This window comes from Calonectris borealis, chromosome 24 (genome assembly GCF_964195595.1).
Source record: "Calonectris borealis chromosome 24, bCalBor7.hap1.2, whole genome shotgun sequence".
In the NCBI taxonomy this organism is placed as follows: Eukaryota; Metazoa; Chordata; class Aves; order Procellariiformes; family Procellariidae; genus Calonectris; species Calonectris borealis.
This window is the reverse complement of record NC_134335.1, coordinates 1,271,775-1,390,332: the sequence shown is the minus strand read 5'-3', so window position 1 is coordinate 1,390,332 and position 118,558 is coordinate 1,271,775. Positions and strand designations below refer to the sequence as shown.

At 59.8% G+C, this 118,558-nt stretch overlaps 1 protein-coding gene across 1 annotated transcript; it reads left to right on the top strand.

Moving 5' to 3' along the window:
- Positions 1-532: 532 nt before the first annotated feature.
- Positions 533-114,976, top strand: DSCAML1 (DS cell adhesion molecule like 1). Its single transcript, XM_075172852.1, has 33 exons — positions 533-688; positions 9,479-9,796; positions 13,675-13,821; positions 82,517-82,663; positions 84,042-84,320; positions 85,221-85,496; positions 86,051-86,347; positions 88,317-88,589; positions 91,878-92,156; positions 92,449-92,568; positions 92,709-92,885; positions 97,774-97,973; positions 98,661-98,757; positions 98,871-98,999; positions 99,430-99,597; positions 99,776-99,846; positions 100,809-101,049; positions 102,058-102,204; positions 102,286-102,441; positions 103,527-103,666; positions 105,263-105,416; positions 105,643-105,760; positions 105,872-106,035; positions 106,322-106,420; positions 108,398-108,586; positions 108,675-108,962; positions 109,048-109,203; positions 109,326-109,356; positions 109,717-109,835; positions 110,236-110,388; positions 110,719-110,913; positions 111,475-111,786; positions 113,691-114,976. Exons 1-33 carry the CDS (start codon positions 646-648, stop codon positions 114,140-114,142), a joined length of 6,135 nt encoding a protein of 2,044 aa, XP_075028953.1. The 5' UTR covers positions 533-645; the 3' UTR covers positions 114,143-114,976.
- The last annotated feature ends 3,582 nt before the right edge of the window (positions 114,977-118,558 follow it).

Here is a 118,558-nt window from a genome sequence, read left to right as displayed (position 1 = left end):
GGGTGGCCCCGCCGTGCTACTGCATCCCCAGCCCTGCGGGGCAGCTCTGCGGCCGGGACGCAGCTCAGCCCAGGGAAAAGCCGCCTTTATGCAGGCGAGGGGCAGGTTTGCAGGGGACGGAGCGAGCGTTAGCTGTGCTCCAGCCTCCCAGGGCTGCAGCGGGGAGCTCCGCTGCATGGAGTGTGACCGGCACAAGCCCCCTCTGCCGTCATTAACCCCCGCGGGCGCACCTGCGGCCGCGGGGCTTTGCCCAGGTGCGAGCCCACCGGCCTGGGGGAGAGGGTGCTCGCGAGCACCCCCCGCTCGCAGCGGGGCTGGCTGCCGCCCTCCGCCCCCCGAGGCGGAGGGGGGGGCGGACGCTCCCCCTCGCAGCGGAGACTCGCTCGGCGGGGGCTGCCGCCCTCCCACCCCTCCGCGGCCGCGGCGGGCCCGGCGGGGAGCGGGGCGCGGGGGCGGGGAGTGCGCGGGAGCCCGGCCCACCCTCCCGACGCCACTCGCCGGGAGAGGGGAGGAGGAGCGGCTGCGAGCTCGGCTCTGGGCACCTCACCCGGGCTGGCAGCGCGGCGGCAGGGAGCGCGGCACGCCGGGGGCACCGCACCGCCCGCAATTGCGCCGCAGCCCGGGGCCATAGCTGCTCTTTATGGCATGTGGCTGGTAACTTTTTTCCTGCTGTACTCTTTGCGGAAAGGTACGTCGCCCCTGGGGCGGGCGCGGGGGCGGCGGGCTCTCCGCGGGAGCGGGGTCCCGGGCCGGCTGGGGCCGGGGCTGAGCCGGCCCCGGGGCTCCCGGTGCGCCCCCCCGGGGGAGCCGGCCCCGGGGCCGTCGGTGCGCCTCCCCCGGCGGGCCCGCAGCTCGCCGGGGCTCTCGGAGCGCTCGGCGCGGCGGGGCTCGGGGAGCGCGGAGCGGGGCCGGCCGGTGGCAGCGCGGCCCGGAGCGGTCCCGGGGCCGCTCCTCGGCGGAGCCCGCGGGGGCGCGGGGATCGCGTGGAGGTGAAACGCCGCACCGACGTACGCTGCATCGCCTCGGCGGGGCCGGCGGTTGGGACCAAGGCTCGCAGCGGCGCTCCCGAGAGCTGTGCTCCGTGTCCCCGCTTGCCGGGACCGCTTGGAGCAATACTCCGATCCCGTAAGACAGGCTGAATCCAGCGATGCCTTAACAATCGCATCCTTCCCCCTGGGAATGCTGTGTTAAGTGTATCCCAGCGGCTTGATATGAATCAGATCGGGTGGGGGGCAAAATCATGAAACAAACGTGTCGGGAAGATGCACGCTTAAAGATTAGAGATTAATTTAAAGTTGGAGATGAAGTGAATGCTGGCCACATCTGTAGAGGTAACACTCTAAACCGAGTCTCTGCTATAGATGCAATTAAAAAGGAAAGCCAAGGAGCCGCACGCAACGTGGGTAGCGAAATCACAGTGTGTTTGTTACAACAATCAATTGACGTTACATAAAGGAATTGCCTGTTTCCGATTCTGCGGGAATTTTTAATTGTGTTTCTGTAATAAATTACCTCTTTGCACATGACCCGATCTGCAGATGTGGTGATGGAAGCGCCCACCTTTTGGAAAATTGTCTGCTTGGAGGATGTAAAATGACATTTGCCCTAATTCTCTATTTGTGACATTTGAGAACAGCAAGGGGGAAATTTTAGGAAATGAGGAAAGCGAATGAAAGGGGATGGAGCTGCCTCCTTACATGAGACGTCTCTTGCTGCCGATTGCATTACCCATTTATCTGAATGTTAATCCAATGAAAAATATTTACGAAGGTTTAATAGGGCAGGCATCCTGTCCGGTTGTGTGGTGATGATCAATTGTTCCATCAATTATTAATTATGGAATAGCTGCTTTAGTCAAGCTGGAATAAAACTGCATTTGGGAGCTTTACCCAAAATCGCTATTGTGTTTAGGATCTGCTGAGCTGAACGTGCCAGCGTCTGCTTTGCTTACATTTGCATTTTCTACTGTGCTAAAAGGAAAAAAAAACCCACCAAAAACAAATAACTTGAGGATGCTACAATTTCTTCCCCCCAATAGGCAAAATAATAAAGAGCTGCACTGGGTTTATCGCTTTGCATGTTTTCAGCCCCAGCTTCTTGGAAAAGGGATCTCTTCCCACAGAGCTATCTCTTCTGAGAAGAGCAAATTAAAAGCCTCCATTAGCACAAGTCCTCGTGGCCTCATTTTCTCTTTTTTTAAGAAATAAAATGTATCTTCAGTGTTGAACAGTCTCAGTGACGGAAAGTGTTAAAGTGAAACGGTTCCAAAGAGAGGACAAAAATACAGTGGAAGTTTCATTACAATAATAGGATAAAAAAAAATGAATTGCTTAACGCGTGATAAACCTTTCAGAGACTTAATATTTCTGGGCATCGAAGCACATCCTTGTAACGTGTTCCTGCTGTAGAACAAGAGCTCAAGTAGAAACTGAAAGGAAATAACCGTTTGATCCAGGGGACCACTGAAGTTTAGAAATCCCTCCATGGGCTGTGGCTGCTTATTTCTCCCCCGCTCATAAAATAAACCAAAATAGGTGGTTGGCAAGCAAACAAACAGGGACTTGAGCAAAAAGACAGTCTGGCAGTGTGAGTGAGAGCCGCCGGGCAGAGGAGGAGGGGAGGTGAGCGGCGAGTGGTGTGATGAAGAGCATACTGGTCAAAATTGAGAGGCTTGGAGCCGGGAAAGCAGCTCCCTGCGTGTTCTTGCTGGATCTCTCCGCCGCCTGATTTATATTGGCATTATATTTACATTATGTTCCTGTATTGGGTGCAGTGAACTATGCAGCTTGCCTTTTTTAATCTCTCCCCATCTCGGCCCCCCAGTGTGGCACAGCGCTCGTTTGTCTCTGAAATGAAACATGGAAACCTCATTAAATGCACGGAGGAGAAGCCTGCAGTGCTGAACTCCTCGCCGTGCCCGGTGTTTGTTTATCCTGCGGACAGCCAAAATTTCCCAGCACAAGGAGCCACAATGGCGACTTGCCCAGAGCCCTCACCTGCACCTGGCGTGGGCTTAGGGCTGCTCCTGCCTTCGGAGGAGAAAATCGACCCAGGCAACCCTAATATTTCCTGGTGCGTTTGTTCTCTGGAGGAATAGGCTGTGCCTCGCGCGGGCGGCGAGTGCCAGGGACGTGCTATTGAGCAGCCCTTCCCGGAGACGGGGGCTGCTTGGGAGCTGCAGGCTTAGCTTTGGGCAGCCGTGGCACGGGGCGCCTTTCTGCTGCGGAGCTCCGGTCTCTGCCCGGATGGTCCTGAAGTGGAGGGATGGGGCGCGCTCTGTCCTCCTTTGAAGCAGCTGACGAGCCGGGTGCAAGAATAAAACTGGAAGCGTCTCTTTGTGGCAGGAATTCTTCTGACATGGCAGCACGCGAGCTCTGGGCTGTGCCTTGGATAACATGAAGTCATCTCACTCCCAAATAAGCAGACTGTTAATAAGTGCGACTTCCGAGGAGGGCATGAAGGAGGAAGGTGTTCCTTGTTGCGATGCGTGCTTTACTGGGAGGCTTATGCAGTGGCAGGTTTGGGTGCAGAGTGTTTCTTGTCTTTGAAATCTAGATTATAGCCAGCTACATATTTTTACGTAATCATGATTTTGTGAGTTACCCTTTCCCTGCTTGTCGATCCTTAAGAAATAAACCCCACCACGTACAATCTGCATGTTGCCGCCATCATCTGCCAGCAGAGCTGTACCAAATATTTAGGAAATCCATTTCCCGACTCTTGCTAACGCTTGCTGCCTGCCCCAGCTGCTGCCTCTTGGAAAGGGCTCTGTCGGCTCCTCGCCGCGAGAGAAGGGAGCAGGCACAACTCCGAGGGGAAAAGGAGACGGTGAGCGAGGTTTCAGAGCTCGCTCCGTTGATCCGTGCCCCTCACTTCTCATACCTGTCGGCCGCGTGGTGGAAATCCTCGTCTCCGCCTTGTAAAGCCAGCCTGCGGGCTGCGGCGTGCCGGACGGCACGGACTGGCGGCTCCGGAGAAAGCCTGGCAGCAGGCGTGTGCGGCCTCTGGTGCATCCCTTCTCCCGCCCCTCGAACCGGCTTGGCTCGGCCCCGGCCTCCCCGGGGGGGACCTTGCTGTCGCCCTGGCTCAGTAATGTCACCAGATGTCCCCTTGGGACACGGCTGCAGCTCCTCAGACTTCGTGTTCAGCATGGCTGTGGAAGGGGAGGGAGAGGCTGCTGCCTGTGGCCCCTGGGCTCGTTCCTCACCCCCCGGAGCAGAGGGCCCCTGGGGGGAGCTCGGGCAGGTTGGGGGGCTCGGGAGGTGGTGCAGAGCTGCAGGATGTCCAGCTCTGGTCAGCCCCTTGCGTGGTCGAGGTGGTGAGACGGGTACCTCCAGCAGGCTGATGTGGGAGGTTCAGGGGCCAGGCAAATCAGCGGGGAGTGCTTTTTTTTTCCAGGCAAGGGTTACAGCCTCAGCCTGGGTGCTGTCGTAATAGCTGGAGGTGGTTCAAGCCTTAATTTCCGTGCAGATGCACTAAGGAGCAGGTGGCTTGCGCTCCAAGCATGTTTGAGCGGTGCCCTTACCCGCAGAGGACCAGAGGCAGCGTCCTCCTTTGCTCCCGCTTCGGTTCGCGGTGACGGCGGCTGCGTGTCGGGAACGACCGCGGTGCTCGGGCCAGAAGGACGGTGCCGCATGGGTGGGACTCCGGCGGCGGCCGAAACGCAGCGCCGGGGTAGGGAAGGTGCTGTGGCAGGTACTTGCCCTCCCTGCGGCTGTGCTGGGCGCCAGCTGAACGCCCCAGGCCGTGCTCGGCATTTTGTGGCACTGTTTCCCCCCGCCCCGAGGCTGGTCCCTGAGGGGCATGGCGTGGGGGAGCCTGGAGTCACGGCTTGAACCCTTTGGGCTGGAAAGCCTCGGCAGTGGGTGGCATCCCGTGTGGCTGCCCTGCGCTCCTGGCAGGGTATGTGCACCTCTTGTACTCCGCTTGAAAGGGTCCCAGCCTCCTGTTTCCCACCTCCTCTCAGCCGCTCCTCTTGCCGTCCCTTCGGATGCCCGGAGATGTCACTTCTCTCTCTGTCAGCTCCAAGGTCGCTCCCTTCGTTAGGAGAAAGGCTATTAAAAGTGTCCTGAAGATGAGGGCTTGAAGGAAGCTCGTTCCAGGGAGGGCCAAAGACTGCTCCAGCATTACAAATGTGCAGGCAGTACGTGATGGAATTACTGTCGTATCTTAAGGCAGTAGAGAGGAAAGATTAGGACTTGCCACCTACCTGTAATTCCCGCCCCGCAATGTGGCAATGTGTGCCAAGCTTCGGTTCACTTTCTCCTTGAACAGGGCAGGTGTCAAACACCCTTAATGAGGATAATAAATGAGCGGCGAGGTGGTGATTAGCCTGCTGTTCCTCACAGCATCCCTGCAGCCCGTTGCAGCTGGTGGCTGGAGAAGCCCCGGTGGCTCCTACGGTCCCTTTGCTGGCCTGCGGGTGGGCTTTCTGCTGCGGCGGTGCCTTGGCAGCATCTCGCCTGGCCTTGGAGGAAGGCTGGGGAGGGCACCCGGGCGGTCAGAGGGAGACCAGGCCCAAGAGGGAGGTCTTGGGAAAGGTGCTGCCACTGGGGTAACGTGAACTCGAGGCTAGCGCCCGCTCTTTCCGAGGTGCTGCAAAACCTCCTTTTGAATGCCAGCAACGCACTTAATCGTGGCAAATAGTCAAGCCTCCAGTGGCCGCTCTTTTGTGAAGAAGTACTCGGGCAGTCACGGACCTCTGCCACCCCTTGAGGAACGGTACCAGCCCAGGCTGGATTGCCCATGCCCGGAGGATTGCACGTACACCCTCAAAACGCGCCTTGTTTAGCCTTTTCCCATCTCGGTCGGGTTGCCACCCAGTTACCGATGTGCAAAAGACCTTGCTCAGCCTTGAGAAACTGGCTGGGTTTGGGTGGGCGTGGGGCGGGCTGCGGGGGCCTGAGCCAGTAGCTTGCTAACGCAGATGATGGGCGCGCGTCGAGGGCAGAAGAAGCTTCTTAGCTCAGGAGAATCGGCTCTCTAATTGCGCTGGCACGCAGCTGGTCGTTGTCCGAGACCAGTCCTAAATCCACTTCGTGGAAGAGGACGGGTTCTTCCCTGTGAGGTTTGGAGGAGAGGCAGGGTTGCGTTGCTGGGCGCTCGCCTGGGCGGTGGTGGCACTTGTGTGCTTACGCGGGCTGAGGTTTCAGCCTGTGCCGCCCCTCGTGCAGGACTCGCACCTACATCTCAGCTGCCTCTTCCAGCAATACGAGGCTTGGTGACAGACCCTGGGGTCAGTTTACGGCCGCTCTGCCTTGGCCACTCGTTAGAGCAAGTGAGTGCTTGCTGTCCAGCACAGCGCTTCGCAGTGCTGAGGTTGGCGTGCCGCTGAAGGTATTGGAGTTTGGAAAGTCCAGCGATCAAGGCTGGTAAATATTCCTAAGGAATGATAGTAAAATGAGTTGCTTCTCCCAGCGCAGATAGAGATATTAACATTTCAGTACCTCTAGGTTGTAATTTACTACAATTTAAGAAGATTGCGCTCTGGTAACTTGAAATACGTGCCTTTCAGAGTAAGCCAGCCGGTGTCCGGCTATGCGCTGGGCTTTGCGTGGCTTCCAGCTACCGGCGGGCTGGTCTCCGGGGTTGTGCTGTGCGCCTGCGTCGCAGCATTTTCCCCAGCAGAAACTGTTCCATTGTGGCTCCTCTGGCCTCCTCTTTTCAGTTTTATGTGAATTAATGCCCTCGATATTTAGGTTAGGGTCAGCACATCTGACCAGATGTGAGCAGTGATTTCTGGTTTAAAAATATTGCAGTGCTATTTCTAAATTTTTAATCTCTCTCGGTGATTTGGAGACAGTTTTATGAAACATGGAATTAGGATGGTGCTCAATGCTAAATGGTAAAGGAGATTATATGGATTTAACTCTATGCGTCTGTCACATAACTATTGCCAATCCCATAACTTCCATTTTCTATTAAAAATCCGTTTCCCCCTTTGACCTGAAAAAGCTTTATGGGTAATCGGAATTTCTCTGTTTATGAGGTATTTTTCCACTCTTCACCCCAGCCCCTCACCCGTCCATCTCTAAACCATTCTGGGTGCTGCCTGGGAGGAAGATATTTCCCTGCCAGGCTGTGGCTGCTCTCCGATCTTGATTACGGCAGGAGCCTTCTCAAGCCGTGGTCTGGGATCTGGGGCGGAGATGTTGGACAGAGCCTGGGGTGGAGCCGGGTGGATGACGGGGTGCTGAGCACAGCGGGATATTTCTGGTCCAAAGCCGACGGATGGGCGAAGAGTGGCTTTTGCTGTACGCCTTCCACGCCGCGTGCCCTGGCTCCAGCCATCTTCTGCTTTGCTCGGGCGACAGGCATTGCCACAAATAGCACGCTGCTGCTCGCACGTGCTTTGTTTTCCTTCCTCTGCCTGCAAATGTGCATTTTTCTCTTTCTTGGTGTACTTGGGAGAAGCACCGCGCTGTTCTGATGAAGGGAAATGCTGATTCATGACGACAAACCAGCCTGGAGATGTCACAAAATGACATCTGCAGGGCCGTGCGGTGGCCCCGTAGCTCTGCAAAGCCTGGCGCTGCTGTGCGGGAGGCTCGGCTGGAGCGCTTTGCTCCTCTGGTCCGTCGTTCTTCTGGCGCTTGTCAGTGAGGGAGGAAAAAATAAATGGCTTTGTCTGCTTCTACCTGTGCGTGGACACAGGGAACTGAAGGCACTGGTGTGTGGGGAGATACGGGGATGCTTTCTTGGCCTAGAAATCTGTTGTCTCGTGTGTGGTGGCAGCTCTGGACCTTGCTAGTCAGCTAATCCGTTACATGGATGGGTTTGCTGGGCAGCTCTGGCCGAGCAGTGCCCCTGACCTGGGATGGGAGGGCTCTGAGTAGGCAAAGGAGGGAACTTGTCATTTTAGATGGTGATTCAGTGCAGGTACACAGAGAGCAAGAGCCAGCTGCTCTCGCCTCTGATTTCATGGGTGCTGAAAGAGGCAGGAGGTTTCCGTCCAGCTGGGAGAAGGACGGAGGGGACTCTGCTCTGGGAAGGGGTGAGCTGTTTTGGGATTTCCCCTCCTGACCTGGTTGAGGACAGGGTGGAGCGTGCTGGTGGCAAAGCACCGGGCCAGGAGAGATGTGCTCACCGCCGCCGGGCGCTGGAGGAGCCTTCGCGGGGAGGCGCAAGTGGCCGTGGCCAGTGACACTGAGCCAGCCTCTCCTCAGGTGAGCGGCCGCGGTGCGCTCGCCCTCAGAGCTGAGGCAAGGCTATCCGTACGGATGAGGCTTTCCTTCTCCCCCCTGCTCCTGTCCCCTCCTCCCCAAGTTAAGAAATCGAGGTCACGGAAGGTCCCCCGTGACTCGTTTTGAACCGGCGGCGCGGTAGTGATCTGCTTATTGGCTCTGCGGCACCACGAGCCGTGTTCTCAGCCAGAGCTATTAATACACCCGCCGAGGGCCGCTTTCTATATCCCTGTCCTTCCGCCCACTTGGAAAGAGTGCGACTAAAAAAAGAAAACGGATCTAAGTGGCTGGGGGCCTCCTCATCCTTATTTATAGGCAATCTCCTTGCTTTGGTTGAGAAGGGGGAACTCATGGTCCTGGAGAGTGGGAAGGAGAGACCGGAGGAGTTGGGTGAAGAGGTCCCTTCCCTCGTTTTGAAGAAGGGAAGCGCTTTTCTCCAGCGCTCGCGGTGCCCTGGAAAGCTGCTCCCGGGCGTCCGGGCGGCTGCAGGCTCTGCCCCGGACTGTGCCCTTGAAGGCTGCGTGTCTCAGTCTTCGGGTGGCGCAGGGATGCCTGGCGCCAGGCTGCAGCTCGGGCTTCGGGCAGGGTGGGACTGGGCTTCCCCTCCCTCTGGCTCTGGGAGCGGGAGCAGCACTGAACCCAGATTTCCTGCCCCTCTCCTAGGGGCTGCTGCAGCTTTCGGAGGCAGTGGTAGAGTAGCCTGAAAGATCTCTGCCCTGCTTGGAGGAGGCTTGCACTGGATGTGTCGGCATTGCCGATGGGCAGCTGCGGCTGCAGGCTGGCCGGGGCTGGGCTGGGGAGCCGATGAGGCACGGGGCAGCTGGCTGTCTGCGGCTCCGGGCTGGGGGACACTGGGGTTTGCAGGAGAAATGGTGTTGGTTTGTCGTGCTTGGTTTGTTGTTGTTGTTGCACATGGGTGTCCTCAGGCCCGTGGGTGCTGAGGCACGGTCGGACCGTGCGCTCAGAGACACCTGTGGGCGTATGGCCGCCTGGGGAAGCCTTGGCAGGGGGAAACCCTGGGGACCCTTCCTTGCTTGCACAGCCCCTAGTTGTCCTGGTTCGGTGTCTGTGATCCCTGATCCATGCTGCCAGCAAGAGCGCTGGCCTGTGAAGGTGGCCTTTATGCTTCCAGCCCGTGCACTGATGCTCCTCCGCTCCCCTGCTCTGCTCTGCTGTGCGTGGGGGCCAGGGACTGGGCTCGGGGGCAGCTGTGCGGGGGGGTGCTCGCTGTGCCGGTGGGGATCGGCGATTTCTGCAGTAACCCCCCGCCGTTGTGGCCTCTGCTTTCTCTGCAGCACATGCTGAAGATGTTGGAACCAGCCTCTACTTTGTGAACGACTCTATCCAGCAGGTCACCTTCTCCAGCACAGTGGGGGTGGTGATCCCCTGCCCGGCAGCAGGGTCACCCAGCGCCGTCCTTCGGTGGTACCTGGCCACAGGCGACGACATCTACGATGTGCCCCACATCCGGCATGTCCATGCCAATGGGACTTTGCAGCTCTACCCCTTCTCGCCATCAGCCTTCAATAGCTTTATCCACGACAACGACTACTTCTGCACCGCGGAGAACTCGGCTGGCAAAATCAGGAGCCCAAACATCCGTGTTAAAGCAGGTAGGAGCTCTCCGTGAGCACTGGGCTTTGGATGAGGTGCTGGCTTTTCTCCGGTCTTCTCCATGGCCTGCCGGTTGGCCCGTCGAGCGCGCCCCGCTGGCCTCTGTCTCCCTGGCACGGGCCAGTAACACTGCTGACCGGCAGCGTGCCGGGTCGGGATGGCAGCGCTGCCGCCCCACCATGGAGCCGGGGTGTTTTGAACAGGGATGGGAGCAGGCAGTCCTGCTGCCAGCTGTGTGCCATCGCTGTTCCGCGCAGAGCAGCGGGACCGAGCGCCTGCTGCCTCACCAGGGCTGCCGTGCCGTGCCGCTCTGCCTGCACCTCGGGGTGCTCTGGCAGCCCTGCCGCAAGGCGCTGTTGGGTGAGCGCTGCTGCTGCCTGCCCGGGGAGCGGAGCACGGAACCAGGGCTGCTGCATTGGCCTGTTGCGAGGGATCGATCGATGCTGCACGGACGGAGGGCGGCGAGAAGGGCAGGGTGCTGGGTAAGCAGGCCTGCCAATACGTGTTTGCGAAACGGCATCCTGCCCTAGCTAAGAGCCAGCTCTAACTCAGGCTGGTTACGGGCTGGGAGAGGGCTGGAGTGACCGGCAGGGAAGGGACACGCAGCTTGGGTGTCTCCAGCCAGTGCCTGGAGGTCGTGGTGCGGCTGCAGCCTCGTGGCAGGAGATGTCCTCTCCCTTTGAACCGGTATTGTCACACCCAGCCATGCGTGGGGGCTTTTCACGGCTGCAGGAGGAGCCGGCCCTCATCTGTCCGTGGTGGGGAGACCCCCACTGTGTCCCACAGCCCTCCTCAAGCCTGTCTGTTCTCACTATAGCATCCAGCCCCAGCATGCCAAGGCTTATTAAGCAAAAAAAAAAAGGAGGAATATGGAAAAGAGCCGATTCCAAAAGCCATTATAGTAAATTATTGACCAGGCTGAGGAGGGCTAATAGCCCAGGAATGGCTTCATTATGTAACCTATTAAAAGTGGGGCTAGCAGAGGGAACATGACAGAAGTGACTACAGGGTTTTTTATTTTAATACCTTGTACTGCAGAGTAAATTGGTATTAACCCCCTTCCGCAGAGTGAATTATTTACCAACACTCTCAGGTTACCTATAAACCACAGCTCGGTGGAGGAGGGAGGGCAACAGATGGGGTGTAGTAAACGCGCTGTGCAGCGTGGAGCTGCTGCCCTCCTCGTGCCGGGCACCGCAGGCTGAGCTTCCCGTGGGGCAGCCAGGCAGCGACGCGGGCTGTGGCACCCAGCAGCCCAGGGTGCAGCAGGGCGAGTGGCCCCTTGGCGCGGGGTGACGTGGCCGTGTCCCGTGTGGCCGTGAGGGCTGTGGCACCCGGGCTGGCCCCGTGCTGTGCAGCAGGCGATGGCCTGCGCGGGGCTGGCTTGTGCTTCTGGGTGGAGAATCACGGCCCTGCTGGTGCTGGTGACCCTGGGCTCGACGTGGCTTGAAACTGGAGTTCTGCAGACTTCCCTGGCAGGGGCTGCAAAGGTGACAGCGCCGGGGGCTGCGGGTGCCCAGGGCTCGTGCAGCAAGGGTGGCTGCTCTGGCTCTCCGGAGAGTTGGTGCTCTGGATGTGCTGCAGGGGAGAAAGCTTGTCTTGGTCCTTGCCTTCCTGCCGGGCGGGCAGCCTTTGCTTAGCTCTTCTCCCACGTTCTGAGGACTTCCTTGGGATCGTAGCAAGGCAGCAGCAGAGCCGAGTCCTGGCTTTCATCCCACTCTCTCAATGCACCCCTCCTGTCGGGGGGGATCTCGGCTGGGAGCCCAGCCTCCCCTGTCCCCTCAGCAGGTGCAGTCAGGAGGAGCGCGAGTACGTAGCGGGGGCCCACACGCAGGGCTCCGAGGGCCACCGGGATGGCTCCAGCTGTGGCAGTGTGAAGTGCTTCGGCTTTATGGCATTTGGAAATGGTTGTGAAACATCCCCCGCTTCTGCTTCCACCCGGTCATCTCGCATCCCAGTCGCTCTCCAGTGCTTTGTAATGGCAATGCACCAAGTAGAGCCAATTAAAGCTGTATAAAGAAAGCAAATAAATAAAATGCAATTGAAAATATAAGGAATTGGAAAAATCTCTGGAAGCTTTGGAAAAGCTGTTGGTGAGCACATGGAGCAAATCTCTCTAGCCAGGGGAAAGTTTTAAGCGTGCTAGTTGTGGCCGTACGTTACCCTTAGAATTATTCCCAGTGGCAGGGAAAGGCCAGAAGCCCCGGCTGCGGCGGCTGGCGTGGTTCAGAGCCGGGGCAGTGCCCGGCGCGGGGCCGGCTGCTGGGGCAGCCGCAGGGGCGAGCGCGGGTGCCCGTGCCTGAGGTCCGCTCCGGGCTGGGGCAGTCGTGGCAGCGGTGAGCATGCAGGAGACCGGGCTGGATGCTTCTCATGGTCCCCGCTGGCCTTTAAAGCCCGTGAATAAACCTCCTGCTGCATGTGATTAAGGAGGCTTTTGCTAGCTAATCTGCTTTGGCTCTGGAGTCCCCTTCCATGGTAGGCTTCTCCCCGTGTCCTCATGGCACCAGCCCTCGTCCTCCCTGCCAGGACACCGGGTGAATAACGGGAGCGAGCTGGAACCACTCCGAACCCTCCTCCCTGCTTCCCGCTGGGGCAGGGGGCTCTGCCTGCCGGGAGGGCGGCTGAGCTGCAGGCGGAGGCAGGCGCAGGAGAGGCGGAGGTGGGCAGCCCTCTGCAGCTTGGAACTTGCTGTTCTATTCTGCCAGGCAGCCGGGGTGCGAAGCCTGCCGGGACGTGTTGCCGAGCACCCCGGGGTGGAGCCTGTGTTTTGCCCCTGGTTGTGTCCCGATGTCTTGCAGCAGAGCGGGGTGCCCCGAAAGCCTGGGAAATCAAGGTGGAAACACTGCCACCCTCTCGCTGCTTGCTTGTTTGTGCAACGTACACGATGCATTGCCAGCGGGTGCTTTCCACTCAGGGAAAACACCTTCCTTTTGGGGCTGCTACGGAGTTCTGTCTTAGGAGATTTGTTGAGCTGCTTTTCTTCTGGCCAAGGGGTGTCGTTAAATGATGAAGCCAATGCACGTCTGTCTTGCGTTAGCGATGCCCAGGTGCCCGCATCCTACAGGGCACAATGACTGTCATAGTAAGGAGGCACCTGCACTCACTGCGTTTCATACTTAAACTTTAGGAGTTTATGGTGTCTGCATGTGTTACTGGGCACGGTGACATCTTTTTGTCTTTCTGAAGAGGCTGGGGTGGATCCAGCTTACCTCGCGAGTGCTGCTGGAGGGTTGTGGCACGGGGGAGTTCCTTGTCACTGGTCCAGGGAGCAGCGTGGAGCTGTCAAAGGGATGTGCGTCTCCCTGAGGAATGGCGCACGTGGTGGGGACAGCTCATGGCTCCCGCTGTGGCATGGCTTGGAAAATTGTCATCTGCTTCCCTAAATATTCCTCTGGTGGGTTTAGGAGGGTGCCAGGCTCTGTCAGAGGCTGTGTCTCCCGGGTGCCTCACCGCTGCGTTTTCAGCATGCATGCAGCAGTGAAAGGATCACCTTCAAGGTGGGAGGTTGAACGGTACAGCTACGAAATGCCCTTGGGCCCTGTACTGAAATCTGGGTGCTGCAAACCTCTGCCTTAGCAGCTTTGGTGACTGCAAAGCCAGCAGCTCGCCTTGGTGGCAAGCTGGGGTGACGCTGGGGACCGCTGCAGGGTCCCAGCAGCAGGAGCTGGGCCAGGCATCCCCTCTGCACGCCAAGCACAGGGCTGTGGTCCGCAAAGGAGAACCGCTTCCTTCCCCAGGAGGGTGGGCCAAGCGTTTTGGATGGAAGCAGTCTGTTGCTGGGTGGGTTGGTTTGTTTGGGAAACGTGGGATTAAAGCAAAAGGAAGTGTGCTTTCTTCCAGCACTGTCATGCTACCAACCATCTGCTTTTCTCTACAGTTTTCAGGGAACCGTACACCGTTCGGGTGGAGGACCAAAGGTCAATGCGTGGAAACGTGGCTGTTTTCAAGTGCCTCATCCCCTCTTCAGTGCAGGAATACGTTAGTGTTGTGTCCTGGGAGAAAGACACCGTTTCTATCATCCCAGGTAAGAGAGGAGCCACCGTTCTCTTGGAAAATGTGACCTGCTTTGCCATGTGTGAAACTCACTCTCGTGGAGGGTCTTTTTTTGGCTTATCGCCCCTGCCTGTGTTGCCCAAGCAGAGGCTTTTATTGATGACCATCTTGCGGCTTCATGCTGGAGAACGCTGGTGGTGTGTTCAGGGTCTCCTTGGCGCTGTGGTTGGTACTTTGTGCATTTCTGGGCTCACGGATGTTTGGTGTAAGCGTGACAGCGTGCGTGCCCCGTCCTGGCTTCTCCCGCGTGCTGCGAGCCAGCTCGCTTTGGGTACCTGGGGCAGCTGGGGCTTGGACAACAGGAGAGGAGACTGCCCGTGCTGTCCGTGCCCCGAGTCTTGCAGTCCGAGCTGGTTTTCACGTTGTCAGGATGATGTGCAAGTAAATATTCCAGCTTCTCTTGCAAGTTTTCACAACCGTTTCAGCCATGGGGAAAGGAACTCGCGAAAAGTGGCATCGTGTGCCTCTTCCCCGTGCTGGCACCTGGAAGCTGCTTGGCCTCCCTGTCCCATGTGCCTGCCCCGAGGCCCGGGACGTGTCCCGCTCAGCGCCGACTTTGATCTGTGGGGAAGGAGCCTGTGGGAGGGACAGCAGCGCCTGTCTCTCTGCAGGGACTTTGCAGCTCTGGGTGTTTTGCCCCTGAGTAGTTCCCCATGACTTTCTGGTGGGTGCGGAGCACCCTGGGTTCCCGTGGGAGCAGAGAGCCTCTGAAACCAGGGTCTTTCCCCAGCCGGTCCCTTGGGGAGCAGGAAGGAGTGGTGGCCCGAGCACCGGTGGGACACGACCTGCCAGGCACCTCTGCGGCTCGGTGGAAGGGGAGAGGAACCGGGCAAACTGCACGCTGTGAGCCATGCCGGTGCTGCGGGCTCTGGCTCCTGTGCTCCTGCCTGGCTTGTCGCAGGCTTTGAAGCAGCGCGGGGCTGCGGGCAGGTGCTGGGCGCAGCGTGGGGCCAGCCCTGTGTACCGGGGTGACCTTTTGGCTCCCTCCTCAGAGCCGGTATTGATGGCAGCGCTGGCTGCCCTGCACAGCATGTGTAAGCTAGTAGTAAAGCAATCAATACTGCTTTCCCCAGGGGGATCCAGAGAGAATTAAAGGATTTTGCCCAAACTGAATTCTCTGTGCTTGACGTTTGCTCACAGGTCAGCAAGTCCCGATGCTCCTCCAGGGCTCAGTGTTGCTACGCTGGCAGTGCCGTGGGGAGCAGGTGCAGGAGGACAGATGCCACCGGGAGCGGGGCGCGGGCCTGGTGCCTGCTGGGGCAGCTGCTGACCAAGCATGAGAGGCGATTTGCTCTAATCCCTCTTGCAGGGATGCTTCTTGCTTAAGGAGCTTAAGGAGCAAAGTGCTTCACCTGGAGGGGGGTGACCGGTTCCCCTGAGGGCTGCGGTGGCTCTTGCTGGTGGCCCATGCCTCCTGAGTGCAGCTGATCTGCTGACTCGGCGCAGCCCGTGCACTCGGAGGCGGGCAAAGGGAAGCAGCGCTCCGGGCCTCGGTGCTCCAGGGCTCGTGCTGGTGAGCGATGGCCCCCGGGGCTGCGATGCATCGGCAGGGCCTGCGTGCGGCCCCCTGCGGGCAGGGGAGCCGGGCTGAACGATTGACCGGGGAGCACGGCACCCCTCCCGACAGGGGCTGCGCCCTTGCTGGCGCAGAGCCCGTCACGGTTTGCAGCGCCGGGGCCGGGAGCCAGCTGCCTTCCCGCGGTCAGGACCGAGTCTGCAGAGCCTCTCCTCCCCAGCACTGACCCCTTTCTGACAGTCTCGGGATGAAATACGAGGTGAAACTCTTTGCCTCAGGAGCGCGGTCTTCCCCGGCCGGGTGTTCAGAGCGAGGAGCTTGCGTTGATCGGCAGCCAGCCCGCGTCTGCCGCAGCCTGTTGCCCGGAAAGGGAGATTCTTGCGTAGCAAATGGCCTCCTTGAGTACGAGCCTGCGTAAGGAGCTTCTGGCGCTTCGGGGTGTTTTGGAGTACCGTGGAAACGTCCGTTTCATTTCAGTAGGCGAGAAACCTCCGGGTGGTCCGAGAGGCCTCTTTAAAAGCCCGTTTGGGGGGGCTTACCTGGGGGCCAGCTGGTGTTTGGAAAAGGCACGGCACCTTTGGTAGGGTGCAGACTGGCACCACGGCCTTGCTGGCCCTCCTCGGCTCAGCTCCGGGAAACAGCTGGGTCTGCGTGAGCGAGCAAACGCAGGCTGGGTTTCTGTGCTGCGGGCGGGACCGAGGAGTTCGTGGCACCGTCTCCTGGGGTAGCGAGGGGTGGTGATGCTCTGCCCTACCGCAGGCTTGTGCTGTCGGATGAGCGGGGCACGGCGAGCTCCCTCAGCACGGGAACCTGCGGTGTTCGTTCCCCGGGGGCTGGCCGTGCCGTGCCGGCTCTGGCAGCGCTTTCTGGAAAGGTGGCGGTTGCTCACGCCGCTCGGGATTCTGCAGGACGGAGCGGAGCGGTGCCCGTGCTCCTTGTTTGCCGAGCGTGGCTGGTTTGCTCGGCAGCAAGTTTGTCAACCGAGCATCCGTGCACTTGCGTGATCTTAACCAGAGTTGTTCTCAAGTTTGCTGTGGCAGTGGATTTTTTAATATGATGATTTAATTAGAGTGGAACGATTTTAACATTCTAAAGCAATAATTACCCTAAAGACAGAACATATAAATTGTGTTACAGTGCAGAGTCAACACAAGCAAACATGTTTTGCCGTTGGATTACGAATATAGTATCTGCCTGAAGCTTGTTTTTTTTATTGCTCTTGTGTTGGAGCTAAAACTGGCTTTGCTGTTACCAAAACCGTGGTCTTTTCTTGACCTCTGGTGAACCTCTGCTTCCGTCCGAATTCTGAGCAAGGAAGACGAGGAGAGGAGGGAGGGGGTCCCTGCTCTTCAGAGTGAACAGTGTGAAGGCTGAGAAAAGCCGAAATGTGGTGCTGAGGCCCCACGGCTCCCTTCAGTCGCAGATGTGCTTTCTGAATTGCAAGATTGTGCAGACGCAGCACTGCGCAGCTCTCCTCCAGTCAGCCCCCACACAGAAAAGGTGTGTGGAAGTACCGCCGCTCGTTCAGAAGGACATCCGAGCCGCATTCGCAGCAGCTGTATAACGCGGCGTTCTCTCCTAACAACTGTAGTGTGCCAAAGTTCTCTCCTGACTGTAGTGTGCCAAAGGCGCTGCTTTTCCTGACCCTTTCCTCTAGTGCTTCCCGTGGAAGGCTGCGCATCTCCCAGCAAGTCTTGGTGCAGCAGGCGACCGACAGTCCTGATGCGCAGGAGCAGGAGGAGTCTCCATCCAGACCTCTCTGGGGCAGAAAACTCCTTTTAAGTGACTATTTTCACAGTAAATGTCCGCTTGCCTTAGCGTCCCTGGTTTCCCCCCACCAACCCAAAATATTTTGCAGCTCCGAAAGAGGGGGAGCGAGCGTTTCCCCTGGGGCCGCTGTTCCCGCGAGCGCAGGCCTCCGGCTCCTGCGTGGGCTGGGTGGCCCTTTTGTGAGCTTGCTCGGGTTCCTTTCATGCTTAATTGGGATTACAGGGCTCCCAACCTCTGCTGCTGGGCCTTTGAGCCGCGTCTTTTCAGACGAGCCTCGCTGCTCTTTTGACGGCGGTTTGCCGGCGGGTGAAGGACCTCTGCGGGGCCGGGCTGGCCTTGGCAGCGCTCGCCGGAGGCGCCTTGCCGCGGAAGGCCCCTGGAGAGCCGTCTGCTGGACCGAGGAGGTGCCTGGGTGAAGCCCTCCGTCCCCGTGGGGGTCCCGGGTGCCCCGCTGCGGGCTGGCGTGGGGGGGCGCAGGGCGCAGCACCTTTTTTCCGTGGAGTTCCTGGCAAGTGTGTCTTCTCAGGAGCACCTTCTGGGCCTGCGGTGGAGGAGATCCCGCGGCAGCCGCAGGGAAGCGCTCCGTGTCCGCCCTGCCCTGCGGCGGCGGGGGGTTTCGGTGGCGAGCCGCGTTATTTGGTTAACTTGGCAACGCTGTAACATACCCTGAAATCAAAGATAAATTCTTTATGGGAGGTTATCCCGCACATAAATCACCATTAGTGCAGCTCGTTTTTGTTTAATGCCTACTGAACTGTGCTGTAGTCTAAAAATGTGTGTTTAGTGAAGTCAAGGGTTGCAGAGAAATTATAGGGTTTTCAAAAACCCATTTGCTTTGCTGGTGCTCACATCAAAGTCAATCTTGCCCTTCGTTCTCAGCCTCGTCGCAAACATGCAGCACCACTTGCAGGACTGGCCTTTAACGTAGGCTGGTGCTTACTCGAGTAAAGCAGCAGTGCTCACAGAATCGGGGACTGTGTATAAGATCGCACTTCACACCCAGGCTGTGATTTCAAACTCTGCTGCTATTGATGAATCTTGATGTATATTGGGGGGGAGAAGGAGGATGGGAGGACTGCAGCTGAGCAGAATGTTTTGCAGGCCTCTCTCCCTTTTCCATAGGGAAAGAGAGAGAGGTTCCTGCTACAAACCGGTTTGAGAACTCGACGTGGTAAACAGCCTTTTTTTGCTATTTTTAAAGCACTATCACCAGGCTGGGTAATGTAAAGAGCCTCGCAGGCACACGCACGGTTTGGATTTGTCTTGGCGGAGCTACGTTGCCTATGCGACTGAAGCTGCTTTAGTCACCGTGCTGTGGTGGTTGTGGCACAGAAGCGGAAACTCGTGGCACTGACTTGTCTCTCTTCAGGCCTTGCACGGCTGTAACTTGATGTCGGCAGCCACGGGCCCCGCAGAACGGGCACGTGGCACTCGGGCCAGTGTGGATCCGACGTATGTGGGCACTCTTGGAGTGCGTGTCCAGCTGCAGTTTACAAAAGCAAGCGGTGATGGGGGGAGCTATCGAGACCCCAGAAAAGGTGGATTTTTCAGCAGTTGTCAGCCCCCCCCGTTGTTGAAATGCACCCATTTGAGCATTACTTGGCTTCTGTGAGCCTGTACGCTTACACCCAAGGCGTTCCTCAGCTGGCTCGGTGATGTAAAAGTATCCAGGCTCGCCTGCCTCGGCACAAACACGTCGCCTGCCCAGGCCGTGCCCGTTGTGCTACCAGGAGCGCTGCGCTGGCTGGGAAGGACGGCCCCGGGGCTGGCTGCATGGCGTCGCTGGGCTCCGGTCCTTTTGGCCGCCAGTGCACATCTGCACTGGCGCATCCTGAGAGCACGCCGGGATTTGCCTCGGCAGGTTGCGTGCTCGGCTGGGACACGGGTGTCGTCGGGTGCGCAGGCATAACGTTGTCAGGGGTGGCTCTCCGTGGTGTCCCTGGAGAACAAAAGCGGTGTCTTCTCGGTTATAATGGCATCGCACCAGCTGCAAGGGAAAGCTGGTGGCGTTTGCCGTCCTATCTTGCCTAGCCTGTCGGTAGCCTGTGACTTGCGAGGGCAGTGCAGAAGAGCAACGATTTGGAGGCAGTAAGCGTTACTGGACTGGCAAGCCTGGAGCTGAGCTGCTATTTGATGCTTCAGTGTCGTGTGCTTGATAGATTGTGTTGGAAAAAATCTAAATACGGCATTTCTCAAGGTACAGACCTTTCTAAGGGTGTTGCTTTTCTCAGCAACCCTAATACGTATCCTTTGAGAGCTGCAGATACTTGGATGTACTTAGTCATTGGATATCCACAAAGTCCTTTCTCTGGAAACCAAAACATAAAGCTTGCCAGAAGGATGGAACTGAAAAAAAATTGAGTTCTGTGAAGTTTTAGATATGTTTTTGTGTATGTTCTTGATTGAACAGTAGCCTCTTAGGAGTTTCGAAAATATCTAAGCTAATCTGTTTGTGGTGGTTCAGATATGAGCTTAATTTGACCTGAGTGGCCCTTTCTGTCCCATCCTCTGCAGTGCCCAAGGCTGTTTAGGGGATTCTTAAACTCATCTCAGCAACTGTTTAGTGATGTGGGAAATAAAACTGCAGCAGCTTTCTCGTGGTTAAATGTGGCCGTTCACCCCGAAGACGTATGTTCTCCTCTGCTCTACCTTGCAACATCTGCCAACCGTTACGTTTTTTTTCTAAAATATTAGAAGTGTAACCCTACACAAATTCCACTGCAATCCATCTCAAGACGTGGTGAGCCTAGGGACGCAGCATGAGGCTACTGGCAATTAAACACCCGGCGAGGATTTATGGGTGCAGTATTCCCTCCCCGCCGGGCTGCGGGAGCGCGGCCAGGGTGCTGTGTGCCGCAGAGGGACGATCCAAGGGGCAGAAGAGCCAGGACCTGGATAATTCAGCATTGTCCTCGTATCAATAGGCTTGTTCTGGGGGACATCAATCTCCTGTTACTGAAGAAAAGCTGGAAGCTGGGACAGAATAAACACGGCGAGGCGAAAGGCAGTCCTCGTTCATGTGTTTGTCTTCATTGAGATGGTTTGGGGACAGGAGATAAGTTACTGAGGATCGTTACCGGCTGTTAGCGTTTCTCTTTGGTTTTGCCTGAATGTGGAATAACCCCGGCTGGTTTAGAGCGAGGTGCCTGGGAGCAAGCAGGCTGCGGGTCTGAGCGTGTCGGGCACGAGGGAACCCTGCTGCCCCGTCCTGGGTGTCACCTCGGCGGAGCACGGGGCTGGTGGCTGTGACCCCCCGCTTCCCCCGTGAGAGCAGGGAGCCCGGGCTGCTGCCGTCTCCTGCCCCGCTCCCTCCTGGCGCGTGCACGGAGCAATCTGCGTGGACAGCTCCGAGATGAAAGCTGTGACCGTTGGGCAAACGGCTGGAGAAGAGTTGGCCTTTTCAATTAAATTTTGTAGCTTCTGCCTGGGACGGGTTGACTCGCAGCGTGGAGCAGCCTGATGTGATTTAAACGAGCGTTGTCCTGCGCTACCCTATCTAGGGGTGCTGCAAAACCTTTTCCCCTGTCGATCCCGAGATCTCCAAAGGTGTCCTGGCTTCTCCCCCAGCCCTTGCCACCCTCTCTGGCTGCGACATGTGCCCAGACCTGTTACAGAGGGAAGTAGCTCCAGGCGTTATTCTCACCAAGTGGGGTGAGATTCTGTCTGAAATCATTTCATCCTTCCCCAGAGACTTGGCGTGAATTTTATCTAATCGCCATGGCAACAGATAAAAAAAGGTGTGAGCACATCTCCTTTTGCTGTGATAATTCAGATTTATATATTCAGATCAGATTGGAGTTAGAGATTTTAAAAGGAGCAGATGCAGCAGAAGGTGTGACTGCAAATAATGTGGCGAGAACGTTTGATGATCCTGCCCTTTAAGAGGGGAGAGAGCTTTCCTGCGGGTTTTTTTGGAATATAATTATTCCATCAAATCCACTTTAACAAGGACTCATTATAGCCCTGATAATGCAGAGTCACGTTGGAGACAATCTCGCACACGCACCAGAAGAAGGGACTACAACAAGTAAACAAAATGCCTGCGAACAGCGGGGCGCGAGCGCCCTGTCGCTGCAGGTGCCCCCGCGGAGCCGCGCCCGGGAAGCGCGGGGGTCAACCGAGGTCTGGCTGCCCTGGTCCGCGCGCCGCCGCAGCGCAGCGCTGGCGCGTGCTCCCGGTGCCCGGCCACGCTGCGGTGGCCCTTGCGCGGTCTGTGTGCGGGAGGCAGCTGGGGAGATGCTGGCAGGCAGCCCTGCGGCTGGATCAGCCCCTCGCAGCCTGGCAGTCCTGTGCAACCGAGCGCTTGCGACGGAAGGTCGGGGAGCCGTGGGTTTCCGGAGGCCCCCTTCCTGGCTGCAGCCCGGGCTGCTTTCCCCCGGCGCGAGAGGCCCGATTTTGCAGAGCAGGCTTGGCTCCCCACGTTGTCGCCCATGCAGCAGACCTCAAATGAAGAATTCCCTGAGGCTGCCTGAGCTTGGGCCGTCCCGAACTGAAGCTGTTTGCCGCTTTTGCGGTGCTGTTGCAGCTTCTGCAGGAGAGGAATGCTTCGTCTGAGATGAGAGCGCGGAAGTCTTGGACTGCTTTCTCTGCCGGGTAGAGAAGAAAGGATGCGGAGGGCTTTGGGGAAGGGAAGGTGCTGTTGATCTAGCACTTGGCGTCCCAGTCCCACGCGATGCCTTTGCCCCAGCTCCAGGCCCTGCGGGATGATACAGCACGAGCCAATACGGCATGACAAGCTCCAAGGCATGAAATACTGAGGAGCTGCCATCTCTTTGTGTGCCTGTAAGCGTAAATCTATGGCCACCCCGAGGAGCAGTTGTGCCATAGGGAAGGGAGAAACGGCGCGCCGAGGGTGGGATGGATGGCTGAGGGTTTGGAGCAGAGGCAGGTGGGCTGTAAGTCTCTGCCTGACGCCTAACCCGGCCCCAGCGAGAGATTCGTTTCCTGCATGGTGCCGCTGGCCCCGTATCTGCCTGAGCTGCCGAGGGCTGAGGATCCACGTCGAGCTCCCCGGTGGTGGTGGCGAGGGGGGAGGCCTTGCTCCATCCCTGCGGTAAATCGGTGCTGCCTGAGCTCAGCGCGGAGACCATCCCAGCCGAGGCGGGGAACGCGCACAGGCCCCCGGGAAGCACGAGAGCGAAGGGAGCGTCCGCTGCGTGCTCCGCTTGCTCCTTTGCAGGGGAGCTACCGAGGAGGAGGGTGCCTTTTTGGAGACAACAGCCATGATACCCGCTGAGCACAAACCTTCAGCCACGACTCTGGCATGAGGATTGAGATGACTTAGGTGAAAGAAGTTACGGGAGTGCAGAGAGCAGGAGGAGGAAGAGATCAGCAGGAGGGGATGCACGGAGGAACGGTCTGCTAGCGGCAGCCAGCAGGACGCGTTGCGTGGACTCTCCCGAGTCCCAGGGTGACCGCGCCGGGGTAGATTGGGCCAGTTACCCTCTGAATTGCAAATAGCGATTTTGCAGGAAATTGCAAAGAAGTCGGGAGCAAGAGGAAGGGTCCTCTGGAGCACCCCTCCGGTGGCGTGCAGGGAAGGGGGGCGACCTGGGCAGGAGGGTTTCGGAGGTGCAGCCGGGGGCTGATTAACCTCCCGTGGTGACACGTGTTCTCCACCTTACGAGTTGGCTGGGCTTGCCTGGAGGAGCTCGGAGACCCTTGGACCCTGCGCTGCGCAGCCTTGCGAGAGGCTTCTCTGCTGAGAACCAGCCCTCAGAAAAGGTTACGGGGCCCAGCTCGCAGCGGAGCTGAGCTGTATAATGAAATCTGGTGCTACGCATGCCTTCGGCACCTCGCTGAACCTGCTGCCGCTCCTTACTGCCTGCGTAACTGAGCTTCGAGGATAGAGGTCCTTGCTGAATTACAAGGGCTATGGTCTTGTCTCCCTGTTCAGAAGGCATTTGCTAAATTGTGATGCTTTCGTGCATTTTAAAGACTTTCCTGCTGAAGGAGAGCTGAAATCCTCTGGGCTTTGAGGTTCTGTAAGGCACTGGAGCAGTTCAGGCTAACGCGGTGATCACCGCTCCGTGTGCCAGGCAGGACGGCGTGCATGCCGGGCACGGGGGCTGCAGCCCCCCGGGGCTCAGGGGTGCTGCGGTGGGGGGGCTCCGTACGGGGGCTGCAGCCCGTGCTCAGCCACGGGCCACCTCGCCTAAGGGATCCTTGCGAGCCACCCCTCTGCCTGGAGCGCTCTGCAGGGCTGCTACCAGCTTGAGGGACTTGGAAGGCACCAAAATCCCTTTGAAAATGCCCAAGCCAGTTCTGAGAAACGGGTTTGGAGGGAGGGGGTTCGCTTCACCAGCTGTTTGCTGGTGTGTTCAGGTTCTCCGCCCTGCCCGCATCTTTTCCCTTTTATACCTCCTTTTTAACTGGCATCTAACGGAGTGAAGGCGGTGCTGGCTCCGGTCCTGCTCCTCCAAGGTCTCCCCAGGGAGCTGTGCCTACCAGGGCGGCATGGCAGCGATTGCTACAGCAAAGCCAAGTGATGTGAAAACTGTACAGGTCAAAACTTCTTTTCAAAGCACACGTTTTTCTGAGCTTGAGCCACCTGCCCCTGGGGCCTTGTGCTGGGCTGTGGAGGGAGAGGAACCAGCGCAGCGCGTAGCAGAGCTGAAGTCATCGCCGCTTCGTGCCATCACCGCCGATGTGCCACCGGGGAGGCTCGCACGCGCGTGGCCAGCTCCCCCTGCGCGGGCGGGAGCGGGCTCCGGGCGCTTGCCCGCGGGGAGGGCGGCCGTGGTGCTGGTGCGGGTGTGCGTCCTCCTCCCCCCTCCTCCCCGTGCACCCGCGCACACACACAGATGCGGAAACAATCACGGTCATTATTCCTACCATGGTGACAGTGACAGTGGCAGAGATGCCAGCTTCCTAACACAGACGGCTTTATTTCATCTCCTCTGTTTTTCAAAGCCTCTTTCATTTTGTATGAGGAGACAGATGTGAAGGGCTGCAGGCTGATAAATTCTGCTGTCTTATGAAAAGAGAGGGTGGGTTTTTGTTGTGGTTGCTTCTCTTCCTCCCTCCCCAGCCCCCTCCCGGCAGCGCAGCGGCAGCCTTTTTCTGTAGAGGACGCTCCCTGCTCCCGGCGTGGGACGCTGTCTGACGGTCACCTCGCTGGGGCAGGGAGGGCCGAGTTCCCTGGGTGAACTCGGGGGGCCAGCAGGGCTGGGGTTTGGGTGGAGGCCCTGGGCTTGGGGCGGCAGGCACCCGGCTAGAAGAAGGTGAGCGCAGTGGTGCAGATGCCTCCCTGAAACGCATCCGCAGTGCCTGGCCCCGGCGCGCTCTGAGAGGCGACGGAGGCTGCACGTTTGCTGGGGAGGAGCGGATCTCAGCTGGCGGAGCAAGGGCTAAGCCTTTGGACGGGCTTACGACCACAATCCTCTTCCTTCCTGTAACTGTGCCGAGGTGCTGGGGTCGCCGGGTCAGGGCGAGTGCCCGTCAGAGGGCTCTGGGGCTGCTGCAGCGGCCGTCTGTGCCAGCGAGGAGCAGCTGCCAGGGGCGGGCATGGAGAGCAATGCAGGCTGCGCCCCTTTGGGGGGGCTCGTGGAAGCATGCGCTCTGCACCCGCTGGGTGCAGTGCTGCTGCTGAAGAGCCTGCCTTCGTGGAGTACCTGGCCGCCTGGCTCCCGCGGACGGTGGCACCCTCTCTGCGTGGCGCGGGGTGCCGTCCCCTTCCTCCTCGCCTGCTCTGCTGACGATAGTTCTAGTTTAAAAATAAAGTGCTCCATCTTTAATTGCGGTTTAAATAACTGCTTCATTTTTATTTAAATGTGGCTCTGTAAGGCTTGGAGAACAATTAGGAGAAAATACAGGGCATTGCTCTGGTGCATGTGTTCAAGCATGTAATTAATTTTTTTTTATTATACTGATGTTTGCCGAATCTGGAAAAAGATCTTATTGTTCCTCTTGATTTAGTCACGCGCAAGATCTACAAATACACCAGCCATTTCAGGACTCCATTTCATAAGCCGTGAAGCCCTGGCGCTAACATGCTGAAGGAGGGCTCCTCGGATCGCTAGCCTTTGCCGTTTCTGCTGTGACGCAGACGCACGTTAAACCGTGGGCTGTGCGCCCAGCAGTTCGCAGCCCTGAAGCGTGGTAGCTGCTTTCTCCCGCCCCAGGACTGTCTGCCGGGGCTCTGCACCTCGCGCGTACCGGGCTGGGAGGCCCAGCCCGGGCTGGGGCTGTTGGACGTGTCCTCAGCGCCTTCTGAAGGCTTTTGGTAGCCCCTGGTGCCGGGGGCCGCTACTGCAGACCTGAGAGCCTGCGCTAGGCTGGGGGCTTGCTGGGGCGAGAGTTGGGGCTTGCTGTTGGTGAACGGTCTTAAAAGGCTAACAAATGACTCGGGGACGTTGGGTGAAACCTCTGAAAGGCTCCAAATGACCCAGGGAGCTCTTTCACAAGGGAGCTAGCCATTCAGGAATATAAATCTCATTCAGAGTCGACAGGGATTAGGTTCCTAAGTGCCCGACACAGCTAAAGTGCTTCTGAAAACGTTGCTTGTTAGAGGGTTGCGGAGGAAGCCGCATGTGGTCTGGCGGGCTATAAGCTTATCAGTCAAAGGTGCTTTACTTGGTGACAGAAGCCACTTGTGGTAAAGAAGCTGCTGGCCCTTTGGACTCCCGACAATCTTTTAACCATTTATTAAAGCAGCCGTGAACTCTTCTTGGAAATGAAATCTTAATAGCAAGCGTGGCAGAGATTTTTCACAGATGGCAGCACTGCCAAAAGCAGGCATTCAAGAAAACATTCATCAAAAACATTCATTTCTTTCAAAAAGAAATTGACGTTTATAGCGTCGACAAATTTGGGCCCCATTTGCTTTGCCTTTCAGCTTCTGAATTTTTAGAGGTCACATTTTTCTGCACCTTTGAGGGCTAGAAACTGGTGTTATTTTTAGCTGGAAACTGAGATTCCCGAATAACTGCGTGGTACCCAGAAATGGGACGTGTGAAAAGGCTGGGTAGGGCAGGACCCCGGGCACAACAGGGGGAGAGGCGGGGGGGCCCTCCGGCTCGCTGCGCTCCCGGGGGCTCCAGCCTCTGCCCAGACTCCTGCCCTCCTGCTTTGCGCCCTTCTGCCCTCCTGCTTTGCGCCCTTCTGCCCCGCTCGGGCTCCCTGCCCTGCCGTCCTCCCTGCCAGCCTGGCGCCCTCGGCACCGAGCCTGGGCTGCCCCCGGGGCTTGCCTCCGCCGAAACCCGCTTCTGTGGCGGGGCTGTGGGGGACCGCAGTTGCGCGTGGGGACTGTCCCCAGCGTGGCGATGGGTATCGAGCTGGGCTCTCCTGGCGGGGCGCAGGGCGTTGCGGGTCGGCATGGCTCTCCCGGTGATGGCGGTGATGGCAGGGTCCGTGCAGGCACTATAGTCGGCGGCGCGATTAGACAGAGGGCTCCCGCATGCTGCCGCTCTGGTGCTGGAGAGCGGCCCTGGACCGTGTCCCACCCTGCCCGGATGCCCACCGGGTGAGTTCGGTGAGGCCGGGAAGGACCGGTGTGCCCTCCCTCCTTAAAAAGCCAGAAATTCCCTTAAGAGGGAGCAATTCATTCGCAGCTCATCTCCATTTCATCTGAAGGCTGCACCATGCTGGGTTTCAGCCTTGTTATGTTTTCTCCTGAGCAATACCTTTTATTTCTGCAGTGTTTAATATTCCTTTCCAGAGCCTCCGTTGCCTGTTCTGGGTCTTTCCACCAAAAGCAGCTTTGAAACTATAAATCGTCGTGCCCAAGCTGTACCTGTTGTTGCACGTCACAAGCAGCTGGTTCCCTGCCTGCTCGGGTGCTGCCACCATTCCCCAGCCTCTCCCTGCGCCCGCTTTCCCCTCCCTGCCTGACATCCCCGGCACAGGGTACCCGTTACAGGCAGCGCCCAGCTCGGCGTGCAGCCTGGCCTCGCAGAGGAGATGTTTCCCTCGCCCAAGCCAGCCTGGTGCTTGGCGTTGGGCACCGAGCGTGCAGGGCTGTAAATGCCGTCTCAGGTTGGGGCAAGCAAATACCCGTGCAGGGAGCGCCTGTGCAGCTGCCGCTGGGCGCTCCCTTCCCCCAGATGGCCCTGGGATCCCCAGGCACGCCGGCATGGTTGAACAGGCTCGTGGCTGCCTGGAAGAACGGTCAAATCCTCTCCTGCTGCTTGAAGTCAGGGTCTGGCATCAGCCCTTCGCGCAGCAGTCAAGCTGTTGGGTCCTGGGGAAGCCGGCAAATTGAACTGGCCCGACCTGGGCTGGCAGCACCGAGACCTTGCGTGTGTTGGTCGAGGGGAAGCACGTGTCTTTGTTTCCCCATTGCTGGGGAATGTTGTTCGCCGCCGAAATGGGAAGCTTCATGCTAGTTATCGCTCTGCCTTCGCCAGAGCCTGCTTCAGACCCTGCCTGATTGCGTGTAGCTGCTTCTCGCTGCAAGCCAGATCTCATTTGCATCTTGGAGGAACAGTGAGCTGCAGGCAACGGAAGCTGGTGACACCACTGGAGATTGCTTGTTGTGTGTCATTTAATGTCCATTTGGCTTGCATCTCTCGTGTTTTGTTTGCAGCGTTATACTATGAACTTAATGGTGTCATATGCTCAATGGGTGCCTGTAATTGTAGCGCGTTGTTTAATGCTGTGGTTTCATACATGCTTCCTGAGCATATAGAAGCGTTAACGTTTCTACATCTTGTTTTCCGCGCTTGTACGTATGCTAGTACAAAAGCTGCGCAAAGATACGAGTGTTCACAAGAAGCTGGACATACGGCTGGGGGAGTGGGAAGGGGGCAGAGCCCGGCTGCCGTTCACGCCAGCGGCGCCGGCCCGGGGCAGCCTGAGCAATGGCTGCCAGGCCCGGGACCCACACGGGGGCTGCGGGCCGGCCCCGCGCCGGCCTGGCCCTCGCTCCCTGGCAGGTGCAATTCGCAGCTCCCTCGCGGCGCCCCAGGAGCTCCCGTCACCCCCGAGGCAGGTGGGCATGGTCCTGCCGCAACGCGCTCGCCGTCCCCGGGCCCCTGGGCGAGGGCCGGTGATAGCCTTGATAGCCTGGGTGGCGGGTGCCCAGCCTGGCGCTCCCTCCGCCGCCGCCGGTCGGGGTGCAAGACGCGCGGCTCCTGCCAGGGAGATTATTGCTGGCTCCTCCAGGTGAAGTCGCTCTGCCTCTTGGCCTGCTTCCACGTACTTAGTGCTGCTCCCGAGCGCAGCTATTGTATAATCGATCAGACATCCTGGCACGTCCCATTGTTTAAACAAGAGATATGGCTATTGCATACAATATATGTACAACATGTGCGTGATGGTGTCAAGAATTAACTTCATAATCATCTCCGTGATCTTTCTTGGCAGAGCTCTGGCATAACCTGTCGTGTCTTATCTAGCGATTGCATGTGAGTTATGGTTACCTCCGTCCTGGCTCTCCGGATAAGATCGATGGCGGGCGAGGTTTTATAACGCCTGTGTGAGGATTCCTCCCTGCCATCCGGCAAAGCCTGGAGCAGCCGCGTGGCTCCTCTGGTGCTCTGGATGCCGAGGGCACCGGCTCCAGTTTGCAGCTGCATAACATCTGCTTGAAACTTGGTGGGGCACCTCCTGCCTGAAGGCTGGGGAAGGGAAGGAGCAAAGCGCGCGGCCCAGAGATGGCTTTGCCTCTTCGTGTCGGCTCTGCAGCCACCCAAGGGCAGGGTGAAATCGGATCTTCACGCGCAAAGGGAGCCGCTTCAACAGCGCAGGCATGGGAGCCTTCAGCAGCTCCTCCGAGCGTCGTTCCCGTGCACGTGGCGGGAGAAGCAAGAGGGGAGTTTAGGAGGAGCCGTTCACGCTTGCTTGCCTTGGCACCCGCCTTGCTGGGTAACGGCGCTTTTTCAAATTGCCAGGAAGGCTCCCGGCGAGAGCGGGTCCCGCAGGGCTCCCTGCAGCGCCAGGCTGAAGCCCCCCTGCCTGGCTGGCAGCCCTGCACCGTGCGCGCACTCAGTGTTGTGTTGGTGTTTGAGCCTGTGACTCCCCTGGTGATTTTTTTGGTTTTGTCGTGTTTTTTTTTGTTTCTGGGGTTTTTTTGTTTCCTGGACAGAGTGAGTGTATTAAAGAGAGCGGCTGCGGGAAGGGCGTGCAGGTAAGGCGCTCGTGGGAAAGGCCTGAACGCTGTAATCTGCAGCTCTGGTGCTGACGTGGAGCCTTCCCTCCCTTTGCTGGCCGGTGCGGTGCCCCAGCAGCTCTGCTGCGGGGACTGCAGCCCGCCGATAGCACGATGTTGGTCCCGGTGCCCGGGCAGGCGCCGGAGCGCGGCGCTGCTGCCCGGCTCCTCCTCGCCTGTGCAGGAGCAGGGGGTGTGGGGTGCCAGGGGCTCAGCTCCCTCCGGGCTGGCTTCTCCACCCTGCTTTAGGTGTGCTTCAGCGTGAGCTTGGGGCAGCCCTTCCCACATCCACGTGCTCTTCCGTTGCGCATCATGGCTGTACCTCACGCGCTGCAGACCCGAGTGTCTCATTTCCAGAAGCTGTTAAAAACGCACATGCCTTTCTCTTTCCTGCAGGGAAGACTTCCTTGGAGATTATATTTTTGTTCTAGTCGAGACCAGATTTAACCAAATGCCCATCTCTACTGTGTTGGCAAGAGCATCTTGCGATGCCCGTGTCCTAAGAAATGTGAATGGCTGAATTTCTTCTTTATTTATATGTATATACACAATGTATGAAACAAAGAAGCTAAAAATGATGAATTGCAGCTAATGCTGCTGTGTGATGGAGATAAGACAGTAATTATTTGTTTGGGCAGCTTAAATCAACACCAAAAGCCTGATGGAAAACAAAGCGATAATTTAAATCTCTTTGTGTGGGTCTCGTGGGCTGTGTGACCAAGCGTGAACTTATATCATAGGCTTGTATGATTTTTGCCTTCGTGTATGGTTAAAGCAGGTCATTTTGGTGTCACACTTCACGTGCCGCCCTTCGAGCGTGCCTGGGCCCGTGTTGGGGGAGAGCCGCACTTCTAACTTCTTTCTGGCAGGGTTTAGCACCTCTCTGCTGCCTCAGTCTTGACGATTCGCTATTACTGTTATTATTTTTTGTGCTGCAGATAGTACTGCAGCCCCTGCGTGTCCTGCCCGCTCCAGAGGGGGGGCTGGGTCTGCTGCCCTAGCCCAGCCCGCCCTGGCTTGTTAGGAGGGAAGACGAGTAGGTTGAGCTGGAGCTGTCTCCGCTCCTGATGCACCTGAACCCGTGGCAGAGGTTGTAAATTTTTACGTTCATTACGTTTGTTTTGCTTCAGTTTAATTAACTGATCGATGAAAGCCTATCGAGCTCTGACCTCTCTTGCAGCTGTAAATCAGCTCCCGCCGCTGGTGGAGCAGGGCTTGGGCACGGTCCTGGCTGCCGAGCTGCGCGACTGCACCTCTCGGGGCTGCAAAGGCCCGGGGCGAGTGGCAGAGCCCCCGCGAGCGGCAGCACGGTCCTGGCCCTGCCTTTTATTTTCCTCTGTCTCTTGTACTTGGTCTCTGCATCGCTGCCTGTGCCTGCTTAGGCAGGTGTTTAAAGCCTCTTTGCTTGCGCTGTGGTGCATGAGCAGCTTCCACGTTTGCAGGGAATCCTTCCCTCCCACCTTCTCGCTATTCCCCCTCCACCTCTCCCTGTTCTTCGCCTCTGCCCTGTGGGTCCCTGCCCCTTCTGCTCCTGAGCACTTGCGTCTGGAAGCCTTTGTTTTCACGGCCACCCTGGAGAGACATCATTTCCCTGGAAGGGAGATTTGGAAGCCCCCACCCCACTTCCCTTTTGCCCTGCCAATTCTTGCGTCTCCGGCTTCCCCAGGCTTGTATCGAGCTCGCTCTCTTCTTCTTTAAAACATGCCTCCAGATACCATCTCGCTCAGCGAGGCTCAGCTATCAGCCCTCTGAAGGTTATCTGTGTTGGTTTCCAGTCGAAAGCGAGAGGCACTGGGACCAGCAGACGTGTCCTCTGTAATTAGACCTGCTGAACTGTTAGCGGGGAGGAGAGATGCACCCGCACAGGTAGCGGAGTTCTCCCGGCCCGCTAGGAGCCGTCAGCAGAGCCGGTGGTGCTGGGTACTGGGGCGGCAGAGGCAGTGGTGCTGGGTACTGGGACGCAACGCTGTCTCTTCCTGGAGACCTGCCGCACCTTCAGCAAGGTCTTGTCTCCTCCCTTCGTGCTGGGAGCGCTCCGCCAGGCTGTGGGACCTGCCGATTCAGCTGCTGTACCTGCACGTTAAGAGACGCCCCAAGAGATGCTGAACTAGCCCCGGGTGGAGCAGCAGGGAGGGGGCTCGTGCCCTGCCACCCACGCCGGGGGGGTGACTGTGCCCTCTGGCCCCAGGTGCCGTGCAGGGGCGATGAGGGTGGATGCAGCCAGGACGGGCACGTGCCTTGCGATGTGTGTGTGCTGCGTTGGGGCTCGCTGGGGGAACAGACTTTTGCTGTCTGATTTCTCTGGCTTTAAACAGGGCCCACAGAAACCCACCATTTCACATTTGGAGAGCTGGATGCGTCCCCGAGGTTGTAGCTGGAGCTCTGAGTTACAGGGTTTTGCATTTAATTATAATGAAATTTCAATTCTGTAATCTGTGTTTAAAATCAGGCAAAACCTCTCTTGTTCCAGCGCTGATCCCTCCTGTCTAAAGACTACTGACACATAAAGCACGTTCCCTCGCAGAGCACCTGGGGGATCCTGGGCTGCTCCAACACCCTCCGTTGCAGCAGCAGTGCCGCGCGGCTTCTGGAGCCGGGAGCTGAGCCCCTTTTCACCACCCTCCCTCTGCTAGAGCCATTTCAGACCGCGCTGTTCCCTGGGCACCTCTGTCCCTCGGTGCTTTTCTTCCCCCCTAAAGATGGGGATGCAGCAGCCACGGCTTGAGCCGTTAGCCGTCTCTCTCCTTCTGCAGACGAAATCTGTTTTGCTGAAATCTGCTGTATTTGGAAGGTGTTCCTTTTAATCCCAGCTTTTATTGCAAGACTTCTTCCTGAAGAAAAGTGTTTTAGGGAAGGGAGGAGCTGCCGAGGAGAGAGATGGGTGAATCGAAGGGTCAAATCGGAGGATCCGTGGTGGATCGCCGAGTGGAGGAAAAGCTTTTGCGTCCTGCATTCCCCCCATGTATTTATATTTCAGCGTAAAGGGGAAAAACGCACATATTATCAAATGATGCGCTTTTTTATCTTCTTTATGGCTTCTAATGCTATAGTTGTTTTTTTAAAACCACTAAAAGCATAAGCATTAAAGCAATTTTCCAGAGTAATATAGCAAGAGGTCTACCAAAGCTCTGCAACATTTGATAATAGTTGCCATCTTCAGCTGAAGATAATGATGTTAACAAATGTAATGGGAGTAATGAGCGGAGATTCAAAAAGCAGCTTTTGTTTAATTTTTTTGTAATGCAAATGAGTTTGGGAATAAAGAAGGAGAGCAGGAAATAATGAAAACTTCCTTTGAAATGAGTCTTAATCCTTGCAGCCAGCCGCTGGGGGGTGGGAGGGGAGGAGAGGGGATGGGGAGGCTGGGCTGCGGGTCTGAGCGGAGCAAGGTAGCGCGCCGAAATTCAGCAGTCCCGGCGCAGGCGGGCAGGAGGAGAGTCCGTCGCGCGGGAGGCAGTGCTCCGTTCTCGCCGCTGGCCTGCGGTGGGCTGGAAGAGGCTGGCCCCCGTAGGCAGCGGTGCCAGGCTGTAGTCACCGGTGGCCCTCGGCGCTGGAGGAGGAACTCTGTTCGTGCAGGGTTGCTGGGCTCTCTCCCGTCCCCGAAGAGGAGGGGATGGGGGAGCAGGGTCGGCAGCCCAGCTCCTCGCAGGCGTGGGTCTGGGGCTGGCTGCTGTCTCCTAGCACAGCGGCTTTGGAGCAAAGCGAGACGCCCTTCCTCTTGCTCCTGGCAGGCTGGAAATACTGTGCTTCGTGTTTCTGCAGCACCTTCCACTGCAGAACGATGCCAGCTGAGTTCAACCTGATGACAGCCCAGCGACTCCCTCTCCCCATCAGAACAAGTGAATTTGCTTTATTTAGATTGACTCCCAGCCAAAGTGATAGGTACGAGGCTGGCAAATAAGCATCCTTGTGATGAGGACTGGCACTTATGCATGTGCAGAAGATTCAGGTCTGTCAGCTCGTGTCAGCTCGCCTTCTATGGAGTGTTTAATCTCCTAACCCTTGGCCGAGAAATGCATTAAGAGATCTGCGGCAAGTAGGAGCTCAAGAGCCGAGGGATGCTGCTGCCTGCCCCTCTTCTGTAGTCTGCTCCTCCGTGATGGGAAGAGGGCAACGGGAGGCAGCACGAGTCAAACCGGGTGTTGCGCCTGGAGGGGGGTCGTGGGCAGTGGAGCTGGAAACTGGGAGGAATCGGAGGAACCGAATAACACCTCTTCTTCCCAAACAGCGTCGTCTTAAGGGGTGTAAGTGGAGGGCCAGGCAGATCCCGTTTGGAGCGGGAGTGTGGAAGTGCAGGGAGCGGTGGGTGACCCTCGTGCCTGCGTTAACTCAAGGCGGTGCAGTTGCACTGGAGCCCGAGCTGGCTTGCGCTCTGTCAGCGAGCAGACGGTGGTCACGGCTGCGTGAACGTCCTTGGGCACAAAAAGCAGCGTCCCCGGCCCTGGGGGGGATCGTGTCTGTCCCCTTTCAGCACGGGCGGCAGGGTGGGATCCGCTCCCGCCGGCGTTGCTCCGGCTCTCGGAGAAAGCAGAGCTCGGTCAGACGGATTTGAGCGGCTGCGAGGCTCCTCTCCTCCCCAGGGACGGGGCCACCTCCGGCAGGGTGCCCTCCACAGCACCGTCTCTCCCTGCGTGTTGGGCGCGGAGCTGGAGCGCGCGCGGGTGAGCAGGCAGGCGCGCTCCGAGCAGCAGCGTCGTCACTGGCCTCGCCGGGGTAGCAAGTCACCGTTACTGGGAAAGCAGAGTAGTGCTTCTGGTTTTTTGAGCGTAACTCCCTGGCACGTGCCAGCTGTCTCTCGGGGCTCTCGAGGGCAGCGATGCTCAGCTCGTGAGCGCTGGCTGGGTCGCAGCGAGGCTGGAGCAACGTGGCTCCAGGCCGAATGCGACATCTTGAGGGAACAGGCCATGCTATAAAACGAGAGGCCCTCGTGTTCTCCTCGTCTTCCTTATTTTTTTGGAAGGGCGAAGATGCGAGTTATTGCATCTGGCTTTGCAATTTACAGCTTTTAATTAATCTGAAATTTCAACATAGATTTTTATGATAAGCAGAGGCATCTCTGCAAGCTGGGGAGGAACCTTAACGATGATCCAAGATGAATCTGCAGGATGAAATATCAGTGCAATAAACAAGGCTATATAAAACAGAAATGCAAAATAAAAAAATGCCCGAGATATCAAAGCAACGATCTATAAATGAGATTTCTTTTTGAAGCCCTTCCCTGTCGTAACAAGAGCCATCCCTACTTGTGGGCATTTGTCAGCTGCCCATCAGTGTGATATCTAGGCTAATGCAGTGTCCGTCTTTTTAACGATCTGGTGGGTTTGCAGCGGTCACAGCAACACCGTTCTTTGTTCCAGCGTCTAGCGATGATGAAAAGTGAACGAAACCTTAGCTGTCCCCGTGTGACGGATACTCAATCCGTCACCAGAGGACCGTTAGGCCAAGGGAAGGAGAAGTCTGTTGAGTGAGGACGGCTGGTCTGGGACCTGGGTTTGGACGCGCAGCTCCTTCCCCCCTGCCTCCGTTGCTGCCTGCAGGCAGGGGCGAGCAAGGTTGGGGGGTTGCAAGATGTGCCGCAGCCCGGTGATGCAGAGCGGGCACAGGAGGATCCCTTGCGTTTTGGGCCAGTCGTCCTCTCTCTGTCGAGGTGCCCGTGGCTACGGTACTTTGCTGTTCTTTCTTGGTGCGTGGGGTCAGACTTGTGCTCTTTCTCTGAATCCCAACATGATAGTTTCTTTGCTGTATAACAGGGCTGGTTTAGTCCCTCCAGAGGGTTGTTTGTGGTTGCTAAATAAACCGGCACCACCAAACTCCTCATTATCTACTTCACCCTTCCTTGCTGACCTCTGTCTCTGTGCTCCGCAGAGTAAACGAGGGCCTTCTGACCTGGCTGCAGGTGCCGTGCTGGGGCTGCCTGCCCCGAGCAGCTGCGCCGGTGGACGCGGGGGCAAGCGGGCCACTCGCATCCAGCGCCGCCTCCTGATGGGAGCTGCGGTGCTGGTGCGGATGCGCTCGGGGGAGCGCAGAGGTGGGTGCCGGCTCGTGGGGCACGCGCCGCTCTGCCTGCTGCTGCGCACTCGCACGGGGGTGCAGGGGGTTCGCCCGAGCCCCAGCTCGCAGGGATTTCCGGCTCTGCTTTATGGGGCTGTGCCGCTGAGAAGGTTGACCGAGCTGGAAATGGCTTAATTTGCCCAGTGGCGGTCGCGAGCGCATTAGAAATGTGCTGACATCTACCTTGTTTGCTTATGAGTGCAGACGCTAATTACCGTGCGGATGCCGTGCTGGAGCTGCGCAGCCAGCGCCCGCCACGTGCCCGCTGTGCGCCCGGTGTCACCGGCGCGGGTCGGGGTGGGCAGCACCGCTCGGGCTTGGTGGCTCCGGCACCGCGCAGCTCTCGTGCTGGTGGGCTTGTCCTGCTAGTGGGACCTGGGTGTCCCCGGGGATGCTGCCTGCGGCTGGGGAGCGTGCCTCTGCCCTCCCTCCAGCTCTCCCGCCGTAACGCGGCTCTTGGTGTGTACCGAAGCCGGGCTCGGTGCTCGCAGGTGAGCGCTGTCGAGGGCTGGTGCAAAAGCCGGCTGGTTGCAGGCAGCATGAAGAGCCATCGCACTGCTGGTGCCCTTCGGTGTGCGTCCAGCAAGCCGTGGGCGCCTGCCGGGGTGCTGAGAGGTGGAAATCAGATGTTGAGGTTATTGAAACGCTAAGGCCAGAAGGCTGGAAGTTTCTTTCTGCAGCGTTCGGAGTGGTGCATTATCCTCTGTTTTCCTTCTCCAGCCACCCAAACTCTGGAAAATTGCAATAATGAAGGGTAATGATACAGTGTGGGGAGCAGGCTTCCATTTCAAGTCTTCTAAAGTTGTATAAACAGAAGCAGGAAACGTTTATTTACCGATATTTTCTCGTAAAAAAGATGGGGGAGGGCAAGCTCCTTTTGTCTCCGATAGACACGTCCTTTCATTCCGTGAGCCTTCCTCCCTGCTAGCACCCCGCCGGTGGGCCGAGCGGTGCGTGCCGGGCTGAATCCCTCGGGAGCGGGAAGGCGGCGGGGTGCGCAGGATGGGAGGGGCTGCCCCCAGCCCCGGCTGCCCGAGGCGCCTGGGTGGCTTCTCCTGCTGGCCCTGAACGGCTCGTCCCGGGCCGGGTGGCAGCGGAGGTCCCTCCTTCCCCCGACGTCCCGACGGCAGCGCCTGATGGCTCCGCGGGAGCTTGAGTCCTTGTGGCCTGGAAATCTCATTTGAAATGCAGGCGAGGGGCAAGCCGGGAATTTGCTTTTAACATCAATATTCAGAAATCGTGCGTGTGAATAATTGATGGTCCTGTGAGCTGGGGCTTGGCTGTCTGTCACAGCAAAGCAGGGGTGACGGAGTGACAGGCTGGGGTGGGGGGAGACTCCTGTCCCCCCCGGGGCACTGCCAGAGAGTGGCATGCCCAGGGTGGGCTCTTGCCTGCATCGCGGCAAAAGCTGCTGGGCTGCCTGTGGCTGCTGCCGGCGTGCCGGGGAGCCCGGCGCCGGGCAGGGCTTCTGCCCTCGTCCTGGTCTGGGGCAGGGTTGCCCCATTCTCCAGCGTGGGCTGTGGGGCTGCCAGCAGCTCCTCCAGCTGCTTTCTGGGTCCTGCCGCGCTGCGGTGGCCGAGCCACTGATCTGGACGTTTGAGGCGAAAAATAATCTGTCAGCAGGATTTGCCTGACCTTAAATTAGCTCTCACAAGAGGAGCTTAACCCTCGGTGCTCCCTTCCTGGGTCAGCGTCTCCTCCCTCCCCAAGTCAGCCCGGCTGCGCGCTTATGTTCCCCTCTCTTTTTTAACATCTATTTTTATTCCTTCTTTCGGGCATCCTTTGTCTTTACGGTGATTACACAGGGTCAGTTCTGTTCCGAGCAGGCAGAGGCTGCCATGTTTTCCGTGAAACACTGGCAATTAGACCAGAATAGCTGTCTCCCTAATGGTAACGTGCTGTGCAATAGCGCTGCAGTGCTTACCGCAGCAAGTTGGGGTGCTGCAGGGCTTGGGCTGGGGAGGGCTGGACTTCTGCGGGAGTTTTAATCCGCCTGTCCCCCGAGGGCCCCAGGGCAGGCGGTGCGGCGCGGGACAGCCCGGCTCTGCCTCCCCCTTTGCAGAGGCTTTGGGGCTGCTGCGTGGCCGTAGGGGATCGGTTCTGGCTTGCGCCGGTGGGTTGGATTTGGAGCTCGGTTTGGTTCGAGTCCTGTCTCTGGCTTAAGGTGCTCAGCGGCGCCCGCAGCCGCTCCGCTGCCCCTCGCAGGAGCCGGCGGGGTCTCTGCCGCTTGCAAAGCGCGAGCAGTCACGCTGGGACGCGCGGTGGCACCGTCCGTGGAGATGGTGGCAGCTGGGACGGACCGGGTCTCCTGCAGCTGGCTTCGCTGGAGCCGATCCAGCCCGTGCGAGGGCTGTGCCGCTGGCGCGGGTGGCTTACCCGCTCCTCCCAGCCAGGCTGCTGTCGCCCCGGTAGGACAGGCAGGTCACTCGGTGGGGCTCAGCCTCCTGCCAGCCTTGGGATGCAGCAAAGGCTCGCAGTTACCCCTTCAAAGCCTCTGGCACTTACTGCACGAAGCCGGGGGAGAAAAAAAGACCTCCCCCGGCAAAAACTGCAAAGGAGAAGCGAGAGCCGGAGCCTTTATTGCAGGAGCCCTGAACGGGAGGGAGGAGCAGGGTTTGAGCTCCCTGCCGGTCCCTCTGAGCTGCTCTACAAAGCAGCCTCCCAGCTTGGCGAGCGAGATACAGCGAGAGGTTTTAAAGTTGTGACCTTAGCAAATGTATTAGACGGGAGAAAAGAGCTTTTCTTCCTTTCCCCCGTTACAGTGTCAGCGTAGCCGTGGCTTTTAAACCGCGTTACACAGGCTTGTCATCCAAGATAAAATGTTATTAAGATAAAATGCTGCACAGGGAACAGTAGGGGACTTCCCGCCGCTGTATTTCAGCGCGGCCGCAGGATTGCGAGGCCGTGCTCTGCCGCTGAAGCCGGGGCGGCCGGGGCCGGAGCCCGTGCTGCCGGGGGCCCCTGCGCGCTGCCCTGCCGTGGGGCAGGAGCGGGGTGCCACGTCCTGCTGCGCGCTTGCAGGGCGATGGGCGTGGGTAGGCGCTCTCCCACGCGTGCCAGCATGGCCAAGCGTCGCCTTCCCCTTCCCGGCTGCGGCGCGGGGCCGGGCTGTCGCCCGTGGGCAGGCTGGCGAAGCGCAGGGGGAGGCGAAGGCATCAGGGCGCCGGCCTGCGTGGAGCTGACAGCGAGCATGTGGGCGGCCGAGGGGCCTTCCTGGGGCCCTCCTTCACGGGTCAGGGGACTCGCCGGCTGCCTCCCTCTCCTCCGGCCTTTGTCTGCCTCGCAGCCCCAGCTCCCGAGGCTGCCGTCTCCGTGTGCTGCCAGCAGCCACGGCCGGTGCAGCCGGTGTCTTGCATCTCTGTCGCGTATGCACTGTGCGTGCGTGGCACAGCTCCTGCTGCGGCTCAGGGTGCCGGCCACCGCTGCAAAGGGTGACTGAAGATGGGCACAGTGCGCGCACTGTGCCGAGCCAGCCCAGCATCGCGCTGCGTGGCTTTAACCGCCTGGATCCCCCGCTTAGGGATGGTGGAGCTCTTTAGCTTCACTGACAGCCTGTCGATAATATTAATGTACTCCAGCCTCTCTTAATGTCCGCGCTAAGTCTCCTCCTGCCCTTTGCCATCGCTTCTCCGACACTGGACATTTGTGCGGTGCGACTGTGACATTAATCTGCTGAGCTGTGCTCGCAGCGGTCGGTGCGAGAGGTCCCGGGAGCGCAGACGCAGGCAGGTCGCGTTTGAATTTCGGAGAGCTTTGCAGACCCGTCTGCCAGTGACAAAGACTTTTAGGTGAATCCTGTAAAATGACTTGAAAAAAGTAGCGCCGCAGTGCCCCGCTCCTGCACTTCCTCAGCAGCTGCAAAGGGAGAGGGCAGGAGGCATCTCGCCTCCGCTCCAGCGAGTCTGGAGCGAAGGAGGAACCCCGAGGTACGCGTGTGATCTGCAAGCAAAGCACAAAACAAAACATGGAGAGGGAAGAGCTGCTTTGACCTGACACCAAGGAAGAACAGAAAAAGGGAAGAAAGGGGAAAGAGGCGAGCTGTAGTTACAAGGCTGGGTAATCCCTCAGTTGAGCCCGGCGAGTGCTGTAGCCGAACATTAACTCGTCCTGGGCATGTTCAGCCTGTAACAGGGATGAATGTAAAAGCAATGCTGTTAGCTGCCTTATTAAAGGCTTGGGTCTAAGTCAATATGCACATGTCCCAAGTGGCTCCGTGCTGTAATTCCTAAAGCTTCGCAGTTCTTTGCCAGCACTTTTTGCTTGGGGTTCCTCCATGTCATTTAAACCCTCCCACCCCTTCGCTCTCCTGGGTTTTCGTCTCACAGGTGCCCAGAGGACCGACCCGGGGCTGGGCAGAGGCTGAGGAGCCCATCTGGGCGCTGCCGGCACGTCCGGCCCTTGCTGTGGGTCTCACCCCAGCCCCAAGCGCTGCTGGCCCCGGTCGCCGGGTCTTGGACAGCGCTGGAGGTGGCAGTGCCAGGGCTGCCCCGTGGTGTCACGGCTGGTGAAACGTCCCTACGGCCTGCCCTGCCCCGGGGAGCCCCCACGGCGCCAGCGTCCTTTCCAGCCGTGTGTGTAAAATGGGGCTCGGACGCGTGGTCCCAACCCTGGCGCCCGTTTGATTGCAGAGCCCAGGTGATTAAGCCATAAACAGATCCTACAACCTTTGGTCACTGCACGATTTATGAAGCCGGCAGAGCGCGTGTGATTGCATGTGTAAGGCTGAATGTCTGACTCGCATCTGCTGTATCTGCTCTGGTGAGCAAATATTTGCAGGCAGAAGGAGATAATCCCTGCTCATGCAGGTATTTACCCACCGCGTTCAGCTTCTTTCTGCGTCCCTGCCTGCCCGGCTGCGCGAGGGCCCGCACGTTATCTGTCCTCCCTGCCCGCCGGGAGGTCCCCTCCGCGGGGAGAGCAGGCTCAGCCCCAACCGGGAATCTCGGGGGAGCCTCACTCGGGGTTTCACAGTCTGGGTGTTTGCCGCCCTTTTCTTCCACTCTCCTGTCCTCTTCCATCCCCAGGCCTCCGCGCGCTGCCGCCTGCTGCTGCAGACTGCCCTGTCCCCTGGCAGGAGCCGTGCTTCAGTGCTGCGGCCGGCGGGCTCCTCCCGGGAGGGCTGCGGAGTTCCCGTCGCCCTCGGAGGGCAAGCCTGCCGAGGTGGTCCCGGCCTCTCCCGGGGCTGGGTGCCGGGGCAGCGCGAGCACCCACGGGAGGCTCCGGGGCGTTTTGTGGGGAGTGGGAGAAGCAACGCTGTGTTTGTTTTAGCCAGAGCAAAGGGGGTTGTGGGGATTAGGAGAAGGAAGAGCCCGCCGCCCGTATCGCAGAGCTGTGGAGCTTTCCCTGGGCTGTGGCTTTGCGGGGCGGTGTCAGGCTGCCCGGAGCCGGCGCGCCCGGGGTGTGCTCCGCCATCCCTCCCAGCCCGGGGACAACCGCTGGGCTCTGAAGGGGACAAATGACTATTGTCAGGGGAAAAGCTGCCCTGTTAATACCGATGGGCCTTAACGATGCAGACAGTCAGCGCTGGGCATGCCCTTCTCCTAAGTAATGGGCCTTGGTTTTAACCCGGAGACATCCCTTAAAGCTAATGAAAATGCGCTTCCTTATTTGCGTGCTCTTCCCGTTTGCCCTTGAGTCTGATTTACGCCCGCGTAAAGGCCCACAGGCGGCGGAGCCCCGCGCCCCAGACGGCCGGGCGGTGGAAGGGCTTTGCAAAGGCAGGGCTGCTGGCTGGGCAGCTGGGGCGGATGCAGCCGAATGGCTATTAGGGGCTGATTGCACATACGCACAGCTGGTGCCAGGGAGCTGAACAATAAAGTAGCCACTCTGGACTGATTGGGCTAATCCGTGCTGCAGACCAGGGCCTGTTTTCATTAGTTTTCCCCGATCAAATTAGATTGCCAGACGACAGATCCTATTAAAGGAGGGGAGACCTCCAGCATGGCGTGTGTCCTGCTGGTCCTGGGATGCTGGCCATCACCGGCTCCCGGAAGGGAGGAGGGTGCTGGTGGTGCGGCTCACGGGTGCGGGCACGCCTTTGCCCTGGTCCCGGGAGCGGAGCGGGGACTCTCCCTCGAGGGCCCGCGGCTCTGACCCTGCCTGGCGCCGTGGCAGAGCCCTGTGTCCTTCGGGGAGAGAGCTGCCGGCTCTCGCAGGTGCATCATTCCACACGTCCCTTGCATAAAGCATCCTCCCCGAGCCCGCACCGAGCTGGCTCCTGGCCTGTATTAATTTAATTTCATTTTTAACTCTCTCTCCTCACAGGCTGGGCGGCCCCAGCTGCGAGCTTTGGCACGAGGCTTGTGTGTTGTGTGCCCCGAATAGCAGATTACGCTGTCCTTAATCCGGCTGCGCGTTCGGGGACCCAGCGCTGGGTTTAGACTAAAGATGGGCGTAATGGGATTTGGGCCTCCTTGAAATATATTTACTAGCAGAGGTGATTGATCGGTCTATTGATGAACTGCTATTGATTAACCTTATGTGGCTTTGAGACGGTCGGGCTACAGCCTGCCCGTAATCCATCAGTAATTACTTCGTCCTGCTGCCAGATCGGTTGCCGTGAAGAGATGTTTGTGGGGCTGGGGGTGCAACCAGCTGTTTCCATTGACAGTCCGTGGCAGTGCCACTGGACTTTGCCGAGGAGGCAACGGCTGCTCTTTCGCGTCGCTCAGAAGTTGTTGATACACCCGTCAAAGCTGGGGTGAGGGGCTGGGGAAGAGTGGTGCCCCTTTGGCTGCAGCCCTTGGTTTGAGGCTTTCGGGGCAGAGCTGTGCCTGCGGTGCGGGTCCGGGCGTAGCACGGGGTTTGTGTCTGTCGGAGCAGAGCCGGGGATCGCTCTGCGGTGGGGTCGGGCTGCACCAGCTTGCTTGTGGTCTTTGGGAAGGGTTGAGCTGTCAAGGAGGAAAGGTCTTGGGTGTGAGGGACCTCCTGTCCCTGTGAACCAGCTCCAAGTCGTGGCCGTGCAAGTGGGGAGGGTCTGGGATCGGCTGGTTTCGGACACGAACTTCTGGAACCTGATCCCTTCTGCTGTGAAACTGTAATTTCATCCCAGCGCCAGGGATGAGAGTTGTTTTATTCAGCTGACGTTTCGTCTCCTTGAAGAAAGGGGCAGTGTTGGGGCGGGAGAGAGTTCCCAGCAAGCATCATTAGTAGCAATTTCTCTGCCCTGCTTATTGACTCATCGTGGAGTTCTCTCTTCCAGGAGGATTCCCACTGTTACATTCGTGGTGTTCCTTTGTCATCTCTGTGCTCCAAAGCCTGGTCCGGTTTGGCTACGGGAATATTCCCATCAGAGCCTCCTGTGGGTCTGAGCTGATGCCCCCGGGCACAGGGATGTGCGGTGGTCCAGGCTCGCCCTGGCTCGGCGGCACCCGGAGCTGGCCTTTGCCTGCGGGCTGGCTCGGTCCCACCTCGGGGCCGCCCACGGGGACCCACGTCCACGCCGGCGCGCGGGGCCGAGTGGCCAGGCACAGGCTGCTGCTGGGGATTCGCGGCAGCGCTTGCTCCCGCTCACCGAAACACCGGTGCTCTGGGTAGTTCCGTGTAGGAATAAATGTTTCAGTTGCGCTATAAATAATGGAGCGAGTAAAGATGTTGTGTAAGTGGTGCTCTGGGTTTTGCCAGAAGGTATGTAGTTTGTTGTGGGGGTTTTTTGTTTTGTTTTGTTGTTGTTGTGTTTTACCTTTTCCCCCCCTTTTTTTTGTCTTGAGTCCAACACGGAAAGCTTCACACGGGGGACTTGAGGGAAGGCAGCCCTGCTGCAAGGGAAGGAGAAGATTAAACTGTTGAAACTAAGTAAATCAATTCTTGTCAGCGTACTTTGCAGTGCTGTGAAACCAGCAGCGATGCTTCCCCGTGGGCAGGGGCGGCCTTCCGGAGGCACGGGGGCCGTTCTGGTTTGGCTTTTAGCAAGTGGTTTTTTGCATCAGAGGGAGAAAAAGCCCCGTTAGGCCCCGGCTGCTGGAGCCGGGCGGGAGCCCAGGTGCAGAGGGCAGCGGTCGCCTGCGCTCGGCTGGGGCCTGTCTCCTCCTGAGGGGATGCAGCTGGGGGAAGGAGGGGCTGTGGGGGCCAAAAGCCGGGCTGCTGCCCCAGAGCCTGCCCTGCTCTCCTGCCCGGCGCAGTCAGCACCCCGGGGCGGTGAGTCCTGCGCTTGTGTCCGCGTGCGTGCGTGCACCAGGGGCTGGCAGAGGTGGTCCGAGGTGCTCTGCCCATGTCCCGTGGCAGCACCCCCAACTGCTGCGCCGTGCCCCTTTGCAGGGAGAGCAGTGTTTGAGCCATGAGGGCTGTTGCGTTTTAGCTGATACCACGTGTCCTGGGGTTCGCGTGCTCCCCCTCGATGCTGCTGCATCCTCCTTTCTGCCGGCCGTCGGGCCAAGGTCAGCCTTTACCATAAATACTGCCAAACCCTGAAGGCCTGTAGGCAGTCTGTCTCTGTGCTCCGTCAGAAATGAGAGCTTTGCGGAGCTCCCCAGGCGGTGCCATCCAGCCTGTTTCGCCTGCGCCCCGGGGAGCGTGCGGGTGCCCTGAGCCCCTTTCTCGCGGGAGTCCCCTCCTGCTCTGCAGCGCTTCCCGGTGCCTGTTGCGTCGGTGGTCGTGGAGTGGCTTGGAGGGCTGGAGAGGCTGCCGGGCCGGCGCGGGGGAGCACCCCGGGAGGGCTGGAGCGCCTGGGCTCCCTGGGGAGATGTGCCTGGGCACAGGGAATGGCCACGGACTGCAGGGGGTATCGGCTTTACTCTCTGGAAGCGTTAAAACCATAAAGCTGTTTTTTAGTCGTGGGGTTGAAGGAAGGAGGCAGTTTGCGAGCCCGTGGTTTGCATTGAAGTCGAGGCTTCGAGGCTGCCTCCACGAGCTGGCACGTGCGAGCCCCTGGCTATCGCAGTGCCCGCGCGCAGAGCCGGCTGTGGGCAGCAGGCTGCTTCATTCTGGGGCTTTCTGGTCTGCTTTGACGCAACCCAGAAACATTAATGAGGGAGGGTATGGGAGAAGCTGGCCCGCAGGAATGAGATGTGTGCCCTGTTTTGGATGCGAAAGCAAAAGGTGTCCCAGTGCCGTGAGCGCGATGCTCTTCCACGGCAGTGCTGGTGTGGAAGGCGGCTGGCAGAGCTGGCGCTTGCACGCCTGAATTTCCAGCTCCCAAACCCCACCGAAAGGCCTGTATACACGAAGTGTTTGTTGTGCCCACGCGGGTGCGGGTCTGCCAACCGGTAGCTCCAGGTCCCGGCCTCTGCCTGGGGCAGGAGGAACTCGGGCAGGCTGCAGCTCTGCGCGGCGTTTCCATCGTGCCCGGCGTGGTTGGCTCCCGGTCCCGCGTAGGGCCTCTGAGTGTGACTGGAGTATACGCACTTAGAAGTAATTACCCCCAGGAAAAAGCTGTTGGGTAATTGTGGCTGGTAATATTCTGTTGCTGGAGCCAGAAACCCCAGCTGTGGGTGAGCGTGGGCTCACGTGCGCTGGGAAAGCAGGTGACTGGGAGCGAGTGTGCGAGGCGGGGGCTGCTGGTAAGTGGGGCAGCCCCTGGACGGTTTGCAGAAGTCCAAGGAAACCGGGGGGAACTTTGCTGTGCCGGAAGAGAGCCAGCGAGCTCCACCTGGGTATTTATTTCTCATCGTCTGCCAGCGGCGCTGAACAGTCCCAGGTACCGCAGGGCAGCTCCTGCCGCCAGCCTGTTGTGCCACCTTGGCTGCTGGGGGCTGAGCGGGCTGGTTTCCCTGCCCCGGGATCCCTGAGGCTGACCGGTTTGGCCCTTAGCGGCGCACTGAGCGGCGTCCGCCTGCCAGAGGTGCCGGAGGTGCTGCCGAGCAGGAGGTGGCTGGAGGTGAAGGGTGCTCGGAGCAGCTGGGAGGAACCGTGGGTTACAGAGGTGCTCCCAGCAGCTCCCGCCGCTCCTCCTCCTCCCCGGGCCGGGGGCGGGGAGCAGGCTGTCCTCCCCCCTTTGAGGGCGAGGGGCTTTGCGGACCACCCAGCAGCCTGGTGTTCAGTGGGGGAGTGGATTAGGAAGGGGCTTTATTTCTCTCGGAGATGAGTGCTTTTAAGCACTCGCGTGTTGTTGTGAGTCCTGCTGGGAATAAGCCAAATATTCAGACAGCTGGCCAGGCCCTGGACCGGGTGGGCTTTACCTGGAGGTGTTGCACACGAGGTCTTAATTGGTTTATCTGGACACCTGACTTTTAATTTTATGGTGGAGTTAAGAGTGTTGCCCCAAATCGAGGGGAAGGGAATAGAAACGAGACGATGCAGCATCTCCGCATCCATAGACGCAGGGGATCCAGGTTTGGATGGGACTGTGCGTGGCAGGGGCACCCCAAAAGCTCCGCTCCACCGGGGCTCCCGCCCTGCCCCAGAGCCGGCCGGCCGAGCGAGCCCGGGGCGGGCGGTGGGCCTCCGTGGGCACGTCCGTTCCTGAGTGCTTGGGAGTCTGCGGACCAAGATGCGTGTGCCCCTGGCTCCTCGGAGGGATGTGAAGGGCAGGGAGAAGGCAGCGCTCCCCCGCTCCTTACCGCCCTGATTCCGCTCCAAAGCGGTGGGGACGGGAGGGGGAGCACCGAGCAGACCTTCTTCTGCGAGTGGCAGAACGCACGAGTATTTCACAGCTCTCCACGGGCCTGGCGGGAGCGGATGGATGTGGTTATGATTTTGCTTGACAAGTGCCACGCTTCTGGGGCCTCCTGCTCCCCGCCGCCCCTTCCCGAAGCGCGGGCCCCCTCTGGGCCCCCGGGGAGGGGCGAGCTGTGTCCGCCCGGGCACCCCCGGCGCTGTGCCGGGCTTTTCCCAGTGCCCGTCGGAGGGGCTGCACGCTGGTGACGCTCAGGCTGTTCGAGGGCTCCTGTGCAGCGGAGGGAAGGAGTTCGGTTGTGCAGGATGGACCCCTGCAAATTCCCGCTGGGACCTCGGGGAGCTCTGCAGGTGTCTCCCCAGGCGCTTTCCTCTGCCCCCCTCGCTGCGCTGCTCCCCGGGCGGGTGCAGGGCGCCAGCCCCGCTGCCGGGTCGGGCGCTCGCGGCGGCAGCTGGCGCGAGGCAGGCTGGGGGGCTCGTCAGCCGGCGACGGCCGCGGCCCCGGCTTCAGTCTGGCCTCCATCACTTCCTGTAGGAAATCACTTCACTTACCCAGATGCGAGCGTACAGCCGCGCTGCCTGCGGGCTGCCCTCCTCTCCCCCGCGAAGCCCGAGTCTCTTACGCAAATCGCTTTTCACGCTTCCTTAATTGAAACTGTCAGATGGGCTTTACCTTTTTTTTTCTTTTTTTTGCGGCGATACAGACATATTAATTCCACTATGGATATCCCGGCAGCTAGGAGAGATCAATAAAATGAGGTTGCATCTGTGACATATATATTACAGGAGCGGCACCAGCCATATTTCATCGGGAAAGCCGAGCCAAATACGCGCGTGCAGAGCCCCGTAGAGCACGTTTGGCCCTGTAAAAGACAGAGTTATTGACTGGCTTCAGCGACGCTGGTCTGCCGTGCCCCGTTGCAGCTCGCAGCCGGCATGGCACGGGCAGGGGGTGAGGAGCAGCTCCTCCGGCCCCCGCTTTGCTCGTGTCTCCGCACATCTCCTCCCATCCCCCAGGCACGGGACGACAGCGCGGGGCCGCGGCGTGCGTTATTTTTCGGTGCGCTTCGGTCTGGGCTCGAGGGCGCCGGGGCGCGTGGCGGGGCCGGCGGGCAGGGTGCTGGGATGTGTGGTGCTGGGCTGGGTGCGCCGGCTTCTGCCACTTCCCGCCTCCCGCCAGAAATCCCCGCGGCAGGGATTTGTGCTTTGATTATTTTCAAATACCAGTTTGTGTAAAATTTGATTTGAGGAAACATTTTTCTCCCACATGCTGTAGGATTGAGGGCGTGTAATCCCTCCTAAATCGCCTGGACGAGGTTTGTATTGCAATGCCAGTATCAGAGCTAACAAAAGGGGATTAGACGGGAAAATTCTGCGTGAAAACCTGCCGCTCTTTGAGGGCTTTTAGTACAAAGAAGATAAGATAGGTAGAGCAGAGCCATTTTTAACCCAGTTTTTAATGCACTCAGTGCCTCTCCTTTCGGAGGCAAAGGAGAGGGGAGGTGGCATTCGTTTGAACCCTTTCCCTTCCGCTGACTCTGGGGTGCGGGCTGATGCTTTCCTGCAGGAGCAGCGGTGCGGGGGGGAGCGCTCCGAGAGGTGCTGGGCAGAGAAGGCTGCTGGGGGGATGCCCGAGACCGTTTTTTATTCCCCGGGGCCGCTGCCAGCTCCGAGGCACGGCACGCTCTGCGGCCGCGCTTTCTGAGCGGGTGGTGGGGAAGGGGGGAGCCCCGTGGGAGCAGACTGCAAGTGCTGACTGTGCAGAGCACAGCCCCTTCGTGCCGCCCTGCCCGGGAGCAAAGCGCGTTCCCGTCTCGCCCGCCCGAAGCTGGGCACTGGGGCTGTGTGTCCCGGGGCTAGCTGTCCGGCCGGCACGCCGCCTGTCAGCTCGCCGTCAGTCAGGAGGCGGCATCGTAACGGAGACAGCCGTCAACCTTGGCGGGCGGATCGCCGCCTGCAAATATATTACAGGAGCTCAGCAAGTGCCAAGGCACATCAGGCCGGGGGAGGAGATGCTCCAGGGAGAGATGAAAGGATCCCTTCAGTGGAATTCATGTGGAATAAGCTTTCCATGGGAGATATTTCCTCCTAATCCTCCTTAGCGCTCAGCTGATGCCTTGAAGCATCAGAGGTTTATGTGCCTTTTAAAAATTCATTCTCTCTGCTATAAGGGCAGGTGTGTGCGTTACCAGCTGCCGTGCCCGGGCCTCTCTGACGCGCGGCTGCGTCCTCGGACCCGGTGAGCGTCCTGCCGCAGCGAGTTCCACGGGTCCCTTGCGCACTGGGCGAAAGCAGCCTCCCTCTTCTCTTGGCTTTAAATGTGCTTCCCCAGCAGGGTGGCGGGGTGAGCCGGGTCGCACCGTCCGTGGGTTTTCAATGAAGAGTCCGTCGGGGCAAGGTGGGAGAAAGGTGGTCGTGGGCGCCCAGCACCAAGCGCTGGCTGCGGGATGGGAAAGCGCCCTTACTGCTGCCTTAGCTCCTATCCATCTGCCCCTGCCAATTGCAGCTGGACTTAAAGCATAACATACCACTTATCTGGTCAAGGGGTACGTGCTCGTTATTATAGTTGATTATCGCTAAAACCCGTCTGAAACCCAGATTTACAGCGTGGCTGGAGAGCCAGGTGGTCTCCAGCCCCGAGCAGCCAGGATCTGGCATGCTCTTCCAGCCAGAGCCGTCTCTCCACAGGCGTTTGGCCAAGGAGAAAAGGTAAACGCTTCGTCCTCCCGTAACAGGCAAGAAGCGGCTTGGGAGCTGCTCGCTGCCGCCCAGCTGCGCCTCGGCCGTGCCGGTGCTGTGGCTTGGCGTCTCTGAGCTGCCCCGCAGAGCTCGCGGCGCTGCTCTTCCCTCTCGTTTCTCTGGCCCGCGTGCCTCTGGTGTGTCCTGCAGCCCCGCTGCCGGCCGAGACGCCGGGGCACGGCTCCCGGGGCGAGCTGAGCGAGCGCTGTACTGCAGCTCTCGCACTGCAGAGTGTTTTACTGCAGTGGTTTATGGTCCTGGACAGGGCGAGGACAACGAAGTTGTGAGAGCCGCCGGGTGCCAGGCTGTCTTTACTCCACCATCTGCGCGAGGTGGTAGATGCCTGCACGCTCAGCCCCGTGGCGGGATAAGATCCTGCAGATGCTCTTGCTCGCAGGCGGGGTTTGGTAACGAGTGTTGCGTCGAGAGAACCATCATCAGTCTGCTGCATATTAATAGTCACCAGCAGGTCGGACTCTTGGAGGGGACGTTTTCCGAGCAACTGAACGGAGAGCTTTCCTACTACTGATGGGGCTGTGCCCTTCTCGGCCGCTGGAAAATCCCACGTGGCTCTGGGAGACGTGTTGTAGCCCCAGAGGGTGCTCCCTGTGCTGTGGGTGCCCGGGCGCTGGTGATTCTGCTTGGCGTGGCCGGAGCCGTAAGGGAGGGTGGGCGGTCCTGCTGGAAACCAAGCGCGTTGTGGCCAAAGAGCGTCCGGAAGAGCCTGTGCGAGGCAGAGGGGTGGCTTCTGCAGCACAAGGCTCTCGTGGTCTGCGTAAGTGGGGTGGGAGGAAGAGAGGAGCCCCTGCGCCTCCTCGTCTTCACAACAGCTCGATGGCTGCATGATAAACAACTTGACAAAGTGTTAAAATCCTGAAGGCGGGGCTGGCAGGGGAAGGAGAAGGGAGGTCATAATTGCACAGGAAAATAATGAACTGCGCTCTTCTTGGAATATGCAGCGGTCTAACAAGAATCAGAAAATTAATTATCTTCCGTAATTAGTGTAATGACCTGCACTATTAGAGGTTATTTACAGCAGGAATAAAACTTCCCCCTATAAACGTCAGGCTGCGCTGCCGGAATACAAGGCTGGAGCAAACCCCACGCCGGGTGCGGGAGGGTGCGCAGGCAGGGCAGGGCGCTGGCCACCGCCGCTCAGCCCGCCCGGGGCCCGGCCGGTGCCTGTCCCGCCGGCAGTGCTCCTTCGTCCCTGGCGCTGGGGAAGGCTGGCTTTCGCGTTCCCCGTTGCCTTGTGTCACCCGGGCTCGGTCTCTGCTCTGCTGCGTCGCGGGGACTCGCCCCCCTCAGCCGTATCAGAGCGTGTCTCGGGTGGGCTTCCCCGTCCCGGGGCCTGTGGCCAATAGTGCTCGTCGTGCTCTGCGGGGGGTGTTCAGACCTCTGCCGTTGCTCTCAGCGAGCACGGCCTGCTTTCCCCGCAGCTCCCCGTGCAGCCCGTGCCGGCTCTGGAGAGGCCCTTTCCCTCCCGGAGGCGCACGCCAGCTGCGCGTGCACGGCTCAAAATGGAGCCATTAGCCTGCTATTGTTCCTCAGCCTGGAGCCTTCATGGCTCTAAAACTGTCCTTTTCTGTGGCCGGGGCGTACAAAATGGGTCTGTAAGCAGCGTTTCCAGCATGCTGCACGGGGAGTGAACGCAGCGCGCAGCCCCTGGCAGCCCCCCGCGGCTCCGGGCGGGTCTTTCTTGGCGTGGCGATGTGCATCTGCAGCCTGCCCCACGCGCTGCTTGCTCTTCAGCTGCACGTCCGTCCCGCCCGGTCCCGAGGGTGCAGGGGCCGAGCGGTGGGTGCGCGGCTGCGGGCGCGGCAGCTCCTTGCGGCAGGGCGCGTGGGCGCAATGCTGCGTGACGTGCCCCCCGCACTCCTCGCGGGTATCTGCCTTCTGCAGTTGCTTCTGAAACAGGGCTCTGTGGTGAAAACGCTCCACGCAGGGGCATGTCGGTCTAAGTGTCACGCAGACTTCAGGGGTGAGGGAAACATCCGTTTGTGCTTCCCCACATGGAAGCGGAGAATGGCAGCTCACCACCCGAAGGAAATATTTGGTAGCTCCGGTCCTGTTGAGGGTGTTTTGGCACGGCTGAAGCCCGAGGTGGACAGGCAGCAGTGCACCCGCCAGGATGTGCGCGAGGGGGCATTTGGGTTGGTTCTCGAAGGTACCAGCAAGCTCTGGTTATCCCTTCTTTTTCCTCTGATCGCACTGCTGCTCTAATGCTTGCCAGCCAGGCTCCTGGCCCGGGTGCCGCGTGGGGGCCGGCCGGGTCCCATGGGGAAGGCAGCGTGACCGTGCTGAGGGGTGCTGCCGGCGCCGTCTGCCGCAGAGCAGATGGGCGCTGGTGGTGAGCCCTCGGCGCCAACAATGAAGGGTAGGGCAGGCAAAAAGTTTCCGCGTGGCGAGGGTAACCTGAGAATTACTTGACATTTTAGCGTGAAGGATCATGACTCCTGCATTATTAAAGATGCAGTGATAAAATGCCTTACCTGTCACTGAGAACTTGCATCAATAATTTAGTTTGGCACCCGGTGATTAAAATGAAATAAGCACTGGCCCAACTCCCTTCCCAGGAGCGGCACCGGTGCTGCGGCGGCCGCAGGGAAAGGCGATGCGATGTCTTCCCCGGTTCCCAGTCCTCGCGGCCGGCGCTCTGCCCTCGCACGCGTGCCCGGAGAGGCTGGGCCGCCTCCCGCGGGGCTGCCGGGCAGGGTTAGCGAAGCCGAGCGCGGCCGGGCGTCTGTGCGGTGCCCGAGCGCTGAACGGGGATGGGGCTGCTGCTGCAATATCTTAACGTCTGATGTAACCTCATTGTATAAACAGAAGAGAGCAGAGCTCTTGAAACCGAGAGCGTATTCCTTCCAACAGACCCTTAATGTAATTTGAATGTACAATCGAGGGTTTTTATAGCTGAATATTCCAGTGTTTGTGGTGCATCCTGGAATTTAAGTGTCTTAAACGTAATTATTGTTAATTGCTCACACGATTCTATAAACTCATCCAATTAAAAAAAAGTTATTAACTTTATAAAATATCGCAGGCGTCCCACAGTGCAATATATTTGCAGGAAATAACAGCTCGAGCAGGCAGAGCTGAAATGCAACAAGGTAAATCGGTGACACCTTGTACTCCTCCCTCTCTTCTCCCCTCTCCTGAAAGCGCTTTGGAAACGCGTCGTCTCCTTAGCTCAGGCGACCGTTCGCGCCCCGGGCTCGGTTTTGTGGGGGGGTGTGAGTGGAAGGCTGCGGCCAGCGGGACACCGAGAGATGCTCTGCGGTTTGGAAGTGGCCTCCGGCGCTTTGCTATGGACCCAAGCGGGACCCTCGCTCCCTGTTTGTGCTGAAACTGCCCCGGGGAGCGCCCGACAACGTTGCGGATTTTCTGAAGCGGGGCACGGCACGAACAGAGATCTCTGGGGGAAACGAGCGGGGCTGGAAGGCTGTGGGTGGAGGGAGGGGGCCCGAGCAGAGGTTCCTCCCTCCTGGGCTTGCCCCGCATCCTCCCGCTCCCTGGGCTGGGGGGCAGTGGCAGCCGGTCAGGGATGGTGATTATAATCTTACAGTGTAGTGCAGGATTTATAACCAGGTATTTATCATCCCCTGATTGCTCGGTGCTGCCATTTAACTCATGCCCTGGAAGAGTTATTTAACGCACAGCGAGCAGAGTTGTGCTAATGCTGCCTTATGCACATACATCTTCTCCAACCTCCTCCTCTTGTTTTCCTGATGGGACTACAATCCTGGGTGCCAGTTGGTGTGGATACAAACCCAGTCGGGCACGGTAGGATTTCGGTTGGAGCCGCCCGGCTTCGGAAGGATGGGCCGTTTCCCTTTCCAGGTGCCCGCTGCCTCTTGCGTTGGCTCTGCCTGAAATACCGCTCGGGCGAGAGCTAATTGAATCCTCTCGGGGAAGAGCGGGAGCTGAAGGGCTGTGCTGGGCAGGGTCTCCCCGCTCCCGGTTCCTTCTGGCCCAGATTAGGAGGTGTCTTTTTCCCTTTCCATCTTACTGCTTTTCTAGGAGAGAAACAAATGGTCTGTAGGAAGAAGAGATGGAGAGAAAGGAAACTTTCTCTCAGATGAAGACAAAATTGAATTCAGTTCGTGACCAAAATGAGAAATTTCCGCAAAAGCTTCATTTTGGTGAAGAGGCATTTCCTATGGGATTGCTTCTGTACAAAAGCCTAGGGAAGAAGCTATTACAGCTGGTCAAATGCTTTCTCTGAAAGCTATTTGTGATATCGGCCTTCTCCGTCTCTATTTGCATCCCTCGCTGGAATCGCTCCCCCCTCCCAGCCAGCCAGGGCAGGAACAGCGGCCACCGGCCAGAGCGCTTGAGCAGCCGACGTGAGAATCGCTGGCAATTAATCCGTCCTTTAAACAGCAGGATTTTGCAGGTAGATTTTCCATTTGAAGTAGCTGGTGATATAGTGGCTTCTGGGACAGTGATGGGCTGACGGAGAGCATGCATGAAGCGGCATTTGTCAAATTAATGAGGCATTATAAATTATATCCACAATTTTCTCTTCCATTTCCCGCCGACCCTCCTGTCGCTGGCAGGGAGAGGGCACCGTGCGGAGCCGCTCCCCAGGGCCCGTGGGGCCGGGGTTCCCCAGGCGAGCGCCCGCCTGGGGCCAGGGCATGGGCACCCTCGGGTGGATCAGGAGGATAAAGATGCAGGCAGTTCCCCGTTTTCACCGGGAAACTCGATGCAAGTAGTATTGATCTCTCTATTACCTCTGTGAAGGGCAGCTTCATTTTTCAAGCAAAACAACCTTTGCATCTGAAATATAGAAATTGATTTTGAAGCGGGGGCTGCTGGCATTGGCGGGGAGGGAGCGGATAGCGACGGGTAGGATGAGGCTGAGCCGCAGAATGAGAAGAGAGTCCTTCCAAAGTCAGGAGACACGTCGGGCTTGCCTGATCGTATTACCTGCCATCCGGCATGGAAATAATGGTGCTTGAAAGTCAGCAAATAGACTTTGCTGAAGGTCCTCTCCTTTTCTCCGCTGGAAGGGGAGGGGCATGGGTTTGGGAAGAGACCCATCCCTGTCAGGGAGATGTCAAGCTGCTCCTCTCCGGGGAGCTCCTTGCTCTGGCAGTGGCAATGGTGTGTCGCGTGGTAGCACGGCACCGGCAGCCACGGGAGCTGGGATGGCCGGGGAGAGGGTCTGGGAGCTGCCGGGGCTCGGGCACCGCGGGGAGCGCACCCACGCTAGCTCTGCCAATGGCTTGGAGCCGAACTAGGCACGCAGCTTCGTTTTAGGATTGTTACAGTCCTGCTTAATTGGCTCTCGGGCTCCCTGTGCAAGGCGTCCAGTGCATCTTAATGAGGGATTCTCAAAGACGGGCTTTTTTTCCCTGGGACTAGAACGAGGTGGTGTTTAATATTCATGTGTAGCTCCGCTCATTTGAAAGGTAACAAGGGAGTTAGATTCCCTGCTGGCAATGAATCGTAATGGGATCTGGGCTCCTAAATCACCTGTGCGTCACGATGCTGCCTCTCCCCCAAGCGGGCTGGGCTGGAGGCGGCCGCCCCGCCGGCACGGTGGCGGTGACGGCGAGGTCTGTGCTGCCGTGTCCGGGCTCCGGCCGCCTTCGGTGAGCCAGCATGGCGCTCAGCACAGACTGAAGGCATTCCAGGTCAGCACTGGCACTGGGAAGCGCTTTTCCACGCCACTTGTGGTCGGGATCTGGAGTATCTTGCCAGAAGCAGTCACGGAGGTCAAGTTATTGGCCAAAAGCAACTGGATGTTGACATGACAGGAGACGCTGCAGAGTGAGAGTAGTTATGACGTATGTTCTGACAGAGCTCTTCAAGCCCTTGCTGCAGGCAGGGCTTGAGCTGCTCTTCGGCCATTCGGGTCAGTCCACGTCTGCCCGCGCTGGGATTTCTTGTGCTTTCGTGCCCTGCGTTGGACGCTGGATGCGGGGAGAGGCAAGGAGTGTGGGAGGGGTGCTGGCACGTTCCGAAATGCAGATGGCCACCGATACCATCAGCATACGTGAGGGGTGCCTGGGTGCTGGGCGTGTTTGCTGAGAGAGGGCTTGGGAGCTGGAGCTGCCGGGCAGCGTCCCCCACTGTCCCCGGGCCCTCTCGAGGGTGCTCCCCGGCAGCCCTCCCCTCGGCAGAGGAGGGCGCTGCCGCCTCCCCGCACGCTGCCTCAGCCTCAGAGAGGGGGCGTTTGTGATCCCTGCTCGTTGGGAGGAGACAGAAAGTAGCCGTGGGGAGCGGGGCTTTTACTTTCCATCTGCTCCCCTGACTTTGCTGCCATCCCCATCTCGCCGTGCTTGGGGAAGACGGGAGGGAGGAGGTGCCGGCTGCGTGCCCGTGTTGGGGAGGACCTCTGAGCGTCTCCTGCTTGACCGGACTGCACACGTACAGCAAAATGGTGGCTCCTGGAGCCCTTCCAGGGGATAATTCTGTTGAGCGAATTCCAGCTGTGCAGAGGGGACCAGACCAATGTCATCTGCACGCACTGCCCATACGCGCTGCAGAACCCCCTCGCTTTCAGCCTGCCCCCGACCATCCCTGTATAAACCTTCGCAGCCCTGAGCAGAATGCTTGTGCCTGGCTCGTCAGAGAATCCAACTCTTGTTTATGGAGAAGATGCTTTCCCCATTTCCCTCTCCCTCCCTCCCCTTCCCTCATTGTCATTTTAGCCTAGATTAAAGAAAATAGGGTGCAGCACTGTGCGCATGTTCCGAGCGGTGTCTTTTCACAGCGCTGTACTGATGCCAAGCAATAATGACAGGTTCAAGCTTTTCTGCATCACAAATGAACTGCATGCAAATGGCTAGTCCTGAATGGAGAGTAATTGTCAGCGCAGAGAGTCCTGCCTCTGCCGATCCAGCTCCACCTTGCTTCAGAGGGAGGAAGGCTTCAAACAGTTAACGGGAATGGAGACGTGGAGATAGCGGGGAGCTGCCGTTTCCACTCTGCTAGAGCCTAACCTGTTAGTGCAGAGCTGTGTGAAGAATGTCAGGGATTTGTTCCAAGCGTTATCGAGATGTGGCTTTACATCTGTAAATCCTTTTACGCATCGCAGCTCAGCCGTGAGGCTTCCCCACGTGACGGGCAGCGCTCGCTGCCTGGCCCGTGCCGGACCGGCAGCGGCGCCCGGGCAGGGGCAGCCGCCGGCATGGGATGCGACGGCGCTTTCGGGGCCCATCACGCGCGCGCTCGGCTGTGGGGTGAAGCGCCCACAAAACGTTGCGGCTTTTTGCAGAACTCTGGCTGCGGATGAGCCCCGACCTGCTTGTCTCACGTACTAAACCATCTCGCTCTCTAAGCTGCTTCGGTGCTTTTAGTGTTGCCCATTAGCATCGTACCAAACACGCCGTCTCCCTGCCTTGCACGCGTTGATTATTTTTAGTCAGGATCATGTCTGCGAGAAGCCAAGGGTGAGAGGCACGCAGCTGGTTTTAGCTGACCCCAGGGAGCTTTTCCAGCTTATGTCAGCGGAGGATTTGACTTAGTGCTACTTGGTTTTTTTACCAAAACATTACTAGCAGAACTGGATTTAGGAAATGATTGTGACAATCTCCAGCACCATCAGAAAAACATGCTCTATCATTCACTGTGATGTGTGCTGATGAGAGGAAAAAAAAAAGGCTTGTTCATCCATCAGAAATTCAGTGATGCTGTCTCTAGGTGAGCAATTTGCCAGCGTTACCTAGTGTCACTCATTAGACACAAGATGTAACAGTCTCATTTACTCTTTGGGCTTCCTGCCACTTAGTTACTTTTGCATTTGACTTTGCAAGTGAAACTGAAGCTCATTTTTAGCCTCTGTCGAACTCTGCTTTCAAATTCTTGCTCGTTAAGCCCAGTCACAGTGTGTGGGCTACATGCACAGGAGAGGGGTTTGGAAGCCAAAAACGTACCCTGGTGCCCGTTGCCATTAGGCTTTGCAGAGCAGCCTGTGTGTGTTGCAAAGACAGAAAAGGAAGCAGTTTCTTCCCACTAGGTCTTAACTTCCCAAAACGCCTTGGCTTTGGCTGCATTTGAGCTGTATTTTTTACAGATTTCTGGGCTTATAACTTTTTGATAGATCTACATTTTTACATCGAATTTGATTGATGCGCTTAACCCCTTTAGGGTTTTTTTTTACTCAGACATAAGAGAAATGGGGCCAGAAAGTGCAAGGACTTAGTTTCCTCTGACGAAGCAGAACCAGGGGCTTGAGCGGGTGTTCTGTGGCTGGAGCTTTGCTGGTGTCTGGGAGCAGAGAAACCAGAAGATGCAGCTGGGGCGTGTTTCGGTACCGAACCCGGGAGTTTCCCTTTGCTGCTTGTCTCTGCCTCTGTATTTACATGGTTTTAACGGCTCCTCTGGCTGGACACAAGGTGTGAGAGCGGGGCAGGGGGAAGGTGAAGCTGTGGGTGCTGCTGACTCACGTAGCTCCCCTACACGCAGGGATGGGGCAGCTACTGCCATTCCCTGAGCTCCCAAAATTTCCTGCGGCCGTCCCGGGGCTTGCAGCTAACCGGCGCCTGTCGTGCAGCCGTGGGGGCCGTCACAGTAGAGCTCATTGACACCCCTCTCCTTCCACCCTGTTTCTGTGGACAGGAACGGTCCTCTTTGTTTTTAAGAGAGTCCCTCCTATTCGTCTGTCCCTTACTGCGTCATCTAAACAGCATCCTATCCTTGCTGATTTACACGCACTGGCTTAGGATGAATTTCAGGCTTGACACAGGCACAGGACTAAGTAATTCGAGTAACATTAAACTGAACTGTAGGACGTATAAGCAATGACTTGGGAATGATTCTGCAGGATGCAGGCTAGGAAACTAGCATTCAAGAGTGCTTGGTTTTACGCTGAGACAAAAAGGCCCCTTAGAAACAGCCTTCATATCTTTACACCGTTGCTTTAGTTGTCACTGCAGCTGAGCTCTTCAGGAGGGAGCGGATGCGGAACAGTCACCTACGAGCTGATGGGGGAGAAGGTGGTAATCCCTGGCATGCCTCTGCACATAGTGCTGGAAAATCAGTGTCTGTCTCCGGCACCATAGAAGGGGCTGATTTCTTTACCCTGAGCAACGCAAAAGCCCGTGGTGTTTAATGTGGTACAGAGCTTGTATTAATCGGAGTGGAGAGACTGGTGTTGAGATACGCATTACAGTGATAATTCTGCAAATTCCAGAGCATTAGTGTTATTAAAATGTCAGGCTGATATCTTCCTCAGCATTAAAACTCTTAATGCACTTTATCCTTTCAAACTCATGGTGCTCCAAGTTAAAGCATGAGAAAAAAGTGGTTACAGAGCAGAGGATTAACAAGAAAGAGAAGGGGGATGCCCTGTTGCAAGGCTGCTGTGCAAATAGCTTCCTTGAGCACTTGCGCCTTTCAGTGAAGTCAACTCCAGCAAGACATGTTCACTTTTGTGACAACCGTCTGAAACTTGCTCGCATTGCCCAAAGGGAGCATTAGCAGCAGCGCTGAGCTCTTAATGTTGTTGGAAAGGAGCTGCTGTGGTCGGATTTGGCCCATAATCCCAGGTGCACACACAAACTCACCCTGCCCTACAGCCGAGGGGCAGGAGACAGGCTCTTCTGTACCTGCAGGTACAAAGCTGCCCTGGGGCTTGTGGCCATTGCTGGGCTTTTGCGTATACGCAGGTGATATCTCAGGGGAGAAACTGTTCGGGAGAATGAAAACTGTATCGATCGTATCTCCTCACACCCATGGTGCATGTGCTGGGTGGTTGTACCGCTTCTTCAGACCATCTTGGATGGCACTTCCTACTCCTCGGAGCTTCCCAGGGAAGTCACTAGCTCTGTAGGTGGAAACCCATGCTGGCAGCTGAAAGGTTTTTGCAGGGAAGAAGAGATGAGAAGCTGAGTTCTTCCTCTGCCGCGTTGGCACGCTCAGAGCCCCCGGAGTACAGAAAACCTCTTGAATATCTTGGGCAAAACCTACCCCTTCCTTTCCCCCATATGCATCAATAAGTAAATAAGCCAAAACCGCATCGTCAAAGGGAGGGGGAGTGGAAGGATTCCCGCGGGTGGTGAAGCGGCGGGGCCGGGCGGGGGCTGAGCGGGGCCGGGGCGCTGTCCGCGGTGCTGCCCGGCCCCGGGGGCGGGGCGGGGGGGAGACCGGGGCGCTGTCCGCGGTGCTGCCCGGCCCCCGGGGGGGAACCGGGGCGCTGCCCGCGGTGCTGCCCGGCCCCCGGGGGGGAACCGGGGCGCTGCCCGCGGTGCTGCCCGGCCCCCGGGGGGGAACCGGGGCGCTGCCCGCGGTGCTGGCCGGGGTGCCGGCTCGGGGCTGGCTGTTTGCAATAGATCCTGCCCACGCTGAGGCGACCGGGTCACGTCGTTATTTGCGAGCCCGCGGCGTGTCATTGCGCTGCATCTCCAGCCCTCCTTGCAGAACGGGCGGCTCCCCTCCACGCGCCGCTGACCCTGTGCCTCCTGCCCTCCCCCTGAGTGCTGGGGGATGCCAGCTGGGCTGCTGAGCGAGCCCGGGCAATGCCAGGTGACGTGGTTTCCAGTTTCTGCCCTTTCTCATCTTTATTTTTATTGCCTTTAAAGCCGTTCACCTGGAAAGCTAGTTTGCTGTGTCCTAAGCATGGGACCGGGCTTTCTCGTGCCCCCGGTATATGCACTTTGTACTAGCTTACTGTTTTTCCACAATGGAGCGGGCTCTTCTTAAATACAACTCATTTCCCGCACAGCGCTGCTTTCAGTGCCTCTCCTCATATGGCAGCAGAGAGGAATCCAGTCCCCAGGCAGTGAATTAGGAGGTGGTAGCTGCTCATTTTTCATCTCTGTGATAAAAAATCTAATGCAATCATCAAAAAATAAAGCTGCGTTTTTCATGTCTTCACCATTAGGAACGTCTCTTGCTCCTGCTCTCTTTTCCCTCCTACCCCCAAATTATTGAGTCTCAGTGGTGTTTAAAATCTCATGGAAATTTACTTTTGAATGCCAGCAAAGGGGTGGGAGTTTGAGTAATCTCTAGGGACATAACATTCCAGGAGTGTTGCGGTCCCTTAATAAAAACATTTTCTATTTGGAAACATAAATGTTATTTTTCCGAAGACATCATCCTGAGCGGGACTGTTCTTTCTTGTTCTTTAGCTTAAGATATTACAACTCCTGGGAGACGTTCTCCTGGTTTAGCAGCCATAACCTTGCATTTATTGCATGTGTGGCCACAGCAGCCCCCTCAGATAATTTTGTTTAGGACTGTGAAATTTGCCTTCAAAACTGAAATTGAATCCATTCTCTGCTTTCAGCAGCGTGATGGGTTTCTGCATGTCTCTCTTTCCCAAGGATGTTTGCAGTTATTGATGCTGAGTGCGGCTATTTATCACAGACAATACAGAACAAAGAAGAATTTATTAATAAGTCTCCTGTTCCCATACGCTTTCCTGAGGAACCTGAAGCGTGCTATTTTTTCCTTGCCCCATTTATATCTGCATGGTTTTGCTCCTGTCCAGTCACATTAGATGCTTGCTGAGGAAGAGGGGTTGCTCCGTCGTGTACGGACGGGTTAGATTCAGTGCATCGGGAAGGCTACGGGGGTTATCGGCCAGCAACAAATAGGGGAAGTAACGCGGGGTCCCACGGGACTGGCACAGGATGAGACCCAGAGACGTGAGCCTGCGTGCCGTCTTGATGGCCCCAAGCAGCACCAGGGCTCTCGGGGATTGCTCTGCTTGGCTTTCGGCACAGCTCAGTTTGCGTCAAACAAGGAGGCTATCCACAGGCGGGACTCTGTATCCTGCGGCTGGCGGGAGCTATCTGGGGGGCAAGCAGGACGTACCGCGTGTCTTTGGCCCTTCTCTTGCCTCGCTTACAATAAGATCCTGCAAGCACCCGTGGTGGGAGCTTGGGAACTGTGTTTGCCCACCCCTCGCCCTCCTTTTGGCCTTCCTGGGAGACGGGCTCAGCGGCAGCGCGGGCAGGGAGGGAGGGGATGTTTTGTGGGAGCTCCTGCCTGAATTATGAGTCAGAGTCACTGACGTGGGGACGCTGTGATTCCTGCTGCTCTTGAGAAAGGGAAGGTGCCTAGGGAAGTTCTGGTGGGTTTTTTTCCCTCTTGTGCCTACTTATGCGCTAATTAAAGGTCAGTCGCCATTTGCATTCCAGGCGTTTCTCTCCTTCCCTGGGCGGTTGCATCGGCAGAGGCTTGTTTTCCATTTGACCAAGCCGTGGCTGCAGCAGTCGCCCCGGGGTGAGAGTACCCACGCCACATTTGGAAATCCAGCGGAGGCCGTCGTGTCTCAGCCCATATCGTTGCCGGCATCTGCCGGAGAAAGGAAGAGAGCCCCTCTTCTGCGGCTCCCGCTCTCCAGCCCCACAAGATGAGCGTTAGGCATTTATAGGTTTTTCTCCATGGATACGTACGCGGGCACGTTGGTAAAAATATACACGCGTGCAAGTATATTTATCTGTAGTGCAGTGAAACCAGTGGGGGCTGCGAGCCGATTCCCTCGGGTGAAACACCATCCTTCCCTCCGAGCGCTTTCAAAGGGGAACTGTGCTGCTAATTAGTGCAAATATTTTGAATACAGAACTCATCATGGGCCTTTGTCGCGGTGACAGGCAGTGACCTGAGATGCGTTTCTCCTTTCTTAATGTACCCAGAATATGTAATTAAGAGGTGACTAAAAGATTCTTTATCATTCTTTGTTTTCTAATGCGGCAGGCTGTTATGAAATGCTGCCCCCTCCTTCCGTGGCTCGCAGTTCCCCGTGACAAAGGCGGGGATTGATATTTGCTCTGCTCTTCAAATCGCTCGGAGACGGTTCCTCTGCTTCCAAGGGGTCGTACCTGCCTTCCGCGTGGCCCTCGCCTTTACAAGTCAGAACTGCCGAGGAGAAGGCAGTCCGGCAGTAGGCAACTCGCCTGAGAGGGGCTGTGAGCTGCGGGTGCTGCTGGAAGGGCGCAGCGGCGCCGGCGCTCCAAAACCCCGGCAGCTTGGGTTGCGGGCTGGGCGCCGCTGGCACCGGGGGATGGGGGGAAGGAAGCTGAAGGCAATTTGTGGAAATAAGGCTGAAACGCAGGGCAGAGAAGGCGGGACAGGCGCAGCAGAGAGGCATAAATACCTACAGCAGTATCTTGCTAGCTCCCGATGCCCCGAGCCGTACGATATTGCAGTTCTGGGCTGGCCCGACATTAGCGTACGCAGTCAGGCTCTGATACGCTGCGGTAAATGCAGCGTGACAGCACCTGAGCAAGTCTACGTGCAGAACAGATGTCTTCTGGCTGGGGCCGGGGCTGTAGCACATCGTCATTTCATCAATTATATATCGCTTCCCTTGCCTTGAGCAGGCGCTCGGAAGTGGGACCGTTAAAGGAGACGTAATAAGATTTGAGAGCAAAAGAGAAACTTGTGAGGAGGGAGCTTGGTATTTGGGCTCGTTCCTCGTTGGGGAGGTGGCGGAGGGTTGGCAGTCCCCTTTCTTGCTCCTCGGCCAGCCACGCTGAGCTCTTCCCCGCTGCGCTCTCAAACCCCGCGGCCCCTTGCACCTTGCCGCGGCAGGACCCTCGGCCCTCGCACCGCAGCGACGGGAAGGGACATGGGCTCCTCCTTCCCGCCTGCTCCTCACCGGGGAACTCGAGCCCGCAGGGCCGGATCCTGCTCTGCCATCCTGGGATCGCTGCGGGAGCCTGAGAGCCTCCCGGCACCGCCAAACCCCCTCAGCTTTTACTCGCCTATTTACTTATTTGTTTGTTTAATTGTGCCAGCTAGCTGCCTTTACCTGGCAATCCCGCTTCATTAAAGGGAACGCAGGGCTTTTATTATGACTGTAGAGTGTCGTCTAGTGTTTTCACTGAACGTATAATTTGCTATGTATGAAAAGCATTTCCAGAATTAATTTACCTACTGCAAACAGTTTGTATTAATGAAAATGCATTTTTCATGTGGGTTTGCTGGAAAAGCTGGCTGGAGCTCAAGAGCTCACTTTATCCATCCGGCGTGAGTAGGAGATGGAATTTGTTTAAAAATTAAATAAATAACACACCCACCCCCCATTTTTAATACAATATGGCCCGGTAATAATCTCCGAGGCAGACTGCAAAGGCTGCAGAAAGCTCCATCTGTGGCATTTTAATATGCAGCATTGTCTCCCTTTTTAATATCCCCCCTTTCCCGGCTCGTGTTTGTGTAAGTGAGGCGCGAGATGCTGTCATCTTCCCGGGTCACATTTTGATGCTCGCAATGAACAGAAGTGGAGATGGATGCAGCCGCGGAGCCCTTCCCATATTAACACGCATATTTTAGAATAATTGATGCTGAATTCATTTTGCAGCCTCGTTTCTCCTCAGCCTTCCCCCACCCCCTCTTTCATAGACGCACGGAAAAAATCCTGTTATCTGTCCAGATGGCAGCTGGGTGCTCTCCGCTGAGCTGGGCCCCGCTCTGTGTTTCAGAGGCTCTCCCGGCCGGGGAGGCAGCCGGGGCTGGAGGTGGGATGCCGACCGCCGCGGTAGCGTTGGGCAGCCTCTGTGCCTCGCCTTGCGGTGCTGGGCACCGGCGCGGGAGGGCAGGAGGAGGCTCTTGCTTGGGCACCGCCCTGCCGATGCTCTGCTGGCCTTGGGGTACCCTCCGCTGGCCTGAGCTGCTGAAGCCAGGCTTTGCAGGTGCCAGGTCTGACTTCTCGGCGGAGGTGGCGGCGGGTAATCCCACCTGGGATGGCATCAGCGGAGCTGCCTAACTTTCCGCAGAAATGCGCTGATCAGATGCCGCCCGCAAACTTTAAAGTGCTGGGGGGAAGGGCAGAACGAGGCTTTTACAGGTGCTTTAAAATAAGGAGGTTTGAAAAGTATCTCGGGACTAAACCACTTTGGAAACTTGCTCCGGTGTTGGGGTTGTCTTCTATTATTGCGTGCTATTAAAAAACCCAAAGCGCTCTTTTGTAGAAATAACTGAGAATTAATACAGGGTTGTTGAAATGTTTTTCAAGAGAATCAAGGCAAGCATTTGAAAACATGGAGGCGTGTTCAAGTCCAAGATGGTTTGCACCGACCACGGCATTCTTGGCCCTTGTGAGGAGGTTTTGACCAGCTCGGTTTCAAAGCTCAGCGACAGTCCCCGTGCTGAGCCGGCTGGATGGGGCCCACCCTGCCGTTTTGGTTACCCCCGCCATTTGCGGGGCTTATCGCTGCCTTCTGTCCCTGGGGTGCCACGCTGAGCATCCCGGTCCCGCGCGTGCAGCTGAGCCCGCAAATAATCCTTTGGAGATCAGTGGACATTTCATGTGCTTAAAGTTAAGCCTGTGCTTAAGTGCGAGCAGGACGCGGGCTGGCGAGCTCGGCACCGCGGCGGACCTCCGCGTGCCAGCCTCTGCGCCGTGTGCGGGTGTCGGCGGGGGCCGGGGACCCGGTGGTGGGGAGGGGGGGAAGGGATAGCCCCGGGCAGGGGCACGCAGGGTGAGGCTGTAGGAGCACCGGGCACCTCGCCAGAGGCAGCAGAGCCCTCTCTGGACGCGCGCCGGTGCCGTCCGAGGCGCGGCTTCTGAGGGATCTAGTGGCGCTCCCCCCCGTAGCTCACGTTTGGAGATCGCAGCTCTCTAATTGAGAGAGCACACGTATCCCCCGCCACTCTGCGCTTGTATTGTCACAGCCTAACCTCACGAGTTACGTTTATCTCATTCCAGGACTACTGTCAGCAGCGCCACTCTAGGCATAAACTTAATTATATCTCCTCGGGTAGCAGCAGGGAAGCGATTTATCGCTGGCTTTTGTTTCCATCCTCCCCTCACCTCTCTGTGGTTGCACTCGGGAAGATGTGCCTTCCCTTTGCTGCTACGGAGGCACTAACGCTTGTCTGCAACTTTGCGAGAGTTGCAGAGCCTGCGTCTGAAAGTTGGTGTTGGCCAGAGACCTGGGGCTCTCGGTGGCCCCGGAGCTCGCTCTCGGTGGCCCTGTCCTTGCACCCGCCTCCTGTCCCACGGCCCAACAACGCGACACGGCGTCGGGATGTCTGGGCGTGCAGGGCTAATGGCCTGTGATGCTTTTTCACGCTCTTTTGGCAGACAGTTTTCTTTTAAAGGACCTAGTGTGCGAAGGCCATAATCCCCTGGCTGAAGCGGCTCCCCAGGAGCAGACGTGCCGGCTCTTCCGTGCCTCTTCAACCCAAAGTCCGGAGGTTTCCCTCTCGGGCCAGCTGGTTTTCCCTCGCTCCTCCGTTCCCCCTTCGGCTGTGCGCTGAGCGAAGCGTCCCCCGAGGAGGCTCCTCGCTGCTCTCGGGCGCCGCGCTCCGCCCTGCCGCAGGCTCCCTTCCTAAGGAAAGCGAAGAAGTTTGGGAAACGGTTTCCCTTCCCCGCGCCGTCCGCTAAGGCCCCTGCTCTCGGTCTCCAGGGGAAGGGAAGGTGCTTTAATTATTCCTGCCTTCTGGAAACGCTGTGCTAATTAGCAGCGCTGCAGAGAGCAAGGCCTGGCTGGGCTTCCGAGCGCTCCAAGGGGGCCGGAGCTCCTCGCCGCTTTTTAAAGGCGTCCCTCCTCTGAGGTATAGCCGTGCCAGGCCCGCCTCGGCCCCGGCTTCGGTCTGTGCCCGGAGCCCCTGGAAACGGCCTCCGGCGTGTGGGATGGGACGGGGCTTGGGGTGCTGCGTGCGGCTCCCAGCACGGGCCTGAGCGCCCAGCGGCCGGGGGGGCGAGTGCTGGCAGCCGGCGTTAGGGCAGGGCTGGGCGCCGAAGGAGGCAGGTTACGGCAGCGGCAGCTTGTGCAGCCGTGCTGCTCTTGCTCGTGCTTCAGGGCAAGTTCAGCAGAAAAAGAAACCCCAACGGGAGCAGAGGAAAGCGGGGCTCTCGCCCAGCGCGCCTTGCTCGAACGCGGGGCTTCAGCGCAGATCCGTCGCCTCGTGCCGCCCCCCTCGTTGCGCTCTGCTGAAGGAAGCTGGGAGAAGGCAGTTTAGTGCTTTCTTGTCTCTCGTCCCTTGCTCGCCGCGAGCAGCGAGGGGACTGTGGCTGACCTGCCCCAGACGCCTCCGCCGCGGCGCTGGGCCGTGCTGGGGGTGCGGGAACGCCCCGCTGCAGCGAGCGCCCGCGCGGGCACCCTTGTCCTCGCAGGGGCGGGCTGTCGGTTTGGGTCCCAGCTCCGCACGAAATGGGGACGCTGCCCTGGCCGGCAGCTTTGCTGAGGGTTGGCGGGAGCTGCAGCCCCTGCTCCTGGTGTCCAAGCACCGTGGCCCTCCCTGGCCCAGCCACCTCAAGCAGCTCGAGTCCGATTGCTCTGGCCCCTGGCTGCAAACCTGGCTGCCAGAAGCGTCTCTGGGAGCAAGGGCTGGCGGCTGCCTCCCGCCCCGCGGGCGCCTGGGGCCTGAAGCGGCTGGCGGGGGGGGTGCGCACGCTGAAAACGCTGCCGGGTGGCGGGCACTGCTTACGTACGGGCTGCTCTTTTGTGTGTGCTGTGGGGCTTTATACAGGCAACAGCACGGCTGCGCGGGACACGTCGGCTCCGAGTTTCAGTATGCAGAGCAGAGCGCTGCAATAATGCGTTCAGTGAATTTCTCCATGTGGTTTTGAACAAATTGCTGATTATTTTTCCCCTCATTATTCACCTGACAGAGGAGCAGGTTGAGTAATTAGTGAATGCGCGTGAACTCTGCAGTGTTTTTATGAATAAAACATTTGTGAATTGGCTGGGTATTGGCCTTGCTGTTCTAGCTTGTGCACCCGCTAACGCGTGTCAGCGAGGAGCATCGCTAGCCCGTCCCGTGCTGCCCTCCCCGCCGCCTTCCCTGGGAGAGCTCAGCTTTTTGCAGCAAAAGCATGCTCATCCTGCCCGACAGCGGCACAGCTCTCTGCTCCCCTCGTTGTGCAAACTGCGCTCACGTTGCCTTCCTTGTCGCTCGTGGATGAGGAGCCTCCTTGCGTGGCTGTGTACGGATGCCGCGCTTACCCCTCCTTGCTCCCAAAATCGCCCCGCCGCCCTTCGCCCACCCTTCCAGCACAGCGTCGGAGGCGCATGTGCGAGGCAGCAGCTGCTGAGAACGGCGGCCAGCAAGGCTCAAATAGCGGCTGAAAGGGATGAATAATTTGTATCCCAGTCAGTTTTGAAAGGCTTTTTGGAGGCGAGATCTGGCTGCAGTGCCACAGGGGCGGAGGGACCTGGGCAGGGGCCGGATGGGGCTGGGGGCGAAGTGAGAGTGTTCCCGGGCTGGGGAGGGATGGAGATCTGGGTCCCTGCCCTAGACAGAAGGGCTGTGTTCGGGGGGGTCCTGTACTCAGGGCCCTTTAGGGGGGAGTGCCCCGTGGTCCGTCACCTTCAGAGCTGGACATGTGAGGCTGGATGCTGCGTGGGCAGGCTGGATGCCGCGTGCCACCCAGGGAGGGACTCTCCAGCCTGTGCCACAGGCTGTCCCTTTGCACCCCCGTATCCACGGCTCCCTTCTGCGCCTGCCCCCCTGGGGTCACCCAACTGTGGTGGCTTCCCGGCGTGGGCTGCTGCCTCTCCGTGGCAGCGGGCTTGGATGAGGCCAGCCGTGCCTGCTGAAGCTGGCGCTGAGGCCTCGGGCTGTCCTGGCACAGCGAATGCTGTAAAGGCGCCACTGAACCGTGCAGAGCAGGAGGGAGCCTTGGGCAGAAGGCCAGTGGCCAGGGAGGTGTCCCCCCAGGCCGGTGACGACAGTGTCCACGCTGTCCTCAGGTCCCTTGCCCCCAGCGATGCTCCGACCTGGCAGGGGTGGGGGTGGGCACCTCTCGAGAGCCTTTCACGTTTGCCCGAGATGCAGGGATTCATCCCGAACGTCACTGCAGGCAGGAGCGGGACAGAACGAGCTCAGCTCTTGGACAAAACTCCCCGCGTGCGTGCGTACGCGTGCGGCGGGTGAGCGAGAGGCGGCAGGTCACACCTGAGTCTCTGGCGAATGACAGGGTCCCAGCTCCCAGGAACCGAACACCCCCAGCCGAGCGGAGCACAGCGTGGGCGCGGGGGGTCCTCGTGCGTCTCTCTGCCGTTGTGATAACAAACAGCCATTCCTCTCGGAGGGCTTGTGCTTTCCGAAAATAACGGGCGACCTGGCGGCGGTGCCGGGGGGTGCCAGGCCCTCGTATGCCGCTCCCCGCCTCCCCTAGGCTGAAGCCGAACGGACTCCTGAGAGCTGTATCGGGGGCCAGGGCATCCCCCAGCCCGCTCCGGCCCTTGGATACTTGGAAGGCAGATGAAAGCTTGTTGTAACAAAATCTCATTGCATTTAAAGACTTCGAGGCACGTGGAGTCCGCTCGCTCTCCTGGTAAGCTGGCCCAGCATCTCGTTACTTGTTGCTAGGAAATTGCATCTTATTTCAAGGTTGAATTTGCCTAAGTTGAACTTCCAGGCCGGGGATACTGCTGCGCCGCTGCCGGGAGGCCACGGGATCTCCCTTCTCCGTGTCTGCAGTGACCGAGCCACCGCTCGCGGATGGGCGCTGGGGATTGTGCTGCATCCCACAACATCTGACTAATTCTTCCAGCCCTGAATCGTTTTTGTGGTCCTGTTTTGAACTACCCGGAGCATTTCCCCGCCGTCTTTGAAGCATAAACTGTTACTGACTGAATCCCCCAGTGCTCGCACGGTGGGGCTCCCCGATGCTGGGAGGGGATTGCTTTAATGGAAAGTGCCCGTGCTGAGCGGGTTGTCAGCTTTGCGGCCGCAGAAGGCTGCGGGCAGACCCTGTTGCCGGGGCTGGGAGGGATTGATTAGCTAGGTCCATGGACAGGGGATCTATAAGCGGTTACTAAAAAGACTAGGCAAGCGGGGGAGAACCGGACTGCAGAAATGCCTGTGCTCGTGTGCCCTCCCGGAGCAGCGTCTGCTCCTGCTGCTGCCGCAGCAGAGCGCTGGGCAGCCGGAGCACCGCTCCGACCCACCGTGGCATTTCTTAGACTCTCGGATAGTTTGGCACTCGCATTGCAATCGCATCAGGGCTGCGTACGGCTGTGGGGCTGCTTCCCCCTCCTCGCTGATGCTCCGCTTGCTGCAGCATTGCCTCAGCACCCCGGCTCGAGGGAGCTGCCTGCCGGGGCTGTCCCTCTCCACGACTGGCTTTCTGGTTGAGTGCCCGGTCCGGGAGGTACTGCTTTCTTTCTGAGGGCCCGCGGGCATCCTCGCGAGCCCCTGGAATCAAATGCCTCGCAGTGGAGCCTGACGGTGTTGGCAAGCTGCTGGGATCACGGCAGCACTGTCCTGCTCTGGTCATCGCTTGCCCTAAGCCTCTGTGCTACCTGGCAAAATTGATCAGTGAGGATTTTAAAAGGTGTCTAGAGGGTTGATGAAGACCCAACAGCTCTGGGCCGAGACTTGGCGGGCACGTTGCCATTTCCAACCAGACTAGGCCGACTCCTGGAGAGCGGCAGACGGAGGAAGACGACCAAAGTCGGGGGGTGTGCAGCGAGTATGGCCCCGGAGCCCGGGCACCCCAGCTCCCCCTGCCCTGGCTGTCGGACCCCTTCCTTCCTCCTCGGCCAAAGGGCAGCGTGGTCCTGGCGCACGCCCGGCTCCTGGGCTCCCTCTTCAGCACCCCGGTCACCAGCCCCACTTGATGTCATGGCAGAACAGCCGGTGGCCTGCCTTTCTTCTCGGAGGAGAGGGTCCCCACTCGCAGGGAGAGGGAGCACGCAGCCCTCCAGCGCGGCGGTGCTCGCAGCCCTGCTGAAGGAGGCAGGGCAGCGCTCAAGTACGCTGCTTTGTGAGAGCCACTACCTTGTGAAAGCAGCTAAATGTGCTGACAGTAATAATGATAAGGTGGCCTTGGTAGCACGCTCTCATCCTCGTTCGCAGTGGAGGAGGACTCTTCAGCGGGATTACAGCTCGGATGCGGCTCACTCGTGCCGTCCCGGTTTGCAGAGCAGGCACCTCTGCTCCTGCTCCGAGTGCTGTTGAGTGAGCGCTCTGGGTCCGCCTGCTCTGCTCGGCGTAGCAGCAATTTATGGTCCAGGTGCCAAATCCGTACATGAATTCTGCTAGATGAGCAGGTACCAGAATTCTTCCAGGCTCCCCTGGCAACGTGCTCATCCGCTGACATGCCGACTGCTCTCCTGGGGGCCGCAGCAGGACCGGGGGGGCAGGCGCAGCGAGGACCGCTGCATGGCTCGCATGCTGCTGACTCTCCTGGCCCACGGCGCTTTGGGTGTCGCTGGTCCTAGCGGGGTGCAGGTGTTAATGCTGAGGCTCCCGCAGCAACCAGGCAGGCTGTCTCTGTCGGAACTGCTGGGTTGTTAAACAAAGCCACCGAGGCTGGTTTTGTTCTTGGACCTCTAACTAGGTCAATGTACATTTGCCTTGTCTTAATAATTACTGATGAGGTGCGGTGGATTGTGTGCCGTGCAGGAGGGGGGCTGCTCCTCCCAGTCGTGCTGCCAGCGCGGCAGCCCCCGCGCGTGGCAAAGATGCTGCTCTGTAGTGAATTTGTGCCTCTTGTATCCCTGCCGGGGGGAGTGGCACTAACGCAATGCGAAGGTTGTTTCCCCCTGTGAAAGTGAGTGGCTCCCCAGGCGCTCGCTGAACCTTTCCAGCACTGGGGTGCGGGTGAATGGAGGAGGGCTCATGGCGAGCCACCGGTGGCTTTCGTGGCTGCAGAGAGGTTTCTCCCTTCTCTCCCCCTTCCAAAGAGATGGCTCAGTTCATCTGCAGGCATTTCAGGCCACGGGCTCGCTGTTAGCAGTGAGCGGTGGTGCTCGGGGAGCAGACGGGGGGCGAGGGCAGGCGATGCCCCCATCCGACCCAGCAGCCCCCTCCTCTCCCGCCGCCGGCCCCCGCGAGCGCTCCTGCCGGGGGGCAGGTGGGGAAGGCGAGGAGAGGTGGTTTTCCTCTGGAGTCACCCGCTCCAGCAGGGCAGGCGAGAGGGAGGAAGGAGCGGGAGCGTGCCGCGGGCCGGGGAGGGTCGCTGCGTGCCAGCCCCCGCGGCAGGCAGTGGCGGGGCTGAGCCCAGGGGGGGACTCGTGTGCAGGAGCGTCTCTGCTCCCGGGCGGGCTTTTGCAGACCCAGCACGCAGGCCAGGTGGTTTTGGGGGTGCCTTCGTGGGCATGGGCTCCTATCTGTGCCTTCTTAATGAAAATCTGCAGACCGACTCTGTGAGCAAGGTGAAAGGCAAAGAATAAACCCAACCACCCTCTCGAAGCCGTTCAGACTTGTGAGCTGAAGAGGAGGTTACGTTCAGGGGATTTTTTTCTGCTGCTTTTCCAGCGCTAATGAGCGGGGAGGAAGTTCTGCTCTTTGTTCGAGTCGCATTCACTGATTTTTTCCCCCGGTGAGTGGTAGGGAGGGGAGGAGGGGATGCACTGCGCGGGCCTGCGAGCCTGCGTGGACACGTGGGGCCGTGGCAGCGAACGGCAGCATGGGATCCTTCCGCTTTACTCCCAAGCTTTAGGCAACAGGAGTTCCTTTTGTGGGGCTTTTGGTTTTTCTCATCAGATCAAACCAAGGTCTTGGCTTTAGCAGGATTGGTGCCGGGCAGCAATTTGCAGCGCTCTCCCAGAGTTCCGTGTTGCAGAGGGAGTTTTTGGCCTCGAGACTTTTCCCCCCCAGGCTCGAGGCAGCTTCTCGCTCTCTTTTCTGCAGCAGAGCATCCCCAGCACCAACGTTTTGGCCTTTGCAAAGAGATCTCTTTATGCTATTCTTGCGCTGCCAAGTGTATTTCTGGCCGTAGAAATATGGTCTGTAAGAGGATCCAGGCCGTCCATCCGAGGATGCTGGGGCTCTGCTCTCCGTCCCTCTGATTCAAGGGGTTTCTGAAGACAGCTGTCGGATTCAGAGCACCCTCTACGCGAAGACGGGTGCGAAGGCTGGGTGCTTGCTGGCTGCCCTCGTTCAGGCGGTGCACGGCTGCTGTCTTGTAAAACCTCACCCGGCTCTTCCCCTCCTCCTTCCCCGAGGACTGCGGCAGCGGGGCTGAGTCGCGGCCAGCCCGGGCTCCGCTCCCTCGGCACGGACCGGCTGGCGGGGACGCTGCCGGCGGCGCGCTCGCCTTTGCCGAGGCGTTCTCGTAGGGACCCTGCGAGCGACGGGTGCTGCCCACCGCCTGCCCTCGCCCATCCCAGCGCCAGCTGCCCCTCCGCCGAGGGCTCGGCACGATTTTATCATAACGCAGCATGAATTTCATTAGCTCATTTGTCTCTGGCTCCCTGAGCCTGGAGATAATTTAATCCAAAAGTGGCTTACGGGGAGGAGCGAGGTTTAGTCTGCGAAGCTTAATAACCCCCTCTGGCTGCCGTTGGTAAAGCCGAGCTTTGGGCTAGGCCGGGGTAAGGCTGTTGGCTGCGCTCAGCGGTAAGGGCGACGCGCGGCTCCGCACCCTTCTGGCCTCGTTAGGCAGATGGCGTAGCGTGAAGTAACGACTGGAGCCGCAGCGCAAGGTTTGCCCGGGCTGCTGGGCTGGAGCGAGGAACCGGGGCAGGAGGAGATGGCTCCCTTTCACGTGCATCGTCTTTTCCCTCCGCCTAATCAAGGGAAGGTTTACTTAGCAAGCTGCAAGAAATCATTACATATGCTGCTAGTGGCCTGGTTAATTAAGATCTACAGTTCTCTGGGTAGGAAAAGACGACCTATATTTACTGTATGTAGGAAGACATCTGTCAGCTCGAAGCGCTAGATATCCCAGTGCAGGTTTGTCCTGCTTTCTGCGGGCTCTGAATTGCAACTGTTTTTAAGCTCTGATGCAGACCAAGTTAATTTTAAGATGACTGTTACTATTCTAAACATAAGGAAGGGCATATTTAGCCTCTCAGTACTCAAGAAGGCAAAACCCCCCTGCATGTTTCTAGTAATTTTTCCCTAACAGTTTGCACAAAACAACAACAACAAATCCTATTTGGTTTCTGCAAAAGAATATGTTCGAGGGTGATCGTAAAATAGATTATTTTTAAATCTGCAGATGGTTTCCACATATTCCTCCTCAGCTCACTGCAGCTTTCCACCTCAGTAAACTGGTTTGTAATTTAGCCGAGGGCTGTGGAGCAAGCGTTCTGTCGTCTTGTTTTTCTCGTTCGGCTCCTTTGTCCCCCCCTCCCTTTCCCGTCCCCTTTCTCTCTTATTTCCCCTTGCTTTTCCCCCGCCAATGGGCGGCCGGTGTCGGAATGGGTGCGAAGGCACGGCTCGCGGCGGCTGGCTTCGCAGCCAGCGCTCCCTCCGTCCCGTGGCCGAGCCCCCGGCCAGCCTGCGCCGGGAGGACCCCGCGGAGCTGGGGGGCCGGGGCTCGGGGGGCTGCCGGGCGATGCCCTGGTGCCGCGGCTCCCGCTCCTCCCAACCGGCCGATTTCTCGGTGGGGAAACTCCGCCGCGTTGGGCACGCAGGTGCCTGCTCCCGTCCGCCCGGTCCCCTCCGGCTGCGGGGTTACCGGGGCACCGGAGCTGCCCCGCGCGACGGGGACCCCGGAGAAAGGCAGTCGAGGGTTTCTTGCCGCTCGGCTGAGGGATGCGCGGCCCCGAGGAAGATAATTAGAGACAGGACGCACTTTCAGTCCCGTGATCGCGGTTCTCCCCCCTCCCCCCGCTCCCTGGAAGAAAACACCGCTTTTTTTATTTCTTTGTTCTTTCCTGGTTCAGCATTATAATTATTACGATTTCACTGCAGGGCAAAATGATCATTTGACAATGTAAGTGGGGAAAATAATTCTGGTGTTATCCGGCAGCCTTACTCTTACTACAATTATGGCGAAACTCCTGCAGACTGAAGTGGGGGCAAAGAATTTCCTCCTATGCGGCGGGCATTTGTCTTTTCAAGATTTCTCAAGGTTTGATTGTAGATGTGAGGATTTTTTTCCCTCCCGTATTTTTAATAACCCGAGGTCGTTGATGGATGGCAAAGGACTGAAGTACCTGTTGTTTTCCCCTTTGTTTTCATTAGGCATTTTCCATTTCTGTCAACCTTGGCGTTCGTGATGGATTTTTACGAGCAAATATCTTGGTTAGAGCCATTCAGAATTGTTTGTACAGGAACGGCTACGGCTATGGCAACAAAACCCCATCAAAAAATCGGGGGAAATTTGATGAAACGCTGCGGATGAGCCCCTCAAAACAGGGGACAACGATCACTTGTTCCGTGCCGCCAGTCCCTGCTCGGCGGCCGGTGCCAAGGCGGGCGGGCTGGAGGCAGCCGCGTGTCGGGGCGGGCGGTGGGAGCCGGCGCCGTGTTTGTGGCCGGGCAGAGCCGTGGGCCCACCGCGACCTTGCTCGGGGCAGGCTGGGCCGGGGCACGGCGTGGGGCCGCTCCGGGGAAGGGGGTAGCTACGAGCGGGTTGTGACTGGGGTGAGAGGAGGGGGCTGCAGTATCGCCTTCCGTGGGGCGGCACGCGCGCCCGTGGCGTCGGGGGCACCGTTGGCGAAGGCTGCCCAGGTGCGCCTTCCCGGGGGGGCGGCCCCGCGCGTTCCCCGTGCCGTACTTCATCCCGCGCGGCCGGCCTGGCTCTGGGCGGCCCTCGCGCCGGCCCTCGCCCTGGCTGGCCGCGCCGGGGCCGGGTGCCACGGCTGGGAAGCGCGGCTCAGTGCTGCGGGGAGGGTGGTGAAGGAGCCTGCTGTCCCTCTTACCCTGGGGCTGATGGAAACGAGCTGACAGAACAGAGGCAGCATTAGCCTAATTATGGCCATACAGCTACCTCGGTGCTGGATTTTCCTTTCTTAGTGACTTCCTGTTTTCCTCTTTGAGATGCAAATTTTTGCACAGTCCTCGATCCCGATTCTCTTCTCATTAGCATGAAATCTGACTAGTCCCGTGGTTTTTTAAATAGCAAATTAAAACCAAAATTGAACGCCGCGCACCAAGCAGCAGCGAAGCCCCCGCGACTCGGGGGCAGAAGGTGGAGGGGCTGGTGGGGAACGTGCTGAAAAAATTGGTCAGGAATCAGTGGGCCTCGCGGGCAGCGGCAGTTTGCCGTGCCAGGCTGCGCTGCTTCGCTCTTGCGTGGCGCGGCGGGAGACGGGCGTCAGCTCGGCGGGCGCCGGGCGGGCAGGGCTGCGGGAGCCGCGGCACAGAGGTGCCGGCGGGCAGGGAGCCGCGGCCAGAGACCCTGCCCAGCCCCCTGGGCTGCCGCCCCAGCCCCCGCCGAGGCCACGGCGGCAAAGGCAGGCACACGTTCGACCTGGGGACTGAAGCCTGTCATTCTGCTTCCTCCTGGAAAAGGAGGCTCGGCGTAACAGGAGGTTAAGAAAAAATTACGCTAGAAAAACCATTTTTTGCACTGAGTGTTATCTCGACGGATTTTATATTTTTTTTATGCCTGCCGTAATCTCTACCCGCTGCAGCTCAGCGCTGGGAGAGGACTGGTAATACATCTGAAGCAGACGGCACTGTTTTGTGGTAAATGTCACTCTCGTAATATTTAGCTCTCCTTGGAAATGGCAATACAATTCTCGCTAAAGCGAGGCACGCGATACGGAGATGCAGCGTCGCGGCCTGGGCTGGGGGAGCGGCGGTGCTCTCCGGCCAGCCCCGCGTCCGGATGCGCCCGGGGATGCCTTTTGCCCGGCGTCGCCCTCCCCCCCCTCCCCAGCTTCCCCCTCCCTTCCCCAGCCCCTCCCTGCCCCCCGCTTCCTGGCACATAATGGGTTTGATAAGAAATTGTCTCGTTAACAGGATTAGCCATGGAAATCTCTAGTCCCCTCCTATTCATTTTGTAATGCTCTTCATCCTGTTCTGTAATTTTCTGCTGGTATTAGACGGCGCCGGACCACCTCGGGAGATTAATTCCTCCTCCTCCTTGGGTAGTGCCAGCGCGGCCGGTGCCGGGGGGGCAGGCGGTGCCGGGGGCCGCTCTGCGGGCGAGCCCTGGCCCTGGGCCTGGTCTGCAATTCCCCGGGGGAATTCCTCCTCCTTGGTTTGTTTCGGGGGAAGCGTGTCGTTTTCCAAGTAACGTAGGCAAACAAATGGAAGTGTCCCCAAACACTCCTCCCTTTCCCTGCCTGCGCCCGCGAAAAGCTCCGGTGACTCAGCGGCGGCTTAAAACCGGAGAGGCAAACTCTGCTCGCGTTTGTGCCCCTGTGAATCCAACTCTGTGGGCAGCGTAATTCTGGATTTACTTCTAGGAAACTGATGTGCAAGACTGGCCCTTTGGTAAATAATTGCTCTTGATTTAATAACCCCTGCCAGCCCTGCAGGATACCTTGCTTCCCAGGGAGTTAATAGAAAGAGATCTTCCTTAACATCTGTTTTCCCAAGTTTGCCGACTTGTGAGCCCGTATCCGGGAAGCGGCGTCCGGGTAGCGGCAACAGCGCGCTGCGAGCGAGTCGCGTGGGGCAGGAAAACGTCTGGAGCCCCTGCTCAGGGCGCGCCAGAAACCCCACGTGTCCGAAGTAGGACGGTAATAGCAACGTTTTTCATTTTCTCGGGTGAAATGAGATTAACGTCTGCGATTCCTTCAAGCACCTACCTGGATTGCGTTCGCAGCTCTAGAACGCAGCCTTTTGCTGTCCCTCCCAAAAAGCTTCCCTTGCACAAAGTCGGAACTTCTCTTATGCCTTCATTGCCCAGAGAGAGAGAAACGCAGATGGTAAAGCCCTTGCACCGAGGGTAAAGTGACGGAGATGCTAATTGTGATGTGGACCGTAAGATTTCGGGAGAGAATGCGTGCTTCAGGACAGGGAGAGCAGGGGCACTGCGTGGGGGGGAGCTTTAACAAGGTGATTCCCACCCGGCAGATTCCTCGCGAAGGCAGTAATTTATGCACCGACTTTCGCTCCCTGCCATGTGAGTGTCCGTGAACAGATTAACTTCCTCTGCTTCGCTGGAAACTACTTGTCATGCTGCTGGTGATTAATTTTTGCAGTGGGGATTGCACCTGAGCAGCTGGTGGGAGCCACGAGGTCTGGAAAGGGTGGGTCTGGCCGCCGCGCTCCCGGTGCTCCGCTCGGCGCGCGCGCGAGCCACGTGCTGGCTGCTCGCTCCCCGACCGTGGGGAGTGGGACTGCGGATGCCGGTATCTGATTTTACCGATCCCCTATTTGTTTCGGTGCGCATTTTCCTAAGCCTCGCTGGGAAAATGCCTGGCTCCGGAGGTTGTTTCTGCCGGTAAACCTGGCCGCCGCTGCAGCAGCTGCCGTCGGTGCCCCTCGGCCGCGGCGGTGCCCCAGCCCAGAGCCCCTGCAGCAGGGGAGGCCCCGTCTGCGCAGGGCAGGGTGGAGATGCTCGGCGCTGCGTGCCCCTGGCCGCCGTCCCCTTGCAGGCTCTCTGTGCCGCGGGTGGGAGGAGAAGGCCCGGGAGCCGTGCGCCTTCGCGCACGCCGGCGGCAGAGCCGCGTCCTGGGCGGGAGCTGACATCCGGCGGCTGCCAGCCGCAGGCTGCGGTTAACTCCTTTCTACCCTCGTTTGCGGAGGGTGTTTGTACGCGGCCGCGCCACCGGCTCTCGCCAGGCTGTGAATCCGGTGGTCAGAGCCAAACCGGACGCTCGGAAAAAACCCACGGCATTTCCTTTCCTGTCTGTTGACTTGTCGCCGGCAGGCTGGGTTCTGCAGGTAGTTCTGTAAAGCGTTAGGAGCTAATTCAGCAGAAGAGGATCCGGTGCTGAACTGCGGCTCTGCGGTGCGTGGGATGGGCTCTGCCAGGGGGTGAGCCAGCGGAGGGCAGGCCCCGTCCCCGCCTGATGCGCAGGGCCAGAGGGCTCGTCCCTGCCCCGTGCCCGCGCCCAGCCGCAGCCGGTCCCTGGGGCGCCTGGGAGCGGGGACTCGCACCGCGGCTCTGGCGCTGGCTCCCTGTGACAGGGAGGTGACAATGACATTCTCCTTTTAAACCTTTCCTGCTTTTTCTTCTCTCTCTCTCTCTCTTTTTTGTTTCATCTCTCCCTCTCAGAAAAGCCATTTAAATGCAATTCCATTCTTAAAACCTCTCCCTCATGCATGCCTAATGAACGTCAGGCGGAGGCGCCGGCAAGGGGCCCGAGCAGGATCCAATCTCGCTTAGTGTCGACAAGTCATTTGGAAGAAGCCCTGGGAGCGCGCCCGGTTTTATTACAGCGTAATTAGAAATACAATCTTGTTGCAAGAGGAGAATGAGAGATGGGTGTTAATCCTGTAACGGGAGGAGATGGAGCCGTGCTTATAAAGAAGATTAAGGAGGGGAGGCGGAAAGCCCGTCACGACTCCCCGACTTCCACCCCTCCTCTGCTGTTTCCCCCCCTCTGGCTCCGCAGCCTCCAGCAGCAGCAGGCAGCGCCCGCCTGCGCCTGCCCAGGCTCGTGCCCGCGGCCGGCCGGGCAAGGGCTTGCCTCGGGGCTGCGTCAACCTCTGGATCTCTAGGTCTGCAGGGGGGAGCTGCCGCAAAGCCTCCGGCACCCGCAGGGGCAGGCAGCAGGCTGCAGGCAGCTCCTGGGGGAAGGGGCAGCGCGGGCAGGCCCCCAGCGCACCCTGGGGACGGGCAGCTGCCCGTGCCGTGCCCTCCCCGGGACGCGGCGTGGCCCAGGCTGCTGCGGACGCAGCTACCGCAGCTTCTGGGGACGAGGCTTCTGGGGCTCCGTGCTCTCTTCAGGCAAAGGGCCGCTCCTCCTGGGCGGAGGAGGAGGAGGGAGAGGAGGAGGGAGGGAGCTCTTTGGAGCAAAGCCTGACCCGCTTGCTCGGCTGCGTCGGTTGCGTCGCAGATGCCCACGGAACTTTGAGGTGGGAACGTTTGGCTGGGTGCGCGGCGGCTCGGCCACGCGCGGCTACGTGGGAGAGATGTGCTGCCTTTGAAAGGGCTGGGGAGCGGGGACTGCCTCACACCTCCCCTGGGATCCCGACTGCAGGCAAACATGTAAATAAATCTGTCAGATATCGTGCGGCTCTTATTAAATTTGCATTGAGCTCGAGTCGCGGATCCTCTTTAACATCTCTGGGATGGATGGATGGATCTTTAATCTTGGTGCCAATCCAGGCCCCCTCTGCTTTCGGCATTTGCCGTGGCACCGAGCTGGGCTCGGCCTGCTGAGATGAAAGGCAGCTCTGCTGCGCGGCCACCGCCGGCCAGCCCGCTCCTCTGCCCCGCGTCCCCCCCGCGCCGGGCGCCGCGTCCCGCCGCTCGGGCCGTCCCGGGGAGGGAGGTGCCTGCGATCCGTCCGGCGGCTGGCAGAGAGACGGGGCGAGCGGTGCCGTGCCACGGCGTGCCGTGCTGTGCCGCAGTGGTGTGCAGAGCTTTCCCTGCTGCCTGCGTTTGGTGGCCCACCCCGGGGAGGCTCCTCGTGCCCGGCGAGCCCCGTGCTGGGCAAATGGCGTCCTGGAACAGCAGCCACAGCAAAAAAGTGCCGTTACAGCAGCGGCGGAAAATCACAGGCTTTGTTCTTTGGGGCTTCCCCCTCCGTGCCTTTTCCCCGGGGAGGCGTTTGTCACTTTAAACGTGGCCAGAAATAGCACCGAACAGTTACTGGATTTGTCCGGGATGCCTTGGGATGCATATGCTCAACGTATGGCTAATTCATAAACGCTGGCACCTATTGATTCTCTAGCAGTTAAAATAGACTGCGTAAGGAAATATTGGCCCCGGAGTACCAAGGGAAAGTTATCTCATTAGTCTTATGAACTATAAAATGTGCTCTCTCCTGAAGCCCTGACCCCATTGTTTTTATAAATCTATATTGGATAGAGCAGTAGCTGGTAACCTGTATCGACTGTAATTTTTCTCTTGAAATTGGAAGCCCCTTGGGACTGACGCTGGAGTTTCACGGCCACCACAGGCAGCTGGATGCGGCAGAGGGTTTTGGTAACAGTCAATATGTGTCTGAGTGTGGGCGCGCACGTGCGTGCACGCGCCGTGAGAGACCCTCTTGCCGTGCAGGAGAGCCCCCGCTCGCCCTCGGGCTTTTCCCTGGCTGAGGGGCAAGCTCCTGGGACTGGCGGGCTCTCGGCTGCCCTGCTCCTCTCTTGGACCCCAGCTCCCGCGACTTCGCTACCCCGTCCCTGCTTTGCAGGGGTGGGCGAGAGGGGCGCGGGGGGCTTTGGGGAGGCAATTCCAAAGGCAGCGGCTCAAGTCTAGCTGGAAGAGCTATTAGAGGCACATCGCTCCAGCCTGGCCACGGGTGTGCTTAATCCTCTGCTTCCCGTAAAGCTTTTCCACCTCCTGGCAGGCAGAAAGATCTGATTTTATTCAGCGACCTTTGACGTTAATCTGGTTGGCAAACTTAGCAATAAGTCACTTTGGTGAGGTCTCTTTGGTGAGCTCCTCGACAGACTTACTTGCCCCTTTTCGAAAAAGAGAATACGGAAGCCGTGCTGTCAGGTTGTAGACCTGACGTTTAATGTAACGGCATCTTTAAAGCCGTGGCTGGCCAGGGGGCCGACGCCTCCGGCCACTGCACGGTAGAGGGGTGGGTACTAAAACCTGCAGATTTCCTGCCCGTTCCCGTCTCTGGGGCTGATGCTCTGGCTCGAGCCCCGTCTCGGAGGCTTGGTCTCGGGCGCGCGGGCTGTGAAAGCGGGGGGGCTCCGGCAGGCCGGGGGCCGAGGGCGGCAGGTCCGGGCAGGGCTCGGCTTGCTCGCCTGCTCCCGCGCGTCGCTCTCCTCGGCATCTCCCGCTGTCCGGGCAGGAGCTCGGGGCTCTGCTCCCCGTCGCCTCGCCACGCGCGGGAGTTTGGCTCTCGGGGGCCCTGCCGCTGCTGTCCCGGCGGGCACGCAGCACCGCCGCTTTCCGCTCCTCCGCTGGCTCCTTGCACGTCGCTCCGGCTCTTGCAAGGCTTTGTTGCCAGAGGAGGAGCGCAGCGCGTCTGCGAACGGGGCTGCGGTTAACCATGCACGGACGTGAGTGTGCGGGGAGGGGGAGGCCGGTTGGGGCTGCCGAGCACTTTCAAGACACAGCCCCTGTTACCATGGAAACCGGCTCCCCCCGTCTCAAATTCCAGTGCAGCCAATGTTCTTCGCTTACTGGTTTGATGGGAGATGAAAAATTAATGTTTGATTTGCATGTTATTTCAGTTGCGCTGGCGGGACTGCTCCCCCCTTCCCTTTTACGGAGGTTTGTACGAATCCCTCGGCGCCTCTGATCGGCGGCGCGGAGCGCGAGGCTCGCGCCACTGTGCATCTGCTCCCAGTTGCGTACTGGTGCAGCGCGTGTGCTGCTGCACTGGCGTTGCCGTGCTCTAGCGTGGAGGCAAAACCACGCCTGAGGTTTTGGCTGGGGAGCCCCCGACCCTTCCAAGCAGGGACGGGGACGTGGGTCCCGTGATGCCGCGGCAGTACACGGGTTGCAGCTCGTGGGAGGCGCGGGGACAGCCGCCCCGGTGCCCGCGGCACCCCGTGGGGCTGCCGGCTCGCGTTCCCGCTGCTGCCAGGGAGAGCTGCCAGCCCGGCGGTTGCCGCTGCCTCCTGTAACCGCAGCCAGGTTCGCGTTTTGTTAAGGTTGCTGTTTCTGTGCTGTTTAGAGTCCCTAACACTGTCATATCGAGCAATTAGAGTCAAATACGCCCGTCTAGCTAAGCTGCAGCTGGAAGGGGGTAGTGCCAGCAGAGCTCAGGGCTGCCATCGCCTCGGCTGGTGCCGGGGAAGCACTCCGGTTCCCTGGGTGAAGAGCCCTGTTTTCTGTCGGTCTGCCGCCTCAGGCGCTGCTGCTGCGGGCGGGGAGAGGCTTCTGCAGTCCTGCCCCGGGAGGGGGGAGCCAGGCTGCCCTGGGAGCCTCGGCCTTTAGGTCCCGAATTCCACCCGTCTTTCTCCTGCTCTTACGGGTTCAACCACAGCACTTCCCTCCACCTACATTGAGAACATCCAGGTGCTTCCAAGAGGTGCCGGAAGGAAAAACAGGGGATTCTCCTCAGCAGCTAGGTCCTGCTTTACCAAGCACGGTGCAGGACTCGAAGGAGCCGTTCGCAGCCATCGCTGAGTTAGGGACTAGATTTGAAGGTTTCACCTCTGAACATTCAGCTCTACCAATTACCTTCTGCGTCTCTGCATTTGCTGTGTTTGGCAGGGGATGGTTTGGCTGGCGACAGGGTGCAGCCGAGCAGAGGGACCCCCCCGTCCCAGCCGAGGCTCGGTGGCGGCTGGTGCTGGCATAAACCCCAAAGCCCCGCAGAAACCGGGGTCAAAGGCTCCTCTCACCAGTAGCGCTGGCAGTGGGGCAGGGTGAAGGGGTCTTCCAGGTGGGCAGGGGGGCTTCTCTCCAGTGCCTCCGCTTACCCTGCTCTCCGTGGAGCCCCTAAATTGTGCCACAGCCCAGGTCTTTTTATTCGTGTCCATTACTGTTAATATTCACGACGACGTACAGGCGTCAGGCCAGCTTCGTGAGCGAGTCGAAGACTTCCTTCCCCGTGTGCGCTGGCGTGCGCCAGGCTCCAGAACCTGCTGGCTGGAGGGGGCTGCTCCGGCAGCGCTGCCCGGGGCTGCGCTGCCCTGCCTGCCTCCTGCCATCCTCCCCCAGCGCTCAAACATCAGCTCGAGCCCTTATTTGTTTTCACATGCCTCTAAGTAAGTTAAGCTAATTATTAACTCAGCGGGACGGATTCACTTTTAATTGCCGCGTTGCTATGCAGCGCGCGGCGACGCGGCGGTGCATCGTGCCGGCAGAGCATCGTGCCGCACGCTCTCCTCGCCCTCCGCAGCCACCGCGCCGCTGCGACTCTGCGGCCAGCCCAGAGCTCGTTGCGACGGCGGCCGAGGCAGGGAGGGGAGAGGACTGTGGGCAGGCTGCCTCGGCTAAACCCCCTGAATCCGACCCCCGGGGAGCACAGGTGCGTGTAAGGACACCCCGAGCCCGTCTTTGCGCCTGGGCGGGGGTGTTTGCCGCAGGATGAGGCAGGCTGTGCCACGCGCACGAGGGCTGCTGTTGCACACCCACGTGCTGCTGTTGCGCACCCACGGCTGCTAAGGCAAGCACTGCTGCTCACCCGTGTTGGCCCGACTTCGCCAGCCTGCCTGAAACCTCAGCCCCTGAAGGTGAAGCCGGAGACTGCACCCCAGTGCAGTCGGGGTGCGGGGAGGCGGAAGAAGGACCCGCTTTGCCTGCCCGGCTCCTGCCCAAAGCTCCGGTGCCTGCCCGGAGCACAGGGGCTCTGCCTGACCCGGGTGCCGAGAGCTTGGGAGATGACCTGGCTTGGGGCTGGCTCGCTCACCCTTCTCCTCCCTTTGTGTCTCCAGAAAATAGGTTTTTTATTACTTCTTACGGAGGTTTGTACATATCGGACGTGCAGAAGGAAGATGCCTTGTCCACCTACAGGTGTATCACCAAGCACAAGTACAGCGGGGAGACGCGGCAGAGCAACGGAGCCAGGCTCTCGGTCTCAGGTGAGCGCGCGGCTGCTGGCAGTGCTGGCAGGGGGGAGCCCTGCCCCGCAGGGCCCGGCACGGCTCCTGCGCCCGCGAGGGTGTCCAGCCTGCATGCCCGCTCCCCTGCCTGCCCGCCGCGGTGCCTGTTTCCCGGGGCGCAGGAGGGAGCGATGGCATCGCTACCTCCCATCCCCGCAGCGAGAGGACATCCCGGGGGGGGAAGGGGGTCCCGCCGGGGCTGCGCAGGGGGCTTGCGCTGCCTGGCGTGTGCCCCCGAGCACCCGGCCTCCCCGGTGCCGGCCGCGGCGAGCGGCAGCGCTGCGCGGCACCCCGAGCGAGAGGCGATGGGGTGCGACGCGATGCAATGTGACAGCCCACGATGTGAGCAGCCTGACGTGATGTGACGAACACGCAAGTGATACTGCAGCGCAGGCAGTGCAGTCTGTAGTGCCGGGTGTCTCGGGGCGCTCCCGGCTCCGCTGACTGCCCAAATTACTCCGCTCGGGAGGGAGTTCGCCCGACTCGCAGCCACGTCGCCGCTCCCGCCGCTCAGCTGCAGCGCGCCCGCTCTCTGCCATATGCTTTTTCCATCCTTGGGCGTGCGGGCTGTGGCTCTCGCGTGAGCTCCTGGAATTAACCCCACCGAGGTAGGGAAGGGGTCCGGGACGGCCGGGCTGGGGCTTGCCTGACCTCGCCCCAGCCTCTTGGAGGCCGGAGGGTCCTGGTCCCACCCGTGGCCGTCCTGCCGCACGGCCCCCGAGGAGCACGGGCAGCCGACGGGTGTATCATCTCCTCTCCGAGCGCGTTCGATCTGGCCTGGTCCCCTCCTGGTCGCCGTCGTTATTTACACGTCACGGCGTTTTACTTCTGCTTGGGAGTAATGAAAGAGGTTTCTTTCCCCTGGAATTTAATTTCACGCCTGAGACTTGGTGATTAATTTTCTCCTTTGCCGGCTGCCCGATGGGCCCCTTTGCTTGTAAATTTTGAAATGTGCCACAGAATTTGTGTATTTTGCACCAATTAGGTGTCACCTTGAGTAATTCCTCCGGTGCTGAGTTTATTCGTCCCATCAGCTAGTAAGATGCATTTCCCTCCCACCTCCCCGCAAGCCTGCTGCCCCGGCCACCGAGGGCCGCGCCGGCCGTCCCGGGTGGGACAGGCCATCCCCTGCCTGCCCTGGGCCCGTGCCCGCTGGCGGACGTGGCTGGCGTCCTGCGCTCCTGCCCGGCAGAGCCGCCGGCTCGCGGGGGCGGGGAGAGCTGCTCTCTCCCAGCTGATGCCCAGCGGGCACGGTGGTACCGGTGTCACCGTGCCAGGGGCTCTCCTGGTGTCCCTGCGGGGAGAAGCCTCGCCTCCTCCTCTTCGCTGGGTGAGCCTGTTTCCTCTCTGAACCCAGACCCGGCGGAGTCCATCCCCACGATGCTAGACAGCTTCCAGTCCAGGGAGGTGAAGGCGGGCCGGCTGCTGGAGCTGCCCTGCATCGCCTCGGGCTACCCCAACCCGGCCGTCCGGTGGATCAAGGACGGGCGCCCGCTCCCCGCCGACAGCCGCTGGACCAAGCGCATCACGGGCCTGACCATCAGCGACCTGCGCGTGGAGGACAGCGGGACCTACATCTGCGAGGTGACCAACACCTTTGGGTCCGCAGAGGTCACGGGGACCCTCACGGTCATAGGTGAGAGCCGGCGGGCAGGAGCGGGGCACGGTGGCGGGGAGACCTCTGGCTTGACAAAGCCTTCTTAAATATAAAACCATTATAAATATAAAGCCTGAAAGGTTTTATACAGCCGTATAAATTGCAAGCCTTGTATTTCAGCGTGGCGCACGCTGGAAGCCACCGTCTTGCGACGCAGCGTGTCCGATGTGGTGCTCAGAGTGCTTGCAGGAGGCTTATCGTGCTGCAGCAGCGCAGCTGCAGACGTCCCCTGATTTACCGCTTCCATCGGGGCAGGGAGAGGGGCCTTGGGAAGACTCGGAGCAATACCGGGGGATGTAAATTGCGGGATGGCGACGTCGGTTTTATGTTAGGTGCCTCTGCACTTTGTTTTGTTGACTTCCATAAAATAAGCCCCAGCCAAACAGTAAATACCATCTGGGCAGGCCAAGTATTTCTCGCACGCTTTGCTCCTGGGGGTTCCTGCCGTCGCCGGGATCTCAGCGCTACCAGAGCTGCCGGGGCTGGCACGCATCGTGCCTGCCTTACCTGGAGCCGTGCCGTGGCGACTGCACCACCAACCGGCACCGGCAGCCCGCTGGGAGCCGCCCTGGCACGTCCCCAGCGCTGTCCCCCGTCACACCGGCCACGTCGTCTTCCAGCCGTCCTGCCCTCCCCGACGGCCCCCACTCTGCCGGCACCCCCGCCGGGGGCCTGGGGCTGGCATTAAAGCAGGGGCCGTCAGCAGGGAGGGCGGGGGCGGGGGGACACCTGCCTCATGGCGCGGTGACGTTTTGCACGTAGCCGGGCTGGCGCTTCCAGGGCAGGAAAGGCAGGGAGAGCAGAGTAAGGACGAGACGCCTCCCGCCGTGCTGCCCGGCACCGCCAACGCCTCGCCCGCTCTCGCCCTTTCTCGCACAGACCCCCTGCGTGTGACCCTCACACCAAAGAAGCTCAAAACGGGCATCGGCAGCACCGTCATCCTCTCTTGTGCCCTCAGCGGGTCCCCCGAGTACGTCATCCGCTGGTACCGCAACACGGACCTCGTGGTGGTGGATGACTACATCTCCATCCGGGGGATCAGCAACGAGACCCTCCTCATCACGGCCGCGCAGAAGAGCCACTCCGGGGCCTACCAGTGCTTCGCCACCCGCAAGTCCCAGACGGCACAGGACTTCTCCATCATCACGCTGGAGGGTGAGCTGCCTTCCGCCGGGCGGGGGCCGGCGGGGGCTTTCCGCTGCCCCTCTCTGAGCCGCCGCAGCCCCGGGGTGCGCCGGGATGCTTTGTGCATGTGAGACCCGCCGGGGTGGGGGCTCCCGGGGCCAGACTGCTCCCAGCGCGCTTCCTGGGCTGCGCGCGCCGTCTGCAAGCAGCTCGGGGACGCAGCTCGGCGGGGATGGGGAAGGACCAAAACTGGGGCTGACTGGCCCGTCCCCAGCCCCTGGGCCGGGGCACGGCCTTTCCCCAGGCGTCCCCTCCCCGATCCAGATGGCTGGGTGTTCGGACAAGGGATGGGCGTCCCCTCGAGCCGACGCCTGTGTCAAGCAGCACGCCCCTCGCCCCCTCCCAGCGTCTCCCTGCCGCAGGGACGCAGGCGCGGCCGTGCGCCTGGTGCCGACGCGGGCTCCTCTCCCGGCCGCGCCGGGGCTCCCACCCCAGGCGGGAGCTCAGAGCCGTCCCGCCAGCGGGTGACTGCTGCCGCCTGTGGCTGCTGCTCCCTGACCCCCCTCCCCCCGGGTGCCCCCCAGATGGGACCCCCCGCATCGTCTCCTCCTTCAGCGAGAAGGTGGTCAACCCCGGGGAGCAGTTCTCCCTGATGTGTGCCGCCAAGGGGGCCCCCCCGCCGACCGTCACCTGGGCGCTGGACGACGAGCCCATCCCGCGGGACAGCGGGCACCGCACCAACCAGTACACCATGTCGGACGGCACCACGGTCAGCCACATGAACGTGACGAGCCCGCAGATCAAGGACGGCGGCGTGTACCGGTGCACCGCGCGGAACTCGGTGGGCAGCGCCGAATACCAAGCGCGAATAAACGTAAGAGGTGCCTGTCTACTTTTAAATATCAGAATAGGACTTTTACTGGGCTTTTGGTTTTGTTCCGTTCCCCGGCCGATCGCTCCTCCTCGCCTCCGCCTCCCCTTCCCGGCCGCCCCGAGCCCGTTCCCCGAGCTCCCCGCTCCCGCCCCACTCGCTCCCGCACCTGCCCACAGGGTTGAGCCTCCCCGCCATTTAAAGCAGGGAGTTTAACGAAGTGCAAAGCAGCCCCGTAGCCTTGGCGAGCTGGAGCTTGGCTTTGCAGGGGCCAAAGGGCAGCGCTCTCCCCATCGGGGTCCACTCGCGCCCCGCCGAGCCCCCGCCTCGGGGTCTGCGCAGGGTCGGCAGAGGGACCCCACGCACGGGGAAGGTGGTGGCGGGCACAGAAGCGTCCCGGGCCCCCCGTGCTCCGGCCCCGGCGGGAGCCCCGCTCCCTGGCAGCGAACGTGCCCGCCGGTGCAGGGACCTACATGACAAACGATGATGAGGCAGCACGTGAAATCGTGGAAAATGAGCTTTGATTTGTCATGTCTGTATTTTCTTTGTCTGCTAAAAGCCGTGGCCACGTTAATCACCGTGTTATTACGGCTGGAGCATGTTGCTCGGTGCATTACAGGGAGCGCTTTCAGGCCCAGGGTATGGTATAAGCCCCTGCCCGTTAATAATCCCCAATTAAAGCTTCCAGGCTTCCAGGTGGGAGTGAGACAGAGACAAGGTAGCATTTATTTGTCTTCTGAGGAAGAGGGTTGAAGGGCTGTGTTTGTCTGTGTCTCAGGTTTGAAACGGATCTAGTGGCTTTTTGGCTGGCATCCCAGGAGAGTCTGAATTTTGCTGCCGTTTACTGTGAAATTTGGAGCAAGTTCATCCCTGAGCCACGAGAAGCCAGAGCAGCGTTTTCAATGAGGACGTTCCCTGGTCTCCCTTTCTCCCCCTCTCTCAGCTCTTGACGGGCTGTCGCTAGATAAGATTCGGACTTTTTTGCCCTGCAAGGGAGCAAGTCCCTCAGACAGGCCTAAGAGACGGTTACAGAGCGAGATGCTAATTTCTTCTTCCCCGCTCCTTTTCTAAGCGTGTGCCAGTATGAGAAACAGGGTCCGTCAGCTTATCCTGAGCGTCTGTTAAGCCGTTATCCTGCTACGCCCTTAGGACGAGGAGTCAAGATAGGGTTAATCTTTAGATTAGTTTGCTATTTTCTGCAGTGGCTGGGAGAACAATGTAATTATCGATGCATGGAACCTCTTGTTGAAATGCTCACCTGCAGCATTCTCCCATCCTAAAGGCAGCACGAGAGCCAGCCAGAACCTGGCGACTGCCTGGCTTTTCAGCGATACTCAGGTTCCCGGGGGGGGCTCAGAAAAGGTGTATTTCAGGGGAGGTGAAACACGTTTGCCGCGGCAGTCAGGTACCCGTAGCAGCTCTTGTCGAGGACGTTTGGCACAACGCAGTCAGCTTCCTTCTAAGGGCGGCAGAGAGCGGCTGTGGCGTGGGGGAGCGCTCCCCGTCGCGTCTGCAGCTCCTGTGGCCGCAGGCGCTGCTGGAGGAGCCCTGGCTGGAGGTGCGCTCCGCGGCCACGGGTTCCCATTGCAGAAACACGCTGCACTTCCAGGCAGCGTCCGACCTCCTCCGGTGAGCAGCGGCGGTGTCTCGGGCTCCGCTTCCCCAGCACTGAAGCCGCAGCTGCAAAACCGGGGTGGGATTTGCTGAAGCGTGGCCGCGATCGAGGCCCGCGGCCCCGGTTCGTAGCTGCGCTGTCGTAGGCGTGTGCGAGTGGCTCTAGCTGGAGGTTGCAGCCGATGAGCGCATGCTCAGAGAGGAGCCCGTGCCTGCTCCTCACCCAAAACCAGGCTGGGTCCCAACTGTTCTGGTTACCTCCTTTGCTTGTGAAGCTTGCTCTGAAATAGCAGCAGATCTGCATGCAACCAAACCGCCCTTCGGAATTAACCTAGCCTGCCTCTTCCTTCCTCCCAAATATGTAGGTCCCCCGAGCATCCGAGCGATGAAGAACATAACAGCAGTAGCGGGTAGGGACACTTTCATCAACTGCAGGGTGATCGGGTACCCCTATTACTCCATCAAGTGGTACAAGGACTCTTTGCTGCTGCCCGATAACCACCGCCAAGTGGTCTTTGAAAATGGGACTCTTAAGCTGATGGACGTCCAGAAAGGCATGGACGAAGGAGAGTATCTGTGCAGCGTGCTGATCCAGCCCCAGCTCTCCATCAGCCAGAGCGTCCACGTCACGGTGAAAGGTAAGCGGGCGGAGAGGCTTTCCCTGGACCAGGTGGAGAGGCCGTCTAGGTCGCGTTGGGGACGCCTCTGCTGCGGGACGGGGGCAGAGGAGCGTCGCGCAGGGGACGCCGCGGCCGGGCGGTGGCCGTGCTCCGCAAACGCTGCGCGGATGGAGCTCAGCTCCCAGCACGGCAGCCCTCGGGAGCTGGCTCAGCTCCTGCCGGAGCGGCTACCTGGTCCTGCCTGCGCGTCTGCAGCTGCCCCGAGCCACACCGTATCCATTTCCCGTTACAAGCGATGGAGCAGGGATTTACGGTGTAAACATAACGTATTAAAACATCTAACCTTTGCTCGGATCACCTTCACCGATGTTTTTCTCTGTGTGTTAGCTTTTAAAAAAATAATACTCTCGGTCTTCCGAGCGCGCAGAACATCTTAAAAGCTTCTCCAGGCCATCAATTATTCAGCCCCATTGAGGGAGCTATCAGTCCTAATGAATTGAGCCGGGTGCATTCCCTCCCAGTGACTCGCTGAGATTGTGCCGTGAGTGTGCGGTGCTCCCGTATCTCCCGTCCTCAGAGTTGTCGGGTCGTCTCTGCCCGTCGCCAGCTCGGTGTTTGCGGTAAATCATTTAGACAAACAGAGCCGCGCTGGGGACGGGGCTGGCCGATTGTCTGTCTCTCTCCCACCCAGCGGGGTATTTGTGGACTGGATTTTACTCTGATCCCCCTCCCGCCCCTCCCATCCACCATTTTCTTATGAGGAGTCAGGTTAACGAGAGAGTGCATCAGGCTGATTATAGATGCTGCCACTTGATTAGCTAACGCTCTTCTCCGAGGCTTTGCAAAGGGAAGAGTGGGCTGCGGATAACCTGCCTAAGGGCGGCGGCGGGAGGACTTCTCCCCCCTCGGGTCTGCAGCGCGGGGCATGGCCAGCCCTGCCTTCCTCGCCTGGTACAAAATCCCCATCTTGGTGGGAGCCCCAGGGTTTGAAAAGAGGCCGGAGTTGAGTAAATGCTGGCCTTCTCCTGGGGTAAGCGGGACAGGCAGGGCTGGTGGGGAGGGAGCGTCTACGGGGATGTGCGCGCGTGAAGACAAATAACGGGACTCGCGTTTTGTCGGTCGCTGGGAGGTGCCGTCGGAGGATGCAGGATGCTGCAGTTCAGCCGAGATCCGTATATTCTGGGCAGGGACCGCTAGCGAACCCTTCCGAATGTGAATTTACTGCCTTGATTAGTGGCCGGTGACAGGCTGAGGAAGGCGAGCGGGCGGAAGCGTGGTGCGGGCTGGCGGCACGCCGCTCTGCCGCGGCCAGACGTCTTCATTCCGCCTGCAGTGTGGATGCCGGAGATTTATACCTGGCCCCGCTTGCTGGATTCCTTATTTGCTCTGGCCATCAGATAAAAGGCCTGTGGAAAAGAATTGCAAAGGCGCTAGAAGACAGTCAGAGCTAGCTCCGCGGAGCAGAGTGAATAAATATAACTGCGAGGAGCCCGGGATGGCGTGGAGCACCGTAAAGCTTTTATTGCCACAAGTGCCTGGCGACCACATTAAGTGCCACGAGTGAGTTATGCAGGTCTTTCCGAGCACGCGGTAGTAAAAGCTTTACAGCTCCCCTCCGGCGCCGCTCCCCCGGGGAGCGGGGATGCGCGGGCAGCCCCCAGCCCTGCTCGCGAGGCATCGCCCCCAGCCACGCTCCCCGTCTTGCCTTGAGGGAAACTCCCGCCCGGGGTTAGCTGCTGCCGCTCAGCCTGCGACCCCGGTCCCCCAGGTCCCAGCTCCAAACCTCCCTGCTCCTTGGGGCTTCTGCGGCTGCCCGGGGGTGCTGCTGGCGCCGCCTCGCTGCGCCTCCCCGGCAGCGCCATCCGAGCACCCGGCCTCCTCCAAGGTGCCCTGACAGCTCGTTATTCCCACAGACATCTTTCAGCGTTTTAATTAATCACGTGTGGGTCTGGTGCTGTCCCGGGGCTCTCGCACAGCTCTGCGCGGGTGACTGCCGTGATTCGGGGAGCGCGGTGCTGACGCCAGCTACGCCTGCTCCGCAGCCGGCAGCGCCGGGGCACCGTCGGGGCGATGCCTCGCCCCGCGGGAGGGCAGGGGCCGTTCGCCGGGGCTCCCCGCCAGACCTGAGCTGCTGCGCCTGGCTGGGCCGGGCTCTGCGGCGGGCGCCGTGGGCAGGGAGACCTGGGGAAAGGAGAATTGCAGCGGGAAACGAACGGGGAGGGAGGGAGAGGCGAGTTGCAAGCTCCGGCTGCGGGGAGCTGGAGCAGGGAGAGCTCTTCTGTCGAGGGAGCCTGTCCTTTTCCTGGCAGCTCGGAAGCGGCCGGTGGGGCGTGTTTGGAGAGGCGCGGATCCACAAGCCCATCCCCGCTCTGCAATAGACTGCAGTGCATTCGCAATTAATTATTCATTAATTATGGAAAACAGGCAGCGCTGGCTCCGTGGCTCCGGCAGCTCGAGCCGCGTCGCTGTAGCCAGCGAAGGGGCAGGCCAGCCCTGCCCGCGCCCGCCGGCCTGCCGGCCTGCCGGCAGCGGCTTGCAGCCCAGGGGGGCGGTGGGCAGCCCCCCGCTTGCCCGCTGCTCCGCCGAGCTGCCCGGCCGGGCCGGGGCCAGGCAGAGGGGCAGAGACCCGGCGCAGAGACCTTTGCCGTGCGCGGGGCCGGGCACGGGGCGGGCACGGGAGCCCAGGGGCGCGCGTGGTGGGGCGGGGAGCCGCTCCTGCGCCTGTACGAGAGGGCAGCTTATTTCTGCCGAGGGGACAATTGCCAGCCTGCTAATTTAATTATGGAGACTGCAGAAAGAGGCTCTCATCTACCAGGTGCTGAGCCTTGTTAAGCTAATTGTCTCCCTCTCTCCGCTTTCTCCCCCCTCCCACTTTGCCAGAGATGCTGCGGTCGCCTAATTAAGTTATCAGAAAGATAATGGCTGGTTCTGAATCCAGTGCCTTTAAGAAAAGCATCCATCTAATAATTGCTTTTCTGCGAGCAGATAAATGCTGAGGCGGAATTTCGGCTGGCGGTGCGGCGGGGCGGCCGGGGCTTTCCCCAGAGCAGGGCCCGCGCTGCTGGGGAGGTCGGCGTTTCTCCGTCCTGCTCTTAGCGTGGAGCCCTGCCAGGTGGGAGACGTCTTCCTGCTGCCCTCTGCTCGGCGGCACCTTCCACGCTCCCCTGGCCGTGTTCCTGGTGGAAACAGAAGCCTGCCTTAGCTTCTGGGCAGCACCTCCCCCAAGCCCCGCCGCGGCCCGTCCCCGCTGGAGGAAGGCTTTCCCCGGACGGGCTCTCCAGCGTGCTCTGCCTCTCCCCTCGACAGTCCCTCCGCTGATCCAGCCCTTCGAGTTCCCGCCGGCCTCCATCGGGCAGCTCCTCTACATCCCCTGCGTGGTCTCCTCCGGGGACATGCCCATCCACATCACCTGGAGGAAGGACGGGCACGTCATCCTCTCCGGCTCTGGCGTCACCATCGAGAGCAAGGAGTTCATGAGCTCCCTGCAGATCTCCAGCGTCTCCCTCAAGCACAACGGCAACTACACCTGCATCGCCAGCAACGACGCCGCCACGGTCAGCCGGGAGCGGCAGCTCATCGTGCGGGGTGAGTGCCGCGGGGCCCACCCAGCCGCCCGCCCGGCCCAGCCCGGTCCCGATGCCGCCGCCGTGGCGGGCTCGGGAGGGTGGACGGTGACGGTGGGGGAGCACGGAGGGGAGCAGAGAGACGTTAGGAGGCTAGAGGGAGATAGCGCTGGTCTCCGCTTGCAGGAGCGGTGCAGAAGCAGGCGGGGAGGGGGAGGGGGAGGAGCAGGGCTCAGCCAGGGCACCCCGGGCAGGCAGGGAGGAGCTGGGGGGGGTTTTGCTACAGCGACCGTCTTTTCTCTCAAATTGCTCAGTGCCTCCTCGTTTTGTGGTCCAACCCAACAACCAAGATGGCATTTACGGTAAAGCCGGGGTGCTGAATTGCTCCGTTGACGGATACCCTCCTCCGAAAGTCATGTGGAAACACGCAAAAGGTAGGGGTGGGACACGGCAGCGCGTGGGGGCCTCCGTGCGGGCGGGGGAGGGTCCCCTTTCGGCACGGCCGCCCCGGCACCGAGCCTCGCAAGCGCTGCTCTGCCTTGGCTGAGCTCTGTGTCTCTCTGTCCCCTCCTAGGAAGCGGCAACCCCCAGCAGTACCACCCCATACCCCTCACGGGCCGCATCCAGATCCTGCCCAACAGCTCCCTGCTCATCCGCCACGTGCTGGAGGAGGACATCGGCTACTACCTCTGCCAGGCCAGCAACGGCGTGGGCACAGACATCAGCAAGTCCATGTTTCTCACCGTGAAGAGTAAGTAGCCAGGGCTGCGCCAAGGGGCCGGGGACCTGCTCCCGCTGCGGCGGTGGCTGGGGGGAGCAGAGGCGGGCGCGCCGGTGAAGGCGGCTGTGGCTGCGGGGTGGGTGCTTGTCAGCAGAGCCTGGTCCGGCGCGGCCCCCTCCTCCGTGCCGAGGGTTCCCGCCACGCCGGCCTGGCTCTGCCCTTGCGCCGCGCATCCCCGCCATCCGTGCGCAGGGCACGGGGAGGGCATTGATTCCCCTTCTCCAGGGACCCGCTTCCCTTTTGCTATTAAACGCGCTTTGCCCTTAATAAAACCGAGCAATCAATCTACATCATACAGGAGGAAAGGAAATAGCCGGGCTAATTTGACAGGGATGGGCTGGGAAGTGTTGTTAGACACCGTGTTTGAACCGCGCTTATTATTGGATTCCTCTCCCGTTGCTATCAGCAGAATACGTAATCTCCAGCTCCTCTGTATTTATTTTGATCGTTGCTGCCGTGAGCGTTCAAACCTCAAAAAGGAGGTGGTGGAGGGGGACCGGCCCCCTCGGGCTCGCTCCTGCGGCGGGTCCCGCGTGTCTCCAGAGCTGAGCAGGGCTAAACCCTGCCCTGCCTCGCACCGGGGGGGACGGAGGCTGCAGGCGAAGCCGTGGGAGCCACCAGCACCTGGTTGTCCCCTGGGCAGGGTGCTGCCGGGCAGAGGGGATGCGCAGCCCTCCCCGGGCGAGGGTCCCGTGCCTGGGGAGTCGGCCGGGACGAGGCGAGGAGAGAGCGGCTCTGGCTCGGGCGGCCCCCTTGCTGCCTCCCCTCCCCAGGCAAGCGCTTGATTTTCTGGCATCGGCAGGCGTTTCTCCCCTCCCTGTCAGCTGTTTAATTTATCCTGCCGACTGATGAATCGGAACGAGCGACTTCAAACAACGCACTTCAAGAAGGCGCAGGTACAGAGGCGAGGCGATTAATCCCGAGTGAGCGTGCAGAAGTCTCGGAGCCTGAACTGTTGCCTTGTCCCCGCTATCTGCTGTAATTGCATCCCAGGACAGGTTGCTTGCTGACTTGAATAGCACGTAACCTTATTATGCATGTGCTTTTACATTTCCTGGAGACCTCGCAGCCTTTGAAAAGGTTTGGATGAATAGGTAGACGAAGCGCCACAGCCAATTAAGCATTATATGGGGCTCTTTGTTTTGTTTCATTTTTGGATTTTTGTTTGTTTAGTGAAATGTCAGGCCAATTAAAGTGAGATCAGCGCCGGCTTTCCTTGAAAGTCAGGCCACTGCGGACGGAGTTAAATGAAAGTTAATCAGAGCCCAAACAAAGCGCGCCGGCAGCGGGGCAGCAGGGGATAGGGGAGCAGCCGCGGCAGCCATCCGCAGCCACACGTCCCCTTCCCCGATGCCGCAGCGCTGGGCTGCGGGGGCCGAGCCGAGCCAGCCGGGTAACGCGTCAGCCAAGTGCGCGCGGTCCCGGCCTGCGGACCCGCCAGTGCCAGCAGGAGCGGGCTGCTGCTCTTGTCAGGCGGTGGGCAAGGAAAGCCCCCAGCTTTGCTTGTACCGGCGTGGGAACGTAACCCTCGGGGCCCCGGCCGTGCCCAGCGCTTGCCTGCGGGGCTTCCCCACCCCTGGGTGCCCACGCCGCGCTGCTCCGCTCAGCGCCCGGCGCAGGCGCGTGTCTGGGTGCCGGCAGCCGCTCGCTGCCTTGCCAGGGCAGCGTGCCCTTCCCTGTCGCTAGCCTCCCGTCAGGTGTATCGCAGAGCGAAAGGCGGCGCCTGCTGGGGCTGGGAGCGTGCGCCCGGGGGGACGGCTGAGCGCCGGTGAGGAGACCAGCAGCGCGTGATAAATGCCATTTAGCAGGCGGCTGCACGCCTCCCCGGGTGTCGAGAGGAGAGCGTGAGGGATGGAGAGGGTCATGTCCTCGGGGGGGCCCCGTGGGCTGTGCCAGGGCTGCCGCAGGGTGGGCAGCGCTCGCTGGAGAGGGGGCTCCTCTGCTCGGACCTCCCCGGCACCGCGATGCCGGGGCGAGCGGGTCCGGCCGGGGGCTGGGAGAGGGGCAGCTGCCTGCACGTCGCGGGCTCGGGGGCGGACGTGTTTGGAAGTTCGCTGCCGTACGGCAGGAGCATAACTGATTGCTTCCATGCAATTTGAATTAATCTTATGCTTCAGGTGAAACTCAGCTAATCAGTGTAGAAAGGAAGCTGAAATGGGTGCAATCAAATTAACATCACAGAGCCGGCTCCAAACAAGAAAGAGGGGGGCGAGGGAGGCGGGCACAGCCCTTGTCACCCTTGTCACCGTTCTCATTCAGTTGTCACCAGTGGGCTGCGAAGCGGCTCGCGCCCCAGCCCGGCGCGGGACGGCAGAGCGCGCCGGGGGCTGTCGACTCCCTTTGTAGCCAGCCTTATCTCTGCCCAGCAAGCGGGACGAGCCTCTTGTCGGGGCCTTGTTAACAAGGCCCGTGGGCACGGGGGGAGCGCGGCAGCGGCGCTGGCAGGGGCGGCTGAGCAGGCTGGGTGCAGGGAGGATGGGCGGGAGCAGAAAGCGTTGAAGGCAAGCTCTCCTGGAAGGAAGCCTGTCTGCACAGCAGCGCTGACCCGGGGCTCTGGCTGATGCCTTGGCGGGCAGGAACCAGTGTTACTGATGTCCCTGCACCCAGGGAGGGGACGTGGGCCGGCTGGGAGCTGCCTCCGGCAGCCCTCGGAGTGTCCCGTGGCCAGTCCTGGGTGACGCTGTCCCTCGGCAAGCGGCAAAACCGCTCCAGCGCGGGTGTCGGGTCCCGGCGTGCCCCGGTCCGTGCTGTCTGCCCAGCTGGTTGGGTTTGCTTTTGGTTTGTTTTGCTGCTTCCCGCGCTCTGGGCTGCTTGCCGCTCTCCTGGGACCCCGGCAATTGAGAGAAGTTGATATGTTTACATCCAAGGAGCTGCTTTTAATCAAACATCAATAAGTGCATTTCAGCGAAGCAGAGCCTGAAACGGAGCTCCTCTCCCGGGGCCGCCGCTCGCCGGGAAGGGAGCCGATGCCTCCGCGGCTGCCGCAGCCCTGCGGGGCTGTCCTGCCCCTTTGGCCCCTGCGGCCACGCGCACCCTCTGCGCCGCACTGGCCTCCAGCCTGGGCTAAATGAGGGCTGAATGCGGGGAAGCAGCCCCCGGTGCCCCCCCACCTGCCAAACTCGGCAGGGTGGCCTTCTTGTGGCAGAAGCTGGGGACGGCAGGCAGGAGCCCCGCAAGGTCCCGCCATCGTGCCAAACCCGGGTGCCGAGACCCTAACCTGGCTGCGCCCGCCCTCATGCTGTGCTGTGCACACTCGGAGCCAGAGGGGCGGGCGGCCCGGGCCCGGGGTAGGTGCAAGAGCCCCCGGCCGTCCCTGGGCTCTGCCCTGGCCTCGGCGGGCGCGGGAGGCTGGGGTCGGCTGGCCCTTCCCAGGCCTGCGCCTCTCCCCGGCGTAGCCCTGGCGTCGGCCTGCGGGCAGGCCAGGGGAAGACGGGCGCGCGGCTGGGGACGGGACGGGGCAGAGCTGGGAGAAGTCTCGCTCTGTTTCTTGTAGCTCTTGGTTTCCCGCGCCCTGGACCACAGGTCCGGCAGCGATGCACCGCGGGTCCGAGCGCTGCCCCGACATCCCTGCTCTTTGCCGTCCCCGGGCCGGCTCGCAGGCGGCCGCGCTGCCCTCGGGGCAGGATTGCCACGGGGCGCTGCCAGCGGGCGCCGGGCTGGCACCGCTCTGTCCCGGCCGCGTGGGCGCCTGCCCTGCGCCCGCAAATACCGGCAGCTCGGGAGGAAAGGTTTCCTTAGCTGTTAATTGAATTACATTGCCACAGAAAGCCGAGAAGTCGTAGCTCATTAGAGCCTCTTGTGTCCCATTATAACAGTGTGTGTTGCCTTTGCGGATTGTCATTATCATATATTACTGCGGGACTCAGCAGTGCTGTTTGTTTATGCATTACATTTTTTTCTGCTTACCCAGGCTGCCCTCGCCCCCCAGCCCATTTCTCCTGCGCGGTGCACGCCGCGGCCGCTCACCGCACGGCACCGGGGCGGCGCGAGGGCTTGGCTCCCGGAGCGGCGAGGCTGCTGGGGAAGGAGCCCGGCCGCAGTCCCTCGCGGCGAGGAGAAGTGCTTCGGCAGAGGCTGCTGCAGCGCCCGGGGCCGGGCAGGAGGAGGCCGAGCCTGGCGTGCTGGTCCTCCTCCGCAGCCGTGCCGCTGCCAGGCCAGCGGCCCAAGCGCCCGGGCGGGAGGCGGCAGCTTTGTGCCAGGGCTGCGGGCACTGGCCAGCAGCAAGAGGGACTTGCCGTACCGTCCCGAGGGCCCTCCCTGGCCACGCTGCAGCCGCTGCTTGGGCAGCGCCGGGATGTGCCCGCGCCGGGTGCTGCGGCCCGGTCGGGCGGCGAGTGCGGCGTGGGGCCTCCCCACCGTCCTCGTTTGCATGTCGGGGTGGCTATGGAGAAAAAACTTTCTATCTCTGGTATCTGCAATGCAAAGGTGGCCTTGCTGATGTGAAACCCCACTCTATATTCTGCCCAGGTTTATACGAGTGAATTATGCAAATCTGTGATGGAAAACATTCTTCCTCTCATCCTCGGGAGTGTAAAACCTTAGTCAATAATTCATACCCGCACGTCTCAGACTGGAGGCTTTCTCTTCATTATAGTGTGCGCTTGGTTATTTGTCTTTCGCGTTTTATTGTCTACCCCGGTGTAATGCTATGCATTATAAAATTTATCTGCTTCATTATTTTATGATCCTGAGCTGTATAATGCAGCGAGACGATTCTGCTTCAGGCTGCGTGGCCTCTCGGTGAGACCCGCATCCGCCGCCTCCCCGGCGGGGTCTGTGGGCTGTGCCGGGGCCGGGCAGCCGCAGGTGGCACCGAGCCGTCCCCCGGGCGCACGGGTGACCCCCTGCCTCCCCGCAGTCCCAGCCATGATCACCTCCCACCCCAACACCACGATCGCCATCAAGGGGCAGACCAAGGAGCTGAACTGCACGGCCCGGGGCGAGCGGCCCATCATCATCCGCTGGGAGAAGGGCGACACCGTCATCGATCCCGACCGCAACATGCGCTACGCCATCGCCACCAAGGACAACGGCGACGAGGTCATCTCCACCCTCAAGGTGAGGGGCCGGGGGTCTCGCACCCGCCCGGGCTGCCGGCTGTCTTTTTTGGGTGATGGAGGCAGCAGGCGGCACAGGGGGTGCCCGGGGAGGGTGTCGGTGGTCCCCGGCGGGTGTTGTGGAGGCTGGTGCTGCGGCTGGGCTCCCAGGGTGGCAAAATCGAGTCCAGCGGGGCGGGATGTTAGGAAACCCGCCGGAGGGATTGCGTCTCCAGCCAGCGGCCCCGTGCGCCGGCTGCCTCCCCCCCGGCCCCAGCACGCTGCGGTGCAGCCGGGCGAAGCACCTGGCCAGCGCCTGGACTCTTACAAGTAAGAGTTAAGTATGAGTTAGCGCTGCCCCGGGCGGGCCCGGTGAGCCGGGCTGCCAATTTTAATCACGCCAATTAAAAAACAGCCACCGTCTGCTTGCTGTGACAAGCCCCTGGATTCGCACTAAATCTCAGCTGCCTGTGCAGCGGGCTCTGGTTGCAAAGGTGTTTTGCGGCACCAGGGACATCTCAAAGAACAAATTTTCAGCGCAGGTCTGAGAAGGGGAGTGGGGGTTTGGAGGGTGACCTGCCTCCGCGGGCACAGCTCCCGCCGGGGCCGGTGGTGGGAGCGGGCCGCGGTACCGGGGGAAGGTGGGGGCACGGTGCTGGGGGTAGCTCAGTCTGAATTGGCTCCTCTTCTCTCCCTGACACGTTCCTAGCTGAAACCAGCCGACCGCGGGGACTCGGTCTTCTTCTCCTGTCATGCCATCAACTCTTACGGCGAGGACAGAGGCTTGATCCAGCTCACCGTCCAAGGTACTCGTTCCCCCGTGCACGAGCCCGGGGGCGGAAAGCCTTGCCGCGAGGATCCCCCTGCTCCCGGGGGGCTTCTCTCCCTCTCGTCCCTAACCTGCCCGTGTCTCCCCAAGAGCCCCCGGACCCGCCAGAGCTGGAGATCCGCGAGGTGAAAGCCCGGAGTATGAATTTGCGATGGACGCAGCGGTTTGACGGCAACAGCATCATCACCGGGTTCGATATCGAGTACAAGAACAAGTCGGGTAGGTGATACCAGACCTCCCCTCGCTCCCCGTGCTGCCGCGGCAAGCGACGGGGCTGGGGGCTGCGCCGCGGCCGCCATGTCCCGGGGCTGGGCTGCGCAGGCAGGTGCGGGGCTGCCCCGCCGGCGCCTCCAAGGGAATATTCTGCATCCCGGTTCCTTTGATGAAGAAAGGAGAGAGCAGCACTAATGAAACATGTTAATTTCTGTTGGATGGGAGCATTTGAAAGGGAATATTAAAAGAGCCAATATTTGCAAAAAGCCAAAGCCAGGCTGCACGACAGCAAGGAGGGGGGAGGCAGCACCTCTCCGTGGGGGCCGGGTCGAAAGCTGGAGGCGCCTGGGGACTTCACCTGCCCGAGCACGGCCCCCTTGGTACCGCAGGATTCGGGTGCTGACCCTCCTCCTGCCCCCCTCCGCTGCTTTTCCAGATTCCTGGGACTTTAAGCAGTCCACGCGCAACATCTCCCCGACCATCAACCAGGCGAACATCGTGGACCTCCACCCAGCCTCCGTGTACAGCATCCGCATGTACTCCTTCAACAAGATCGGGCGCAGCGAGCCGAGCAAGGAGCTCACCATCAGCACGGAGGAAGCAGGTGCCGCTCCCGGCTCGCGGCACGCGCGCTGGGGCGGCGGGCAGGGGCGGCCACGGGCAGCGTGGGGACTGTAGCCCCGGGCGAAGCTGGCTGCGGCAGAACTCTCTGGAAGCCGAGTATTTTCCTGACGAGGAGGCGCTTTCCCTGAGGCTTCTCTTTTGGGTCTGTTTCTCCGCAGCTCCCGATGGGCCGCCGATGGACGTCACCTTGCAGCCGATGACGTCCCAGAGCATCCAGGTCACCTGGAAGGTGAGCAGGGCGGGGGCAGTGCGTGGGCTTTCCCTGGCCACGGGGCCTCAGCGCCGTCCCGAGCCACTGCGGCAGCAGCTTGTCCTGGGAGCCGGCGCCTCGTCAGCGGTACGAGGGCCAGGAAGAATTTCCCGGGCAATATGAAAACCCGAAGGCTGGGCGTGCAGCTGGGCTGCATCGCACGGGGTCCTTATTAATCGTGTTTTGTAACGAGCTCATTATCTCATAGGATGTCCGTGGGGGGCCGTGGGGAGAGAGAGGATAAATATGTAAAAACTGAGACGCTGGGTTGCAGAGTGTTTGAGCAAAGATCAATAAAACTTAGAATCAGATTTGTTTTTCCAAAGGTGCATAATGAAAAATAAAACTGATTATAAAGTTAGGGCTTCGGAATGAACTGGTAAGTCAATAAATTTAGGGTTCCAGCTTCTCGCCCCCTCCCCCTAAGCGCTGAGAAACAGATTAATGGAAAATAAGACTCACTTGAAAGATAAGTCACTTCGTTTTAAGAGTATTTCCGCGAGATGGATCACCCTGGCTTTGTAACATAAATTTGCAATCAACCCTATCGATTTCGTGACGCTTCAGAGAAATATTGTTAAGATTGATCTCAACCTGGCCTCGCGCATTTTTGAGGCTGTCAGGCGTGGGGTTTTTCCCGCCTCTCGTTGAGCTGCTCCAGCCGGGAATGGCTCTGGCTGAGCACGTCCCGCCGCCCAGCCGGCGCCTTCCTCTCTGGTGGCCTCCGAGGACCCGCTGGACCTTTTTGTCACTATTCCTCCTCTCAGCACGTCCACCCGAGCGCTGCTGCAGGGAGAGAAAGTTTAAAAGCGCTGAGAAAAGATGCTGGGGAGAGGCGGCCGTGGCAAGGGAGCCCTGCGAGCCTCCCGGCCCCGGGACGTGCTTGCTGGGCAGCGTAGCCCTGCGTGACACCGCTCCATCTTGCACCCCCTGTTCCTCAGGCCCCGAAGAAGGAGCTGCAGAACGGGGTGATCCGCGGCTACCAGATTGGGTACCGGGAGAACAGCCCGGGCAGCAACGGGCAGTACAGCATCGTGGAGATGAAAGCCACGGGGGACAGCGAGGTCTACACGCTGGACAACCTGAAGAAGTTTGCCCAGTACGGGGTGGTGGTGCAGGCGTTCAACCGCGCGGGGACGGGGCCGTCGTCCAGCGAGATCAACGCCACCACGCTGGAGGACGGTAAGCCGGCCCGGCCCCCGCCGGGGTCCCCCCACCTGGGGGGCTCCCAGCCCTTCCGCCCTCGGCCGCTCCCCTGTCCCGAGCGGGTCTGGGGGCGGTTGCTGCCACCGGCAGCGTTTGGCTCTCAGCTGCGTGCAGGTGCCTGTACGCTCGCCGCTGCCCCGGGGAGGAGTTGCGAGCACGGGACAGCGGTGGCACCGGGCTTCTGGCGCAGTTAGAGGGACGTCAAGGTGGATTTAGGCATTGCTGATGTGCCAGGGAGGTTTCCATCCGGGAGAGACTGCTGGTGGCCTCAGACGTTTTAAAAACAACGCGAAAAAAGTTTTGCAGTGCCTTTGCTCGGCAGTTTTTCATACTTAATTAAGGCTCTCGTTAGCCTGTCAAACCATGATCATTTCCTGGCTACATTAGCACTCCTCCTGGGGTATTCAAGGGCCCCTGTTTTAGCAATAGTGTCTTTTCCGTAATTATATTACCTTCATTTTGTTCAAACGGACTATCTGTATTAGTTTATTATACTCTGTCCCTAATTACATGGTGCTTGTATTTTTGCACCTAAGTAATATGAAACAATAATCATTTTCAAAGAGGATTGTTATGGTGATGTATGATCATTTAAATGCTCATAAAAATTAGAGTTACCTGTTACGGGGCAATGGGATCTAATTACCTCGCATCCAGCCAGCTCTCCCGCTCTCCCCTTGCTGGGAAGCACAGCGTGTCCCGGCGGCCTCCCTGTCCCCCCGAGCACGGGGGTTGCACCCCCCTCGGTGGTCCGGGAGGAGCACAACTGCGCCCCGGAGGCAGACCGCTGCTTTCGCCCGGCCCTGCTGCCCCGCGTGCCGGGCAGGACCGGCTCGAGCAGCCGGGGGAGAGGGGGCTGCAGCGCGGTGGGGTCCCATGGGGGTGCAGTCGGGGCGGCTGACCCGTGGGACACGGCTCCTTCAGCCTGGCACGTGCTGCCTCTCCGTCCTCCTGCTGATTGTCCCCCGTCTGTCCCCTCCTCAGTTCCCAGCCAGCCCCCCGAGAACGTGCGGGCCATCTCCATCACGTCGGACGTGGCCGTGATCTCCTGGTCGGAGCCCCCGCGCAGCACCCTCAACGGGGTGCTCAAGGGATACCGGGTCATCTTCTGGTCCCTCTACATGGACGGAGGTGAGCGCTCGCGGAGAGCGGGTGACGCGGGGGACCCGGCCGGGAGGCGGCGCAGGGCTGACGGGCCCCGTCTCCCCGCAGAGTGGGGCGAGATGCAGAACATCACGACCACGCGGGAGCGAGTGGAGCTGCGGGGCATGGAGAAGTTCACCAACTACAGCGTGCAGGTGCTGGCTTACACCCAGGCCGGCGACGGCGTCCGCAGCAGCGTGCTCTACATCCAGACCAAGGAGGACAGTAAGTGGTGCTGCCCGGGGGCGCGGGTGCGCTCTCCTCTTCCCGCGGCTGATAAACCGTGTGTTAATTAGAAGTAGGAAGATGGAGCGTTGAGTAGGAGCCCTTTGCAGTGAATACAGAAAGGCGGCTGCGCAGCCCCCGGAGAAGGCAGGTGGGGCCGAGCAGGGCTTCTCCTTCCTTTTCGTTTCCTCCCTGCTCGGTTTGCCAAACCCGCGGGCAGGTCCCGTCCCCGGCAGCCTGCCGATCGCCCAGAGCCGCGCCCGGCCGGGAGGGGAGGAAGGCGCCCGGCGCTGCCCTGCCGCGTGCGCGTGGTCCTCGGCTGCGGCTCCGTGGTAGCAGAGCCCGAGCCAGCCCCCCACGCAGCTCCAGGCCGCTCGGGTCTCCTTGCCGTCACTTAGAGTTGCAGCGTGCCGTAGCCAGCTGATGCCGGGAGACGGGAGCACTTGCTCGTGCCACAGCGCGTTGCGTTGCTGCGCTGGCGAGGGAAGAGCTGGAGCGGCTGTGGGGGCGCGGAGGAAACCCCCCGTGTACAGCCACGGGCAGAGCGTTTCCCTTTCTCTTTTTTTTTCTTTTCCTTAAGTGCGGATATTTAAATATTTACACCCCTGCCTGCCCTACTTTAATGCCATTAACTCGGTAGCAGAGCGCTTCCTGGGCCCGTGGGCTGGCGTTGCTGCCTGCCTGCCTGGGACGCGCCAGATGCCGGGGAGGCTCAGCTGGGCTGGGTAAGGCTGAGCCGCTCCGGCAGATGAAGGAGACTGAGGAGACGGCCATTAGAAGCCAATCACGGTTTCTAAGCCAGAGCCTGGGCGGCAATTAACTCTCCTGCCCGCGGCTCGGCAGGGGACCGGAGCCACCCGTGGAGAGGCGTCCGGCAGGCCGTGGGGTGACGAAGGGGTAACCGCTGGCTGCAGACCCGTCCCCGCGTGCGCCTGCCCAACGCTGGCGTGGAAATGCTATGGCAGCTCCTCCCCAGCGTGCGGTCGGGACGCCAGCCCTGCGGCGGGGTGCTGCCGCCTCGCCGGGCTGGGCAGAGGCCTCGGAGACCTCCCGGCGCCGGCTCTGCCACGCTCTCCCTCCTCCAGTTCCAGGTCCCCCAGCCGGCATCAAGGCTGTCCCGTCTTCCGCCAGCAGCGTGGTGGTGTCCTGGCTGCCGCCGGCCAAGCCCAACGGCATCATCCGGAAGTACACCATCTTCTGCTCCAGCCCCGGCTCGGGGCAGCCGGTACGGGGCGGGGGCGGGGGCGAGGCTGGGCAATCGCCAGGGCGTGCCGCAGGAACGCCGAGCTGGCCGAGCAGGAACGGGAGGGAGGGCTGATGCCAGGCGGCGGCGGCAGCAAAGGTCCCTTGGGCCAGGCCCATGCGCTGCAGTTGGGAGGGCACCCGTGGGCGCTCTACGTCAGGCTGTGGTCCCATCGTCTGTCTGTTCCCTTCCTCCGGCATCTCCCCTGCGCAGCGCTCGCCCCAGAAGGGGAAAGATGCCAGCAGCTGACCGAAAAGAAAAGAGAAATCAAACCTGGCCCCATCCCTCCTTCGCGAGGGAGAGGTTGATGGGAGGTCTGCAGACTAGTGCTTATCAAAAGCTCTTTCTCAAACTCATTTCACTATCTGAGCCTCTGGTTTCCAGGGCAACATAATCTTTTCATCAAAGCAACTGGTAAAACCGCTGGGATCGGATATTGTTTTCTTGGCATCTTGTCAAAACTGTCATTTGGGTAAAAAAAATCATGTATACTATACAATATTCATATAGGTGTCTGCTGGTGGGGTACATTTACGTCTGCGGGCCCCACAAGGGCGTGCGTTTGAACGTGGTGAATGCGCAGATACCTGTGCGCGGCCGCATGTTTGCATGCATAAATACCCCATCCATCCCGTGCAACGGGGGCCATCGAGCTCCCGTCCGCTCTGGGGCGCCGGCACGGCGGGAGAGCCCCGGCAGGGCGGCCGGGTGCCGTGCAGGGTAGGGTGGCTTTGGCCCCGATGCGACGGAGAGCGGCCCCGGCGCTTGCGCTCAGCCTCCCTGCGAGGCTGCCAGCCAGACCTCTCCGGAGGACCGCCCGCGGGCTCGGGGACGGTCACTGCGGGCGGTGCGGGAGGTGAGCCCCTGCGGGGGTTCGGGGACCCCCGGCTGCTCGCTGCGACCGCAGAGGGTTTTCGGCAGCCCGGCCGGGGCTTGCCTCCGCAGCCGGCCCCCGCTGCAGCTCGGCGGGCGGCTGGGGAAGCGTCCTTTCCCGGGAATAAATCACGCCGTCGCAGCCATCTGTTCCTCGGGCTCCGGCCCGGGCTCCCTGGAGAAATGACGACACCAGCCGGTTTACACTGGCATTGAGAAACGCCGAGCAGAGCTGAGTCGCTGCTCGGGAGCGAACCCCCAGCACCTCGGGGAGGTGGCTGCCGGGGCGGCTGCGGGCCCTCGGAGGGCGAAGGGGGCCCCCCAGGGATCGCTCCTGGTGGGGAGCCGGGTGGGTGGTGGAGGTGGTGCTGGGGTGCCGGAGGTGCCGGGCTCCCCGCAGGTGCTGGGGTCCCCGGAGGTGCCGGGGACCCGCGGACGTCCTTTGCCAGCCGGCCAGGGGTGGGAGTGAGGGCACGAGCCTGCTGGCAGCGGGATGGAAGGGATGCCCTGGGTTGGGGGTACTGGGGGGGTGCCCAGGGGCTGGCAGCTGGCCCAGAGGGAGCTTTTCCTTGCTGACGGCTCTGCTGCTGCTCCGGCCTCTGTTTTGCCTGGGCTGGTGGCCGTGCTCCCGCTGTTGGGGTGCCTGGGGTGCCCGAGCTGAGGGTCTCGCAGAGGCTGTACCATCTCCCGTCTCCCTCTCCGCAGGCCCCCAGCGAGTACGAGACCAGCCCTGACCAGCTCTTCTACCGCATTGCCCACCTGAACCGCGGGCAGCAGTACATGCTGTGGGTGGCCGCCGTCACCTCCGCTGGCCGCGGCAACATCAGTGAGAAAGTCACCATCGAGCCTGCCGGGAAAGGTACGGCGGGGGCTGCCGGCTCGCGGGGGGACGCGCACCCTGGCTCTGCTGTCCCCTGCCCCGGGGTTGCTTTTCCTGCTCCCTGTCAGCCTGCAGCAGGGGACAGCTGGGGTGACTGGGGCCCAGGGCAGAGGGGGCACAGCACGGGTGGTCTCAGCTCTCGTCACACGCCGGGGGGTCCGCGCACGGGGCCTGCCGCCCGGCTGACCTCCTCCTTGCCCCCAAGCCCCTGCCAAGATCATCTCCTTCGGAGGCACCGTCACCACTCCATGGATGAAGGACGTGAGGCTGCCGTGCAACTCTGTCGGGGAGCCGGTCCCCGCCATCAAGTGGACCAAGGACAGGTACCGAGCGGGGCTGCCAGCCGTGCCGCAGCCCGGGCCAGGGGGCTGGTGCTGGCTGCATCGCCCGTGCTGGGTCGCGCGCGGCTGATGCGCTCTCTCCTCTCCCGGTAGTGAGGACTCTGCCATCCCCGTGACGGTGGACGGCCATCGCCTGATCCAGGCCAATGGCACGCTGGTGCTGCGCTCGGTGAAAGCGGAGGACTCTGGCTACTACACCTGCACCGCCACCAACACCTGGGGCTTCGACACCATCATCATCAACCTGCTGGTGCAAGGTGAGGGGCGCTGGCGGGGGTGGCCTGCGGTCCCAGGTCTGCGTCTGGGAGCCAGTGCCCTGCACGGACACGCTCCGTCTCGGCAGACGGCGCAGCGAGCCCGCGCTCTTGCTTGTCCGCTGCTCTCGGCGGGGCGAAGCACCGCAGGGTCTTTCCTGTGCTGGGCTCTCGCTGGCCCGGGGCCGAGCGGGAGGTCTCCTTGGCGTTTCCCCTTTTGGGAGGCGCGGTTCAGGGTGCTTTCAGCCGGTGCGTGCGAGGTGCTCAGGGGCTTTTCCCTCCTCCCTAGTGCCCCCAGACCAGCCCCGCCTGACCGTCTCCAAGACCTCGGCGTCGTCCATCACGCTGGCCTGGATTCCTGGGGACAACGGGGGCAGCTCCATCCGAGGTACGGCTGCTGCGAGCGACGGGGCCGGCACCAGCACCACAGCACCCATCCCCATCCCAGAGCCGTGGGTGCCTCTGGTCCTGGCGCTGGGGGATGAGGCTGTGGCGCATGTTTTCAGGCGCACCCCTGCACGCTGCGCACGCGCTTTTGTCTCTGCGCCTCAGTTTCCCCCTCTCCGAAATGCCTTGGAAACGCTCCAGAGTAAGCTTGATGCTTCTGAGCTTGTAGGAGGGCTGCCGGTCCTAATGAGGGGGCCTGGAAGGTGTTTTGGACAAGACGCAGCGATTGAAGTAGCTAACGAAGGGCATGTCATTAATTGCTGAGGTGCTGGTGGCCAGGGCCAGCCCCGGGGGCTGCTCTGTGCCTCCTGGCATTGGTGCAACTCTGAACCCAGCAGGGCAGGATTTGTCCCCCGTCCCTGGTAGGCTGGGGGCTTCAGGAGGGCTCCAGGAGCATCCCTGCTTTCCAGAGCCTCCTTTCTGCTCTGATTCATCTCGTGAATTATATGTTGAAACAGCTGCACACGGAGGGGGGAGCGGGGAGCGAGGAAGGAGACCTCGCTTACAATTAATTAAAAGCATGGAAGTAATTACAAGCAAATCTCCCCAGCCAGCAGCCTTTCACTCCAGCGGACTCTGTTGATAAATTTGGTTATAATTGGATTAGAAATATTAAAAACATGCTGCATGTACAAAATAAATAAATAACCAGTGGCAGGCCCCAGGGTGCCAGGCACCTTGGGTGGTGCGGGGGTGCCGGCTGGCTCTGACATGGCCGGGAAAGCGTGTGCCCGTGGGCAGACCCGCGCCGCTCCGGGAAGCTGCCGGTACCTCCAGCCGTAGGGGAGCCTTGGCGCTGGGCAGGTACGAGAAGCCTCCCTTCCCTCGGCGCTGCTCTGCCCGAGCCGGAGCTGGGCGTTCGCAGAGCTGACGCGAGGCACACACGTGCCTTCGCGTGGGTCCTTTGGCATCGCCCCACCGGTACCCAGACGGCGTCGGCACCCGGAGCAGTCCTGCAAGCTCTGCATTGGGCGGCTCGTGACGCACATGCAAAGGCAGAAAGCCTACTCTTCGCTGTTGTTTTTTATTTGAGAACTGGCAAAATAACCTGCAAAAATAGCCAAATCTATCAATGCACCACGCGAGTTTGGGATTTTGTGTAGCCGAAAAGGTCAGAGACGCGCTGCCCTGGGGCAGCGATGCGCTCGGCAGCGTGTCCCTCGCCCAAAGCTCCGTGCGCGTGCGAGGGAAACCCTGGCGAGCCGTCTTCAGGCGTCTTGTTGACGGCAGCATAACAGGTTTGTTCATCTAGGACACAGTGTGCTTCCTAATACTCTTAATCACGGGAGAGGAGGCGGCATGCAACGACAGCAGCAACTTCCTAGCAGCTTCCCAAGGGAGCCAGCTAATTCTGGCTTTCCCCTTATAGCCTCGCACCGATCCACCACGCGTCGCACTCCCGGGCGAAACCGAGCGCTGGGGGCCGTGCTGGCGGGGCTGGAGGCGGGCGATGCGCGGACAGGGGAGCGGGGGGTGGGCCATGGGGGAGCGGCCCAGGGCTCTGGCAGGGCACCTGGGAGGTGGCCGGCTGTGGGGGTGCCCGCGCGCCCCTTGCCGTGGCTCCTGCCTGGGCCTGCGTGGTGGGCAGGGCAGGCAGACGAGTCGACCGGCGCTCAGGGTCCCGCATGCAGGGTGCGGCAGCTCGCCCCTGCTAATGGCTTTGAGCTAACTGTAACCCAGCTCAGCAGAGGAGGAGTAGAGGGCTGCGTCCCTCGCTGTTCACCTGCGTGCAGTTGGGCAGGAACCGGTGCGTAAGGCTGCATTGGACTTGGCCAGGGGATGTCCCCGAGGCGGCGCAGGGTACCCCGCAGGCTCTGCGCGCCGGCAGTAACCCCTTCTCTCGCCCTGCCCGGGAGCCGCTCCCCTCTCCCCGGCAGCCGTGTGCCCGGAGGCGACCGCCCCGTCCTTGCTCCCCCAGGCTTCGTGCTCCAGTACTCGGTGGACAACAGCGAGGAGTGGAAGGACGTGTTCATCAGCTCCTCCGAGCGTTCCTTCAAGCTGGAGAGCCTCAAGTGCGGCACCTGGTACAAGGTGAAGCTGGCGGCCAAGAACAGCGTGGGGGCCGGCCGCATCAGCGAGATCATCGAAGCCAAGACCCACGGCAGAGGTGAGCCTGCCCCCAGTGCCCCTGCCCCACTGGGGGAGGCCGCGGTCCCCTCTCCGCAGCAGCCCTCCTGACGGCTCCTCTCCCGCAGAGCCCTCCTTCAGCAAGGACCAGCACCTCTTCACCCACATCAACTCCACGCACGCCAGGCTGAACCTGCAGGGCTGGAGCAGCGGGGGCTGCCCCATCACCGCCATCGTCCTGGAGTACCGGCCCAAGGGCAACTGGGTCTGGCAGAGCCTCCGCACCAACAGCTCCAGCGAGGTCTTCCTGACAGAGCTGCGCGAGGCCACGTGGTACGAGCTGCGCATGAAGGCCTGCAACAGCGCCGGCTGCGGCAACGAGACCACGCAGTTTGCCACGCTGGACTACGACGGCAGTGAGTGGGGGGACGGGGCGGGGGCCGCGCGGCCGGGGCGGGGGGCTCCCGGGAGCGCTGACCGCCCGCCCGCCCTCTGCCCTAGGCACCATCCCCCCTATCAAGTCTGCGCAAGGGGAGGGTGACGACGTGAAGAAGCTCTTCACCATCGCCTGCCCCGTGATCCTGGCCACGCTGGGAGTGGCCCTGCTCTTCATCATCCGCAAGAAGAGGAAGGAGAAGCGGCTGAAGAGGCTTCGAGGTGAGATGGGGCTCAGAGGCACGGGACCGGACCGCAGTGCCGTGCTTTCCTGGACTTGTTACGTCCTAAACAGCTCTCTTAAAAAAACCCCTTCCTTCCTGTTTTTTGTCTCTCTTGCCCAGATGCCAAGAGTCTGGCTGAAATGCTGATCAGGTGGGTCTCCGAGCTGCAGCGCTTGGCGGTGGGAATGCTGGGCGCGGGGGCGGTCCTGCAAGCTTTTAAGCCCGGGTTCAGCCCTGGCTCGGGCTCAGACCGTCTTGGGCTCAGAGCTGCGAAGGTCCTGTCGGCCTCTCTGTGGCCCGGCAGCCGGGTGCCCCTGGCTGCGCCTGCCTGCCGGAGCGGCGAGGCAGGCGGTCCCGGCACCCAGGCTGGAGCTTGCCTGGGGGAGAGCTGCTCAGCTGGGGAGCTGGGCCCCGGGTGGGCTGCCCAGCGGCAAGCCCCAGCCCCTCTAGGCTGGAGCCGCCGGGGCGCTCGCCAGTAATCGCCGGCTGCGCGTCCCCTCTTACCTCGCAGCAAGAATAACCGCAGCTTCGACACGCCGGTGAAGGGCCCCCCCCAGGGCCCCCGACTGCACATAGACATCCCGCGGGTGCAGCTCCTCATCGAGGACAAGGAAGGCATCAAACAGCTGGGTAAGCACCGCACTCTCCCTGCGGCGTGGGGCCCCCACCCTGGCCGCAGCAGCACCTGCCCGGGGAAGGGAGGTGGGCCAGCAGCCCCGAGAAGCCTGCGGTGTCCCCGGGCTGTCCCCTTCCTACTCTGCGGCAGAGCAGGGCGCAGGGGCGTGCCCGCGGGTCCTGCTCCCCTTGCGTTGCTGCAGGCTGCTGCCTCGGGGGGGGTTACGCCGCTCTGCTGCCCTGGCTGGAGAACAGCCAGGCAGCTCTCCCATCCCGCGTGCCCCAGAGCGCCAGCGGGGCTCCCCGCAGCGGGGAAGGCAGGCGATCCCGTGGGTGTGCGGAGCATGGGCTAGCAGGCGCCTACAGCGAACTCCCGGCCAGAGAAAGAGGTCTGAGCTCCAGCTTCTTCCCGCAGGGGACGACAAAGCCACGATCCCGGTGACCGACACGGAGTTCAGTCAGGCGGTGAACCCCCAGAGCTTTTGCACGGGCGTCTCGCTGCATCACCCCGCTCTGATCCAGAACACGGGGCCCCTCATCGACATGTCGGACATCCGCCCCGGCACCAGTAAGTGGCTGCGGTCGTGCGGGGCTGGGGCGGGTTTGCTGGGAGCAGCACAGAGTGCTTACAGACGCAGGCGCAAGGCGGGCGTGGGCGAGCTGGGCTCTGGCAGCGCAGGGGCACCGTGGCCGGTCCCCGCATGTCCCCTTCCAGAGGGGTGCTCCTGCTGCCCCGCAGCAGGGTGCTGGGGTGCAGGCCCTGTCCCCCAGCGCTGGCCGTGCCTAAAAGCAGCTGTTGGTAAGGCAGAAGGAGCGGGGAGCGCTCCAGGGCGATGGGACGGCGGCCTGGCTGTCTCTGGGAGTCACCCGCTGTGCCTCTGTCCCCTTTGTGCCTTAGACCCCGTGTCAAGGAAGAGCGTGAAGTCTGCACACAGCACCCGCAACCGGTACTCCAGCCAGTGGACCCTCACCAAGTGCCAGGCGTCCACCCCTGCACGGACCCTCACCTCTGACTGGAGGACAGTGGGCTCCCAGCACGGCATCACGGTCACCGAGAGCGACAGCTACAGCGCCAGCCTCTCTCAGGACACGGGTACGCCAGCGCTCCAGGGGCTGCTGCTGGCAGGGATCTGCCGCTCTGGGGTACGGGGCTTCAGTGGCGGTGACCCCAAACCGTGAGTTCGGGGCGACTGCAGAAGCAGCATTCACTGCTAGGCAGTGGGTCGTGGAAGCACGACTTCCACCGCAAGAGCCGCATGCTGTTGCCCGAAAGCAGTGGTGCTGCAGCCCGTACTCCAATTTCTAGTAAAGATTACGAAGAGCGTCATAAATTGGGCGGCCGCCGGGCACGGGCCCGTGGCTCTCGTGCCAGCTCTCGCACGCTCTGCGAGCGGCTGGTGGCGGCGTCCCCTGCCCTGCGCTGGTGAGCTCCGGGTTAGCGGCTGTGGCTGCCCCGGCGCGTGGCGGGGAGCGTGTGTGTGCGCAGGCAGATGCGGGGCTGCGCTGTCATCGCCCGGGCCCCTCCCGAAGCGGGGAGAGATGGCCGGGGGTAGCTCAGCGGGGACAGCCTGGGCGGTCCCACAAGGGCAACGGTGTGGAGAACGGCATTCCCCAGGGCAACGTCCCAGGTACGTGAGCGTCCTCTCCTCCCCAGACAAGGGGCGGAACAGCATGGTGTCGACGGAGAGCGCCTCGTCTACCTACGAGGAGCTGGCACGCGCCTACGAGCACGCCAAGCTGGAGGAGCAGCTGCAACACGCCAAGTTTGAGATCACGGAGTGCTTCATCTCTGACAGCTCCTCAGACCAGATGACCACCGGCACCACCGACAACGCTGACAGCATGACCTCCATGAGCACCCCCTCGGAGCCGGGCATCTGTCGCTTCACAGCCTCCCCGCCCAAGCCCCAGGACAGCGAGCGGGGCAAGAGCGTGGCCGTGCCCATCCCGCACCGCGCCAGCAAGAGTACGTACACGCGTCCTTTGGCTTTAGTTGTGCAGTGCAGGGAAAAACACAGGAACGGACGTACTGAAAGAGGTCCTGTGAAGAGTAGGAGAGGAGGTGGGAACAGCGTCTCTCTTCCACCCTCCACAGCCCCGATCTTTCAGCGTCCTCTGTTCCGCTTGCCCGTCTTCAGGTCAGAGCTTTTGAAAGGCTTTCTGCTGGAATCGCTAGCGGATTTCAGCAGGTTCTACAGAGATCTTTTCTAGGTCCCAGCACAATCTGGAGAAGATCCCCACAGAACCTAGTTGGATTTGGAGAATCTAACTAACGATTCCAATTTTCTCTACCTTTTTCTTTTTTTCTTCCACTTTTTTCTTCTCTTCACTTTTCTCCTCCTCACGTTTCTTTGCTCCGTTCCTCTTATTTCTTCACTTCTCTTCCCTTTGCTCCTCTCCCCTCCTCACATCTCTTCTCTTCACTTTTCTTTTTTTTGCTCCTCTTCACTTCTCCTGTCCTCACGTTTCTTCTCTTTGCTGTTCTTCGCTTTTTCACATTGCTTCACTTCTCTCCTCTCCTCGTTTTTTTCTTCTCTTCACTTTTCTCTGCTCCTCTTCATGTTGCTTTGCACCTCTTCACTTCTCCTCTCCTCACATTCCTTTTCTCCACTTTTCTCCTCTCATTTCTTTCCTTTTCTTCCCTCTTCTTTCCTGTTGTATTCGTTCCTTCCCATTCCCTCCCCGTCTCCCCTTCCCCAACGTTCCAGTACAACCATTCTAGCACCAGAAGTAGTGCAACACGCTACAACCGTTTGAGACCTGTCTTTCGCAAAGACGTGACGATACCATTCCAGACCTGTCTTTCCGCAGAGACATTGCAATACAAAACAACCTCGCGAGACATTTCTTCCCGCTCGCAGAGCTACTACACGGGCTCAAGCTGGGTCTTCATTACAGTACCCAGTATTAGCTGCAATACATAACATAGTGCATGTCTGGGAAGTACTTCTCAGATGTATTTTTTTGTAACGTAGTATTGTATTTCAAGTTAACACATATATTGGCTATGTATATAATACATAGAAAACCCATTTTAAAAGTACATATGTGGTAATTGATAATTAATTTACATCCTATGTTATGCAATATATTGTCTTATTCTTTTGTGATATTACATGACACTGAATATTTTAAATAGCGTATATTATAAGACAGCACATAATACATGTTTATAATACTATAATAATGTAGTTTACAGAACATATTACCAAACATATACAATCAAAAGCAATAGTGTAATATTGTTATAGAACACAAATATGAGACTATAATAATGCAGTGTCTTACATATACGCACGCATAAATCCTCAAATTAAGGTACCAAAGTTCTGTATAATGCTATATCACAACATATAGCATACTATATTGTTTATTGTGGCACAGATGCTATTTACATTAGCACAGTATAACATATGCTATGTAACGCCGCTGCGTGCGGTACGCTACAATAGACGTTATGTATGTAAGTTACGGAAGTATTTACACAAAATACGGTACAGAACAGAACGGGGCGTGCAGCACCATAGATACTGCTGTCTCGTGTCACGCACTAACAACCAGCATCATGCAATGTATTACATACACATGCCACGTCGTATTACATCTGAAAACACAGCAGGTGACACGTTGCATGTAAAAGAAAGGATGTCGGTGTAGCGTTGGACGATACTGCTTTCGTACAGTCTACGTTTAGTCTTACACGCCATACTTCATGTGGCGTTGGGTAAAACACTGCGTGCTGCAGTTTGAGGTGCTCTACGCGTTGCGTCGCGTAGGGCGTGACGGCCCACGTAGGTGAGGCTACCCTACCACCCCCAGACGGTGGGGGCCAGGAGGGGTCCCCTCACCCGCCTCCGCTTCCCCTTGCAGGCGACTACTGCAACCTGCCGCTCTACGTCAAGTCGGAGGCCTTCTTCCGCAAGCCCGACGCCCACGAGCCCTGCCCCGTGGTGCCGCCGCGGGAAGCCTCCATCCGCAACCTCGCCCGGGCGTACCACGCGCAAGCCCGGCACATGACGCTGGAGCCCGGCAGCAAGCCCCTGGGCCTGCCTCCCCCGGCCTCCGCCGCAACCACCTTACCTCAGAGGACTCTCCCCATGCCCGGCGCGACGAGCGCCGCCGCTGCGCCCGCCGCCAGCGCCGCCCCGGCGCCCCCCGCCGCCGAGCCTCCCGCCGCCACCGCCGCCGCCGAGGCGCGGGTGCCCGCGCACTCCAAAGTGGGGGGCTCCAGGGACTCGCTCCTAGAAATGAGCACATCGGGCGTAGGCAGGTCTCAAAAACAGGGGGCTGGGGCCTACTCCAAGTCCTACACGCTGGTGTAGGGAGACCGCCCGCGACGGACGCTGCTCGGTTCCCGCGCCATTTCTATTTAATTCACAAACTTGTACATACGGAACTCTTTTGTATAAATGAAGCTATTTTCTTCTTCTCCGAACAGAAAAAGGAACCAGGGCACAAAGAATTTGATGTTACAGATTTAAAAATATAATATATATGTAAACATATATATATTTCACATCATTTGGAAAGGGGCACAAGGAAAGACTCAGCGACCTTTTTTTTTCTTTTCCCTGATCTTGTCGGTGGTTTTAAAAAGGAACGTCTCCAAGACATTGCATGCTATTTTACTGTTCTGAAAACAACAGGAGTTGCTTCAATTTGCAAATGCTTATGTGTTAATACCTTTTTCTATGAAAAAAAACCCAGCGCTGTGTGCAATAAAGGTTATGTTTATACGTGGGCGTTTGTTAAGCGAGCAGGGCAGTAGCCGGTGCTGGGGCAGAACATCGCGGGAGGATGGAGAGGGAGAGCCCGGGGCAGCCCGAAGGCATCCAGGAGCCCGAACGCGTGCCGCAGCCGCCCGGGGACGCTGCCCGCTGCCCTGCTGAGCTGCGCCAGCCCGCGGAGCCCCGGGGCAGGAGGAGGGGAAGGGGTGGGAGCAGGGTCCCGGGCACGGACACCCCCGCAGCTGCCAGGCCCTGCCACAGCTCTTGAAGACCAGAGCAGCTACAGCCAAGGCAAGCAGCCCGGGGCCGGCCACCTTCCTTCCCTGTGCCGCTCCCCCGGGCAGTCAAAAATAGCCAAGGCTGTTTGTTAGTAACAGTCGTTTGAGTCACCCAAACGAAAACTTCGCCTTCCAGAGGAGGTGCTGGTGCTATCTGAGGTCTAATTAACCAACTGCACTTTCATTTCCTTATTCCCTGTAATTTATAAGCGAACGTTTTCATCACTTCTCCGTCCAGGCTTGCTACCCGCTGGTTCCATTTCTTCTTCCCTTACAAGAAACAGATAAGCTTCCTATTTTAACTTAAACGAGCAGTTGTAACACCTATGCATAGATTTTTACCATTCTCATTTTTTTCCTCTTGAAAAAAGTGCTGGTTTTAACATATCAGTTATAATCAAGTGCTACGGAGCTCACTTTTTTAATACCTCGCCTAGATTTTTTTTTTTTTTAAATGAACAACCCAAACCATGCTATGCAAATAGCGCGATTGGTGTCACTGGTGAGATTACCTGCAACTTCCATTTCCAGCTTGCAGTTCCCTGACCTGCTTGCGTTGTCACGCTGGTCAGCAGCTCCTCCTTTGCCATCTGGTTCTAACGCCTCAAAGCCGGTAGAGCTGGAAGTGCCTTGGCAATAGCCTGGCAGCTGTTCGCTCTTGAGGCTCGGAAACAAGCAGTTGTGACAGCTTCGCGTGCCCATTTTTTATCAGTTTTGGTGATTATTCTGGTAAGAAAGACTTGGAGCCATCCTCTGCCGAGGAGCATCCCGCGTGGAGAGGAGTACGCTTCCCGAATAGGCGGAAAGGTATCGGGGATCATGCCCGATGCCACAAATGCCAGGGTTGGTATTTCCCACTCATGTTTTTGCACCGAACCCCTCCCCAACCCCCTACTTCCCTGTAAAGCTTTCCTTAGGGACAGGCAGAGCTTGCTCTGGTGAACCAAACCCTTCCAGGACATCGCATGTCCTCTGCCGGAACCGCTTGCCTGAGCTGCTCTGCCTCCGCCAGCAGTTTCCCCAACGCTCGGCAAGAGGATCTGGGTTACGGCCCCGCACCTGGAGCCGCCGGTTTGGATGCACTGAGAATTCATGTCAAGAGCAACCAGCCAGCCTCCAACCCCAGGCATGGAATAGGGTTAGGCTGCTTCTGCAGTACTTAACTTTGGGTTTGGGTTGGGTTTTTTTTCTTAAATACAAATCCCAAGATCTGTTCTGAATAGCATTTACTTCTATGCATGAGTTTTCTCATCCATTCAATTTTAACAGGGTTATGGAGACATGGATTTTGTACGGCATTTGTACACGGAGCATGAGCAAGGCACTTGAATGCTGAAGACCACAGTACGCAGCTCTGACAAGGTCTCTTCGAACCAGAAAGAGCTTGCTTAGCTTGCCTACCTTAAAGCAAGTCGCGAAGGGAAAGTACCGAGGGGCCAGAGAGGCTGGGGGACGTGCAGCAACCAGTCACCAGCGGCTCAGCCTTTCGCATCGCTCACCGAGTCCTGGGAACCTCCCGGCTGCACGTCCCCTCGTACCTCCCGGGCAGGCTGCTGCAGCGCACCGAGGGGCTGGCGACCCTCTCGCCACTCCAGGGGACCCGTGGGTCCCCCCAGCAGTGGCTGCACGACACAGCCCGCGTGGGCTCATCCCGAAATCAGGTCTGTCTCACGCTGGTTAGCGTTTGCCTGCCCCTTCTGCCTCTCCCCGAGATCAGTGGAAAGTGTTGACAAGCAAACTAGCATTTCTCAAGCATTTCTCTAAGGATTTCAAACGCAGTTCATGCACATTAGACTTCAAAACCTTTACACGGTACAGATCTCAAAGAGAGCCAAGTGCCCACCCCACCCCAAAGCAGTGTCACAGCTAGGCAACCGTGCAGCACCTCTGAAATGCCCGTCCCAGACTTGAAATAGAAGAGACAAGAAAAGGCAAGTGTGTTCTCAGCTGCGAGAGTAAGTGGATTAGCAAGATAAAAAGAAGAACAGATTAACACCGATTAACACATCTTTATTGTAATTGGCTAGGACAGATTTCCTTCTACATCTTAGCAAGAATTCTCCGCCCAGCAGTTACCAACCCTGGCTTTGCACAGTGCGTTACGACAGTCCAAATTTCCAGCACCCAACCACGAGACCCCAGCACCCCCCGCCCTCCACCACGGCAGTAGGCTCTCCCCACAGTGCCGCACGCAGTAACCCCCAGGGGCTGAAGGAGGACAGCCAATTCAAGCCACACTGGCCAAGCTCTGCCTTCGACAGGGAACGGGCAAAAACCCCATCAAGCTCAGAAAGCCGAAGAGCTGGTTTGGTTTTAGGCCTGCTTTCCGAGCCGCCTGGCAGAGCCCTCCAGCCAAACCATGCTACACACAGCGCACACCTCCGCTGCCAGCCAGCCCAGGCCCGCGGCGGAGCCCGGCAGCTCACGCCACCGCAGAGCGACAGACCAAGCCACCACCAGCCCTGCTCTCCTGACGCGCCTTCGGCCACCGAGCCCAAGCAGAAGGCAGACACCAACCGCCAGCACTCACGAGCTAAGCAGGGGCAGCTGAGGACTGCAGCCCTTGTAAGAAGGGCTGAGGACGTTTGTGGCCGGAGAGGAGAGAAGGGGCAGCCTGCGAGCAGTCAGGGCTCTACGGGCGCAGCTCAGCAGCCCTGCACAGAAAATCCAGCATCAGAGCCAGCAAAGAGGCAGTGGAGACCACACTCGAGCGGTCAGGCAGCACTGTTGACAGCCAGCATCGCCTCCCTGCCCTGCTCCTTCCCACACAGCACCTCCTCCCCGACTTCTCCCACCCCCCTGCTCCCAGCAAACCTCCTCCTGTTTCTCTGCTGGCCCAGCGCTCGCTGCTTTCCTATTCCCTCTTTTTCAGCACCTCTGCACCCTCCAAAAGCCAGCACTCGAGAACGGGTGCTAAAACCCAAGATAACCTTGGGGCCCTGTCCCCGCCAGGCTGGGAGCGGGTCTCTGTTCAGCTTTGCTGGACCGAAAGAGCAGGACAGGGTGGCTGGGTGACAGCGGGCACTAACCCAAACGCCAGAGTTAGCAGAGGGCTGTCCCAGGAAGGAGCCCGACTCCGCAGCGAGCGGCTTCAGCCTCGGCACATACAGCCCCAGGAGACGGAGTCCCACCCCATCCCTGCTCTGAAAGAGGGCACCCCCAGCAGTTCTCCCCAGGAAAAGTAAGATCAGCTCACGGTCAGCACAGGGCCCAGCTCCTGCTCCCTTCGCTGCCTGCGGCATGCCCCCTCGGTGCCATCCCGCTCCGGGCCAGCTCCCGGACACGGCGCTCAGAAGCTCCGCGAGCTCCCCTGGAGCAGGGGACAAAGGCAGCCGTTCCACCCCAGCTCCAGAGGCAGAATGGAGACGAGGCGGAGGGGAGGGCTACTGCTGGGCAAAGCGAGCCCCAGCTGGGCAGCGGCCAGCCGGCCGCAATCGCTCTCAGCTGTGTCTCCCGCTGACACAGCTGCTGGGACTTAAACTTGCTGTGGCCCAACGGCCAGCCACCACGCAGCTGTGGGTGCTGCCACCAAGGAAAGGCCCGTCAGAGCTGTGTCCCTCCCCGGGTGCTGAGGTCCCATCGAACAGCCCCTCGCCAGCTGGACCCCGGCCCACAGGGCAATGCTGCCTGGGGAAGGACCGGCCAGGAAAGAGACCTCGCTCCGAGCAGCGACCACCACCACCAGCGGAGTACCTACGGCTGCGCACGCACCAGAAGCTAGGTATCAGGGAGC

Excerpts from the sequence above, each read along its gene's own strand:
- DSCAML1 (XM_075172852.1), top strand. The coding sequence starts at position 646 with ATGTGGCTGGTAACTTTTTTCCTGCTGTACTCTTTGCGGAAAG. Across the intron at positions 9,797-13,674 it reads AAACATCCGTGTTAAAGCAG|TTTTCAGGGAACCGTACACC; the intron begins GTAGGAGCTCTC and ends TTTTCTCTACAG. Across the intron at positions 85,497-86,050 it reads CTCCATCATCACGCTGGAGG|ATGGGACCCCCCGCATCGTC; the intron begins GTGAGCTGCCTT and ends GGTGCCCCCCAG.